We start from the raw sequence: 144,179 nt of genomic DNA on the forward strand, positions 1-144,179 counted from the left end.
TTAAAATATCTTAATTAGTCTGCTTGGTCTGTTTATTGATTATTCTTTTGATGTTAGTTTATTTCTTTGTATTGTTTGTTAAGATTTCCGAGCATAATTTGGAATGAATATAGGGTTCGTAAGATGTAAAATACATATGGTAAGGGACAAGAAATGCCTTTCAGGTCAGCTCTATTTCTAAACATGTTTCTAGATCTTGATGCCTTGTCAAATGAATGCCATCAAAATTTCGATTTGAGTATTTAAAGAAAGACGCTATGTCTATGAATAACACACAGCAGCATCCGGAATGGATTCCTATTTGATTTGTTTCAGTAATAAGCTGAATATACTGTTTTCTGCTCTTTAGGGTCGGATTGTTTTATCTTGACACATTCCCTGTTTCGATTCTCAATTTTTAATATTAAGCTGAATAATTTGAAGGCCGTACTTTGACCTAATTAATACTTTACGTTATACAAATTGTGACTTGGATTTTGGAGTTGTCCCATTGGCACTTATACCACATCTTCTTTTTATTCATATTACATGCCTTTACAAGTTGAAATGTACTTATCGGGCTTATGGTTTATGTCTAAATCATTCCAAGTTTAGTCATGTCAAGTCAGCTTCATTCCTTCACCGTAGATTTGGTTCTGGCAGACGACAATGATATTGTGATTACTTTTCTATACTGCCTAATTTGCATATTTGTTGAGAGGTAACTAAGCAACGGAGCAGGTAAGGGTGAAAAATGTCCTAATGACTTTTCTATCTGACAATTCAATACAATAAAAAGAATTATTTATTCCAATATAAAAGAGACAACTGTCTCACATTCAGTAAAACTTTAATCCAACGATTCTCCTGCCGTTGGTGAATTTGGGACAAATCAAACTTAATCTTTAAAGTATCTGATCATTCAGACGTAAAAATATGAATATTTTTGATACGGTTTATAATTTCTGCAAAGAGAAAGTGAAACCCCGCCTGTTTTATATCTTTGATAGAGACATAGCTAACAGGGACAAGTTATTTTTACCTGACAGGTAAAAGCAATAGATGAAAGGTGTAGATACATTGCCGCCATTATAACATCCGTCATCTGACGCGGATCCCTTTGTCATTTGAAACGGTGTAGTATAGCTTGATGAATACACAACTTTCATTTCATTATGGCCAATAAGGGTCATTTGTAATGTGATACAGAAAATCATACGACGGGCCGCCGAATGGACAATTTCAATTAAATTGACTTAAATAAGTGGAAGGATGGCGAAATTGAAGTTTCTAACTGGTTCAGAAATTCAATTCAAATATGATCGGATTAAGTCAACTCTACCAGACATCATGCAGTTTGTTTGGTATAATCATTTTTACACATCTACATGTATATATGATGATTTAGGATAATAATGGCTATTAATACTGGATGACATTTTGGAGCGGATACATTGTATCTCTTTAGAAATTGTCTCGTGTTGGTAAGTAGCTACTCTTATGACAAATAGTTATCAAAAGAAGCGCGAAAATGCTTTTCTTTACGTTCAATGAAAACCGAGAGTTGCAATTGAGTACAGTCTTGTTCTTTGGTGGACATTTGTCTCGTCGACAGTCATATCAAAGCTTACTTTTTTTTTTATATAAATAGTTAATCAGTCATCATTTTTTTTTAACCATTTATGAAATCTCGTGTTACTGAAGTCTGTGCGCAATACACGTGTTTCATGATAAAATTTGAAAACAAGTTGTATCTACACTTATATCTCTAAGACGTCCTCTGATCTAGTGCGAAAAGTAGACTTATCGCGTGGGAGTAAGTTTAAGAAGAATATTATTGTACTCATAATTAAGAAGTACTGTAAGATATTTTATTTTTATTCAATTCATATTCTAATACCGTTAAAAAGATCACTTTTTGCCACAATTTAATTGCAATTTAACCTGATAGCGTTGTTGAAATAAGTGATACTGGTGGTTATTTTCAAGTTATATAGTTTGTTTCTTTTGCTTGTATTATTTTGTTTAAATTTTGTTTCTTTTCTTGTTTTATATTTGTTTTTGTTTGTTTTAAACTTTTTGTATTAATTCAAAGGGTTTCCATTCCTATACAATGTATCATTTTAGAATGGGACCACGTGCAACAAATTAAACATAAATTATGTAAAGTGCTGAATATACCTAAATAAGTGTAGTATATTCCTACGTTTAAACATTTACTTTAATTGACCTTTGATTGTCCCAAATAGATCTTTCATATAAATTTAGTGAAGGTTATTTTTGTAATGTTACTTCAAGGCATACAATAATATTCTAACATTTGTAATGATATGTTATCAAGAAATAGAACAGATGATACAGCCCTAGGCAAAATATATTATACCTCTTCTAGTAGATCACATAACTGACAATAAAACTGATGGACAGTGGTCATTGTACTATGATTACCATACATAATTGAATTCGCACATTTGTTTATATTAACTAGATACAAGTCACATGATCTTGACCACAATTGTGTTTTGGTCACTTCAGGTATTTAATCTACATCCATTCAAAATGTCCATGGACGTCTCAAATAACAGAATAGGACACAATTTTACCCCAAAAAAAATGCCCGTAGACAAATGTGTTTGACATTTGCATCAGTAAAACTAATTTTTCTATGAAGAAATATTAGTTGAGGTTTTTTGAATGGATTTTACCAAAATACATTGGATGACTTTATATTTTCCTATATTTAAAAATTCTACTTTTCGTCTATAAGTCTGTGAAGCAGCCATTTTGAAATTCCCGAAACTTTCCTATCATTCATCGCCTTTTTTTATCTTCGGATTTCTTTGGCCTTTTCCTACTTTTTCTTAATATTTTAATTTTAGTTTTTTGAGGACCTAAAAAATTACTTTGAGTGTCTACTTAGTACATTTAATTAATGTCATGCAAATGTAAAAAAGAAATACGAAACTTTAAAAAACATCAGCCCAATTTGTGTTATACCTTTAAAAAACATAGATATTTCATATAACATTTGATTTTCCCTCCTGTACGCAACAACATCAAAATAAAAACTTGTAACTGTCAAATGGAGAATAAAAATTATAATAACTTATGCATAAAAATTTGGCATTTATTATGAATCATTATTCATGTGTTTTACAAGGACATATTAATATGTACTAAGTTCATAATTTTATGTCATAGTTCCCCTCATTACAAATCTTTTGTTTTTGTCATTTTCTTAAATAGAATATCAAAACTTTTTGAGTATGAAGTCAAATTTGTATACGTAAATTTCTAAGAGATTCAAGTCTAAATTTGTGTCGTTGGCTTGCTGTTAATTTTGAAACGTTTTTGTGTTCTTTTAAAAGAAAAATTTTCTCGGAGTTCAGTATTTTTGTGTTTTTACTTTTTTGCATACGTAAATTTCTAAATGACATGGAAATCGCAAGTGAAAGTCAATGGTAGCTGAAAAATGCTGAAAGCGCATAATTTGAAAAAAAATATTGTTAGTAAAAATTTGAATAATATGTATTTTATAAAGGTTAAGGTACTATATCAATTCACACATCTCCTACTTTACATTTAAGATTCACAGGTGTAGATGGGATAGATTGATTAGTTCAATAAAACATTTCCACTTTGATGATAATATAGAATGTAGAGTCGGCCTACCGCTATACCATTCATTCACGTTTACAGTGTATCCACTGATGGATGGAGTATGTATATTAGTATAAAGATCAAAAGTACATTGAATAAAGTTATTCCAATTTTAATAGAAAAAGTTAATAATGAAAATGTATTTTGTTATTGGGTTGAGAAAAATTGAATTCATTTGCGTGAACGTGTCAAATCATATCAAAAATTTTCATGAAACGAATATACTGTGAGAAGACCGGATATATTATTTTGTATTTAGTTTGCTGGTGTGTTCTAATTAAGTTATTTTTCTGTGAGGATGAAAAAAAAGTTGTTTTAGTATTTTTACGAGATCAGTTATTACTTCATACGTGAAATTAAAAACTCCACAAGTAATATTCCTTAGAGGAATTAAAACCAATTTCCATTCTCAATTTTACTTAAAACTGTTTCTCAAAATATCCAAATAGACGATTTTTTTTCATTACTTCCTTTTTTTTTTAAACTTTAGTTCTGAGCCAGATGCAAATTAACTGTATGTTCAGCATTTTCGGGTTTCTCTAGATTTAATATTAAAGATGTGGAGTTAACGTAAATTAGACAGAAACCTAACACAAAAGTAAAGAGACATCTGCAGATCTTCAAGGATAGACAAGTATCTCAGTACAATATCAAAAGCTATAAAAAGACATATATTAGACAAGTTTAGAAAAAAATGAGACTATGGAGATACTGTTTTTCCACGCAAAATTTCTTAAAGGACAATATATAATGAGCATGATAATGGTTGGGTTTAACTATCAACCACTCAATTCCGTGAAAAAAAATGGATCAGTGAAAGAGAATTCCTTACAATAATGCGCAGAGAAAAGGTTCCGAACTCCGAATTTTTAGAAATAGACCATTATAGATAAAAGTACGACCTTCAAATACATTTACTGACATTAATTTATAAGTACTAAATCTGCTGATGTACAATACATGTATATTATCATATCATCAACAGAATGTAAATTACTTTCCATTAGCCGTTGTAATTCTTGTTTAAACTTGATAGCCTACAGTTACTGTTCAAGTTTTATATTCTTTTTGACTATTGCACATATGCTGAGTTTGCTTTTATATAAACATAATTCCCATCGTTGTCCTGGATATCATTCAAAACTTTGCACTTGAAACTGGGCTGACACTTACCGAAAACATGTTAAATTCATCGTCTTCGTTTGAAATGTCGTTTATTAAATGCATACAAGAAATGTTTTGGTGCACTCCCTGCGACCTTAAGTGACACTAGCATGCTTCCATAGATATACAATGCTTGAGGGGCTATGACAATGTACATGTATGATATGAAAGCTTTGTTTATCTGATCAGTATTTGATTTGTACATTTGGCAATCTTCCAAATCAGTTCAGTACTGGGACCTTACAGGTGATAGTCATATGTAGATACACATGTAAATACTTTTTTGTCTGACAATCTCATGTTCCCTGCATTAGGATACACGAGCGAAATGAATTAAGGATAGGAGGAAATGCTATCTTATTGAAGCAACATAACCATTTATTAGATGCTCATCTGTGTAACAGGTGGTGACTTCACAACCAGAAATGTTCAAGCTGCCGACTAATCTGAATGATTGTGATATTTGCCATGTGTATTTCATGCTCCGAAAATTTTGTATTGCTTTATTTCATCTTCAATCAAAAATGTTATCCGTAGCACAATTTACAAATTTAAGTCCATCGTTTGGTTTTTTTGTAGATCATAAATAAGTTTCAAATTAAACAGCAACCCAACGAAACAATTAAAAAACATATGAAAGTATAGAATGTCCCTGTTGAAATCTAGAGGTCAATATACGGTCATCAACGGTAGGCAAAATTCTGCATATTATAGCCTAGAGTACTGCGAACGCATGTTAGAGATTATCAAAGATCGGACATCTATACCAAGTTTCCTAAATGCCAACACATTGAGAATAAAACCAAAGATAACAATAAACGAGGTTTCTGACTTGAGACTGTTACGTGCAAATGTGGCGAGGTTTACACTTTGTTTTTCTTCATTTTCTTTTTAAAGATTTTTCTCTGCAATTAAATGTTACAAATATGCAAATATTGCAAGAACTTAAAAGTAAAGCATATTTTTTTCTTTTCTTTTAAAAAACAGCAAAACAAATTTATTGCATCATAAAATATGATTCCCTAAGGTATTGTTTTAGAGAAAAATATTAGAGCCGTTTGCTGTAATGTCTTGAATAGCATTCCACAATAAGAATTCAGTTATTTGGAGTCACCAAATATAAAAGGAAGTTATACAGAGTTGCATTTTTTAAAGAGCATACAAAAAAGCCTTAACATCCTTATCAGAGCTTTTGACAAATGAGTACAAATTCATCTTTGTCATCAGTTAAACAACATTAGCAATACATTAAAGTCCAGTTGTGTGAAAAAGTATAATAACATTTATCATTTACTTAATCTGTTTTAATGTAAGACGTTAAGTGAAGACGTTTTAATGCGTTTATCATATTTCAGAGAAAAGTCAAAAACTCCTGCTAAAAATCTGTACCTTCTACCACAGTATACCGTTTTACTAAATATTCATACAAACGCAATTAAATTCGGTTTGCATTTCTTACAAAAAAAGCTCAGTTATGACGCAAGTATAAAACACTACAAAAAAAAACCTTCGCCACGTGTAAATGTAAGATGCCATGAAATGCTGTCTAAAGTAGATCAATCTACTTCTGTTTTACACGACTTTATTTATATACATTATTGATACATTTTGCATTGTTTTTCCTGTAATACCATTTGTATTACTTCCATCTTTTTCATGTTATACAATGTATTACAATAAGGAGATATGGTATTACCATAGATACAGCTTTCCACCACGAAAATATTATAAAACTACAATGGACAAATTAGCTACAATACATTAAATAAATGTAAACTATCATTGACGTATTCTCATTTTTCATTCTTTTTGAAACGATGTTTTCTTTGACCTCTGATTTTGGTCATGGATTAATGCTATTTGAATGGTTTCTGGAACTTACTACTTTTGTTATTGTACTGATATTTTTTTTATTTTTTTATCGTAGAAACTGAATAGCAAGTTAATTAAGGTGGTTGGGAAAAAATGTCTTTTTTTAGTTTCGGGACACGTCATAACAGTTGCAGCTCAAAAGATGTGATGTAAACTTCATATGAGTTTTTCTGAAACAGTTTTGTATAATTTGGAAACCTGATGGTTTTCATGTATTGATATGTATATATATATATTTGCTGACATTTTAGATTTTTTCAAAATATCTGTCCGATTTATAAAATAGTATGATAATCATTCATAGCACTTAACAACGGATTGAACATCCCCATACTTACCTGACGTGGCTGTGTACTTGCACATCCCGCACAGTCAAATGGACGCTTAACTTTAGCAAGTGTTTGATCACCGATTGGATGATGACCAGTCAACCATGGGGGCATTTTATCAGTAATCTTTTGAGTAAAAAAAAATCTATGCATGATTACAACTCTACTACAAAAAAAATCAAATTTGAACGAAATTTATAAAGATTAGCTCTGTTTTAATTCATCGAAATTGAAACATATGAACCTGGGAATCCCAGCAAGAATCATATTTTATTGAATAAGTCTGAGTGTAAAAAATTAGTTTTAAACACTATAATAAAAAAACATTATACGCAGAATTTCATAATTCTGTAAAGTTTCAAATAAAATTGACGTTTCCAATGGTCTCGTGATAAACCGATGTAGAAGGCTGCTTTCAGAATAATAATTAAAAGTTGCATATTATTAAATTTCTTAGATATAAAGGTTAGGCAACATACAAAATCTCATTTTCGTTGCAATGATAAGTAGCTGCGAATAGGAGAAGACTGCATACGTTTGTTTAACTTGTGTCTAGTCCCTTTTGCATATTAAAGTCAATAAAATATGTTTAAACTAGATGTGACTGTGTAACAGGATGTTTTTGGGGAAATACTCTGGTTCATATCGTTTATAAACCATTTAACCTACCATTTATATATTTATTTTTAAAAGTTCGCGACTTTTTTTAAAAATATAAAAATCAAAGATACTTAACCTGAAAAAAAATGGCAAAAGTACAGAAAACCTTCTTATGTTCTTATGTATCTCATGATCTTATGTATATAAATATACATGTATATAAATGTAACCATACTGTAATGCTGTAAAATCTGTAAAATCGGAAAGAGCGAATGTTCAAAGGTACTGTTTAATGTTGGGCTTTAACCAGTTGACAATCAAATTCATATCTTTCACTTGAGTGAACTAGATATAAAGGCTTACACGACTAACTTATTTGTTATAGGAATCAAACATATTTGTAGTTAAAATTATAAATATAAATAACATTCTCTCCTCATATTTCAATGACTTTAACATAAAGGGTGTTGTATGGAAGCATAAAATATATCGCTCCAATCATAACTTTCAGGTGAATTTTACAAAAGTTGAAAGGTCAGATATCACATTTGTCAAGTTTGTGAGAGGAACCCATTAGCGCATTGTTGTTTATGTATTTCTTTTAATAAAACACTTTACATGAGCTAAAGAAATCTAGCATATATGTTATGAGCATTACATAACTTCAGATTATTTACGGTTCAAGATGAATGAAAGAGTTCAATGCTTTGAACTTGTGTGTGCGTGGGAAGTCTTTTTGAAATGATAAATCTTGCACTGAATGTGGCCAGAAGTCCTTGACAAAAAGGAAACATTTTGACTTTACCACAGGGATATCCTTTATATAATGTAAAACCATTAGACCCATAGTTATGTTAATAATTAATTATTCAGTTGAAGTTATATGCATCTAATTTTAAAAGAACACAAACTGAAGAGTTCTAAAGACACCATCCATTATACAAAATGGAAATAGTATATTAATTACGTTTATAAAGTTTTGTATTGTGTCGATGACATAAGTGTTGTATGTACAACCATAGATGGGTTTATACATTTATGGAACAACCACAGAGGCTTTTATTTCATTCACATATTGTACTTCCATAAATGTGCATACTTATATCTAACATATCGCATACTAGTAATAAATATCTTAAACGTGGCCTTCATTGTAACATTATGCATGAATCATTACAAACATATTTGATACTTAACTAGTTTTAATAATATTCATATATCATTTATGTTTCATGTGAGTGAATACTAATTCTTAATCATATTTTTGAAAATATTTCAACTTTGATGTTATGAATGAAAAAAAAGCTTGACATTTGTACGTTTTTATAGAAGTAATTTTAAAAGTAAACTAATAATAAAAAAAATGTTCATTTCAATGCCATATTTATAAAAACAGCAGAAATAATTATAACAAAGATGTATGCCAATGTAGACAGATATTTATGAATTCTGTGTAAATTTATAAAATGTTTCTGTAAAGCTAAAGATGTATTATAGTAATAGCCAAATTATTGTTATCATTAAGAATTTCATTAATTAATGTATCTTTTTGACGATTGAAGTTCCATTGCACATCCATGCTACACAATAATTCAATATTTGATTGGCACAGAATTCCTGACCCGGATACGCACTAGACGGAAAAAATAAGACGGAAATTTGATTTCAAAGTCAGTTGTCAGGCAATGATTGTCCAAACGCAATTCTTGTGCTATTTGATCCAAGAACTGTGTCTGGACATCAGTGCTTGTGACGTCATCAACAGTATCCAGACACTAATCATCAGACGACCAATATGTCAACACAACACAAGCATGAGTACAAATAACGATTAAATTACGCCATCTTGGTTTTCATCGGACAAATTAAATGTGTAATTTTTCAGGTGATACTAGACGTTGTTTCATATGTTTTGCTATTTTTTTTCAGTTATAATCTTTATTGTATTAATTATCTGTATTATATTATTTATGAGTGGACGAAACAACTTTTGTAATCGCTGAAGTATATCTTTTCCCATCGTTAACGTATGATTAATTTATTACGATAAAAGTGATGCCAGTCGAATGCTTATGGCATTTTTTATTGATCCACTCAAACCATCTACCATATCGAAACACTTTCTTTCATTTATGGGAATATAGTGTACCAACAAAGAAAAAGATTGTACACATTTACCTCTTCAAATTTAGTTTTGCCGTCAGTTGTATATATTTCATTTTACTTTTGTTAAAACCAATGGTTTGCTTTTGATATTTTGGCAAAAAGTGAAAATTTCCAAATGAAAACAGATAAGATTTTGTGTCTTTATGTAAAATAGAACACATAGCGGCTAGTTAAGGTCTGCAAATGTATAAGGGTCAGTTGGTGTCTAAAATGTATAAGAATGTTAGAAAACATCACATATCGACACTTAAAAGACATGGTACATGCATTTAGCAGACTTAAAACACCCTTAAACAAACACCTTTCATCCCTTCTGCCCTTCATAAAAAGAAAAACCTAAATATAATGACTAAGTATCTTGGACTGTAATAATTTAACCACTTTTGTTTGCATATTTATAATTCTGCATTATATTATAAGTTTTAACAATTACTGACCATTCAAATTAAACAATATTAAAGTGTACAGTTAGTGTTTGACCACAGTTCTTTCAGACAGATGTATGAAATTAAAAAAAAACATTTATATACATGAAAGTAATGAGAACAGTTTATAGAATTGAGACATTTTTTTGGGTAAATTTTTGATGAAATGTGCCTTTTCACTTTCACCAAATATTTTCTGTATTTGTGAGTTTCATAACAACAAACACAAACCTTCATTCATTAAACTTGCCTTCTGAATCATGTATAACTCTTCATATGAACTTCAACAAACCTTAATCTAACTGTATAGTTGGAAAGTATTATGTGTTAGATAACTGTCATGCAATTAAACAATTATTCAGCGTACTAGTTACTGTAATAAGGAATATATGATAGAGCTATCATCCACAAAAATCCCAAACTTTTGGTGGTGTTTGCACAATTTTGATGTTGTAATAATTGCTGACATAGATTCAAAATGTATCTAAGATTAAATAAGTTTGTAAACATTTCAATTGCATAATATATGTTTCAATAACACAATGATAAATGTTGTAAGAAAAACACGCAAAGACGACTATTCGCTGACCTTAGACAAAAAATCATATCACATCATGGTTGGTGTCTGTAAGTGACTTTTGATAATTTTGACAGTCAGTTGCAGTCGTTCACAGTACTAAATGGACTCCACTAATATTCACAATGGCTTTTTTTGTATAAAGTTTTTTTCGTTACAACATATTTACAGATACTTATAATATTAAATCTATGATAATTCAATTATGCATAAATGAAACTATGTTTTTTGAAACACCCTCTTTTTGTTGTTTGCATATCAGATATATGACATAATTCAGGTTTTGTAGTATACATGTCGCATCATAAAGTAAAAAGTTGTGTTCCATCTTTATAATAACTGTCAGATATTTGTGAAGGCTTGTTTACTCAAAAATAAACATATTAACTTCAGATATATTTTTAAGTTTATGACTTAAATCCCTAATACATCATCTCAATTTGGGAGTGTCCTGTATTTTTCAGACTGTACAACAAATAGCTTTTATCATTTATGCACATCTTTTGTTGTAGGACATTTTGCAGGTTGGTTTGTCTCAGTCAAATAATGATTGAGAGCCAAATAAAAATAGTATTTATGTGTATGAACTACAACAATCCAAAAGAAATTTTAAAATCATATTCACGGTACCAGTTTAATGTATTAAATGTGCATTCAGATAACTTTTGTCTCTTTATTGATACTCCAAGCCAAATTGTTTGACAATTCTAAACCTTAGACAAGTTTTGAAGATCAGACAATAGCAAAAAGAATAAAAAAGAAAAGCATCCATTGGAACATCTTTTCTCTGCACTAATAAACTGATTTGTAATACATATCAAGTATGTTATTATGTAAATAATTAAAATAAATTCATAAAAAAAATCAACTTGAAACACAAGAGGTAACGATATTGACTGTATAACATAAATTATTTCCAAATTTCTCTAGGAATGATTTGAAATTGATAATACGCTCAAAATTAAAAATCCCCCCTAAACATTTTAAAAAAATAGATAGATTGAGCATGTATTTACTCTCCACCAAGCTAAACGATGTATAATCGTGCAGGCATTTGCCCTTGATAAGTCTACTACATTCTTCGTGTAAAAAGAGGTACCAACCATACAGAAACATTATTCGCATTGTTTTACCCGCTGTAGATAATCTTTTCGTTTACGTGAGGTCGACATACTATTTTAAATAAAAGACTATACACTGATTTCCTGCTAGTATTGAAGAATTTATGATTGTCTCTGAAAATTCAGAATAAATTGACTAATTTCAAAATCAACAGATGCATAGATAGTACAACTGCAAGATACATCCATTACCTGTCAAACGGTTCCAATATTTTGGCTGGTAACAAGTGTTATTACAAGGGAAATGAATTACTCATAGTTTACTTTTCTACATTGGTAAGGGGTATAGGGGGAGGGTTGAGATCTCACAAATATGTTTAACCCCGCCGCAGTTTTGCGCCTGTCCCAAGTCAGGAGCCTCTGGCCTTTGTAAGTCTTGTATTATTTTAATTTTAGTTTCTTGTGTACAATTTGGAAATTAGTATGGCGTTCATTATCACTGAACTAGTATATATTTGTTGAGGCGCCAGCTGAAGAACGCCTCCGGGTGCGGGAATTTTTCGCTACATTGAAGACCTGTTGGTGATCTTCTGCTGTTGTTTTTTTTTATTTGGTCGGGTTGTTGTCTCTTTGACACATTCCCCATTTCCATTCTCAATTTTATTTTTATGTTATACTAGATAGACGATAGAGAACAGTCTGGACGGATAACAGTTTAAAACCAATGTCTCTAGTAAGCTGAATTACCGAAGATTAACCATTTGACTACTATAAAACTTGTGTACAGATAATTCTAGTTGGTATGTTTCATAACATTGCAGTGTTTTTGAATGGTTAAGAATATCAAATTAATTTAATTTTTGCATGATCATGCTGTTAAGTCAGCCACAAAGTTGACACATGTGTGTACCTTAGTTTTTTTTATTGTTTTGTTGTTTTCCTCTTATAGTTGATTTGCCTTCCTCGGTTTTAGTTTGTTACCCTGATTTGGTTTTTTTTTTCTCAATCGGTTTATGACTTTTGAAAAGCGGTATACTACTGTTGCCTTTATTTAGACTGATATTGTGTATTTATAATATGATTTCTAAGTAATAAATGAACACATCAGAGATACCCGGATTCATACTAAAAAGTACCAACGTCAAATTAAGCAAAGGAAATATCAACTTATGCTTAAGCCTTGTGATCTTCTCTTGTTTTTGTGGTAATCTTATGTCAACCAAATTAACCATTTGTACATATATCATCACTGTCTATTTTTTAACTGTTTGGCAATGACCTCGTTTGTTCCATATCAAAACATTCTATATAAAGCATAAGTGCATTCTAATTATTGTCAAAAAACAAAACTTCACGGTGATTATTTTTTACTTAAGAACAAAAAAGATTTGTTCAAATGCAAATTAATTCTATAATAATAGCCGAAGGTCCATATTTTTATATATAAGCTTTAATTTGTATAATTTAAATATGCAAATTATTTTGTTCTGTTCGTTAATTTACATGTTGGGTAAATGAAATGCATTTGTTATTGTTGCATGTACATTATAACCTAAACTCTTAGGCAGTAAGATTTATGACTGTTGTTGTTATCATATACACAATCATTACGTAATGTTATTGTTGTTTGTGTATATACATAAACATTATTTATAGTAGCAAGTTTTCCATATTGTTAATTATACAACAAAATGTTTAGAAAATAAGAAAATAAGCCCTTGTTTTAAGATGTAAAATAGTGGCGAAAGTTACCAAAGTGACATTCAAAGTCGGAAATAAACTAACATTTTTATAGAAGGAAAAACAATAACAAAAGATAAACAACAGTATACAAAACACAACAGAGAAATATGAAGACTGAACAACATAAAGGGGATCTCAGGTTCACCAGAAGGTTTAAGATTTACAAACTTAATTCGTTCCTTGAATATCCTGTGATTAAAACACACAAGTCATCTACAAGTTTTAAATACAAAGCAGTTTGTTGTATCAATCGTTATTTTGTTTACCTCATTGTTAAATATTGGACAGAGGAACACAAATCCTTATTTAGCCTACAACCGTTTACGTTACATACAGCTTTTTTCTTTAAATATGAAGTATACCTACTTTTTTAACACTACCAGAATGCTCATACAAAGTCTTTAAAAAGGCAAAATATGATAGAAACAAAAGTAGTTCCGGCAACCATATACTGTAAATTCAGAAATTATTGCGTGCATTATTATTGCGATTTTGTCATTTAAGACTTAAATGCGGTTTTAGGTTTTGCGATTTTGAATAAAATCCTGTTTAATGCATATAAAATATTTCCAAATGCGAGTTTTAATTATTGCGTTTACAACTCTGTCATTTTTTGCAATAAAAAAAATGTCGCAATAATTTCTGAATTGACAGTACTTGATTTAATCAACAAAGAATTTGTTTATTGGTTAAATATCCATCAAAAGTTGTTGTATCCCTCTGCCTTTATTCCAGTTGTGTAAAAAGTTAATTCATTAAGCATTGGTGCTACTTAATTTACCTATCAGCTACATCTACACATCAGGTATAACCTTTTTATTACATTTATTGAACAGCGGTTCACTGCTGTTCCCTTTATTTTGCGCCTTTTTCACTTTGTTGATTATTTTAGTTTAGATCATAATGTCTCTTGCTGCAAATTTTTATTTCCAATTTTGATAATTTCAATCAAAGACATGCATAACAATTTTATGTTGTTCCAATGACTCTTTCGATTTTTCTAAAGGTCCCTTTTATAAAACTGTTTTATCAAAGAAACCATGGACATATTCATGCATGGTTTCACTTCTAATTGTAGAACCACTGTGTTGTCATTCATGTCAGTATTTAACACTATTAATTCGAAGTCGAAATGCTTGCATACTAAGCTTATCATAGATATTCGATTTGTTTCACTCCATAAGGTTGATTAAAGTTGAATGAAAGGTTATTTAAGAATGAATCGGTTTCTGGCGTACTAAATTATAATCCTGGTACCTTTGATAACTATTTACACCACTGGGTCGATGCCACTGCTGGTGGACGTTTCGTCCCCGAGAGTATCACCAGCCCAGTAGTCAACACTTCGGTGTTGACATGATTATCAATAATGTGGTCATTTTTATAAATTTCCTGTTTACAAAACTTTGAAATTTTCGAAAACTAAGGATTTTCTTATCCCAGGCATAGATTACCTTAGCCGTATTTGGCACAATTGGAATTTAAGATCCTCAATGCTCTTCAAATTTGTACTTGTTTGGCTTTATAAATATTTTGATATGAGCGTCACTAATGAGTCTTATGTAGACGAAACGCGCGTCTGGCGTACTAAATTATAATCCTGGTACCTTTGATAACTATAATCAAACACATCCTTACGTCTTTGGAAATAGGGAATAGAACTTAAATAAGTAAACAAAAATAAACTATTCGACGAAAGACTCCAAACTAAGAGCAAAAAGACAGGAGACGAGGACCAATTCATACACAAAATTAAAGATTGATCAACACTTATGAATAAATGTTACAAAAAAAACCTATGAACTTAAGGAAATAGAACAAAAAAGCAATGACAAATCATCAAAACAAATCAAAATATCAGAAGACAACATCTGGTATTCATTTATAAACAGGTGTCTATACATATGTCGAGCTCTATATCGCTCCCGAATACAGAAAATAATAAGGAAATAGTTTCAACAGGACTTTTCTCATAGTTATATCATCTGCACAAATTTCCTTGAAAAAATCTGATTTACATATCACAAGAGACGATCACTAATAGTGTTTCTGACTCGAAACAAGCACATTTACATGTGCTACATTTAAAACAGGATCTACTTACCCTTCCAGAGAACCTAAGATCACCCCCTATTTCAGGTGTGAATTGTGTTGCTCAGTCTTCGGTTTTCTATATTGTGTTTCGTGCACTACTGTTTGTCTTTTTATCTTTTTTTTAAGGGAGGTTTTGTTAGTTTTTGTTTAAACTGGTGAGTTATTATGTTCCTCTTGCATTTCCAGAAAATTTATTTTTATAATTCTCTTTAGAAATTATATGTCATTGCTTGAAATTTTTCTGTTTTAACAACATGGTAATTTAAACGGGTACACGGAATCATTTTGCAGTAAATATCTGGAATTGTTAATGCTACACATCTTATTTGTCTATATATTCAAATGTAATTGAACGAGTTTTAAATTAAAACTAAATGCCATCAAGTTTCATCAAATATAAAAATATTTCCTCATTACAAAATTCATATTTTAAAAGTATAAATATGATGCTGAGAAGATAACAAAAACACACGTTTTAAAAAATATAGAGGGAGTGAATACAACGGATACTTACAGTCTGACATTATATTTGCCTGAGGATATATCAAATATGTAAAAAAAAAAGATTAAAAAATATTCTTCTGCTATCGGTGTTTTTACATTAGAGCAGAGTGATTGTGTTTCATGAATTGATAAACATATCCTTTATTTTCCATTACTCGAAAATGTTGTATTAGTACATGAATGAATTAGCTTGTATGGTCACGCATAGTTAGTCTGGCATCATTCAAATACATAAAGGACCTGACCCCATCTGCTTATGATTCATATCTATTTGAAAATAACACATCATTTGTAATACCTTTTCATTCATTATCTTCTGTTATCTGAATAAGCGTATGAATAAATATAAATTATTACGTAATTTTTTATTCTGGTATTTTCGTCACGTGTTGTAATTTTGAATTTTTCAATCGATCGATTTAGCTATGAAATTCATAAATTTATCAAATATGTCCAGTTGATTGCTTTACAATCTCATTTTTTCAAAGAATACCACTGCAACTGCAAATACGACAACTTATAATGAAATATTTTCATATTATCAAAATCAAGTGTTGCATTAAAACCTTTTTATAATCAAAACCACGTCATTCATTCAGGACCACATACCGATGATAACAATAAATATACATTGCCATATCACAATGAGGGTTGTAGCCAAACCACTTTTACGGATCTGATTAAACGATGTTACTTTCTCAAGGTGTGAAAGAAAAAATGTGAAAGAAATGTAATGAGCATCAAAACAGAAAACTTTAAAATGAAAACAAAATAAAACCAATCAAAAATCTGAAACTAACGAAATATACTTCTACATTTTAACCATTATTTGTTGATAAGCTCCTACTCTGAAAGACAATCTCTAACTTGCAGGAAATGTGATATCAAGGGATGGAATACTATACGGACTGCAAGCACATTGTGATAGGCAAACCTGTGATATAAAAAAAATCGTGAATAGACGAATCTAAATAGATAAAAATTAAAATCATTGATATATACGCATACAACTTTAGTTCAAACTTGCACGGAATTTCAATAGCTGGTTTTGGACGGATTAACATCATTGATTCACGATCAACTATCTTGAATGACAGGCTCTTACCTGCACGAATTCTGACAAGCTGTAAAGGGATTACCATTATCGAAAGATAAGCATTTTCCTTGAATGACAGGTTCTAACTTAATCGAAGTCTAAACAGCTGTGAAGGCATGATCACCATCGATGGTGAAGTATCAACGTTATATTTAAAAAAAAAAGCTTTCACTAGTACGCAGTATGAATTGCTGGTGGACAATTTACAATAATCTGTAGATAAACAGCAACATTAAGTAACAAGCTCAAACTTGAAAGATGCTCGACTAGCCGTGTATCGTTGGACCTTGAATGGAGTTTTCAAAGTTTAAAAAGTGTCAGTCTTCCTTTTGTTGTAACTTGTCGTTATTTTAGAATAAATGATTATCATTGTCATGTATTTATCTAATAGTTTCACCATACAATTTAAATAAAATGTCAGTTCTAGATACTTCTATATATATACAGCTTGGAGAAGGAAATAATTAGCATTGGTATATTTCTTAATGCTGTAAATTTCTTGAAACAAAAATGTGTATTATAATAGGCCCGCTCCGTCTATCTTCCAAAACTATATACCGCTGGCTAGAACACATGTAAATCTTCAATATTACACTTTAATCAAACTATTTTAACTGCACCTATTTCATTTTTGTTCTTAAAATGTTAAAGAAACAACGCAAGAAAAAAAAGGAACGTGAAAAAAGGTTGTGAAAATTAATAACAGAAACAAAAACCATGAACTGGCCAAACATACTTCTAGAAATTACCGTCATCTGTGGCAAAGCACCAACAATTAATTACAATACAAGTAGTCTGAATAGTTATGGATTGATAACCTTCATCAATAGATATGCCCACGCTTCCTCATATGCCCTTACTTACATCATGTTTTAAAAAAGTGATTACTGATTACCACCATCGATGGGGAAGCATTTACACTTCATCACAAGCCCGAAATAATAACGATTATATCGTATACATTCGTGGGGTCTTATCCATTGATGATGTAGGTGAATACGTGACTATGATATTCATCTACTCAAAGTATTTTAAGTTCAACATGCCAACAAATGATAAAATAGAAGACTGAGACTCTTCCAAGTGAAAAATCAATATAAAAGCTTTAACGATGCATCACAATCTCGAAATGGTAAAAATTCAAATTGTGGATATAACGAATATAAAGACGATCACATTTTGGACGCTCATTCTGTCAGCGCTTATGGTTTCGTTCTTTTTCGATTGTATGCGCATTTTGCATATTTCACTACATAAAACAGAGGAGACATGTTCTTCATTATATAAATTTTAACGATTCAATTTTTGAACCATTCAAAACTGGAAAAGATTTGCTGATTATAAGGGCTACCTTTAAATTCTAAAATTGTGAAATTGAAAAAAAAAGATGCAAGTCTTCAATTAATTTATTTTATTGTGAACAAAAATCCAAATTATCTTTTAAAAGAGCTTGCAATCTTATTGCAGATATATATGCATTGGGATGTCAAAATTGACATCTTTTACCAATAATATCCAATTAAGTCATATTTTTGTTTAATCAAATAAGGGTAACAACCTGACCAACAAAAGTATTTCACTTTCGACAACATCTTCGTAAAGATGATCGGTGAAAAAAAGCTTATGAGGTAAGATTCTTGTTAATTGTTTTGTCCTTTCATATAAAAAAAAGACTTGTAATAATGTCTTTTGTTATTTGGATAAATTTAGATACAAAAAAGGTAGAATTTCAATCACAACCATTGATGTTGGTTCAAAAGAAATCAAAAATCAATTACAATTAAATTAATAAAGAAATGACCGTTAAGCTTTTTTTCATTTTTAAATTCAAATGACTACACTTTCTGTATTGAATGCTTGAAGCGTAATGAGTTTCTTTGTCATTTGTACGAATGATCACTTGTTCTTTCATGTCTTGCCCTATAGCAAGTATGTACGGGGAGAACAACTTTTAAATCTAAGTATAATCATAAGTTAACTGAACATGATACAGACATATTGTAGAAGGTGTTTCTGAATTTCCGGTAAATGTCTTGTTTGTTTCAATAACTCATACATGAAATAATTATGATGCGTTTTAATTGCTGCTGAATTTTTTGTCCTTTTACGTTTAAAATACTCTCTGTCCATGGACAAACCACGGCCACATTGGACGTGTCGTGATAGGCTGATAGTAAAAGCCATTTTAGTTTTTTTTTATAATGAACTACTTTGATTCGAATACAACTTATCTATCATGCAGACCAATCTTATCAAAGCATACTTATAGTAAAAGATTCACAAAGTATGAAAACATAAAACGTTTGGATATAAAATCAAACACTTAGTCAAATTTAACGTATTAAACAAACAGCTACTGATCTCGTTTTAAATAATTTATTAAAACAATTTAAAACAGTGATTGAGGACGACAACAGATTGTTTTGAAAGGAGAAATTATCCTTTGTTCAGTATAAAATATGGACAAAAGATACCAGAGGGACAGTCAAACTCATAAATCGTAAATAAACTCACAACGCCATGTCTAAAACTGAAAAAGACAAACAGAAAAACAGAAAAACAATAGCACACATGACACAACAAAGAAAACTAAAGAATAAACAACACGAACCCCACAAAAAACTAGGGTTATCTCAGGTGCTCTGGAAGGGTAAAATATCTACTGTTGTTACTGCAGTAAAGGCCTTCAGGATTTACAGTAGTTTGTTTGTCCTACATAAATGCTTTTTTTTCTGAATAAGAGCATTATTTAAAAGATTGTTTTATATTAGCAAATGTATTATAAAATATCACTTTGTGACTGTTATATATACATATAGATTTTTATATAGATTAGACCTTATGTTTTCCCGTTTGAATAGTTTTACACTAGTACTTTTGGGGCCCTTTATAGCTTGTTGTTCTGTGTAAGTTAAAGCTCTGTGATGAAGGCCGTACATTACCTATAATGGTTTACTTTTCTGAATTGTTATTTGGATGGAGAGTTGTCTCATTGGCACTCATACCACATCTTCCTATATCTATATCATGTATATGTCCCTGTGAAAATTTGCTTTTATAGATAAACGCTTTTGTTGAACGAACTATAAGGATTTCATTTAATATTTGGTAAATTTCTAAAGAAAACCAAACTGAACAGAATCGATACTTTTCAAAAGTATATTTCTGATGTTTTCTTCATGAAATCCTCGAGTTGAGGTATTTAGATAATGTGTAATTGAACGAAAAATGTTCATCAATTACCAGAACGAATTGTATATTGGATACCCTGTATTTTTCTGTTTTGTAGCCATCGCATTTTTCTAGTTCTGTGCAATAGAAAAGAGGAATGCATATATATTATAGAGAAGTACAAATATTTATGCTACTTCGAAAATATTTTTTGTGGAACATTAAAATATGAAAAGGAAAATCGATTTTGGTCTGTTTATGTAGATTTCTCATAAACAATTTTATTTTCAAACAGTTACAGACTTTCCATAGAGATTATTAAATATGAAATAGATTTGTGGGTATATTGCTATACATTTTGTATATGGTCGATTTCTATCCGATTTGTTTTTACATATTCGGCCTTCTGTTGAAATTGCTTTCTTTTGACATCGTTTGGGATCTAGATAATACATACTTATAATTGTGATTGCAGATAATAAAACTGTATATTTAAGGAGACAAACTATGTCATACAAAAATCAACACATTAGTCGAAAATAGATTTAGTTCCTTGTTGAATGATGTTTGCACGCGGTAACCTTAACTATTGAAATATTGGCTCGTGTGTCTTAATAGTTACTCTCTCATATCAAGTGCTATTATAACTTTTCATGTGTATACTGTTTCATGAATAAATGTTTCCAAAAGGAGACTATTGTTTTGATATTGGAGTTTTCTCGTGTTTTCCGTTTTGCCATTGGATTGTCTGTGTTTCTCAGCATACTTGTTTGTTAAGCGTCAAAAAATATTCTTCTACTTTTGACAGCATTTATAGATAAACATTTAACAATTATTTCGTACGATCACGAAAAAAATAGCCAGGAATGCATTATTTTTTTTATTGCGATTATACGAAGTTCATAACTTTACTGTATAATGTTCAATAACAATTCAATTCAATTCAAATTCAAATATTTATTGTCATATAAACTCTGAACAATAAGTTTGTGACACATAATATAAACGTACAAAAAATACATTTATCAAACAAAACCATAAAAACAAAAAAAGCAAAAAAGCAAAACAATCTTATCTATATGATATATAAATATATATTATAAATAAATCAAGAGTCCCCTGTCCTCAGTTCTAATGTCTGTTTAAAATAGGACCCTAAGCTTTCTACTTCTTTTGAGGTTGATGGACAACATAAAATGTATTATGCACTGAATTTCAACCACCGTTTTTCAGTATCTTTCAGTGTTTTCTAGATTAAACAATTTGTGACAACTTGAACTTCTATTGCTTGCTTTATTACCCAGGCATCACTTTCTTTCAAACTTTAATCTATGTCATTACATATTTTAATTCGACCTTTCTCATGAGACACTGAATTATTTATTACCCAGAAATCACTGTTTTCAAACTTTGATCGATGTCAACATATTTCGATTCAACCGGTTTTTTTTCTTTTTTGACATTGAAAGACAATTGTAGACATTAGAGTGCAGAATAATATTTATGTTATCTAACATTATATAGTAAAGTTATAAAGTATGAGGAAGTCGTAGAAAATGATGTCTACATACTTCAACTACAATAGACAAACTTCTGATGACATCTTGTTTTGGCAGCATGGTTTACTTTATCATCATTTAATGTATGTACATCGGTTATTTGTCAGTTATTACGTATTGATCACGACGGACAAGACTGTTTTCCGGGTTCACTTATTCATGCTATTAGTGTTTTATCATTTTCTTATATTAATTATGCTTACCAAGTAGTTTAATTGGTTGTTTCCTTTGTTAAACGAAACAACAAATGAGTAAATAAACAGGCAGCTTATATATACTTAAGTATACTTAAAACAAACGATTGAAAGATCATTTCGGTCACTGGAAGTTAAGTGAAAGTTAGTTTCTGTTACTTATCTTACACTTAATAATTCATTGATCTAAACCTTGGATAGTTTATACAACAATTAAATGCAAAGAAAAACACGAGCATTGTCTATAATCAAACACCAATATAAGAAAGCAACAACATTAAGTAGAAGAAAACATTTTCTAAACCAAACATATGGTTGCCACTTGCACATAATGGTATGAACAAAGATAAAATAAAGGTAGCGTTCATTAATATTTTTTTATTTATTTAACTCCTACTGGTATATAATCTATACAATGAAATATTCAACGGCATGGTTCCTTCTTGGACATAATAAATTAACAATGCATAATAGATTGAATAAACGAATTAATTTTTTATGAATTTTTTTTCATTACAGAACATAATTTAGGCCACAAGCTGTAAGAGTATTTACATGGATATCATGCCAGGCATATGAAACAATTCACTAATGATCGAATCCATCATTATACATTACAGTGTCACTGTATTTGTTGGAGGCCTCTCATAAATAGTTTTTGCCTGCAGTGTTGTATACGTTCATAATTATGAAAACTTGATGAATGCTACTGCATATATTTATGTGAAACAATAATTTATGCAAAATCAAATATATTAAATTCCGAGTTAAAATCATATTTTCACTTCCAGCACTGATAAACAATAGAGGGTTACGTTTTCGACATAATGAATTAACATAAATGCAAAGGTTTGAACATCTCGTTTAAACCTTTGAGTTCGAAAATAGAAATAGTGAAAAAGAGAGGCAAAAGATACAAGAGGGAAATTCAAACTTGCAAGTCGAAAAATAAACTGACAACGCAATGGCTAAAAATGGGAAGACTACTAGAAAAACAATAATACACAAACACAAAATAGAAAACTAAAGGCTGAGCAACACCAACACTACCAAAAACCTTTTTCTCTGGAAGGGTAAGCTGATCTTGCACCATATGTGGCATCCGTCCTGTTGCTCATGTTAGTACAAACTCTATATAATTAGTTTAATTCGGTTGGTCACATTCGTGAAAAGTGGACAGGATCGTAGTTACGACATTCCGAACATAAAATTGAGAATGGAAATGGGGAATGTGTCAAGGAGACAACAACCGGACCAAAGAAAAACAACAGCAGAAGGTCACCAACAGGTCTTCAATATTTGTATGTGAAACGGATATGCCATGACTCGTGGTGGCGTCCGTAAAACATACTAAGGGATTATTTCAAGTTCACCACTATTTGAACTCTTCGTTAATAGCTTCCTGGTGGACGTTCCGTCCCCGAGGGTATCACCAGCCCAGTAGTCAGCACTTCGGTGTTGACATGAATATCAATTATGTGGTCATTTTTATAAATTTCCTGTTTACAAAACTTTAAATTCTTCGAAAAACTAAGGATTTTCTAATCCCAGGCATAGATTACCTTAGCCGTATTTGGCACAACTTTTTGGAATTTTGGATCCTCAATGCTCTTCAACTTTGTATTTGTTTGGTTTATAACTATTTCGATATGAGCGTCACTGATGAGTCTTATGTAGACGAAACGCGCGTCTGGCGTACTAAATTATAATCCTGGTACCTTTGATAACTATTTACACCACTGGGTCGATGCCTCTGCTGGTGGACGTTTCGTCCCCGAGGGTATCACCAGCCCAGTAGTCAGCACTTCGGTGTTGACATGAATATCAATTATGTGGTCATTTTTATAAATTTCCTGTTTATAAAACTTTGAATTTTTCGAAAAACTAAGGATTTTCTAATCCCAGGCATATATTACCTTAGCCGTATTTGCACAACTTTTTGGAATTTTGGATCCTCAATGCTCTTCAACTTTATATTTGTTTGGTTTGTAACTATTTCGATATGAGCGTCACTGATGAGTCTTATGTAGACGAAACGCGCGGTTGGCGTACTAAATTATAATCCTGGTACCTTTGATAACTATTGTGACCAAATCATGATGTGAAAGACAAAGTCTGAAATATCGTATCAACTGAGAGATATATACTCCACATGCAGGCGCTGCTGGAATGTCATTTTCACAATTGTGAAGCTGAAATCATCTCTTTTGTCTTAAAGGTTTGTTTTCAACTGACCCTCATTTTTCCTAATTTCCAGATGTAAGTCAAACTGTTGTATCTTTCATCTCAAGTTCGATCAGATTGACACCTTCATCATTGTCATCAATTTTGAAATATTTGGTGAGAGAACACCTTTTATATAGAGAAAAGTAAAGTTTAAAAAACAGCTTATTTTTTTTTCTTTCCTCATTCGAAGTTTTTAACTCATATGAATGAAAAACAAGTCGGCAAAAAGAAAGGCACAGTATGTTCCAATTGGAATGCCGATTGTTTGTTAATAAAAACAATTGATTTCATTCAGATATTCAAACGACATAAGTGTTTAAAAGTTTTTAATATCGATAAATTTGTCTGAATTAGTAATAGGAACTACGGCTTCAAACTTATTATATTCTGTGCAGAACTGCCGAACTACATCAAGAGTCTCCTTTTAAAATATAATCATCAATATCTTAATTTCAGTTAAGACTTTATTTAAGAGAATAATGTTGACTGCAAGATTTATGTAAAGTGTAAAATATCTTTCCAATACTAAAAAGGTACAGATTGTTTAAGTCTCGACAATGATTCACTAAATTATCTTATTCTAGAAAACATGATTAGAGATTGTTTGGTAATTGATAGACCACAGAATAAATCCCAAAATGATTTTTTTATACCATGTATATGTTGTGTACAAGTTGTAATGTTGTACAAATTATAATTTGTACAGATGTTTTGTACAAGATATCAGTGTTTTATGACCTGCTGAACAAAAATGGATGATGCAAGCACACAGTCTTTAGTTTCGTATTTTTCAGTCATATTTTCAGAACTATATGATTCAGTCTTATACTGAACATTGATATAAATAAGATTATAAGAACACAAGAAAAAAATGTATGGATGTGATTTTGGTATAACGAGAAAAATAAAACTAGAATTTAAACAATTCAGGTGTACTTATTTCCAGTTTGAGGACAAGGAGAACAGCACTAAATGTTAGGTTGAAGTATATCAATTTGAATTTAAAAACATTAAACTGATACATTTTAGACACCGTTTCATATTTTCTTGCAATTGACAATTGACGTCGACACATACGTTGTTAAGGTAATATTTAAAGAGTGTGTATGGTATTTTATACATGGATGTAACGATTCATTTTTCAAATATACATTCAAGTTTCTATTGTTAATGATATGATTAAATTTGTAACTAAATGAGGGATACATCCTTCATACTTGCTTAGTCTGTTTTCGTTGTCTATAGCAACCATCCAGACATGATTATTGACTATCGCAGCCAATGATATTTTCCTTATTTTGTTTCAATATTGACAAAACATTTTGATTGAAAATGAATATCTGAAGCGTAAACTCATTCGAGCTTAAGTCTAATAAAGTACAATATTATTGAACAAAAGACAGATATGGTGAGTTGCGTTGATGTGTCAAGCGTGGGAGTAACCTTCAAGGGTAATAAATTATTTGATATAGAATTTGAAATTAGGAACGATTTGCAAATAGAGCTTCAAAAATTAAAATACTTGAAAATTAAAACAGCTTCATTCTATTGAAAAATATGTGACTCAATCATACAAAGAAAAAGACTAAAGATAAAAGGGAGAGGCCGTGGATAATAGTGATACACACTAACGATAAGATGAAAAACAATTCGTGTTTTAACTTATATACTACTCTAACGAAAATCCATTCCTTTTCAGAAGTAACTTCAACCCAAAACTATATTTCAAATCCATGTCATGCCAATGAATGAAGTAATAAGGTAATGCTTTTAACATAGACAGATCCAATGTATCTGTAATACGATAATGTATGCAACCGACTCAAAAATATGTATCTTTCATAACGGGATACCGATCGACTATGTGTAAGCAGCAATTCTCTAACAATAGATGTAAATAAAGACAACAGTAGTATACCGATGTTCCAAACTCACAAATCGATAAACAAAAACAAATCTGGGTCATAAACCAAAACCGAGGGAAACGCATTAAATACAACAAAATGACGATATAACATTGAAATGTAACACACACAGAAACTAAGCAGTAGACAAAATCCGATGCGGTATTGAAGATAAACTATATTACCTTTTAAGAAGATACATATAAATGAGGTAATCGGCTGAAAAAATTTAAGTCTTCAAATTTTTTTTCGTTAACATTCGTTTTTAATTGATCGTCTTTTCTACATTCAACAAACAGATAAAGATCGAATGTTTCTACTACCTGAACTGCAAACATAAATCCATGAACTTACCAAAATGATCCTTACCCTATAAAGCCGGATTTTCCAAAAATCGGTTGTTTTGGGCTACAACAAATATAGGTAAATAATGTGCTTCATGTATCTTCAGATGAATCAACACACATCATATTGAATAGTCATTTTAACAGTAATAAGAAAAAAAATATCATATTGATTTAAAATGTTTATTCCTTAGGTGTTTTAGCTAAACGAGAATTCGACATACATATATAATCGTTATGACTGAAATGCACAGAGAAACCACGTTCTTTGTCACGACATTTTTGTAATGTTTCCGAATTTTAATAACTGGAGTCGGTTTCACAAAAACAATTACGACTAAGATTGATCGTTAGTCATGAACAATTCAGTGTACTTTCGATCAATCTTAGTAGTAAGTACTTTTTGTGAAACTTACTCCAGGTCTGCTAGTAAATTCGATATTTTTAAGTGAATTTGTTAAATCTCTTTTTGTTATCACGTATTTCAGTTATATGTTGTTCGTGTCTTATTTGAACGTTAATGATGAAATTGAATCTAGAAAAGAGCTTCGGACGTTCTTCATTTACATAGGGATAATTTCCTTCAGGAATATGCTCTATCATTCAATTTCAACTTGGAAAAAATATTGTCTCATTCTATGAAGAGAGTATGTTACAATTTTGAAAAAGGTCAGCAATACGAAAATGAAACCTTTGCGTTATCATGCTTCAGAAAAACAAAGCATTGTGCAGTCCTTGGTATCAGGAGTATTCAGTGAAAGAACGTCGCAACGAGGTTAAAAGGGGATGTTATCGTAATTGATATGTTCTTCTACTGTGGATTTGTATAATTCTGCTTCATACATTATATTTCGGCTAGTAAAGTTGAACCATATTACCCCATCGTTATATAGACAAATGCATGGTTTTATACTTTTTATTTCTATTTCAAAGGTAAGCCATGCATCACAGGCTTTTTGATCGTAACCTTAAGGTCCATAAAGTATTTCATGTAAAACAAGAACTATCCTTGTAGCATTTTATAGTCATTTTTTGTATGTTAGAAATGTACATTTACATGTGAATTATTAGAAAGCTGTTCTTCTGGTTAGAGGCAGTTTTCAAATAATTCACAGATTGTGTCTTCTAGATTTACATCAACGATACAAATCTGTACCATATCATTCTGCGTCTAATTTATCAGCAAAAACAATAGTAAAATTTGATTTAATGAGCACTACTCTTATTCACATCGACTTAAAAAGATCGAATTTTGAGATATCTTTTATACATATATTTGGAAAATTTTTCGATAAGTACAAGTTCTTCAAGAGCAAATATAGGGAATATATAAAAGACTATATGATAAGTGTATTTATCTTCAGTCATTTCTTACTCGGTTTGTTCATGTTTATAATTGTTATGCAGAATACATTTACTAGTCATTCCTGGAAACAGTACTGTAGGTTACAGTATTCATTCGCGTGCATATAGAATTAGTCACATTATTTACCTTCTATGTTTGATTAATTTGATAAACTCAACAGTAAAAACATTTTGCACAATAGACAGGTAATCAGCCTTAAACAATAGTAATACATCAAAAGAATTAATCAGAGGTTCAAAGAGGAATTAAAAAACGCCCACACAGCAGTCAATAATTCATATTTAACGATTTGATTATTTTTTGTTTGAAAATACATACCCAGTGTACAAGTAATTTTGATAATTGATAATAACAAAAGGGAACATTTAAAAAAAAAGGTAATATCAGGTTAAACACTTTGAAACGAGATGTAATGTTTTCCCTTTTGATCCTCATATTTTTTTAGTTGATGTGTCTCGACGCATTATTTTGATGTTGCGTACTTCTCATTTGGTGATTGGCAACACCTTCATAAGAATTTCTATTATTTTTACTTTATAAGGGAGTTCACGTTCAATGAAAAATGTTAAATTTTCTATAATCTCACCATTAAACCGTTACATTTTATTCTTTCATTTTCTCTAAGCGATAAATTCAGGTCGTTTTTCGTTGATTACTTCGTTTTTAATAACATTCAATTGAAACATACACATAAACGGAGAATAAAATCCCTCACCTTATAGAAAAATCCATTCCAACGACAGCTTATTAGCATAATGCGGATATAATAAAATTGTATTTAGTTATGATATGTGAATGCACTATCCATTACTGGCGAAATAACTATACAATAAAGAGCGGAATTGATGTTTTTGTAAAAAAAAACAAATGATTGGGTCGGTATCCATGTGACAGGAATGAATTTCTTTCTCGAACTTTAATATAGAAAAGCCATGGGATCCTTTTGTTAATAATATCAAACTTATACTTCGGGAAATAGGCAGCGAATAATCAAGTATTTATTCAATCTATTGAAACCGTGAAATCCAACAATAATTCAAATATCAATATATATGATAAACTTATAGTGGGTACTACCAGTAAATCTTTGGCATGCATAGTTTTTGCAAGGACGTAGACAATTAGCAAATACATATACAGCAGTGTCCATTCTATTGTGAAAAAAAGTATAATACCCTTGTTTCACTTTTCATTAAGCTACTACTGACTAAAATCCGAAATAATTTGATCGCACAAACATATGTATTAAACAAATCGAAAGATCTGTTAAAGTACATACAGCCTAAGTCTGGAAACTGGTACAAATTTTAATAAATTGCTTATCATTTTCATAAGGAATCTTTATTCTAATTTAAAAGACATATAGAAAACAAACAAAGAAAATATAAATACTTATAAAATGAATTTCTGTTTACATATTTATTACTTTGTAAACGTATCTATTTTCAAGGGAAGGACAAATCACGTCTGGTTAAACATGTTAAATCCACTTTGATTCAACGGTTCACTGTTGTTTTCATGATTCGAACCTTTCTAAAGTACTGTCATCGACCATTACGTTGATGCTTCAATGGATGGATTGTAACGAATTTAAGGGTATTTTTCTTAGTAAAAGTCTAATTGAATGTGGATTCGCAAGGTACATAACAAGAGAAGATTACCATGTCGACACATCCGGTCTGGCTTCTTTTATATTTCATTTATTTTCTTCTGTTTCTTATATCTTTACTTGTATCTCTTAATTATAAATATGTAAGTGGAATTTATCAGATCAGATTTAAAATCTCCCTAAATTTACTTTTCCCTAAACGTTTTAAAACAGATCGTCGGCATTCCCATTGAAGCTAACTTTTTTCCATTTCTTTCCCATTTTGAATCTTGAGTCATACTTCATAAACAAGCTGCTGAGATAGAATAAAAATGCAACTTTTTCTATTATTTCATATTCTATTTTGTTCTCTCACTGAATCATACTAAGTCTGGATAGTATATCTATCAAATGTGCTAATAAACAGTTTACTTTGATCCGATACTACCTAGAATCAAATATGTCTACATCATAATTTAGTTTACACTAAGAAATTGTCAACGTGAATGGGATTAACTTGATTAAAATTTGAACTGTCCATTACTTTATTTTTATGTAGATACACTTCCTCTACAAATGAGTTTGGATTACAGACTTTCACGATCCATCATTTAGAGCAAGAAAATGTCCATGCAGGCAATCCTTTAAAGACTTGCCAACGTTGAAATTGAGCAGGAAAGTCTTTGGAAAAACGACAGATTTGGTGAATGTAGCTTCAAATTGTGGGCAGCGACAAACTACAATCACAAAACAAACCTAGTGAATGTCAAAGTTTAACAGCTTACAATATTACGACACAATTTTGCAACCAAATATGCTTAATGATATTGATTGTCAAAAGGAAAATTTTAAGACTAATTTTGTGCAACCCATCCAACAAGCATAAACTTGGATTTCCTTTACTCAAAACAACAGCTTAAGTTTTGTAGGACCCTTAAAGTGCCTTATTTTAATATTTTCGGTGAAGTTAAAGACATTTCCGCCAGGTTAAAATCCTGTGCAATCATTAGACCAATTCATGCATAATTTCAATTAAAAAGGAAAAGAAAAGAAAAGTTTCGTGTTCAAAATGTTATTCGACTCATGCCAACGAGTTGCAGAACAATGTAAGCTGATTTTTGATTCCACAATAGATACTGATTCTAACGTCAGCGGCATTTGACAAAATTTTCTTTGCGACTTTTTCCAAAACTTTGGAATATTTATGCATGCTCTATTACTCCAACATACACAATATTGCTCTTAAAATCGACTAGAAGTATACATAATGACATTTTGAAATAACCATGTTGGGTTCATTTTTTACATAGTATACAAACTAGTGATATTTAATAATTTCAATTAAAACTTCCTAAATATCACTGATTCATGCTGCAACCTTATACACAGTTTAGGGAACCAAAAACCAAATGTTGATCCAAAAAATTGTATTTAAGTTTTAATGATTTAATGATTCTACAATGATTAATACTGTAATTTTCTGATAGATTTTGTATTGGTTAATATATAATTTGTTTGTATAATTGTTTATGAAGGAAAGTAAACGTTTGAAAATGTTTCACCTAAAATATATAGAAACTTGGATATAAATTTCGTACGCCAGACGCGCGTTTTGTCTATAAAAGACTCATTAGTAACGCTAAAATCAAACATGTTTTACATACAAGATAAAGTTAGAACGTTGTAGAGCATTGATGACTCCAAATTTCAACAGGATATAAAAAGTATGGCAATGGTAGCATATTTCTGATGTAGAAAATCCTTTACATTTCAAAGAGTTCAAAGTTGTGTAAATTGTTAATTTATTATTATGACCATATCAATGATAATTCATGTCAACACAGAAGTGTTGAATAATAGGCTGGTGATACTCTCGTGGAGGAAAACTCCACCAGTAGTGGCACCAACCCAGTAGTTGTAGATAAACATATAGATATCAGGGTTAAAATTGAGTTTGAGGGGTGCAAATTTTGTCGCATACAAGAAAAAAATTTAAAAAAAACAAAAAAAAGCGAAATTGAAGAGCACTTTGACCCAAATTTCCGAAAGGTTTTGCAAACTAGCTTGCATAAAAAAGTTAAAATACCCAAATAAAGTTCGAAATTGAATTGCATTTTTACCAAAATCCCGAAAGTGTTAGAAATTAGAGATGAAATTTTCCTTCCTTGTGAGAACATCCTAATTATATCTAAAAATTCACAGTTTTCAAACATTTGTTTAAAAATAATGACTATATCAAATTATATTAATACAGAAGCATTGAATACAGGACTGGTGATTTATTCGTGGAGGAAACCTTAACCAGCAGTAGCATGGACCATGTGGTAGTTAATAAACTCATTATAGATACAAGGATTTTTTTTAAAAGTACGTGATACAAGCTTTTCTACTACAAACGACTCATCAATGACATTCGAACAAAAATAGTCAAACATCTTAAAAGAATATCAAAGACGAAATTAAAGAGCGTTGAGGACAAACAATTATTTAGTACTGGAGCAAAATTTTATATAAAAGAAGGTAAAAAAAAATCTACAATCGAAATTATTGAAAAAAGCATAGTAAATATGTAGGACTCGGAGGTGCGATGGGGACGCTGAAGTGCGATGGTCCACGCCGAAGTACGATGGTCCCTTCGCTGAGGTGCGATGGTGTTGTGTATGACGTTTGAATAATATGACGTTTTCAAAAAACAACATGGATTGCAGGAGAATAGGGTTTTGTAGATGAAGGTTTCATGCTAACAAAGAAAAGTATGGAAATAAGAAAGAAACAAACAATTCAAGTCCCGAACAATTTTAAGCATTATATGTTGAGGTTAAAAACATTTGTTTAATCATTTTTGGCAGCAAAGCGGCTGAAAGATGAACTTGGTCACCAAATGGGATAACCAGTATTCTGAATTTTGCCGCAGACTTTTTTGTACGATAAATACAGTATACTAATATAAATATTAATCTTAATTTATCTTATGGTAAGCGTCACATGATTATATGTCGGCAATTTAAAAATTAAAAAAACATATGATACTATTAGCAATATTTTAATGATTTTGCTATATCAAGTTCATATAATGTTGTTTTATTCCCGAGATATTTTTGTTTTGTTTGGAAAGAACACCGTCGCTCTTGTTTTTTTACGGTTTCAGTCTAAAACATGTCAGACAGAAATTAACCTGACTAAACCCTACGTCTACTTCCCAATTTATCATCCTCATCTTTGTTTTTCGTGAAATAGTTGACAAGCTTCGCTATTAGTAAAGCATGAATTTGCTTGTCGGTATTTTTACTTCGTGGATACTGTTCATAAATTCAAGGTACAACATGTATATATAAATTGAAGAAGAATGTGAGCAATTACTAAGTTTTATCAAAAAATAAACGAATGAGATGGAGAGTTCTCAGTACTATTATAAAGACCTACACGCTCAATCTTTTTTTTTATTTCTCCTTTGAACACCTGATTCCATACGTTTGCGTGCTCAAAAGAATAATTGTAGACTTGGAAAATTAGATTAAGACAAAAATTAAAGTCTTTGGTTTGATCTAAAACAAAAGTTAAAACATCTTACAAATAAGAGGCTAGCAGCTAATGTTAATGGTGTTATATTATTACAACAGCCCATGTGCATTTTGCCTCTACTGAAAGTCTTAAGTTTGCCATCGCACAACAGCGTAACCACCATCGCACTTCAGCGTAAATATCAACAAGCCAGTTAACGTCACAATACTACCATCGCACATCAGCGTGTTAACCATCGCACTTCAGTGTAGATCATCGCAGTTCAGCGTAACCATCGCGGTTCGGAGTACCATCGCGGTTCCGAGTCCTACAAATATAAAACTGTACATGTGTTTTGTGTGTTATGGTCTGTTCATCAAATATCTTGCACTCTTTTTTTTTTGAGACGCATTATGACTAAACGAATCAAAATAAGCAGAATGAAATGTGTTTGCTCTAGATGAAGTCTTTCTGCGAAAGACACATCAGTGACAGTCAATCAAAACATTTTACATATCATTATTGACAAACATAAATTATAGATTTGTAGTTGTTGACAAGCACTATAGTTATCTTCATTTTAACACAAGCAATCTTATAAGTTATGTTATGTTTTTGCACAGTTAATTATGAAATCAAATTTGAGCTTGTAAAATTGCCGTGTAATGTATGCCGATTTGTTTGATCTCCCTGTTAATCTGAAATGTTTTGCTCAGTTAGTTTTGTCAGAGAGCGTTTTGGTTTGACGATGCAAAATTTGAAACAACACCATAATTGATCGTTTTACATGCGATAGAAAACACGCCTTTTTTGGTATACTTTATCTTGATATTTCCATATTTGCAGCAAAGTCTTTAACTAAACTAAGGGTAAATAAAAACCAAAGCATCCACAACAACTTCAAAAGATAGACATAGTTATTCATTAATAACGAATAAACATTCTATCACCTGAAAAACGACAAAAACATTTACAGGTATATACATCTAGAATAAGTGGCAGCAGCAATTATTAATATTCTTAAATCAGTAAAAAATTAATAAATCAGTATGAGAAACCAAATTTTAGGGAATGTGATGAATTTTGAACTGTGCAAAAGAGTAACTCTGCTCGAGCAGTTTGAAGTTGTTCATTTGTGTTCGGAAAATGATACATGTATGAGGCAACATCATTAATCTTAAGTTCCCTTTGGTGAACAGATACTAGAGCGCACTGATACAATATAGGTTATTGAATGAGAGGACCTCATTAAATATTCGAAAGTGAAATTATAAAACTTTGTAAAATAATTTTTGTTTATATAATATAGCCTGATGTAGAATATCTCGAGCGAATTAATAAATTCTGATGTCTTTTTAAATGTTGTATCGTCAAACCAAAGTGCTCTTTGATATTACTTATTTTACAAAAAAAATTAGCTTAACGAGGAGATCCAGCAAAGCGTCATACATTATATGAATTAAACATTTTTCGTGATCTAAGCAAAAACATGTATTCCATATTACCCTTTTATTAGAAAAATACCATTTTAAGAAGAAGTTATGTATTAAAGTTTTTTCTTGAGCCTTGGAAAAATGAAGAAAAATTATACTTTTATTATATCATTTGATTGCGACTTAAAAGATTTTTGATTAGATCCTTTGTATATTAAAGAATCTATACCTGATGGATTTTATTTTTTACATTATACCTAAAATATAATGGTTTTATAAGAAAATATTGTTCATTGATTTTTAGAAGAAAAAAAGATTGAAGTTTTACGTCTTCATCTATATTCATTCCCTATTCAGAATAAATCAAAGCATAACTGAACAGAAAAACAGTGCAGCAACCAATATCAACGATCTAAATATTCTGTATATCCTTGTCCAATTAATTTTACGCTCTTTTATTAAGTTCTATCACATTTCAATATAATAACAGTATATAATATAATCAATCAAGATAAATGCTTTGTAAGTTTCAGTTAAGTTTATTATCATTTTAATCTAACATATAAATGATTTTTTTATTTGAGATAGCCAACACAAATCTGATAGAAGGGGAATAACTGTTGTCATTTTTTAAGTCTTCAACAAATATAGAACAATATTTAAAAAAATGATGAGTTTTTAATCTACATTACATAAGTTATACGGCCAATTGCACGAATTATGTGACATATACGGTGTGTAGTTAACGTTGTCTCAACTGACTTGCAAGACATGTTTTCGTGGTCTTAGATACCAGAATATACGCCTGGTCTGTTATTTGACCAATTGTGTCCTATTTCTCATCGTGCCATTTTGACTAAGGGTGAATTTCATGACGATTGCAGCTTTCATAGCAGGTGACAATATTCACTGTTAAAGCACCGCAGCCAGTCACGCTTCTTTATGAGTTCGTGCTAGTCCCTCATTTTCTCATTTTTATTGTGTTACTTATATGTTTCTTCAATCAATTTACCATATTTCAACATCGGTAAATACTGTTGCCTTTATTACATTAAGATACTACTTAAAATTAAAAACAAAACACTATTAGATCATTGGACTAGGTGTCTTACAAAAAAAGTAAGTTAACATATTAACCTTAAATGCTTTCACATCGGACAAATACAAATTACTTCATTATTTCATTCGTTTCGTAATAAAATTCATAGAAAAATAGATTCATGTTTGTCTATGGTATTTTGCGAATGTTAAACATAGAAAAAATAGATATAAGAAGATATGGTATGAGTGCCAAATAGACAACTCTCCATCCAAGTAGCAATTTTTAAAAGTAAACCATTAAAGGTAAAAGTACGATCTTCAACACAGAGCCTTGGCTCACAACGAACAGCAAGCTATAAAGGGCCCAAAAATGACATGTGTAAAACCATTCAAAAAAGAAAATCAACACTTCCATCATTATAAAAAAACGAGAAACGAGAACCACATATAAACCAAATCATCAAAAGACAACCACTGAACATCAGGAACCTGACTAAGTACAGGTGCACAAAAATTCAGCGGATTTAAAGGTTTTGATATGTACCAATCTTCACACAAACAATAGTCTTACATCACAACATAGAAATGTACAGTATAAGATATCAACAAAAACGGCTTAATTCAATCAAGTCATATTAATAATAAAAAAATCAAGTGAACACAGTTTTACACTCTGCACGAATAAATTTGATACTTGACATTGTAAATACAAAATTGATAAGATAAAGGGTGAGATGTTAAACAAAACCAGAAAGACAACGAATGCCTTTGACGAAGTGCCGCCAAATCGAACGACATGACGTACACTGGTAAAAAATAATAAATTTGTTGAAAAGTATACAGTCACGGTGACGGGAATATTGTTTTTACAAAATAAATAGTTAAAAATGTCACTAAGGAATTCAAAATCTTAAAATAAATTTTGATAATACAATATCTACGAAGAAAATCGTCAAAAAATGAAAAATTAAACCAAGTTTTGTCTTTGAGAAACAAGTTTACTTTATTTAGGTTAATGATGATGTCCTTCGATGAAAAGTTTTATATACACCCAAAACTAGTGATATTTTCAATATCATATCGAAACTTCCTCTTAGAAAAATAAAAAGCTTGACTAACATTGTATCACCAGCCAAGTAGTTAGCACTTCTTTGTTGATTCGAGTTATCATTGATATGTTCATAATTATAAATTGACTGTTAACAAAACTTCGAATTTACGAAATACTAAGGATTTTCTACCTCATGAATAGATTACCTCAGCTTTCAGGCTTTATTTGGAAAACTTTTAGGAATTTTTAATCCTCAATGCTCTTCAACTTCGTACTTTATTTGGCTTTTTTTATTTGAGCGTCACTGATGAGTCGTTAGTAGACGAAACGTGCATCTGGCTATATATTTGATCCTAATTGTTTTCTCCTAATTCAGTAGGAGAATAACTTCAGTTTATTCATCATTACATGTAAAATCACAATTAGGTAACCAATTTTGTAATTTATGTCTATCATTATACATGTTACATGATGCAATTTACAATTAGTGAAACCAATCATTATTATTACATGTTTTAAGAAAGAAAGGAGAACAGCTGTGCATTTTATCAATCATTATCATACTTCAACTTATGTCTGTAATTCTGCCTGCGGCACTTATGATAATTATATAGTTTTTTTTTCTGAAATCAGAAACTTGTGATTTCTATAAATAGAATAAGAAGTTGTGAGAACTTAAGATTTAAGGTAAAATATTTTTAATTCTTACTATTTTCATGACTCTTTATTAAAAAAAATCAAACGTTTTAGAAGAATTATGGAGAACCTAGGGCTGTTTGGTAAGAAATATTTTAAAATATATAATATGTCATAATTTGGTACGAGTTCATAACTTTCTACATTGATCAAAACATAGATTTTTCTCTTGCACTTTATGTTAGAATAAACACATTTGTTTCGTTTAGTATTTTATTAATATCCCTCCATTTAGTTCAATTACTCACACCAATTTGTAACTTCTGTGTTCGGAAGTTAAATATATCTTTATCCTAAAAAAAAAAAGAAAATGTGGTATGATCTCATCTGTCAAACTCACCTCTAGATATTGTAGAAGATTCAATGTTAAAAAGCAAGCATTCGAAAATATATTAGATTTATTCATTATCTTCTAAAAGAACTTGTATTTAGAAATGTATTTAGGATAATACATAATAGTTAAAAACATCGGAAACTATTTTTTTTTCATAAGTCGGTCCAATAGATGAATATTTATAAAATGCAATCATATGGTGTTTTGTCTAAGTTAGAGCAGAACTTTACTTTAGAAAACCACAAATTTAGCAACCTAACTTATCCATGAACACAATTATGATTATACCCCAATCGTTCGTCTTTGGTGACTATTTAACATAAATTTGCATATCTAAGTTCCCGCCAATACAAATAATTGTTTAAATAAAAAGCAAAAGGTTTTTCAGGTAATTTACTTCTTTCGGAAATGATTTTTTTTTACAAATTACAGATTTTGCAGTATATTCCAGAAGCAGAACAAATCGATCCTCTGGAAAATCGCCCCACACCAAATCGCCCTACTTTTCACAAACTCGCCCCACTTTCTAAACAAAATAGGTGTGGGCCGATTTTTCAGTGAAGCGATTTGTTATGGATACTCTATACCTTTATAAGATTTATAACTTAATTTTAATGTATTGGTTTTGATTTGATTTGTATCGATTCAAAACATATTTACATAGACCAAGCTGTGATTTTAGGATTAAGAAAAACAATAAAAGCGTTTTTACTTCACTCGTGTTTTCACATGCTAGTATATACAACATTATGTTATGTCATAGAAAAGAAAGAATGTGGAAATGATTTATAATGTGCTTTTCTTTCCATTAATTTTGGTATATGCAAGTATATGAGTATATGATGCCATATCATAATGTTTTATTATAAATAAAAAGGGATATGTCGTATAAGTCAAAAAGACACATACATGGTCTTTGACCATAGAAAACATGACATGAAGGTGAGAAAAAAAAGTACGCTTCCCGATCTGTAATACAAGATAACATGTCGACGAGTAGTGTATACTAGTTTATGACTGTAGTTTTCTTTAAGGGAGGCAAGGGGGTCCCCATAACAGCAAAACAGTGAATTGATTTGGTGAAAAACAGATAACAAGGAATTGAAAAGTGACAATAACAGATAACAGTAAATGAAATATGAAAATAAATCTGTCCAGGACCAATCCAGTAGATGACTCGTCGATTTTAGTATATAACTTGTGGTATGGACCTAGAAAATTGTAATTTGCGTAAACAAGACGTTTCGGCCGTTGAGGCAGTTTTGCCTTGGTTGATTCTTTCCGTAACTTGTACAATAAGTTATAGAATGGATGTTGATTTTTTTTCTGAGCGAAATTACTAGTTTCTGTTGATATACGGATATTTTTAATCAAGGGCATTTGATGGATCAATGTTTAATGATTTAGGTTTTTTATTTTATTTTTGAAAGTAGTGCAGCCAGTGACACTTTATTAGTAATTTGATTTTTAGATTTTTTATTTCTAAAAAGCAATATACATTGTATATACTTTACAAGTAATAAAAAAAAACATTGATGCACAATATATCTTTTGTATTATTAAAATGACCTCATGATAAAACTTACTTGTAAAATACAAAAATAACAAAAAAAATATTCAGATCAGTGAAGACAGGGCATGTAACTGACACACGCATACCAGTTATGGTTATTCTGATAATACAAATTGACTCAAGTGACAATTCTGATAATATTAAATAGAAATTGGACCTAGTGAAAATTTGGATGACACCAAGTGAAACACCAATCATGCATCTAAAGTGAAATTATAGAATATGGAAAATTTGGGTATGTACAGCATTGAAGAAGCTGTAGGATTTTTAAAAGGGTATTTGTCGAAAATTTAAACATCTATATCTGCTTCAATGGTTTCTGAGCTTCAATTTTCGCCATGTGAAGCAGTTTAAAAGCTTTTAAAAATATGGTGGTCAGGGTTCTCTTTCATGTACATGAAAATAGAGAGAGTAGCACTTATAACATAGATGTTAAAAGAAAAGATTTGTATAATTCCCAAAGCCATAATTCAAACCAACACCACTAAGTAATGTAAAACAATTCAAAGGAGAAAACTAACTGCCTAATTTAACCACAAAATAGTGAACGAGAATCTTAGTAACACAGTAACAAACCACAACCACTGAATCCAGGCTCCTGACTTTGAAAAAGGCACAAACAGAATGTGACTGCGTCTACTTTAGCATGCTAGTTGGTGTCCAATCCTCCCTTAATCAGGGACAGTGGTGTAATAGTACAGCATAAAGATTATTATGTGGTCATTGAATAAAAAAATGTATAGGATGTACCTATGCTTTTTTTTATAACAAAATCCGTACTATAAGTTATTGTACAAGTAATAAGTGAAATATAAATTGTACAAAATACTACATATTCACAGACAACGGAATTTATTACAAAGGATAACAATAATTATTTATATACTGGAATGGTCCTGGGTCCAATTGATTTTAATTTGTTTACGTGATGTATGTTTCTGAAATTCTTCTGCAAATGCAGGGCCACCCGATATTACCAGTATAAAGACCCCAATAGATATACATTATAAAAAGATGTGGTAAGCCTGCCAATGAGACTATTATCCATTCAACTGTTCAAATCAGAATTTTCAATTATCTTCAATTTCTACGGAAGATGCTAACATTTCAATTTTCAATAACAGATAACAGCAAATAGACTCTCACAATAACAGATAACAAAAACAGATGATATTCCTATAACAGCTAACAAAGAATAAGACAATAACAGCTAACAGTAAATATATTTTCAGAATAACAGATAACAAAGAATTAAAATGCCCCATAACAGCATAACAGTTAAACCCCTTGCCCCCCTCTTCTTTGGTCAAAGAGCCAAAATGATCAAAAGCACGTGTGCCGACTTTACAGAAAACATGATTCAAACAGAAATCACGACGTGCAGTTATTCAGTGAAGTACATAACTAGAGATTATAATTACTTGAATACACAAGGAAAGTGATAGTATTCCATATAATAGCATGATCCAATTGCTATCCATGCAAACATATATCTGTTTATCAAGTATGGAGATGTAAAGCTTTTTATCATTGAAATGAGTATTACAAAATCAAAATGTGGGTTTATATTTAATAATTAAATGATGCTTGCTCCAAAATTTCATTTTCTTTTAAATGAAGCAGTACGGTGTGCATGGTGTGATAATAAAAAAAATTATTAAAAACAATCATCTATATGGGGTTTAATAATCTCCTATGGAAAGCAACTGTGGTTCGTCAATTATCACTATGGATAGCTAATGTCAAACAATATCAAGATACATTCTTCTGTAATTTTTACGGGTTACATTTATCTAAGCTGTTTTGATTTTTTCATCAAACATTATGAATCTTTGTTTGAAAAATGTTACAAGGTCGAAAACAGTGATTCAGATAGACCTTGCTGCAATTATAAATAAACTCATCATAGATGCCAGGATTAAAATTTTATATTTACACCAGACGCGCGTTTCGTCTACAGAAGACTCATCAGTGACACTCGAAAATGTGTATAAAAGGCCAAATAGAGTACGAAGTTGAACATGTTGAAGAGCATTGACCATGTTGAGGACCAAAAATTTCTAAAGGTGTTCCAAATACAGCTAAGGTTATCTTTTCCTGATGTAGAAAAGCCTTAGTTTTTCAAAATTTAAAGTTTTGTTTACAGTTTATTTATAATTATAGACATATCAATGATAACTCAAGTCAACACAGAAGTGTTGACTACTAGGTTGGTGATACCCTCGGGGAAATAAATCTCCACCAGCAGTGGCATCGACCCAGTTGTTTCAAATAAACTCATCAAAGATAAAAGGATTAAACAAAATTATAATAATGCATCGTAAAAATTTGATTCATTCTTATCTTATTTCCTTTTCATCACATTGTCGATCATTTATCAAGTACAGATGATTCAAAAGCATTGTTTTCTGAAAATATCAGGGAAATTCCTAGAAGTATTTTTAGAATTGGCAAACAGTAGTCAAAACAATGAACAGCTGCATCCTGTGATATATTATATAACATCACATGATCCGGCCTCGCAGTTGATCGTGAAGGTGCATATTAACTTTGTAAGTTCATTTTTATACTATAATGTTTTTAAATAATAATCCCAAAATATATGTTTTATTTGATTATCTTTGTTCACATGTTTAACATTATGATGAGCGTCTGCATGTATAAATGATCAAGGTAATGGTTACTAAATTGTCTCATTAGCATATTTTAATTTAAAGGATACATTGCAACCAGCTTTAAACATAATGTGTTAGAAATATATCGCTGAAATCTGAGTTTTAATTCGTTATAAATTATTTTCCGATCAAACCAAATATTTCAATATCACTTTAAAAACCTGTTGTTGCCTAATTAGAGCACGGTATGTACCCCTCATAGATTAATAGGGTCCCATGAATTGTCTTGGTGATATTAAGTCTTTTTCTAGTGTCTAACAATAGATTAACTTATGTCATATCTACAATCCTCTTCCCTTTTCACGAATGTGACCTACCGAATAAGACTATATACCGAGTTTATAATTACATGAGCAACACGACTGGTGCCACATGTAAAGCAGGATATGCGTACCCTTTCGGAGCATCTAATATCTCCGACAGTTTTTTTATGTGATTCGTGTTGCTTATTCGTTAATCTTCTATGTTATGTCTTGATTACTTTTATTTATCTGTTTGTCTTTTTTTTTAAGACATGGCGCTGTCCGTTTATTTAAAATCTATCAGTTTGACTGTCCGTCTGGTATCTGTCACCCCATCTTTTAATACTTTTAACTAGCAGTATACTACTGTTGCCTTTATTACCAATACTTATATTATCGATTTCATCAAAACAATATATTTATTTTGGTTAAATTTTAAAATTCTCCGGTCATTAATCATATAAAATTAAGGACAAAATGTGCTTGTATAAATCTTTATCTTGATTCTTTCTATGACATACAATTTAAATTATATAGAAACCAGTCACTTTTAACCAGGTATTATTTATTTTTTTATCTCTACCAAACGATAAATAATTTGTGATTTCTAAGGGAAATAAAAATGAAATTATACAAAAAAAACTACTTTTTCAATAGAAACGCTGTATATTGACTTAACACAGTCACAGACAGCAACGTTAAGGACTAATAATATTTAAACTGTATGGGTATTCACCGATTTTTTTTTATACATTAGGAAATAGTGACATGCAGTGGGATAAACGTTAAAAAGGACAATGTAGATACACTTTTCCGAATGTCTTTTAGACTATATGTTATAATCAGAACTTAAACACATCTTATGAACCTGGATTTGTTTTCTCTCTATCGATTTATGACTTTTTAACATCAGCGTACTACTGTTGTCTTTATGGGTCATTGCACATTTATGTTAAATCTATCATCAAATGTTGATTAACTTCTAAAAACTTATTAAAAAATATGCCCAACAGCAACATTTCGTGTGTAAATCACTATATTTGATTAAGCAATTTGGCATTGGAATTCAATCGAAAATTCGACATATACTCCTATGAAATTCATCAGAGATGAAATGCCGACGAATCATAAGTTCGTTCTATACTTTTGTGCAATGGTGACCACAGAAAATGCAGTGGATCTTCCTTCACTATACTGCATATCAAAGTCATATAATTATACTTACATATAAATAAATAGAGTGTCTCCGGTTGATGCGACATTTCAGAGCTTCCGTTTCCTATCACAATTTCCTTGTCAGATGTTTACTGCTCCTAAGTTTTTAAACCAAGGTCTCTATGTGGTAAAATTAAAGTCATTACATAATCGGAAAGTAGTATCAAGGACGCTATCATGGTTTGACAGACCATGAATAAATATCTGTGTCAAAGATGACCACGAATATCTTCATGTAGACGTAGCTACATTCCCGTCTTATTTTCTTTCTATTTGAATATCTTCGCATAAGGCTATTTTATATAAAACTGTAATTGTAAGACCAAAACGACGGGTTTCACTCGAGAAACATGCTGTGTTTATCATCGCCGAGCACTTTCGGGCTCACCCTAATATTTTGGTTGTTGATTTTTGTTGTTATGCTTACTATTCTTTAAGACTATTGCGAGTCTATTCCTCTAATTTCGTGTTTTAATATTGTATAGTCAATTTAGTGTTTTTTATGTCACTTTGGTATCTTCTACTTCTTGTTTGATTTTAAAATTGTATATCAATTAAATTCATTGTATGTTTTAAACTCCTTTGGGTTGCACCAAACTACGAGCAACCTCCATTGAATAAATCGAAAGCATATTGAAAAGTGAACACTCTATGTCATCTTGAAAGAACGATTGGTATGTTTTAAGTTTAATATCAACATTATTTATATATAATCAAAACAGAAGCAGACTTCAAATTAACATTTTTGTCAAATGCTTTTAAAATTAATCTATATAATGCGTATTTATTCTTTTGAAATCCATGAAATCAAAACTTCTCTCTAGTCATCATTTGATAACTTGTTAGGTTCGTGTAGCTAAGACTTAAGTTTTCTATGTTGTGGTTGGTACACTGTTGTTTGGCTCATTGTCTCATTGTCTGTTGGTCTTTTCCTTTTTTGCCACGGCGTTGTCAGTATAATTTTGAATTAGGAGTTTAAACGTCCCTTTTAGTTTCTTTCGCTTTTCTTTTCTAACATATTCATGATTTTTTAGGAAGGACTGCTTACCATGTATCAGCAAGTAAGAGCCAATGTTCGCCAACATACATATTCCGAATGTAGCAACGATGGAAAATACAGTGATGATGATTCTACATCTGAAGATAAACAGGTACTGCTGCATTTCCTGAAGAACAATGGATCTAGATATGCAGATAAATTAGCAAAAACTTTTAACAGTACAGAAAATAATATTAATCAATGTCATCCAGGAGAAATAAACTTCAATACTCTTATTAATGAAGGTTCTTGTTGCATTGAAGATGTGATTGAACATACTGAAATTCCATCTGGATCATCTCTACATGGTTCTGATGTAGGAACTGATCTTCATCCGGAAGAAATTTATGGTGAGATTGCTACGGAAGACATGAATAATAATGACCAGATGCGTCATAGCTTACAAACATCGGATTTGTCAAATATAGAGGGTCGACAAGAAGTACTGACTGCCGACTATTTCACAACTAAAGTAGACTGTTTTAACTGTGGTAATGTGTCAACATTAACCGATGGAAATTTGCTAGCTAAGGGCAGTCATGTTAAGTTTGGCAGGTACTCCCACAGCACTAAGACGAACGATTTTTTAAAGAGACGTTTAAAAGGCAAGTTCGGCTTTCCGTACTTTCATCATGCAATTGTTACCGATATTTTTTCCAAGGAATCACATAAGATAAGCATCTGTGTAGTTAACCTTACAACTAAGACAGATACTGGCACTGTGAAAATAGAGGTTATTGAAGAATGTATGAACATTAATCTCGAGGAAGAATATTTGTTCTTAGTTGAGTACAAATACTTATCGTTTACTGCTCACGAGATTATAACACGTGCGAGAAGTTTAAGAGGAAGTAGATCGTATAACCTGTTTACCAATAATTGTGAGCATGTAGCGATATGGTGTGTCACGAACATAAAAGCAAGTTTTTAGTCTGATAACTCAGGTGATCTTATTCAAAGCTGTTTGACCTGGTTTGCTGCAATGCTGGCTAAGATTTTTCATTTACGTTCAGTTTCAAATGATATAGTCTCTGCCACTAAATTGTTATTCTTGCGGGTAGCTAACTGTTCCAAGGTAACTGCAGGCACTCTTGGAGCAGTAATTTGTTGCCCAATATTGTGTGCTATTGTCGAGTGTATTCTGCTGATACGAAGATTTAAACAACTGAAAGATCAGTTAAAAAGGCGCCTGATCTGTTTATCCTGCTTCAGTAAAAAAAGAATAAAGATTCTAGCTAAGTTAGTCGTAGGATTTACAGTGTCTATTGCTTTAATTATGCCAACATTAAAATACGCTATTCCTGTTATTGGAATAGGAATAATCGCACTTGTTGTGATACCGTGGGCTTGCGAAAAACTTATTACAAAGATAAAAGCTAAGATAAACCCAACTTCAGTTATTCCTAAAATGATTGTGCATTCAATGAGTGACATACAGCCTGGTGATATCTTGACTGTATATAAAGGCATAACTGACCATGACGTTGTCGTTGAAAAGGTAAAGCTGCTGAATAGACAAGAAGGATTGAATGTAGAAAGCATCGGTATCGTTCATTATGCATTCTGTGGTTTGCTCGGTACGCGAACAGTTCGAAGTGAAACAGTCCACATCAACCTCAATAAAGAGCATTTATTCGTCTATGATTTCCCTGAAGAAAAGACGTTTTCTTCTGATACCGTAGCAGTTAGAGCGATTAAGAAGATTGGAGAACAGAAATATTTAATGTGTTTAATCGCAGATCAAGTCATTTGGCGTGGGATTGTAAGGTAATGGTTAACATACTATATAGTAAAAAATCATTTCTGTAGATCACCGAAAGGGGAAGTGGTCTAGAACACAGTATTATTTTATTTAGGGGGTTCACTATACACGCAAATTGTTATTAGTCTTCACTTCAAGGTTAATCGAGCAAATTTTATTAAATAAGGCTTTTTACAGTTTTTTTTTACTTTACTACGGGCTCATAAGGATCTTAAATCTGATTTTATTGCTGTGTCCACAATAGACACAGCAATATTATTCTAAGTATTTCACCTGTATCGGTTTGGACAATTCCATGGACTATTCCAATACACACACCATTATGCTTAAGGGGTTTTCATATGTCATGTCAAGATGATATAGGATATTTACCGTTGTTTGCCACAAAAAAAATCTGGTAAAGTCACTTTTCTGATAAACCAATATAAATATAGTTAACATATTTATATATTTAATCTAACTGTGTTCATTGACCCGAATGTTTTAATGACAACACACACCTAAAATTCGTTATGGTCTATTCCATGACATTTGCGCGGGAAATATTCATCAGAGACTTAATTTTAATGGACGTTCATTTGGAAAATTTTACTATCTATTTTATGTGAACAGATGTCATATGTGTTTGTGTTTCGTACATTTAAAGGATCAACGTTATTTAAATTCCGTATATCTTCATTTGACATCAGGTTTGTACGCATGTAGTCTCTTCTCTAGTCTATAATCTAAACTGAAGGCCGCGAAGGGACACATGTCATGATGACACGTGCTGCACAATCCCACACATTTCAACGAACAAAAAAGTTACTATTGAATAGACTTTATCAGACATGTTTATAGACATCTATATGCATTTCATCCCCTTATGTCAGTCATGATAACACTGGCATTAACAGCGGAAACCGTGTATTCGCGAATTCTGTTTTTCGCCTGCTATGAACATGATGAACGATTTCATACAACATTGTAAATTAGGGGTTTACATTATGGACGATTCCAAATAACATTGTAGTTTACATGTTTAGTCGTATCTGGTATCTTAATGAAAACGATGTACATTATTTCTACATATTTGTATATGTTGAAGGAAACAGCTCAATTTCATGATAATTTGGTATACAGAACATGACATAAGTTGTTTGTACAATTTTGGTGTGTATAAATGACCTACATTACAGCCCTGAAATTCTTGGTGCATTTAATGAGGGGGGATAGGAGGGTTTTACTCTTTAACGGATTACTGTGATCACCGAAAGGGGAAGTATTCTAGAACACAGTATTATTTTATTTAGGGGGTTCACTATACACGCAAATTGTTATTAGTCTTCACTTCAAGGTTAATCGAGCAAATTTTATTAAATAAGGCTTTTTACAGTTTTTTTTTACTTTACTACGGGCTCATAAGGATCTTAAATCTGATTTTATTGCTGTGTCCACAATAGACACAGCAATATTATTCTAAGTATATCACCTGTATCGGTTTGGACAATTCCATGGACTATTCCAATACACACACCATTATGCTTAAGGGGTTTTCATATGTCATGTCAAGATGATATAGGATATTTACCGTTGTTTGCCACAAAAAAAATCTGGTAAAGTCACTTTTCTGATAAACCAATATAAATATAGTTAACATATTTATATATTTAATCTAACTGTGTTCATTGACCCGAATGTTTTAATGACAACACACACCTAAAATTCGTTTTGGTCTATTCCATGACATTTGCGCGGGAAATATTCATCAGAGACTTAATTTTAATGGACGTTCATTTGGAAAATTTTACTATCTATTTTATGTGAACAGATGTCATATGTGTTTGTGTTTCGTACATTTAAAGGATCAACGTTATTTAAATTCCGTATATCTTCATTTGACATCAGGTTTGTACGCATGTAGTCTCTTCTCTAGTCTATAATCTAAACTGAAGGCCGCGAAGGGACACATGTCATGATGACACGTGCTGCACAATCCCACACATTTCAACGAACAAAAAAGTTACTATTGAATAGACTTTATCAGACATGTTTATAGACATCTATATGCATTTCATCCCCTTATGTCAGTCATGATAACACTGGCATTAAAAGCGGAAACCGTGTATTCGCGAATTCTGTTTTTCGCCTGCTATGAACATGATGAACGATTTCATACAACATTGTAAATTAGGGGTTTACATTATGGACGATTCCAAATAACATTGTAGTTTACATGTTTAGTCGTATCTGGTATCTTAATGAAAACGATGTACATTATTTCTACATATTTGTATATGTTGAAGGAAACAGCTCAATTTCATGATAATTTGGTATACAGAACATGACATAAGTTGTTTGTACAATTTTGGTGTGTATAAATGACCTACATTACAGCCCTGAAATTCTTGGTGCATTTAATGAGGGGGGATAGGAGGGTTTTACTCTTTAACGGATTACTGTGCGCATGTAAATACTGGTGGAGGATATTCAGTGTATTTTTATACACCATACTCAGCTGGGTAACTAATTGCCTTAGTCCAAATAATTATGACGTCTTGAAAGGCTATTACAATTTTTTTTTACATCGTCGATGCAAGGCGTCAAAGGCTAGCTATTATAATTTTTTTTACATCGCCAATGTAAGGCGTCAAAGAAAAAAATCATAATAGCCTTCCAAGACGTCATAATTATTTGGACTAGGTTTGCATTGATTGGAAGAATATATTTACAGACAGCTATAGTACAGATGAAGCAGCTGTATTTAGACATGGCATTTACCTGGGAATTCCCAAAATACAATGCTGACATGGAATTTACCATCAATTTGGAATAAGAATGATAGTCATACTGTCATACACATCAATATTTCTTTTTGTTAAACCAATATTTATTTATATTAAATGCATAGAGTATGAAATGTATAGTTTAGCAATGATTGTGTATATATCCCTCCTGTAAATGTGCTTTAAATTTTGGTGTATCTATTTGGTATTCATTTATTTAAAAACATGATTTTATCATATTTTACAGAAACGTATCCTACAATTGTCATTTTTTTTGTTTATCTGTCTGTTTGGGTGTGATAAAATGGCAGCTCATAAATTGCCATGTTCAGTCGTGCAGGGGACTTACTGAAATAAGTGATTTTTAAATCACTTTTTAGTAGAAAATTCAATTTGCAAGGTTTAGTCACAAATTGGGATTTTGTAGTTTTTGAAAAACTTAAAACAAATAGATTTAAATGATATCTTTTATTTAGTACATGTACATTTAAAAAAAAAAAAAAAAAACACTTTTTGCTACTATTAAGAAGCAAGGTGTATGCCTTTGATGCTATCATTTAGCTGCATGAAAATTCTATTTTAGTTGAAAAAATGCTATAATAATGGCTTTACAAATTGAACTGATACTTTTTTAAATGATTTTTCCCAGCTATGGGAGTATTTTTCCTGTGAAATTCAAGGTTTCATCTTTCAGATTATGTAATAAAATTCTACTGTTGCGATAAAAATATTCACTGTTTAGGGGTGTTGAAATTAGGTCTTACATAGTTGATGCGTATCCGATCCGTGATTTGTATATATTTCAATGGTGCTCCATCGGTAAGGCCAAAAAAATATCTGTTTGTTTACGGGTACCTGACCGATCCTATTTTGAGCACCCACCCTAAGCCATTTTATTGCCGTCGTAAGAAATAATCCAATCATTATAAATAGGGGAACTCTCGCCCCATGGACAACTCCGACCATGCAAGACGGACCACACAATTCAAAATCATGGCGCAAGAAATAAAATGGACAAAATAATAAAAAGATTATACGACCCTACATATTTTGATGATGTAACCTTAAAAAGACATGTTAGTTGTCTCGTTTGAATTGTTTTACATTGTCTTATCAGGGCCTTTTATAGCTGACTGCCGTATGGGCTTTGCTCATTGTAACATGTACAACAATCAAACATCAACCCACACTAAACTGAATGTAAATGAAAGACGTCTAAAGGTTGATATCAGAGGTGGATTTAGGGGGGGGCGGGCCCCTGCTTTTTGAGAAAAAATGTGGTTGCTTATATAGGGAATCTGTCATGGTGTGTAATTTGGCTTAAATTTGTGTTAGTGTTATTTTGGATAAAAATATGTTTTATTTTATGAAAGAAAATTTAATGTTTGTATTTTGTAAAAGTTTTAATTAATCTGTTTAATTAATTTTACCTATGTTGTGGCATTAGTACTCGGAATGTCACAGTTTGCTCAAAGCACTTTATTTTGAAATATTAATTGTAATTAACACATGTCACTTTGAAAATTAAGAATTTTATCAAAACATTACAGGATTAGGCTTAGTCAATTAAAGTATAATTTTGCTAATGAGAGTATTATTAACATGTCGAGACATATTTATTTATTTTGGATTTTAGTATAAATATTGTCGGTAAATTTTGGGAAGGCAGTCAGTGTTTCGGAAGCGTAACCTCACACTACTCACGTCATCATACTGGCCCTATAAGACTGTCTACCAGTCTACCAGTTGACTGTGTAGTGTGAGACAAAATTTATCTCTTGACTCATTATTTAAATTAGAAAATACTTTTGAGAAGCTTTTATTTTGAGACTTTGCATTTTTGAATTTGAGATTAAGTATATTTTATGATTTAGTAATTTTGGCATTTATTTTATATTTTACATTTTAAAGAGAAATAGTTTTACTTGGGATTTGATATTTAGATTTGATACTTTGTACTTTAATTAGATTATTATTATTATTTGGAATTGTTTACTAATTGATTTGTTATCATCATTCGTTTAAATTGTTACAGTAATTAAATTATGAAAACCTTCCTTGCGTTTTAGCTATGCCTATCAGAACATTAAGTCTAGCGATAGACTGACCCCCTGTCCCTTGGTTCCAGCACAAACGAGTTAGCTCCCCCTTATCTAACAGTGCTCTGGAGGAACCTTGGTGACAGATATGGCGGAGTTGACCCGGGCATGATTCAAATTAGATTCTGAAACTGCATAGCTGAAATGTAGGTTGGCAAAATTCATTCAAAATTATTTAAAACTTAAAATTTCAAAAATTGAGACAACAGTAGGAGAGACAATGAGAAGAAGAGAGAACCAGTAACAGGAGAGACAAGTTGCAGATTAATACAACTCACAACTAAAAGATAAGTACATCTTGCCTATTATAATACACTTTAATAACTTTTAAGTGAAAAGTATAGATGTATGTTGATTCTTGGTGTGAATCTGTTAACTTTAAATAAATATTTGTTTGTGCAAAAACTTTACAGGAGTTAAAATTCAGTTCAGGAGAAACTGTAATTGTGCAAATAATTTTATACGATCTGGAAATTTGACTCATAGTAGAGAGAATTTAACATTTAGTTCATGAGAGATTTTATTTGCATAATTAATGAAGTTATAACTTAAGGTAGAGAGAATTGAACATAAACAATATACTGACAAAAATACTTTAAGTTTCAGTTTGGTAATTGGAATAGAAATATCATCATGGGTAGAAAAAGGATTTCAAAAGGATGGTGCTGCCAAAGAGACAGATGTGCCAGGCTATCCAGTGTAATACCAGGAACAGCAAGTTTCCAGTTTACTACAACCATGGAGAGGAACTTTGTCGAAATTGGACTGGAGGACCACCAAGTGAGATGTTTAGTTGACAGCGGAGCATCTTTTAGCTGTATCAGTCAACATCAGCTGTACCGTCTAAACACCACTACAGCGATACAGAAATCAACGATAAATAGTGCAATAGGTGTCTGTGGAGAAGTGCATGCGATAATTGGTGAAATAGTACTACAGCTATCTTTTGGACAATACAAAATTTACCAGAAATTCCGTATATTTGAAACACTACATGCAAAAGCTATATTAGGATTAGATTTTTTGAGAGACAATAAAGTGAAAACCGACTTTGAAAATATGACTTTAACAATACCAACTCTGAAGAATTCCGCAATGAACATGGAACATCAAGATAGTGTTGCTCATGTTACCATAGCAACCTTTCAAGACAATAGTGCAGTTACAGCTTTGGCAGAAACCGTGAATTCAGTGATTTTAGAACCTCAATCAGAAACAATTATACCAGTTAAAATTCCAAAATTTCAAATAGGAAGTATAGTAATTTTAGAACCGTGCCATAAACTTCAGTCACGCTTTTCTATAGCTGGTGGAAAAACAGTTTCAAATATTGATAATAATAACATGGGAATTTACAGACTTTTAAATCCAACGAATCAAACTATCTATTTGGACTCGAAATTACAAATTGCTGTTGCACAACTAGTTGACTTCAGAAATATTAATGCTTTCAAAGACCAAGATGAAGGATTTTTATTCAGTGTTTTAGAAAGTGAGAAATATTCAAACAATAACAGTGCTGATATTTTAGCTGATTTAGGGATTAATTTAAGTGATACTGACTTAAGTTTAAATCAACAACAAAAACTTTATAAATTTTTAAGCCAGAATAGAGACATATTTGCCAAGGATTTATCGGAACTTGGTAAAACTGAAATGCATTATCATACCATCCATACAAAAGGTGATAAGGTGGTTAGTTTAGCACCTTATCGTCAATCACCACAGATGCGTGCTGAGATTGAACGACAACTAGATGAGATGGAGAGACATGGTATCATCGAAGAATCTACCTCACCTTTTCACAGCCCTGTAGTTCTCGTGAAGAAACAAAATGGTGAATTTCGGTTTTGTGTGGACTTCCGTGTGCTCAACAAGATAACAGAGCCACTTTCATTTGGAATTCCACACATGTCTGACATTTTGGATACATTAGCTGATGCCAAACCTGAGCTATATTCAACTATCGACCTTCGTTCAGGATTCTGGCAGGTACCGTTAGACCCTGCCACAAAATACAAGAGTGCCTTCATTACCCACAAGGGAGTTTACGAGTTCAACAGACTAGCATTTGGTATGATGAATTCACCTATGACATTCCAGTGTTTAATGACCAAAGTGCTGAAAAATCTAAATTTTAAGATCGCGTTAGTCTACATAGATGATGTTTTAATTTTTTCCAAGAACTTTGAGGAACATTTACAACATTTAAATTTAGTGTTTACCAATTTAAGAAGTGCTAATCTAAAATTACATCCGTCGAAATGTAAATTTGCAAAGAAGGAAGTTAAGTATTTAGGACATGTTATTTCTAAAAATGGAATTAAAGTGAACCCAGAAAACACAGAAAAAGTGAACAATTTTCATACTCCTAAGAATGCCAAACAAGTGAAAAGTTTTTTAGGAATGGCGAACTATTACAGAAAATTTGTGAAGGACTATGCGTGTATTGCCACACCGTTAACATCACTTTTAAAGAAAAATATGAAATTTAACTGGACATTGAAATGTCAGAGGGCATTTGATACTCTGAAAAATGCACTTATTTCCGCACCTATTCTAGTGTTTCCAGAATTTGATAAACCATTCATATTATCCACAGATGCATCTGAATATTCAATGGGATATGTGTTAAGTCAGATTCAGAATGGAGTGGAGCATTCCATTGCTTATGGTGGAAGATCTCTTCGTGGTTCTGAACTTAGATGGCATATAACAGAAAAGGAAGCACTAGCTCTAGTGGATGGAATACAGCACTTCAAACATTATTTGGCAAATCAAGAATTCACTGTGTATACCGACAATGTATCTGTTAAGTATCTGCAGAAAATCAAAGACTGTCAAGGTCGTCTAGGAAGATGGAGTTTGCTACTTCAGGGATACAACTTCAAGATTATACACCGTGAAGGCTCTAAGAATACTGCCGATTGTCTATCCAGGCAACAGTACACAAATTCAACAGCACAAGATTCAACCGATTTGGCAGAACATTTGTACAATATTAATGAAAAAGAGTATACTGAAACTGTGTTTTTTTATAAAGGAGAAAGTGAGGAAAATGTAATCGCGAACATACAAGAAACTGAAATTCAAGAACCGGAACTTATGAATTTATCCAAACATCAAAAAGAGTGTCGAGACTTTTCCGAAATTTACAATTATAAGTTTAATAGAGAATTACCAGATGATGCAATTTTAGCGAGAACAATAGTAGCGGAATCATACAATTTTGAAATAGAGGATGGAATTTTAAAACATTTTTATTCAAAGAGGTGTAAACAAGTACCAAGACATGAGCGTTTAGTGAAACAGATAGCTGTTCCTAGAATTTTACGTGACGACGTTTTGAGGTCTTACCATGACTGTATTCTAGGCGGTGGTCATCAAGGTTTCGACAGAACATACTCATCACTGCGTAATAAGTACTTTTGGCCTTCAATGTATGAGGATATTAAACAATATGTTAAGACATGTGAAGTGTGTCAACAATCGAAAAGGAATTATGGTGCTAAACGACCACCTCTTAAACCACAAATAAGTGATGACATATTTAGTAGATGGCATATGGACATACTTAGTGGTCTACCTACAACTCCAGACAAATACAAACATGTACTTTTAGTGGTGGACAGCTATTCTAAGTGGAGTGAAATATTCCCTTTAAAAACACAAGAAGCTGGTGAGGTAGCAGGAATACTGTACAGGGAGATTATCTCACGATACGGAGCACCTAGAGTTCTCATATCAGACCGCGGCAGGAATTTTACGTCGAACCTTGTAAAAGCATTATCTGAAATGTTTCAGATTACAAGACATTTAACGAGCTCCTATCATCCGCAAACAAATGGATCTGTTGAAAGAATGAACTCCATTATTCTCCAATCTATTCGCAGTTATGCTAAAGATCAGCAAGATGACTGGGTTCATTTATTACCAGGAATCATGATGGCATACCGAGCCACTCCAGCAACTCAGTCAACTGATTTCTCACCATTTTTCTTGTTGTTTGGACGAGAGATGTGTCTGCCGATTGATACTTCTCTCATACCTAAGGAACATTTAGCCCAAGATCATAGGATATTTTTAGGAAGAATTCTGCAAAATTTAGAAAGAACCAGGAAAATTGCATCAGAGAACATAGAAGTAGCCCAAGAGAGAAATAAACGCCAATACGACAAGAATACACAGGAACCAGAATTTAGACCTACCCAAAGAGTTTGGCTATACTGTACTAAAGTTCCTGTAGGAAAGGCTCCAAAATTGCATCGTAAATGGGTAGGTCCATATTATATAACACTTGTGAATAGATCAAACCACACATACAGAATCCGTAATTGTGCTAACAACAAAGAAGTGAAGTCACTAGTAACTGCGCATAGGTTGAAGCCATACTATGACCCTAACACTAGACCAACTAATCCGCCTCCAGAACATGAAAATGATGACGATGAGTTAGATCCAGACGAAATAGGTCGACAAGATAACAATGACAGACAACAACAAAATCGAAGACAGGAAAATGGGGACAACAATGACAGACAACAACAGAACAGAGGACAGCAAAATGGAGACAACAATGATAGACAACAACAGAACAGGGGACAGCAAAATGATAACAACAATGGTAGACAACAACCAAACAGAGACCAGAGAATTGGTAACAACAACCAGAACCAACCATGCAATCCACCTGTTGGCAACACCAAACCATCATGTCAAGATTGTAAACGTGGAAATTGTACTCCATTTAGTGAAGAAAACATCGACCGTCTAATGGCTTCAAATCGAGGTAATGGTACATTATATTACAAAATAAAATTCAAAACAGGACAAACCGAGTGGCATTTTCCATGTAAAATTCCAACAAATATAGTGCGTCAATTTCATGCGGACAGAACAATGAGCGGGAAAAAGAGAAAAAGACCTCTAAATCAAACCAAGCATAAATTCTTTAATAAATCTGACAAACCAGGAAATGAAGAAAATAAGGAAACTAGTACCAATTCGCAAAAGGAATCTGTAAATGTGCTTTCAACCAATAACAACCCTTCTTTGGATTATTCACAACCTGAAAAATTACTAGCAGTGCGTTTAATAAATAAAAAGGCTTATTATCTGATTCAATCTGGAATTATTCAGAGGTGGCATTCAATTACATCTGTTCGAAACCATGCTCATAATTTTATCAAATACTTTACAACAATCTTTGAGGAGAGATTGCTGAAAGAGAAATTGAACTATCTTCAGGAAAAACACCAAGGAACACTGAAACAGGAATTTAGTAGCTGTGGTCAAGGATTTAAAGTACATGAAGCAAGAGTTGACAATAGTGGAAAAATGGAGTTTTTGTTAAGTTGGATGAACCCAAATATGCCTCCAGAATGGCAGACTTTTGATGAAGTGCCGAATGGGTGCATTGACACTTTCTTAAAAGAATTAACTAAAGAGTTCCAAAGTGAGATAAATCCATGGTGATTTGTTTTAAACAATTTGTGACTCGTTAGGACAGTGTTTGAGACTTGAAAATAGTATTTTAGGAGCAAGTAAATCTATTTAGTTTTTCTAAAACATTTTTTTTGGGGGGTAGGTAGTTCTAGGACTTAGTGTGAGTGCACGCATACTATTTCTTATTACTACATCTTTTGATTTTGGTTAAAGTGTCTTGTCTTTTTGGAGATTAACACAAAAATATAAAGGTTGAGAGAAGCTAGCTAGCTGACACTTATTGTATATATATTTTTTTTTACTGGCGCCAGGTTATGTATATAATTGGTAAAGAGTGTATTTAGATATTTTTAAGATGCGTATATGTGAATGTATATATCATGTTTGGGGACAAACATATTGGAGTAGGGGGGAATATGTCATGGTGTGTAATTTGGCTTAAATTTGTGTTAGTGTTATTTTGGATAAAAATATGTTTTATTTTATGAAAGAAAATTTAATGTTTGTATTTTGTAAAAGTTTTAATTAATCTGTTTAATTAATTTTACCTATGTTGTGGCATTAGTACTCGGAATGTCACAGTTTGCTCAAAGCACTTTATTTTGAAATATTAATTGTAATTAACACATGTCACTTTGAAAATTAAGAATTTTATCAAAACATTACAGGATTAGGCTTAGTCAATTAAAGTATAATTTTGCTAATGAGAGTATTATTAACATGTCGAGACATATTTATTTATTTTGGATTTTAGTATAAATATTGTCGGTAAATTTTGGGAAGGCAGTCAGTGTTTCGGAAGCGTAACCTCACACTACTCACGTCATCATACTGGCCCTATAAGACTGTCTACCAGTCTACCAGTTGACTGTGTAGTGTGAGACAAAATTTATCTCTTGACTCATTATTTAAATTAGAAAATACTTTTGAGAAGCTTTTATTTTGAGACTTTGCATTTTTGAATTTGAGATTAAGTATATTTTATGATTTAGTAATTTTGGCATTTATTTTATATTTTACATTTTAAAGAGAAATAGTTTTACTTGGGATTTGATATTTAGATTTGATACTTTGTACTTTAATTAGATTATTATTATTATTTGGAATTGTTTACTAATTGATTTGTTATCATCATTCGTTTAAATTGTTACAGTAATTAAATTATGAAAACCTTCCTTGCGTTTTAGCTATGCCTATCAGAACATTAAGTCTAGCGATAGACTGACCCCCTGTCCCTTGGTTCCAGCACAAACGAGTTAGCTCCCCCTTATCTAACAGTGCTCTGGAGGAACCTTGGTGACAAATCACTGAATAGTGACTGGAGCGAGTCCCCTCTTAGGTCAGTCAGTGGGGGGCCCCCACTTTAGAAAATTTCTGGATCCGCCACTGGATATACAAATGTACAGTATCGAACAGAAGATAAAAAAGGGAACAATATGGTGAATTTTAGAGATTAATATTATTGCATGTACATGCATTTGAAATATTTAAGATATATTGTTTCGATTTATTTAGTTCAAGGTTCCACGTTGACCTAGCTTCCATTTTCGAAAACTGTCATTTAAATGCTAGTCTATTAGAGGGATATTTCCTTTTCATTGGTTGTAGATATGGAATCTTATTTTACCATGAAGTCAGATTTGAAAATGACTTTGGGAATGAAGATATCATAAAGCCTGAATGTCAGTTTTAGTCTTATATATGTACTTTATAATTTTAGTCTTGCATGTACATATATCACTGATTCAGTGGCAATGGTAAATAGACACTGACAAGTCTTAGATAATATTTTATAGTTTTGAATGTTTTGTCCGTTGACTAAAATTAGGTGGAGGTTTGTGTGTTCTTATTTCCAACAGAGGTTAACTCAACACATATCAATATGTGCATGAAGCAAATTGATAGTTGCTACATGTAGATAGGGAATGATTGTACCACAAGAAAGTTTTAACCTGTGTATATATACTTAAAATATGATAAAAAAAATCATGTCTTTTTCAGGACTTCTGAACCAACCATGTAGTATGGAATGTTTTTGAGATGTGGTTTTGGTCGATGGATGTTAATGAAGGACCTGTAGTACAAAGTATATCACTGAATTTAGCTCTTTGTCTAAGTGTATTATTGAATACTTTGCTTTGAGCTCAGTTCATTGTTATGCAAATCATTCTTTGTGAAATAAAGATTTGACAGAAAACTCTCATGTACAAGGATTTGTCAAAGTAGTATCACCTCTGTTTACGTACAATGTAAGTATTAGGGAGATAAAAGCATTCTATTTTGATTTGAACCAAACATATTATAAAAAAAAAGAACAAATTTACCCGAAAATGCTACTACCACTACTAGCAATATGATGCTAGGTTGTTTTAATACATCTGTACTAGCTGCCTACTGTTGACTCGGTTCTGAGTGTAAATGGTCCTTCAACTATGCGGGGGAAAATTATAAGGCATATCTAGGCTTATCAATTTCTAAAACAATATTTCATTGTACATGTTTGAAATTTTTAAACAACCACAGAAATTTTTGCAGTTGAAATACATGTAGGTATCCTGTCGTCGTCTTCCCAAGACGGATGGTTTCCAGATAATAAATTCAGTATACTGTGGATTCATTAATATTCTTTGGATACCAATTTTCGTGGATTTCGTGGGTACAGGAGAACCACGAATTTAAATGTTCAACGAAGAAAACAAATTTTCTAAAGGAATGAGTGTAGACTTTGCCAAAACCACGAAATTAAATATCCACAAATATATGTCAATTTTCCTCAAACCACGAAAATTTGTACCCACGATTAATGAATCCACAGTAGGTAAAAAGAAAGCCTTAAAATTATAACAACTGTGGATTCATTTATTTTCGTGGATTAAAGAAAATTTGCATTTTCGTGGTTTTGCCGAAGTCTGCATACAAGCCGGTATAGAAAATTTGTTAATCGTTGAACATTTAATTTCGTGGATATCTACCCACGAAAGCCTCGAAAATTGGTATCCAAAGAATAATAATGAATCCACAGTAATATTTATAATCATAAAAGGAAGCTTGGGATTGTTTTGGTTTTTTTTGGGGTGGGGGGTATATATGTAGTCCCTAAGGTTTAGGAATAAGGGTTCCAAAGGTGACCAAAACAAGCATTAATCTAGTGTCCGTACAAAAAGTCGTGAATAAGTATTTCAATTGTTCTGAAATTGTACCATAATATTGAATACCATAAGTTGAAGGTTAAGGTCTATTTTGTGGGTTATGGGGCAAACAGTCTAGGAATTAAGGGCCAAAAACAAACATTTTTGTAGATTCCAGACAATAAATTGGAGTTATTTCTTTGTCCAGAATGGTTGTTGAATTACCTAAAACCAATGCTTTATGAAATCTTCTTTAAAAATTGGAGTTTAGATTTCTCTGTCCAGAATAGTAGTTGAATCAACTTAAAATAATGCTATACATGTATATACAATATATATACAATGCAAAATTCACTTTACTACCAACTGATAAATTTAAGCAGTCTTTAATAGCCATTCAGTGATTACAAGCACTTTGATTATCATTCTAGGGTTATGCCCTTTCACAAATGGAAAAATTCCTCAAGTTTGTCTCAACTAAATTTAGTGAAATGTGTATATAATGCTTATTACCTCTTAACTCAGTTTAAGTTCAATTTTTGGCAGCTTCACTTTATGTACCTTTTTAACGTTACATGTTAGCGGGGTCATCATCACCATGACTGTATGACATTTATATTTTAATACTTTATGTTTTATTAAAATGAGTAGTTGAATAATTATTGTTGCAAACTCCATTAGAAATTTGATTTGAGATCATTTTTATACGACCGCAAAAATTGAAAACTTTTTGGTTGTACATTGGTATCACGTTGGCGTCATCGTCTTCATCCAAAGACATTTGGTTTTCGCACTCTAACTTAAGTAAAGTCAATAGAAATATATGAAATTTAGACACAAGGTTTATGACCATGAAAGGAAGGCTGGGATTGATTTTGGGTATTTTGGTCTCAACAGTTTAGGAATAAGGGCCCAAATTAGCATTGTTCTTGGTTTTTGCTCTATAACTCAAGTATTAGTAAACAGAAATCTATGATATTTTAACATAAGGTCTATGGCCACACAAGGAGGGTTGGAATAGATTTTGGTAGTTTTAGTCCTTACAGTGTAGGATTTAGGAACCAAAAACAGGTCCCAAATAAGCATTTTTCTTGGGTTTTTTAACAATACCTTTAGCATAAGTTAATAGAAATCTATTAAGGTTTATGACCACAAAAGGAAGGTTTGGATTATTTTTGGGAGTTTTGGTCCCAAGGAATAAGGGGCCAAAATTAAACTTTGTTTGCTTTCATTAAAAAAATGAATTATTGTGCTTCTTTGATTTGCCAAATCTAACCATGTTAAGATTCTTAATTTTTGGTCCTGTTTTTAAATTGATCTACATTAAGGTCCAAAGGGTCCAAAATTAAAATTAGCTTGATTTTAACAAAAAAATAATTTTTGAGGTTCTTTGATATGGTGAGTCATAAAATGTACTTAGATTTTTGATAATGGGCCCAGTTTTCAAGTTGGTCCCAATCGGGTTCAAAAATTATTATACTAATAGTAAGTATTGTGCAATAGCAAGAAATTTTCAATTGCACAGTATTCTGCAATAGCAAGAAATCTTTAATTGCACAGTATTGTTCAATAGCAAGAAATGCTCAATTGCACAGTATTGCACAATAGCATGAAATCTCCAATTGCACAGTATTATGCAATAGCAAGAAATTTGTACTTGCACTGAATTGCACAATAGCAAGAAATATCTAATTGCACAATATTGCGCAATAGCAAGAAATTTTCAATTGCACAGTATTGCCAATAGCCAGGAATATTCAATTGCACAGTATTGTCCCGTTTTCAAATTGGTCTACATTAAGATCCAAAGGGTCAAAAATTGAACTTTGTTTCTTTTCAACAAACATTGAATATATGGGGTTCTTCAATATGCCGAATCTAACCGTGTATTTAGATTTTTAATATTTGGGCCCGGTTATCAAATTGATCCACATGGAGGTCTAAAGGGTCTAAAATTAAACATTATTTGATTTCATCAAAAATTGAATTCTTCGGGTTCTCTGATATTCTGAATTTAACCATGTATTTAGATTTTGGATATTGGACCAAAATAGGTAAATGTCCAATTTAAATTTTTTAAGTTGAAGTTCTAATAGACCACATTCAATCTGTGTCAGAAACCTATGTTGTGTCAACTATTTAAGCACAATCCAAATTCAGAGCTGTATCCAGCTTGAATGTTGTGTCCATACTAGCCCCAACTGTTCAGGTTTCCACCTCTGCAGTCGTATAAAGCAGTATAAGTATAAAGTATAAGACTTATTAAGTAGATGTTGATGATATCTGCTTGACATGCTTCAAATTCGATCGGATTACTTTTGGAGCAGTTATGAGTCTTTGAAGCATGCTCACAAAGGTTCTTTTGGTGAAATCATTTTTATATTGGTCAAAACTTTGGAGGAGATATAAAGAATTGAAATAAATCAGCACAGAGGTTTACTTCCTATCTCATTTAGCCCCAATAATCATGTCAGACATAAGCCATTGTCATTACTTAAAACCAATAAATGTATTCTAATCTGAGGAAGAAATTCGACATTTTAACAAAAAAAATTACTAATGATACTGACGATCCACCACAAAGTAATGTAAATAGAACCATACCAATAGTAAGCAAAAACATATAAAAAAGATGAGGTATGATTGCCAATGAAACAATTCTCCACAAGAGACCAAATCGACACAGAAATTAACAATTTCTCTCCCAGCTACAAAATGTATCCAAAACCAAAGATTTAGAACATGTTCTATCATAATCATTTGGTAACTAATGTAATTACTATTGAACATAAAAAAAATATCAAATAAATAACACTTTTAATGCTCAGATCGGTTGTCACCGTGCAACACAGTTATTAACACCATATAGGAAAAACATAGAACTTTATTGTCATAAGACACTGTCAAACATCCAAACATTCTATCCACACTCATCTGTGTCCACACTTGTATAGTAATAATAAGAAAAAAATCAAATTAACAAGAAAAACGCAATGTAGAAGATAGACAAACAAGTGAATGTTTAACAGGAATACAAATGCAAAGGACAATTTATAAAAAAAAACAATCTAAACTAAAGCCAATGAGAAATCCTAGACGACGAGACAACAAGAAAATAAACAATTAAACAATAGACTATTTATCCTATAAAATTTAAAATAGGTGCCCCGAAACGTTTTTATACTAATCATTGAACCAATTGTGTATTACCATGTGATAAAAGGTCTATCATGAGTCGAATCTGGTAATAATTGAAATTAACTTCATGTTGTAACCTATAGAAACATAGCATTGGTCGAGTGAAACACACTTACATAGATAATTAGTCAACAAATTCGTGATCACTTCAAATCGTGTGTTGCTATTTTAGCATTAAGCCTGAATATGGCCAAGCAATTGAACGAGAACAAATTATGATATAACAACATACATAAGTGATGTAGGCATTTTGTCTTTCAAAAAAGAAAATTTTACCTTTTGCAAACGATCAGTTTTTCTTTTGATTTGCGCAATATTAGTGTTTTGTACTTTTTGTAAGTATGGTACGTTATTTATAAGCTTAGGTATGATACACACTCTAACGTGTCAGAAGTAGTCTTTATTCTATCACATGGAATGTTTGCCTAAATCTATTTTTTTTAAAAACAGTGTAAAGTCATGCTTTAAGTCTGTTTCATATATATAAAAAAATAAGTTGGTTTTCATACCTAGATCAGTGCTAGAAGTATCACAGTACATTCTGTATCATTGCTTGTATTGTTAATCAAAAATATTGTTTAAGGTTTTGTGAATCCTTTAGCAGATAAAAGGCACTGTATCCACTACTTACGGGGCGCCGAATGGGACTCTTGTGGTTTTGTACTCAAAATTCAATTTTGTACGGACAAAAGTGACTTTTGTTCAACAAAAATGAGTTCAGTTTAACAAAATTTGTATCATACTACAAATTTAAAATTTTGTCATACAAAATTATCTATCAGCGGACAAAAGTCACTTTTGTCATTACAAAATTCATTTTTGTTACACAGACTTGACTTTTGTTACCTAATTTGAAAATTGAGCGACAAAAGTCAATTTTTTATTTAAATTAGTTTAGTTTGGTTTTTGTGAACTAATTTGCATACAAAATCGACTTTTGTTACACAAAATTGACTTTTGTTACACAAAAATTACTTTTGTTACACAAAATTGACTTTTGTTACACAAAATTGACTTTTGTTACACAGAATTGACTTTTGTGAGACAAAATTGACAAAATTGACTTTTGTCTCAACAAAATTGACAAAATTGAATTTTGTCTCAACAAAATTGACAAAATTGAATTTTGTCTCAACAAAATTGACAAAATTGAATTTTGTCTCAACAAAATTAACAAAATTGAATTTTGTCTCAACAAAATTGACAAAATTGAATTTTGTTTCAACAAAATTGATTTTTGTCTCACGAAAGTCAATTTTGTCTCACGAAAGTCAATTTTGTCTCATAAAAGTCAATTTTGTTGTTACAAAATTGAATTTTGTCATCACAAAAATGAATTTTGTCGTCACAAAATTGACTTTTGTCTCAACAAAATTGACAAAATTGACTTTTGTCTCAACAAAATTGACAAAATTGACTTTTGTCTCAACAAAATTAACAAAATTGACTTTTGTCTCAACAAAATTTACAAAATTGACTTTTGTCTCAACAAAATTAACAAAATTGACTTTTGTCTCAACAAAAATGACAAAATTGACTTTTGTCTCAACAAAAATGACAAAATTGAATTTTGTCTCAACAAAAATGACAAAATTGAATTTTGTCTCACAAAAGTCAATTTTGTCTCACAAAAGTCAATTTTGTCTCACAAAAGTCAATTTTGTCTCATAAAAGTCAATTTTGTCTCACAAAAGTCAATTTTGTCTCACAAAATTGATTCTTACCGTACACAATTGACTTTTGTGATTTAATTTCCATATCAGGTAACAAAAGTCAATTTTGTATGCAATATGTTTATATTTGCATACCTTTAAGACAAAATTGACTTTTGTCATGACAAATATGAATTTTGTCTACAAAAATGAATTTTGTCATGACAAAAATGAATTTTGTCTACACAAATGAATTTTGTCATCACAAAATTGAAGTTCTCACAAAACAAGTCTGTAGCACATAGTTTTGTAAGACAAAAATGATTTTGTTATGACAGAATTGAATTTTGTACAAAACCACAAGAGTCCAATTCGGCGCCCCGTACTACTTACGGGGCGCCGAATGGGACTCTTGTGGTTTTGTACAAAATTCAATTCTGTCATAACAAAATCATTTTTGTCTTACAAAACTATGTGCTACAGACTTGTTTTGTGAGAACTTCAATTTTGTGATGACAAAATTCATTTGTGTAGACAAAATTCATTTTTGTCATGACAAAATTCATTTTTGTAGACAAAATTCATATTTGTCATGACAAAAGTCAATTTTGTCTTAAAGGTATGCAAATATAAACATATTTGCATACAAAATTGACTTTTGTTACCTGATATGGAAATTAAATCACAAAAGTCAATTGTGTACGGTAAGATTAAATTTTGTGAGACAAAATTGACTTTTGTGAAACAAAATTAACTTTTGTGAGACAAAATTGACTTTTGTGAGACAAAATTGACTTTTGTGAGACAAAATTGACTTTTGTGAGACAAAATTCAATTTTGTCATTTTTGTTGAGACAAAATTCAATTTTGTCATTTTTGTTGAGACAAAATTCAATTTTGTCATTTTTGTTGAGACAAAAGTCAATTTTGTTAATTTTGTTGAGACAAAAGTCAATTTGGTAAATTTTGTTGAGACAAAAGTCAATTTTGTTAATTTTGTTGAGACAAAAGTAAATTTTGTCAATTTTGTTGAGACAAAAGTCAATTTTGTCAATTTTGTTGAGACTAAAGTAAATTTTGTGACGACAAAATTCATTTTTGTGATGACAAAATTCAATTTTGTAACAACAAAATTTACTTTTATGAGACAAAATTGACTTTCGTGAGACAAAATTGACTTTCGTGAGACAAAATTGACTTTCGTGAGACAAAAATCAATTTTGTTGAGACAAAATTCAATTTTGTTAATTTTGTTGACACAAAATTCAATTTTGTCAATTTTGTTGAGACAAAATTCAATTTTGTCAATTTTGTTGAGACAAAATTCAATTTTGTTAATTTTGTTGAGACAAAATTCAATTTTGTCAATTTTGTTGAGACAAAAGTCAATTTTGTCAATTTTGTTGAGACAAAAGTCAATTTTGTCAATTTTGTGTAACAAAAGTCAATTTTGTGTAACAAAAGTCAATTTTGTGTAACAAAAGTAATTTTTGTGTAACAAAAGTCAATTTTGTGTAACAAAAGTCAATTTTGTGTAACAAAAGTCAATTTTGTGTAACAAAAGTCAATTTTGTGTAACAAAAGTCAATTTTGTGTAACAAAAGTCGATTTTGTATGCAAATTAGTTCACAGAAACCAAACTAAACTAATTTAAATACAAAATTGACTTTTGTCGCTCAATTTTCAAATTAGGTAACAAAAGTCAAGTCTGTGTAACAAAAATGAATTTTGTCATGACAAAAGTGACTTTTGTCCGTTGATAGATAATTTTGTATGACAAAATTTCAAATTTGTAGTATGATACAAATTTTGTTAAACTGAACTCATTTTTGTTGAACAAAAGTCACTTTTGTCCGTACAAAATTGAATTTTGAGTACAAAACCACAAGAGTCCCATTCGGCGCCCCGTACTACTGACATACATTACAAATATAGCAAAAAATAAGTTCACTGTAATTTTCAAGCTCAATTTTTGTGGCATATGAATGAAGACAACAGTAGTTTATTAATGTTTAAATATATGAAATCGTTCAAGACTGAGAGAATCGCAACAACACATGATAGTAGCATCTTGTTTTTCATTTTGTGTTACGAATTTTTCTTTTGCCAGTTCAATAGAATATGTTATATAATACATTTATGTATACAGTGCTTTTTACTCATTGTGGTTTTTACTGTTTCAGCAAAGAAAAAGATAAATAGTTGATGGTTTGCTCCTTGATAGATAGATATAGGAAGATGTGGTGTGAGTGCCAATGAGACAACTCACCATCCAAACAACAATTTAAAAAGTAAACCATTATACGTACGGCCTTCAACACAGAGCCTAATTTATTTTAAAATGGGTTATGTTGAACACCGTCCGGTTCAGTTGCAAATAGAAAGAAGCTAATAAAGATAACAAATATACTTTGAAGACGCGTTGGTGGCCTTGTGCTGTTTCAGATCTTTTATTTGGTATTGTCGCTTTGACTCATTTTCCATTTCCATTTACAATTCCATTATGCACGATTTAGGTGTTAGAATTGAAGGAGATAACATGTTTGTAAACCTAACAAATTACTTTTTTAGATATCAACAAAATGCATGTGATATTTGAAAGCAGACTTTTTGTTTTCAGGTTTTACCGAACGTCAATGCCTGCCACATAAGACGCCCAGTGAAGACAATAAAAGACGTTCACAAAGGAGATGTTATAGAATTCAAATATTGCGCGCTTCCCCACGTTGCAATAGCTGTAGAGCCAAAAGACTATATACCAGCTGATATCATTGAATTATCATATATACATGTTGCTGGGAATGGAGAGATCAAGAGGACGACAGAAATATTTGATCTTGAGATGAGTCCCATCTTCTTTCACATTTACAAATTGAGTGAAATAGAAGATAACAACAAGGTTGTCGCAAATGCTCAGCGGGTAATTGGACGACGGCTTGACACAAACTATAATTTTTACAAATCTTCTCATTTTGTTTTAGCCTGCAAGTTGAAATCTAAGGAGAAATCTAAGGATTAAGACTGCTTTTTTGAAAGTTATTTAGTTGATTAAAAGTTTTAGTTAGAAATCAAGGATTAACAGCATTTAAAATAAAGATGAATAGAGGAAACAGACTGCATAATCCTCAGTGAGATGTGGTATATCTTAGAAAATTGGAAAGAACTCTGCCCTGGAGCTGTTGAACATATTACATGTAGATTATCATTGTTCTATACTCTTTCCGAAGTACATTTGTTTTTCTAGAAGAAAAAACGCGTTTAATTTTTCATCAAGTTACATAATTTTGTACAAATGAAAATATTGACAGATAACATTAATATATGATTAAATAGGGAAAATTTCTATATATAAATAAACTCATCATAGATACTAGGATTAAATTTTGTATGTTTTTAATATATATTAATGCATTTATGGCAACAATACGATTTATTTCGTATATATGCGATATTTATTTGGGTATAAGATACTACAATTTTCTTTGTTTATTATAGGTCTGTTATTTGAAAAATTTTACTACGTGTTTTAATAGATATCGTTATTCATATCAATTTAGAATCAACGGTTGAAACGCTATATGACAATCAGGGTACTCATAAAATAGTCTAAGACATCTACGGTAAACTTTGGCTGGGAGAGTTGAGATTTTAAAATTGAGAATGGAAATGGTGAATGTTTCAAAGAGACAACAACCTGACCATAGAGCAGACAAAAGCAGAAGGTCACCAACGAGTCTTTAATGCAGCGAGAAATTCCCGCACCCGGAAGCGTCCTTCAGCTGGCCCCTAAACAAATATATATACTATTTCAGGGATAATGAACGACATACTAAACTCCAAATTGTACACAAGAAACTAAAATTAAAAATAATAAAAGACTAACAAAGGCCAGAGGCTCCTGACTTGGGACAGGCGCAAAAATGCGGCGGGGTTAAACATGTTTATGAGATCTCAACCCTCCCCCTATACCTCTAGCCTATGCAGAAAAGTAATACGCACATTAAAATTCAGTAAGAGAGAAGTCCGAGCCTGATATCAGAAGATGTAAAATAAGAAAATAATAAAAAAGAGACTATAATACATTAATAACAACAATAAAATTGAGAATGGAAATAGGGAATGTGTCAAAGAGACAACAACCCGACCAAATAAAAAAAAACAACGGCAGAAGGTCACCAACAGGTCTTCAATGTAGCGAGAAATTCCCGCACCCGGAGGCGTCCTTCAGCTGGCCCCTAAAAAATATATACTAGTTCAGTGATAATGAACGCCATACTAATTTCCAAATTGTACACAAGAAACTAAAATTAAAATAATACAAGACTAACAAAGACCAGAGGCTCCTGACTTGGGACAGGCGCAAAAAATGCGGCGGGGTTAAACATGTTTGTGAGATCTCAACCCTCCACCTATACCTCTAACCAATGTAGAAAAGTAAACGGACTACTAGCAGTTAACTGACATGTTTGTCCTATAATATATCACTCTGAAGGTTCATATCATTTACATTCAACGTTTTTTATCGGATATTTTTTTTACTCTCAATGTTGAACCTCAGAAAATATCCGATAAAAAACGTTGAATGTAAATGATATGAACCTTCAGAGTCTTATATTATAGGACTAACTGGTCAACATGCCAGCTTCAGGCTTCAATAAAACTGATTGAAAGATTATGTGTTCATCATCATCTTAGTTTCTTTATTACTTCAAAATTTTATAAACAGACAATTTTAGAAAGATTTATTATAAATTATGTCAGTACCGAAGAATTTTATACTGAGCTGATGATGACCCCGGAGCACTGATAGAAATGAAAACAACACGTTACAAATTTTAAGCGCTATTATGTTCAAAGTCTAGTTTATATTGTCTTTTTGTTATAGATAAAATTAGAAAAAAAGAGACAAAGCATAGAAACCAAAAAACAAAACAACGTGAATTAAGATAGAATTAGAAAAAAGAGACAAAGCATAGAAAACAAAACACCATGAATCAATAAAAGACAGACAGAAAATGGCAAAAGAAGAAATGATGAAATAAAGGCAGTTACCGTACACAAACTAAAATGACGTTCAGTTGAACAAATAGTCAAGAAAGTTATAACAATGGGAAAGGAAACAGCAGTTTCTAATGTTTTTCTTTTGGAAACATCTGTTACAGTAAAACATGTACCTATTAGGATTCTATGTACCTATTTCCATTCTCAATTTTAATTTTACCTATTAGGAATAAAGTCGACAAGTGGAGAATCAACGTCCGATAACAAAAAAAAGAAATGTGAGGTAATCCAATAGACCACTTTCGAGTTCATCCGTCATCGGAAAAAACTCGTCAATTATACGCGCCTTTATCATCGTCATTTGTGCGTTTAGGGGCGTCGTTTTTCGGGTATAAAAGTAATATGTGGTATGATTACCAATCAGAAAGAAATTTATACACTGCAACAAACCTTTTAAGGAAACCGCCTACATCTCTCTTGTTCGCTCATTCTTAGATTACCTAGGCACTGTATGGGACCCATATCTACAAAAAACATTAACCGGATAGAGACTTAAGACGTACTAGTAGTGTCACCTCCATGATGAAGGACCTTGGATGACAACCTCTTATGGAAAGAAGACGTAAACAACGACTACCGTACATAATAGTGAACGACCTGGTAGCCATCCCCACTGAACATCATACAGAATTTGATACAAGACCATCCATAACTTCAAACGTCAAACAAATAACACTTTTATCAGCAAATACTGACATTTATAAACATTTTTTTTTCCACAAACTGTCATTGCTTGGAACTTACTACACAATATTGCCGTGAACTGTAAAACTGTAGAAAATTATATCGCGCGACTAGTTACACATTTCCTGGATGAGTTTTACTCAGTAATTTGAGTTTATTTCCAGTATTATACAGATACAGAGAGACAACTTTCCACAAGAGACCAAATGACATATGTGTAAACAACTCATATCTCCGTATGGATTTCAACTATGAGAAAATCCGTTCCGAATAGTCAGCTATAAACGGTCCATGAATGACAAATGTAAAACACATCAAACGAAAACCTATCGGCCTTATTTATGAACAAAACAATAAACAAAACAAAAAACGACAAACATTGAAGAACAGGCTCCTAACATGGGACAGAAACATTCAGAATGTGGCGGGGTTATACTAGATGCGGAACCGCAGCTCATAGGTCCTTTTGTTATTTGTTTTACTATTTGCGGACCATAGATATCGCGGACCAGGGATATTGCGGACCATAGTATCTATAGTCCGTAAATTATAAAAAGATAACATAAGGACCAATGAGTTACGTTTCCGCAGCTAGGGTTATACTAGTTTGTTGGTACCAAACAAACTATAACAATTAGTTAAAAAAAGGCTTTTGTGGATAGTTGTCTCATTGGCAATCATACCACATCTTCTTCTGTATATTTACCCATCAGATCGATATTAACCAGAAAAAAATAAACAGGCTAGGAGGGTATTTATTACATCCCCACAACAAAAAAGATAAATACCGATCTGAGAATACTTTCAGATACTTGCAGCTAGTTCAAAACCTATAACAACTAATAAAACATCATGTGTCTATGACTGAAATATTGCATCAGTACATCCAGGATCCAATGGATTTATTATAAATACGCCATTAGCAGTTGAGAATGATTATATGTATATTTAAATGATAATAATATTCGTTTGGTTTTAATTTACTAATAATTACATTAGATGTATGTTTCATTATAATACTTTATTTTGATTGGCTAACTGCACACCACGTGTCATTCCGTTAGCAATTGCATCACTCAATAACACTTTTCATTCATGGTAGCACGTGGTCCCACAAAAAAGTGCACAGGTGAATAAAATACAAAATTTATAAAATTCGTGTTTTCATGATCATAGCTAAAAAAATGTAATTATAAGTATTGAATGCTTCTTTTTGTAGCTTTATAGGGTTGTAAAAGCGTTGACCCTGCGCACATTTTTAGTATGAAGCGCTTTCGCGCTTCATACAAAATGTACTTTGGTCAACGCTTTTACACCCCAATAAATTTACAAAAAGAAGCATTCAATTCTTAAATAAAAAAAACAAATATTTATACCAATAAAATCAATATTCAAAGATACAATTACAGGGGTGAATTGGTAACCTTTTTAACATATGTGTAGCTAAAGGCAAGCCTATTCACTCAATAATAATCATTCTTAAAAAGTTTTTTCATACGATATGAATGAAATCCGCATAGACGATCAAACAAGACACCAGAATAAAGTTTATCAATAGATTTAAAAAAAAAAAGACCCAATAACAACCACTGATGTTATACTCGACATGTGAACATGGTGAAAGAGAGGCGAAAGATACCAAAGTGTCATTTAAACTCATAAGTTGAAAATAAACTGAAAACACCATGGCTAAAATAGAAAACCCAATCAGACAAACAGCAATATTCAAAACATAACAGAGAAAAATAAAGACTGAGAAACACGAAACCCATTAAAACATGGGAGTAATCTCAGGTGCACCGGCATGGTAAGCAGATCCTGCTCCACATGCCCCCCCCCCCCCTCCCCCCGGTCGTGTTGCTCGTGTTAGTTGAAACTCGGTGATAGGTCTCATTCGGTAGATCACATTCAGGAAAAAGAAGATTTTAGTTACGAAAATTAAAACATATCTGTTGTCATCTATGAAACGGATATTCTAGAACAGTCAATCAACTCATAATGGCGTCCGTAAAATTTACGAAGGGATTTCGTCTTCATTTTTTATAAATATTGGGTTTAAAGTTCCTTGTGAGCAGCAACTCTCAAGGAAATCATGAAGAAAATGCAAACCCTAGAATTTCGTATCAACTGGGTTATTTATATAACCTTAATTGCAATACTTGAGTATAGTACGTTCGAATATACAAACAAAGCAAGCAAGCTAACCAAAGTGTTAGCCTAGCTACAAGCATTTGGAAATTATAGCTCTGAGTGTTATATCGATAGGGATAATAATAACTCTCAAGTTGAATTTGTATGAAAATTTTCACAGTACAATCTATAATTTTTGCTGACAAATAATCTCATGTTAATATAGACATATAGGAAAAATAAGGGGAAAACCATTTTTCTATTTCAGCCTATTTATAGATGCGTATCACTTTAACATGTTTAACAAACTGTTTAAACTTCACAAGGTATGTTCAAGGCTAAAAATTGAGAATCCAAGGATAGAAAAAATATTCAGGACCGGGATAAAAAGAGAACAAAAACAAAGAACTTTTAAATGGTATAATATAGATAATTATGATAAAGTTTTCGTACACATACTTTTAACATTATTCATGACAATTTATTACTGACTTAGTTAGTCCTCGGAGTCCATCTTTTGTTAATTGTGCTTTTAGTTTTTAGTCAAAAACTTATATTAACACCAGGTCATCCAAATTAGATTGCTTATAGTTATATAGATACATTTATACGTTGTCTTTCCAATCTTCGTCACATTTGTAAAACACATGACATATAAAAGAATAGACAAAAGGCTTTTTTTCAAAGTCAAAACATAGGAACTCGGTTAGCAGATTACAATTGTGTTAAAATCAATATGTTTTGTTTGTTTTGTTTTTAGTATTTACTGGCTATTTATTGTATAACTTTTTTTAATAATTTGACGATGACATTAGTATTACTAGGACTTTCATGTAAACGGATATGGATAGTGATCTTCAAATATATAAAGTAATACGAAATAGACAGGAGCTTACTAAAAAGAATTAAGAAAAAAAACATTGATTGACAAAATTTTGATTTGCTTACCGAATCTCTGTGGGTCAAAAGTAAATGTTTCATGAATAATTTTAGCAGACTCAGCAAATCCAGCCGAATAACGTCTATGAAAAAAGGACCTATATATCTTCATTAAATACAAGGTCTACATAACTCGCATAGTTGAGAAATATCTCCTGGTTGAACCCAAAGCTCGGGTTAAACAAGCTATACTTGATCACTGTATGTGGACGACTCCCTCTCTTCTCTCCGCTAGCAACAGTTATGGCCAACTAGAAGATTGTCATATTAAGTTTTATTGATTGGAGATTATGACAGTAACTTGTATCTTTTAGAAGATTTGAATTTGTAATACTCAGTCTAAAACATGTAGTTTTGGAGCATATTTTACAGTGTACGGTTCATCAGTTTGGAATAGATGTAACAATCGGCATTAGAATAATCAGAACCCTTCGATATCGTTGAAAATATTCTGAGGCAATGTGGTAGACAAACTACCGCAGAGTCAATCACCCTGCAAACACGCCAAAACGGTATTGCGTGAGATCTTATTACTATATATGATTTTTTGCGTCATAGACCATATGATAAGGGAACTGGAGAGTGGAGTCGGGTGTATTTTTATCCGAAAATCGTTTCTATGCGATGTACGTGCGTCATCGTGTTGTATGAAATATAAAAAAAAAATCTCAACATTGTCTGAGACATACGAAACTGACCTGGCATGCATATGTAATTTTGACGAATTCAATTGGGAGGTCGCTTGATTCCGAACACGTACGCTGGTTAATAACTTCTCGCGAGTGCTACCATGGAGATCTATCAGAGTCCTACAGTATGGAAAACAAATATACATCAACAATGAACAACGACAGTTGACTATAGCATTACTGCATATTCATCGGGATTTCAGTGTGAATATTGACAAAGTTGTAGAGATTATAAAAAAGAAGATGTGGTATGATTGCCAATAAGACAACTATCAACAAAAGACCAAAATGAGAAGTTTGTTTCTGCCTAGACTCGAGGAGCAGATTTTGGACAACTTTGAGTAAATTCTATAACACAAATATGTGTTGTTTATGTAATACTCGATTCAGAAGATTTATCAATTATGGTTTTACATTCAAAACATTTAATTAGTCCTATCTACATATAGCTCCTCTTTTAATCGTCCTATGTCAGACCGGAAACCGAGAAAAAAAAAGAATCTGCATAAAAGGATCCCAAACTGTTTTGGAATTCAAATTAAAAAGATAATACCATAGGGGACATGTGTACTAAGTAACTTGTTTTGATCCCTATGATTAAGGGGAAATCTGAGCTCATTTAACAAAATAGAACTAGATTGGCTACTAACAGTGAATTTTAATTTCACTATATCATTTTTATTAATGATTTAACAACAACAAAATATATCTCGAAACTAATGCACATAACAGTTCATTCCAGTTCGTAACCTTCACAACGTTATCTGATCTTTATAAGGTAATAAGTCTAAATATTCTTCAAACTCAGTTAAAACATAATGCTTTGGGAGAATTTTCCATTACTGATTTCCATGTCTGCTGAAATTAGTAAAAATTATCTGTATAATGCTCAACTTTAACCATTTAAGAATTGAGCGCTTCATACTAAAAATGTGCGCACGGTCAACGCTTTTACAACCCTATAAAGTTACAAAAAGAAGCATTCAATACTTATAATTACATGTTTTAGCTATGATCATGAAAACACGAATTTTATAAATTTTGTATATTATTCACCTGTGCACTTTATTCTGGGACCACGTGCTATCATGAATAAAAAGTTTTATTGAGTGATACAATTGCTTACGGAATAACAAGTGATGTGCGGTTAGCCAATCAAAATAAAGTATTATAATGAAACATATTACATCTAATGTAATTATTTTGGATTAAAACTAAAGTTACTCTAATTTAACCAAATATTTGAAAGTCCATATTTATTCAATATATTTTGAATACAATCAACCATTCAATATTCTAAGATTACTAACTGATCTTCTAGGTAGTATTACCATAACTTTTGATCATCTGACCATAATACAACATTGTTTTAGCAGTCAGTAAATAGGTGTAAAAACTCGTATTAAAATTAGTAATATTTAACTGGTAATAACTGGGCCGTTTCAGGAATTACTCGTATACACCAAGTGCACCGGGAATTACTGTAATTCCTAAATTTTAGTTATAACATGTAATTCCTAATTCACCTATCTACTGCAACATATATACTATATCTAAACTGATAGGAAATGTCTATAAATAGATATGAAAATTCGTAATCTAAAATTAGAATTATTGCACATTGCTGTTCATGAAGTCGATTATTTTTGTGTTGAAGAGTACTGGGTGAGTATGTATATTTAAACTGAACGAACGCAGTTTTTCAATATTAATGTTAAATCAATAAGTTTTAGTCTTTAATTAAGTCTTTTAACGTTACCAAATTCGCACAATTATAGAATAATTAGAGAGACTATACGACTCAGACATAGCCTCGAGCAGTGTTATGACTCGACTTGAAAGGATGGGCGGTTGAGCATCGAATTTGTATGAATATAGAGAGGGCGAATGCATACTAAAAGGGGTGGTACGTTAAGCAGCATTGGCCAGTATAAATCATAGTTTTCTGATAATTTGTTATAATCTTCGTAGGTTATCATAATATATTCGCTTTGGACAAAAAGTAAACAAAGACTGGCAAATGCCAATTCTCTTCTATCTGATATTTCCGATCTAAAGGACGGGACTATTTTACTCTATTTGATTCATTCTCTGGGTTTACCAATAGTGGGCTGGGTTATCTTTCTGCTATCAAGTATAAAATTTGTGTTTTACCAACCGAATCAATCGTAATTTTTCTACTCGGCCATTCTCACTATGCAATACAATAATTATTTCTTCGTGTAACCAGATAAGCCGAGCAGTTCCGATTGGATACCGAATTAGTCAATGGATCACTTATAGGAGTTATTGCTTATGAAAGACTATTTTTTATAAAATTTACTAGGGTTTTTGTCCAGAAACTATCATGATAGAAAAATTTAATGACAAAAAAGATGGTGATGGTAACCATTTTTGTTGTTGTTGCAGAACTTATATATCATGATAGATTGAGGGAAAGAAAACTGTCCAGTAAAGTAAGAACTACAAATAATTCGATATGATCGAAATGATAAATTTTGATCCATATATATGTATATAGGAGTTATTTCCTTTGAAAGAACATTTTAAATTACCATTTTGTTGTACACGCAAATTATGATGGATAAGACAGAATCTGTAAACAAGTAACTTAAAGACTTTTTAATAAATCTAGGAATCAAACTCGATAGAAGTTACTGCCCTTGAAAAAACACTTTTATTAAATTTTCTATTTTTTTCAAGAAACTATAGATATACAGAAAGTTAGGTTGCAAAAATGCTCAACTTATGAAAAATAAAATGTCAATTAAAATCTTATGGGAGCGATTATCCTTGAAAGACATGTATTTTTTATCGAAACATTAAAAGAAAAAAAGAACTCCAATAAGCAAAAAATAGATATAAGAAGCAGTGGTATGAGTGCCAATGGGACAAATCTCCATCCAAATAACAATTGATAAAATTAAACCATTATAGGTCAAGGTACGGCCTTCAACACAGGGCTCACCGTGACCGAACAACAAGCTATAAAGATCTATAAAGGGCCCCAAAATTATTAGTGTGAAACTATTCAAACGGGAAAACCAACGGTCTAATCGATTAAAAAAACGAGAAACATGTATAAATAAAAATAACAGAGAAGAATTGAAGGTCTTTTCATATTGAAGGAAAAATTGAAAAGAAGCTAGTTTCTTTAGACTGTTGCGATAATAAATGGTTTTGATATGCTTAAAAGTGAACTGAAGGAGATAATGGTCTACTTCCGGTTAATCAAATGGTCTTTCCGGTCTCATATATTAGCTTCTTTCACACTGATTCCAAAAATATATAGTTTCTATATATATATTTTTAGTCAGTAACCCGAATATAATCGACCAATTTTGGTTTACAGAAAATCACTTCTCGTCTAATAGTGATAAGCAAATGTATTAAAATTACAAAATATATGGATTTTGAGTACTTTTATGTGAAAAAAAAAAGAAAAAAATAGCTACTTCCATTTTTCTAAAGGTCACCTCCGGTATTCATTTTTCAAGGTCATATTCAAGTTACTTTCGTACAGGATCGTATCGCTTCAAAATGAACTTAGTTGAAGTTATAATCAAATAACCTGATAATAACACATTTCAGGGGCACTAACTCCTATAAGATGCCATTAAGTTGTATCAGACCAAGTGTAATATACCTTTGATATAATAAAGCAAACATTTTGCATTTGTTCCTGTATATGTATCTTTCAAATTGTCAGAGAAAATGCAAAAACAATCAAGAGTCACAATTTAGATCTTGACCTTGACCTTTGATCTTGATCTCATTTTCTAAGTTAGGACCTAGGGGCCTTAAATAAGAACATTCTAGGTTTAAACTGTACGATACCATATAAGAAATATGCAAACGACATATTGCAAAACTAAATTTTCAGAATGTGGCGGGAAAAAAATAATAATCAGAAGAAGATCGAAATACAATAAACAGGCGACAACTACTGTACATCAGATTCCTGACTAAGGACAGGTGCACACATTTGCACCAGGATTAAACGTTTTAATGGTACCAAATATTCTCCCTTTTTCTGAGACAATAGTACAACATCACAACATAGAAAAACACACGATTAAATATCAATTGGAAGGTATCATAACTCAATCAAAAAACGTAAATTAACACACAATGAACAAATAAATTGTATCTGCGATACATGAATGCAAATACATATAGTTAATAAAAGTATTAGGGATAAATATTTAAGGTCAAAAGTAAATAAACAAATTTAAACAAAGCTATGGTAAGATACCACTGTAAAATATTATTTAACAATTTATAGAAAATGAAAAAGAAACAAAACGGTTTCATATTCTACACAGGTAAATAAAAATAATTTTGTGGTTAAGTATACAAAGAAAGTTCTGTGATATAAATTAAAATAATCTAACATTTGGTAAATTTGGCGTGAATATCAACAATTAAACTATAGAGGGGGATATGACCTTTATCGGGACTTCATTTTTCGAATTTCGTGATGTCGGGGTTTAACTTGAACTTATGTTCTTAGCCCGGTTTTCAAGGATCAGGACCCCTCCTACCCGCCTTCACTCTAACTGTCAGTCAACATGAACGGCATGTCTAAAAACAGAACATGAGGGGTAACATGCAGTTGTTGGCTGATGTCTCTAAAACTAAATCAAAACTATAATATATGGCTACATTATTTTATGAACCTATTGTAAAAATATATCAGGTATAAGCGACACGTGCTCCTTGTAGCCTTTCCATTTTCTAGTCTTCATTGTAACTATATGTGTTAACATTCTAAATCGTATGCTAAATTTACTTTGTTTATATAGGCAATTAATGTATTAAATAAGTTACTCGACTAATAATAATAAGGATACATAGAATATATATTTGTTAGGGGGACATCTGAAGCACGCCTCCGGTGCGGGAGGTTCTCGCTGCAACACTGAGTTGAATACATATTGGTGACCTTCTGCGGTTGTCTATTCTATGGCCGGGTTTTTGTCTCTTTGACACATTCCCCATTACCATTCTCAATTTTATTCAATGCAGTATCGTATTTTTTTATGATTGAAAATAACAGTTTATTACTTCATTCAATATCAGGAACATAATTATGTAGCCTATATTGATAAACTGATTTTCCAGATCTACCCATTCAAATGCATTGATCGTCCAAAAAAGGGTTACAACACCCGTACCCCCTTTTCTTCCCTTTCTACCCCCACCCCGGCTCTGGATCCGTCACTGCCATATGAATATATAAAAAATGAGTACGAGCAGGGAAAAGTACGAGTTTGTTCAAATCTGGTACGGTTTGCACAAGTATGAGTATGCGAAGGTACGAGTTGACATCAATTTCATCCATAAGTCCCATGAGTAACTTCCATTACTTTTTATACGACCGCAAATTTTGAAAAAAATTTCGTCGTATATTGCTATCACGTTGGCGTCGTCGTCTGCGTCGTCGTCGGCGGCGCCCGAATACTTTTAGTTTTCGCACTCTAACTTTAGTAAAAGTGAATAGAAATCTATGAAATTTTAACACAAGGTATATGACCATAAAAGGAAGGTTGGTATTGATTTTGGGAGTTTTGGTTTCAACAGTTTAGGAATTAGGGGCCAAAAAAGGGCCCAAATAAGCATTATTCTTGGTTTTCGCACAATAACTTTGGTTTAAGTAAATAGAAATCAATGAAATTTTAACACAAGGTATATGACCATAAAAGGAAGGTTGGTATTGATTTTGGGAGTTTTGGTCCCAACATTTTAGGAATTAGGGGCCAAAAAGGGCCCAAATAAGCATTTTCTTGGTTTTCGCACTATAACTTTAGTTTAAGTTAATAGAAATCTATGAAATTTTGAGACAAGGTTTATGACCACAAAAGAAAGGTTGGGATTGATTTTGGGAGTTTTGGTTTCAACAGTTTAGGAATTAGGGGCCAAAAAAGGGCCCAAATAAGCATTATTCTTGGTTTTCGCACAATAACTTTGGTTTAAGTAAATAGAAATCAATGAAATTTAAACACAATGTTTATGACCACAAAAGGAAGGTTGGTATTGATTTTGGGAGTTTAGGTCCCAACAGTTTAGGAATTAGGGGCCAAAAAGGGACCCAAATAAGCATTTTTCTTGGTTTTCGCACTATAACGTTAGTATAAGTAAATAGAAATCTATGAAATTTAAACACAAGGTTTATGACCATAAAAGGAAGGTTGGTATTGATTTTGGGAGTTTTGGTCCCAACAGTTTAGGAAAAAGGGGCCCAAAGGGTCCAAAATTAAACTTTGTTTGATTTCATCAAAATTGAATAATTGGGGTTCTTTGATATGCCGAATCTAACTGTGTATGTAGATTCTTAACGTTTAGTCATGTTTTCAAATTGGTCTACATTAAGGTCCAAAGGGTCCAAAATTAAACTTAGTTTGATTTTGACAAAAAATGAATCGGTTGGGTTCTTTGATATGTTGAATCTAAAAATGTACTTAGATTCTTGATTATTGGCCCAGTTTTCAAGTTGGTCCAAATCTGGGTCCAAAATTAAACTTTATTTGATTTCATCAAAAATTGAATAAATGGGTTCGTTGATATGCCAAATCTAACTGTGTATGTAGATTCTTCATTTTTGGTCCCGTTTTCAAATTGGCCTACATTGAGGTCCAAAGGGTCCATAATTAAACTAAGTTTGATTTTAACAAAAATTAAATTCTTGGGCCTCTTTGATATGCTGAATCTAAACATGTACTTAGATTTTTGATTATGGGCCCAGTTTTCAAGTTGGTCCAAATCAGGATCTAAAATTATTATATTAAGTATTGTGCAATAGCAAGTCTTTTCAATTGCACAGTATTGTGCAATGGCAAGAAATATCTAATTTCACAATATTGTGAAATAGCAAAAAAAAAATTTAATTAGAGTTATCTTTCTTTGTCCAGAATAGTAAGCAAGAAATATCTTATTGCAAGAATTTTTTTTAATTGGAGTTATCTTTCTTTGTCCAGAATCAACTTAAATCTTTGTTATATACAATATACAATGTATATTCACTTTTTACTACCAACTGATAAATTTAAATGATCTTTACCATTCAGTGATAACAAGCAGTTTTTTTACATCTTAATATTTTATGATGTATTTAAATGAGTAGTTATTGTTGCAAACTCCATTAGAATATTTGAATTGAGATTAATTTTGGAATAAGGGAAAGGGGGATGTGATTAAAAAATTGGGTTCAATTTTTCTCATTTGAAATTTCATAAATAAAAAGAAAATTTCTTCAAACATTTTTTTGAGAGGATTAATATTCAACAGCATAGTGAATTGCTCAAAGAGAAAACAAAAATTTTAAATTCATTAGAACACATTCATTCTGTGTCAGAAACCTATGCTGTGTCAACTATTTAATCACAATCCAAATTTAGAGCTGAATCCAGCTTGAATGTTGTGTCCATACTTGCCCCAACCGTTCAGGGTTCAACCTCTGCGGTCGTATAAAGGCTAAAAGCTACGCCCTGCGGAGCATCTGGTTTAAAATTCAATTGTTATCTTTCTACTTTAAATTTTGTGAAGCTTAAAGTTTAGCATAATGATTAGATTAAAAAAAAAATATGAAAAATATCGTTGGGGTGTAAAAACTAGGATCTGAACGGAAAATTAATAAACATTATGTGTTTGGAAAGACTGCGGCCGATGTGAATCATTCATGTTCTTTAACTATTTTCAGTCAATCTTCTTGAAATATGAATTTTGTTAAAGGAAAGGTATAATATTATCATCGAAATAATAAAGAAGTTTATCGAAAATATAATGGTTGAGTTACAAAATTCGGACCTTGTCGTGGAAATAAGACATGAATGGATCATAAGAGTAGATGTATTTAAACTCGCACAACATTGTTTTTTTTTTCTATTTGTTTTTATTTAAGACAAAAGTCTTTTGAAGAGAACGAATGACTTTATATCTATACTGGAACATATTTGAAAACAAAATACCTTGTTGATGATGAATCCTGGATCTAAAGAAAAAAGAAGATTGCCGATGAAATTTTTCAAACATGCTTAAACTGCATTAATTGTATTACAGCATATCTTCGCTAGCCAAGAGGTACATGTACGATCCACTCTAGCAGGAGCGGATCGTAACCCTTGGCTAGCGAAGATGATTAAAGCAGGTGTTAAACTGTTTTATTTATTTATAGGTTAGACAATACTTGGTCATATATATTTAGTCTATAAGATATCTCATAAGGTTTATAAGAAATCTCCTAAAGTTTATAAGATATCTCCTAAAGGTTATAAGATATCTCCTAAAGTTTATAAGATATCTTATAAGGTTTATAAGATATCTTATAAGGTTTATAAGATATCTTATATAGTTTATAAGAGATCTTATATAGTTTATCAGATATCTTATATAATTGTCTTTATAAGATATCTCATAAACTATATAAGATATCTTATAAACTATATAAGATATCTTATAAATTATATAAGATATCTTATATAAAAGTTGTTTATAAGATATCTCATATACTTTATTAGATATCTTATAAACTTTATATATTTCGGTTTAAGAAATATATTATTAAGTTGAATTTTAGGCTCATTAAGATTTTTAATTTTCCGTTCAGGTCCGAATTTTCACACCCACCAATATTTTTCATATATTTTTTTTTATATTATCAATATAATGAACTTTTTCGTTTAGCACAATCAAAAGTTGAAAGATATCCGTTAATTATTAAAAAAGTTATTGAAGTTAGAATTAGTCAGGCCAACCATTATATTTTCAGGTTCCTTCGGGTCTTTTCATTTTTCCGTTCAGGTCCATCTTTTGGCATAAAAAAATTGTGTTTAATTTAAAAAAAAAAATCAATGAAATATGGATATCTACTACCAATAAAATTCCATTAAATCCAATAATAAAAAAGTTATTTTTAGTCGTATATTTTCAGGTCTTTCCGGTCCACTGTAAGGTCTTTAGTGGAACCCCCATTTATCTCCCTTAATTTCGATAGTTCACTTCCTGGTCTGGATTTCTGATGAATTTACTAAAAACATAAAGGAACGCGTATGTTATAACTCAGGTTACTAAAAAAAAGTATTTAAAACACCATTTTAAAAAGTATGATAGGAAATTGTAATGTGACCCACACTATGTAAACGGTATCGTCTATAAAAAAAAGTATGTGCCCTCGCGTCTCAAAGACTTGTTTTGTTGTGCCACTTGTGGGTAGTCCTTCCAATGGATAGTAACAAGTTCCTGTGATTCTATTTGCTTGGTGTACTGTGACTTTCATTTCCAAACACCAAGACAATACATATGAACAAACATACTAAAACTTGAAATTATGAGGTGTGATTTATATATGGGTTTACCTCAAACATTGTCAAACTCTGCTAATCACAAGGAAGTATCAGCACAACCCTGTTATGCCTGTATGCAGGGGGAGTAGCCCAATTGAAATTTGTAGACCATAAGTACCTGCTTCCAGTTTTGAAATTCAATGTCACTGGAAAGAGGATATAAACACATGAAATTTAAAGAATATTATAGTCTCAGGGGTATTACATTTACTTGTACAAATTTTTTTACTTGTAGAGATAAAAAAAAAACATATACACACATGTTAAGAGGATCTTGAAATCATTTAAAGCTTCTGAAGCATAAATTTTTAACCCTTTTCAGCTGGACCAAATCACTTCTTTACTTTAAAATTCATAAGTAAATAAATAATGTTTGAATAATCTCCCCTTAGGCCAGACTTTTTTTATTATCTGTTTAACGAGAAAATTTGTAAAAAAATAGGGTCGAGGGGACGAAATAAAAAAAAAAATAAAAGTGCAAAATTGGTCCAGTCGACACTAAAAATAAAAATAAAACCAATCTAAGTGACCTTTTTTTTTTTTTTTTTTTTTAAGAATTTATCAAAATACAAGAACAATGGAAGAAAACAGACCTCTAGATTGGGAGCTGGGCTACTAAAATTTTGATAAAATTTAGTTCAAAATACAAACATCATTTAGGAATAATTTGGTCTGGGCTACCAGCTTGAGTTTCCTAAGTTTTATTCCGGTGTAGGGTGCAAACGACTTTACGTGTACTGTAGGACGGGGAGGACAGGGGTAAGGGAGACAGGGAGAAAGGAGAAAGAGGGTGAGAGAAAGGAGAGGAAGGCTGGGAGAAAGGAGAAAAAATAAAATATCTCTCCTTTTAAAAAATGATCTAATATTTCAAGAAAAAATATCAAAAGGAGATGTTTTATTCTAATGGGAGAAAGGAGAACGGGATAGGAGAAAGGAGAAATGGGGTGGGAGAAGGGAGAAGGGTACCCCCCTGTCATCCCCCTCCTGTAGGGTGCGAAAGTGAAAGGGGGTGAACGTGAATAAAAAAAGGGTTTTTTTAAATGATTTGGTCCCATCCATACACAAAATTCAAAAAGCATTATTGATTTTAATTGATATCTTTGATAATATTTTAATATGCATACTACGATACTACTTCAAAGGAAAAATATAAACCCAAACTCTTCCAAAACGTTGACCGGCATGTCAGGTTCAACATCTGCCTCGTTGGTTATAATGCGGCTGATGCCAACATCTTCCGGTAACTCATTGGACAACATGACCCCGATTGCCTCATCTCTATTACACTTAACAAATTTGAGTGAACACGAACTTCTCTCTAGTGATCGGACTTAAAGTTTAATGTAAAAAAACGGTCCCTTCCCGGAAGTCGCCGTTTTGTTTAACCATGCGACAAGAGATAAATTAATAAACGCAGACCCGAACTCGTACTTTTTTTTTTTTTTTTTTGAGGATTTCGTTACAGTCGGCGGAAAAAATAAAAATAAAAGTAGGAAGCACTACTTTTATTTTTATTCTGAAATCGGACAATGTGGAGTCGGCGGATCTCGTTAAACAGATAATAAAAAAAGTCTGGCCTTATTTTTCTCAAAAACAATACTTGTATAAGTATGAGAACAGTGTGAGACCTCAATAAACAATTGAAAGATCATGTCTGAATCATTTAAAATCAAGCACAATCCCTCCCGTTAGGGGTTTAGTGTCATACCATCATAAAATAAACAAGAAGAGCATAATCTGTATCATGCAATGATGTAAGTCTGCTCAACAGTACATGTATAAAAGTTCTGAATTTACTATTTGCATGATCAGAATCAAAATAACAAAATAATTCCAGTGAGACCAACATCTAAAAGATACAGACAACATGAATAAGCATGTTATGCATACATATGTACATGACATAATTTTGTAGATATAATATAAAAAAGAAGATGTGGTCTGATTGCCTAGAGCCAACTCTCCATAAGAGACCAAATGGCAAAGAAATTATCAGCTGTAGTTCACTTAACACTAGTACAGTCTTCAACAATTAGAATGTATATTTAAGACATAACAAGTTTCTATGGGATAGACCACCAAGGAATGGAAATAAAAGGAAATCCCTGAACCCAAGTGTTATTTCTCAAAAATTCAAGTTGGCTACCTTGTGTTTCAATAAGATACATGTGTACATGTACAATGTATATATATATGAAAAGAAATTTCATAGACAAGTGCTAGCTATACATAGTGTGTTGCATCTTGTTTACCTATTGGTACTGTAAATGAATAAAATGTACATGTACATAGTTAACTTTATAAAGAAGTGCATCATCATAATCATATTATTCTTTAAATAAATTGCTAATTTACACAAAATTGTACCCCTCTGCTTTATCCTTGTATCCAAGTTGAAAACTAAGTGTCACAGCTTGTTTTTCAATAAATGCAAAAGAAGATAAAGTTTTGTATTTGCTTATTTATGTTACAGAAAGAAAGCAAAGAAAAAAATCAAAAATACCAAGCCATGCAGGCAGGTTATTCCCGAGATGTATTTTCCTCAGGATTTGATACTAAGTTCCTTTGTAACTACTGTGGTAATATACTAAGGGACCCAGTACAAAGTTACTGTGGACATAGATTTTGCAGAGCATGTATACAAGGTCTTGTAAGGTAAGTCTAAATGTTAGATATCGATGTGCCTGATTTTTTTCTCTCAAATTATTGGACTATTTACAAACAAGCAAACAGTGAGCATCTTTGGAGGTGTATTATTAATGGTCTGTGTTCAGTATGTTTTTGTTTAGTTCATGGGATGAATGATATGATACACAATTTAGTTAGAATTGAAAAATATGTTTAGCAAATAGAAGACTTGAGGCAGCAACAACAATTACAATTATTTATTTCAATAAACTTTTAGTTATATAAATTTAAAAATGTAGGCATTCTTTTGTATGGTCACTCACAGTTCTAATCATTTGTTTGTACAACATACCTGCATTCAATAGAAGCTCGATTTGAACTACTTTTGCAGTATCATATGACGTTTTTTGTAGTTCTGGAGATCAAAGAGTCCAATGTCTTCAGTGTTTAACAGAAGGAAATGCTGATGAAGAATACAGTTTCATCAACCAAGATCAGGTATCAAATTTATTTAAAGAATGACTGTAATATTTTTTCTGTCTATGAAGAAATAACATAAAAAATTTGATTCACACTGTATACCGGCGTAGAGGGTTATTTAACAGTGTGCACCACATTTTTTTTAATGTTATTTCGAATAGACAGAAAAAAATATTACAGTCATTTCTTATAATTTAATTTTCAATTCCATTTTAAACGGTAGAAAACCATGAAAAAAACGTTGATGACGTCATGGTCACATGACTAAATTATGTCTATGGGCTCATAACAAAGTAATGTCACCCAATCAGAAGATGAGTTACATCCAAAATTAAATTATTTAAGTATGGTTGTTTTAGCTGTCTGACCATAAATATTTAGGTGAATGTAACACAAACAAGCTAAATGGTGCTACTCACTTTGTTTATCATGTTTATTTAGGATTTCCTTTGAGAACCAACATATTATACCACTTCTATATATTTTGTCAACTTTGGTGGTGTTGCTACAAAGTAAGGCATTTTTTTAAGTGTAAAGGAGGAAATTTAAGATTAAGACAGTAAAATAAGTGTTCTAAAAGAAGTACAAGTAATACCAGAGGGAAAGTCAAACTCATAGACATAAAAATGATCATTCTATATATGAGAGTGGGGAGGGTAACAAGCATTTCTGTGGTCACAGTACACAATACACAATATACAATATACAGTACACAATTGGTAAGTTTGCTGAGAGTTGATGAGTTAATCTTTATATCAAGGTAAGTATTGATGATGATAGGGGAGATGTTAAACAACAGCCCTATTTTAAAGATTTGTAAACAGTCTACATTTTGTACATAAACATTCAACAAAGCAAATGGCTAATGGCAAGATCTGATTTAAATAAAGGGACTTTTATATACGAATAAATTAATTGTTTTGATCTTATTTGTAGATATTTCCAGACATGGCTGTTAAGAGAGAAATGTCTAGTATTGAATCTAAGTGTGTTAATCCTGGTTGTAACTGGAAGGGAAATTTCAAACAATATGAGGTACATATTACATGTATTCTAATAACACAAGTGTGTTAATACAACAAGGTTTATTTTCAGTAAGTAGAACAATTAAAAATAATTGCAATGTTAGCTATAGACGATAAATATGTCTTTCAAAAATAAATCAAAATTCAGAAAGTGATAAGATTTGTATCATACATTAATTTCCTAATTTCCTATATGTAATAGAATATAAGATTATAGTCATTTTAAGAATATATCCTTGTATAAGGTTACAGTGAAATGGGAAATTTCTGAGTGCTTTTATTATTGTGTTTTGTGGAACACCAGAGAAATATGTGAGATTATTCATTACAATTTCCAGAAATGCTAAATACCAAAATATAGAAGAAAAAGAATTGGAAATAATCAAATTTTGCAAAAAATTGTGAATTTGAAGGTACTGTATGGGTATACATTTAAAATTGTTCAAACACAAATGATTCACATTTCTGAAGTGACCTTGTTTAGTAATCAATCTTCAGTAATTTGTACTAAAGAAAAATAAACTTAATATTTTGACTTTTTAATAACATTGTGTTTGCTAGGCACATTTTAAAGAATGCAAGTACCAAGCCAGTCCATGCACCCAGTGTGGGAATCTGATTACTGCATCCAAGTTAAATGACCACATGAAAAATGATTGTCCGATGAGACGAGTTAAATGTAAACATTGTAATGCCGAGGTTGTTCAACAAGATTTAGATACAGTAAGTAGAAGCAAGTTGTAGGTAAAGTTAAATATAAATAAGAAGATGTGGTATGATTGCCAATGCGACAACTATCCACAAAGACCAAAATGACACAGACATTAACAACTATAGGTCACCGTACGGCCTGCAACAATGAGCAAAGCCCATACTGCATAGTCAGCTATAAAAGGCCCCGATAAGACAATGTAAAACAATTCAAACGAGAAAACTGACGGCCTTATTTATGTAAAAAAATGAACAAAAAAACAAATATATAACACATAAATGTTCAATGTTCAATGTGAATCATTCATAAATTAACTGTTGGATTCTTCATTTGTGGGTAAAGATTGCTAAATCTTCCAAGGTTTATCACAACTGTTGAGATACACAAAAAATAAGGCATTAATCATTTAAGACACTCTAAGCATCCTATCTATGAGACCAGAAATTTATCAATAAAACATTTACTCAGAATATTGTTCTAAGAATATCAATGATGACATCGTTAAAGTAGTAGTATTTCAAATCGGAGTTATCTTCCTTCGTCAGTAATTTAAGTTGCATCTACTCCATTTTACTTTCCACTGATAAATAAAGGTGGTACCCAACACCTTCACTAAAATTAATTTGGCTCGATTAATTTTCATAAAATTTTGACAAAGTATTAACCTTAACCCTTGGACAAAAATATAAAAATTAAAAAAAATATGAACCAACCATCTTTTAAGAAAAATTACACTGGTTATATAACAGTTTGAAAAACACTAATTTTGATAATTGAGAAGCTTAATATTGCCTTCACCACGCAACGTAATATAAACGTTTAGCTGATTTTACAGAGTTATCTCCCTGTAGTGTTAGGTACCACCTTATAGCAATATTTACCCCTTAGTGCTTAAAAGCACTTTGATTAATTGTGAGTCACCAACAGGTAGTTGCACATTTGTATTAGCTTTACATTTCAATGAATATATTTAACAGTTCTCACCCTTTTGTCGCTTGGCTTTTTCTGATATAAAAAAAAATATATATTGTGCATGTATATTATGAATTTCCTTCTGTTGTTTAATTTGAATGTAACAACACTTTTATAATTGAGTATTCATCAGAGAAAAAAGAAACAAAAATATATATTTTTTTGGCGGAAATATAACTTATATGATTTTTGCAGACACACCAGAATGAGTGCCCTAAGTATCCTCTGAAGTGTGACTCATGTGGAAAAAAGAAAATAACAAGAGAAAAGGCATGTATATGATACATATCAGTGTATTTGGAGATTACAAATGTAAACAAATACCCTGTGTTCTTAGATAGATATAGGAAGATGTGGTATGAGTGCCAATGAGACAACTCTCCATCCAAGTAACAATTTAATAAAAGTAAACCATTTATATAGGTCAAGGTACAGCCTCCAACACAGAGCCTTTGCTCACACAGAACAGCAAGCTTAAAAGAGCCTAAAAAATTACTAGTGTGAAACCATTTAAACAGGCAAACCAACGGTTTTATCTATATAAAAAAATAATTCCCTGTAATATAGGAAAATAAGTAGAATTCAAGACATGTGTTAAAGGTTATTCCATCCTGAATTTTTGTGTGTATTGTTTTTTTTTCTTAAAAATTCTTTATTCATATTCCATATCAACCAAATACATGTATACATAAAAATCTTAATGTGTATTGATGTTTGATTTGAAACATGTTCTAGTTACAATATTTGTTTTTAACTTTTAATTGGACAATAAGAAAGTTGCATTATGTACATTCATCCTTAATAAAAAAGAATCCGTACATTTTTTGGAATAATGGAAACTATGTGCACATCATTATCAGACATAGATTAAACCTCCCTACGACATGGACCTTCATATTTTGGTAATGCATGGATAGACTTGTTACAGGCAGGAATACACATATTGCCTAGTATTTGTGGGTGCTGTTTTCAGTAAAAACTTTGAGACATTCAAATTTGATATTGGTTGAAAAGACACAGCCACATGTACAGTAATAGCTATGTTTACACACTTTCAAATAAACATAGAATATACATTATAAAAGAGGTTTGAAAACAAATACAAGCAGACAAAAATCATGTGTTAAAAAATATAAAAAGACAAAAAAGATACTTGCATGTAAACAAACACAACAAGACAAACAAGATACTCATGTGTAAACAAACATTTATTTAAAAAATGATAAAAGAAATTTTACTTTTTAAGTATATTGCCATTACATTAATAATGTGTTCTCTTAGTTTATGACCCCCAAGGGTGACTGGGGTATAGAAATATGGTCACTTGGTCTTCTCCCGACCGGCAGTAAAATGTTTGCTGAAGTGGGACGTCGTTTGGCTGTGCAGGATGTATCATGTTCGCAGTCACGTCCGCTCAGAAGGGGGATGTTAAATCTTATGCCTTGTGTAAAGAGAGTGCCACGCTCTTTGCACCTGAAGAACCCTTGCAAAAACTCTTTTGAGGGGTCCGTAGGTGGCCTTTAGCAAGGCAAAATTTATGTCCCTATCCAAGATACCCTCATTTTCCAGTGACAGTCCAAATTTCCCCGACCATCATCCCAGATGGCCTCTATCGTATCAATCTACCTTAATCCTATTGTATTTATTGTGAACTTGTTCTCGTCCTGAATATGCATGAACTATTTGCCACTGGACGTTAAACAAAAAACAATCAATTAATCAATCTTAGTTTATGAAGAGGATATAACATGTAAGAATTATTATGTTGTTTTTAAAATTACTAAAATATGTAAATAATACAGTAAATAAAATTGAGAATGAAAATGGAGAATGTGTGAAAGAGACAACTAGACCATAGAGCAGACAACAGACCAAAGTCCACCAATTAGTCTTCAATTCAGTGAATGTATCATAATAATGTTAACTAACTAATTTACCTTATTTATACAGATGCAACAACACATTGATAAAGAGTGTGCCAACCAAAAAATACAATGTCCAGTACCTAATTGTGAAAAGGTAACTAAAATTATTTGTTATTAGTCAAGAGGAAAGCAAGGACCAGTACAAAGATATAAAACGAGTACACCTTACTGTGAATTCATTTATTTATGTGGGGCATCAATTTTCAGGAATTAAGGAAAACTTACATTTTTGTGGATATTTAATTTCATGGTTTTGGCAATTTCTGCATACAAAGCCTATAGATAGTTTATAATTCATTGAATATTTATAAATTTGTGGTTCAAATGAAAAACCATGAAAATTGGTATCCAACTAATAAAAATTAATCCACAGTATTCTTTTAGTTCGCTCTGTGGCTAACAGTAACAAGTTTATAACAAAATATACAGTGTTAGACCATGACTGCAAAACAATATTTTCAATATGATTTAGATAGCAACATCATGCATTGTCTTTGATATTTAGAATTTTACATTTTAGTAAATCGTTTTGAGTTGTATTGTGTTGCAAGAGAATATTTTCACTTTTGCAGTATCTTTTATATTATTTGAAACAAAGATTACAAAACTGTAAATTCAGAAAGTATTGTGATTTTATAAGGATTGACAAAATGAGAAATTAATTATTGTGATTTCAGGAAAATCTGAATTAAGATATCTGTACCTAAAATCAGTATCTAGTTCGCATTATTGCAAAACTCATCAAGTTGCATTAAGGATGTTTTTAAATTTTTGCTAGATACTCAGAATCTTTAGTTTTATCCATAAACAGTTTGCCATTTAAAATGTTGTCCAATAACCCTTCTACTTTTTCCATAATTTGATTCTTACAAAATCCTTGTTATTTTTCATCCTTTTTCAAGAAAATAGGTGCCAATGATAAAGATATGGAAAAAAAACCTAGCGAGAATTATTTCGGGCCAAATTGTTGATGGCTTATAGCTCGAATACCAGCACACAAACCCTCAATATTTTCCTGCCTTTTTAGATTCTCTATTTATATACTCACAATTTATAATAGCCTTTTGAAAAGCTTGTTCTTTTGAAACAGAGCAGCAAACATCCTTAATAAAAAACCTCTTCATAGTTTCTGAATTTGCAGTAAGCTTTATAAAAGAAGTCAGTTACATGTTATGTATTATTAGTTCCATAAAAAGTAATAACTATTTCAGCATATAACAAAGGTAATTAACATCATTTCCTCTTAAACTTTCATAACTGCTTCAAAAATGGCCAGTGCATTGCATTTTATAATCTTTTCAGGTGACTCTTTTCACTCAACAATTCAGACATCATAAGTAAAGTGAATAGAGAGCTCCTTCTAGGAACTTTTATCATTGCAGTAAAAGTTAAAATTGTAAAATTTGAAAAATAATTCATCATCTTAGTAAAAATCAAAGAGAACAGCATTGATTGTTATGCAGTTTTAACCAATATAAAGTTTTTAAATACTGTAGTAAAACATTTTGGGGGGCATTATAATACAAGATGTTACACTATTAGGTCAACTGGCACAAAATTGCAGTCTATTTGCCAATTTGATTCTGTTATTACACTCTTTTAAAACAAATTACTTCCCTTTGTCAAACATAGAATGGTTCTTTAATGGACAAAATTGGCTTTTGTCCATGCATAGCATGATCAGTAATTTTATCAAATTTTTCATTAAAAATAATTTCTGATGTCAAAGTATTTAGCTTCATAACAAATTAATGTAATTAAAATATTTGAAAAACTTAAAGGTTACTGACATTACGCACAAGTAAATTTGCTCTTTCTGCTAGGTCTCCATTGAAAATAAAAATTAGTATCCCTCATAAGAGAGACACTTAAAAAAGGGATCTCTAATTACAGGGTCAATTACGGGAATTGGCAAATAGATTATTGTAGTAAAATCATGTGATAAGGGATTGGTCTATTGTCTGCAATTGATTGATGGATGCTTAACCTGTATTCCCTGCAACATGGGGATTCTCCTAGCTTGATATAACAGTTGTCAAATTATAGCAAATAAATCTGATAATGAAATTTCAGTAGTATATTTAAACCATTTGTATCATTAAACTGTAAAATTTTATGACTTTTATGGAGAAATGATGTGTTGATATTCAATATGAGAAACAAAATAATTTAAACATTATAGGGGTCATGGGGAACATTAGTTAATAAAACTGAAGCTTAATAAGTGACACTCATATTTTTTACTTTCTCAAACAAACAGGATTATTTATTTTTTTAAATGGGGAAACATTGTGGAATTTATTGATTACTTATTTCCAGTTATAACAACAACAAAAAACAGAATTTAAAAGCTGTCTATAAATGTTTACACATATCAATCTATTTCTTTCTCTTTTTATACCTGAAATATAATTCATCCAGCTTTTTTCTCTCTACTATTTTTCTTACTAGATTTAAAACTTTGTTCATGAATTATTATAACAGCTGGCATGTTAACGTGATATTTATAGAACTTAAGGATGAATAGTTATAAGATTCTATATTACTCTAGTATGATTATGAATGGACAACTTTTACATTCCTGCACTTAACCTGTACATTTCCTGAATCACAATGCTTTTGTTACTACATCACATTAAGATTTGGTCTACAAGCATAACTCATTGAAAAAACAGACTTGCAATTGGTCTATGAGTGTTCTCTTATAGATAGCTAATAATTGTGTTATGTGATGTCTGCCTTAATCAGTGAAGGGAATAAATAATTATAATTTGCTTGTTAATATTGCCTATATTTTTTTCAAAAATGAAAGTATGGTATGATGTTATCTGTACGTTTGTTGGTTCAAGCACATCTAGTAATAAAACAACTTTGCTTCGACAGATTTTCATGAAAGGTTTACACAAATTAAAGACAATTTACAAAAGACAAGCAAATTAGGTTTACAGTAGATATGGGTCTGAATTTAAAACTATTGAATTATTATTACTTTTGCAAAATGAAGTGTTTTTTTAAAAGATAATAAAAAGCATTGTCTAGAAGCTATTTTTATATCTACAGGTTGTGCGAAATTGCAGATTTTATATAGATCATATATGTACATAAAAAAAATTAAAAAATTTGGTGATTACAAATAAACCTATGATAGATTTCTAAAATATAATTTCTTAAGAAAGCTTAAATAAAAATGCATTTTAAAAATAAAAGTAAGTGTCACATGACCATTTCTTGCTACAATAACAATAAATAAATTATCTGACCATTGTCTTATAAAGTTCAATTATCTAGAGTTAACTTCCCTTGTATTGCTAAGTTAAATATAAAGCAAATTAAACATGAAAATATTCATCATTAATAAAAATAAACTTTATAAAAATGAAAAAAAACTCTTGTATTTCAATATGTACTTAAGTAAAGCTACCAAAAAATATTTCAATACTTACAAGTTAAGTGCAACTGTTTCACATCTAGGTGCATTCAACTAGTTATATGACAGATTTCCATCACAACAAATATATATCTAATTGTTTGTTATTTGGAAATACCTCGCATACTCTTACTCTCTATTTATTAATTGGATGATAAATTTCTTTTTTCTTATAAACATATGATGGAATTTGTCTTAATTATTTTAGCAAAAGAGTTAAGTACAGCTATTTGTAGGATCCAGGCAGGGGGTGATTCATGTATGTCTCAGAACTGCTTTATTCTTTTATATAATAGGCAGCTAAGATTGAAATAAAGTTTGGAAGCTTTTTTTTTTAATTTTCTTGAACGGTTGCTATGGAAACATGCAGCCATTTTTTTTAGGAATTTATGATGAAATCAGGCATGAAAATTGGAAAATGTCTACTTTTTGGTTGCAGCATTATTCATTTAAAAAAAGTTATAGTCTTTATGTTTATGAGTTTTCAAATATTGTCTTTGATGGGACAAGATAATAATATTGTTTACATGTTTGATTATCTTGCAGGTTGATAGAAATAAATTTGTAAACCATGTGGAACAAAAGGCAGGGTTACATATTGTTCATAATTTGGAACAAGTTACTGCTATAGGTGAAAAAGTTGCACAGATTGTGGCTCACCTTGAAAATACACAGTCAGCAAATAATGCAAGTGTAATAACAGAGCTGAGAAGCAAAGTTCAAGAACAGGAACAAGCTATTAGAACGATTATGACGACAGGAGGAGGTGGTGGAGGAACAGGATCAGGATCAGTTGCCGGAGGAGCCGATGTAGGAAACATGATGCAAAAGTTTCAGGCATTAGAAATCAAGACTGGTACATATGAAGGAATTGTAACAACACTGCATAGGGAAATAGAGAGATGTATCACAGCTATTGAAAATATGGAAAGACAGCGACAACAAGAGAGAGAACAAGTCAATAATGATGCAGAAAAAATAAAACAGCTTGAGGCAAAGTTACACATGAAAGAAGTTATCATAGCAGAACATGCACTGAAAATATCTAACCTTGAAACAACAGTTTATGATGGAAACTTAATGTGGAGGATACCTGAGTGGACAAAGAAGCGCAGGGAAGCAGTTAGTGGGCAATGTACCAGTATCTATTCAACTGCATTCTATACATCTAGGTCAGGTTACAAGATGTGTGTCAGGCTGTATCCAAATGGTGATGGGATGGGCAAAGGAACGCATGTATCCATCTTCTTTGTCATAATGAGGGGGAATTATGATGCTTTATTAGGATGGCCTTTCGGTCATAGGGTCATCTTCAGAATGATTGACCAAGGACAAAATGGCAATCACCTGATTGATTCCTTTAGACCAGACCCATCAAGTACGTCTTTTAAAAGACCAACCTCTGAAATGAACATTGCTAGTGGTTGTCCATTATTTATGCCATTATCGAAACTGGATGATCCGAGTGTTTCTTATGTTAAAGATGATGTAATGTATGTCAATGTTTGCTTAGACATTTCTGAAGGTAGGAGAAACCCAGCTCTTGATCCTGGAACAGGACCTGATCGTAGTTTGAAGAGCAAATAAATTCATAAAGAAAACACTGCTCTTTGAATTATGTAGAAAAGCTTATAAATGTTTATCTTGTTTATTGTAAATATTTATTTTAATCATTTACCAAATACAATGACTAATATATAATTTTATATTTGACCCAGTTTTACTACTAATGGATATAAAAATCATTCAAATACATGTACAGGTAAAACAACTTTTTTTTTTTAATCTATATCAAATCAGACATAGACAAATTTTCATTACAGCATAAGCATATTATTAGTTACATAGTGTGCTAGTGACCTAATACAGTATATATGTGGTCAGTAAATTCCATATGGGGTGAGAGTGAAGCTTGAATCCCCATATAGAATTTACTGACCCTTTATATACCACTAGAACACACCCGTGATATCGCGGGTCCATGACTGAATTAAAATACATAACGATGCGTATGCCTTATTTTAGTATTGGTATTGTCATCTGATAAAGTCATGCCGATTATAAGAGGTCTTATAAGATGCAAAAGTTTTCTCTACTTTCAAATCTTTCTGTTTGGACCCGTCGACCTGGAACCTATCAATTATTGGTAATATTAATAATTTGGAAAACAAAAGGGCATGGAATGGAGTATCTTTTACTCAACAGTATACAGCAAAATTCTAAATACACCATTTGGTAGTGCGCCTGTCAGATGCGGAACGTACAGATAAGGTAATAGTTAACAGGTGAATATACTATTGGTATCGGTGTCGGATTCGATCCGGAACTTCTTAATTATTGGCAATATTAATTACGTGGAAAACAAAGGAGCCTGGAGTGGTGTAATTTTTAATCAACACCATTGTACTATATTAGTTATATGTAAAGTTGAATTCTTTGATTCATCGTTTTTACGTGATGACGGCTGACAAATTGGACCTCGTAATTTTAGTATTATAGATACTGTGGATTCATTAATATTCGTTGGACACCAATTTTCGTGGATTTCGTGGGAACAGGGAAACCACGAATTTAAATGTTCAAGGAATTACAATTTATCTTAAGGAATGTATGGGGACTATGACAAAACCACGAAATTAGATATTCACAAATATGCAAGTTTTACTCAAACCACGAAAATTGGCACCCACGAAAATAAATGAATCCACAGTATTACGTCACTAGCACACTATGTTATGAATATTACCGACTATCTTAACGTGTGAAATTTAGACTAGTGACCTATCAAAATTAGCAAGTCTTCAATGCTGTTAGCATTAAGAAACTACTTCCATTGATCCTACCAAAACAGATGCCAACAAAAACAACTTGCAATTGCTAGATTTAAATATGTTTTATGAATTTATTTCAATCTTAATCAACAATTTATTTCAATCTTAATCAACAATTTCTTCCTCTGTTGAAACCTTAAGAGTTTTTCTCGGTACTGTTTTGTTTTTATAAAGGTAAGTAACACCACTACTGTGTATGAAATAAGCGCTGCCTCCCTTCTTACCTTATATGGAATATGAAGGGATGTAACACCACTACTAACCGCGTATGAAATAAGCCCTGTCTCCCTTCTAACCTAATATCAAATATACATGGTCTTTGGGTGGAAGCTTTTAACCAATCATATTCCTAGAAATGTATAGGAGGTAAGACAAGTCTATTTATGTTTCGGGTTATACATGTATGACCGTCTGCATTATGTCAAGAAGATCTTGTAAGACATGGTGTCAAAACTTACTGCCTGTTTGTATAAATAATATGCAGCTAAACTTAAATTGGTCAGGAGGTTTGTGTTATGGGTAAATAGTTGAAATTTTTTTTAACATATATGGTATTTTATAAAACTTTAATCTATTAAAAAAGAAAACTGTTCAAATTAAAAATATAGTAATGCAGTTTTCCATATTTTAAAAATTAAAACAAAGTAAACAGGGAAGATATGTCAAATTTGTGAAATGAAAAAGTTGCTGAAAGATCTTGATTCTAATTGATATTTGGAAAATTTATAAGTGAAAGTGGTTTATATTATAAAACAAATTTTTTGATGGATGTTGACTTAGAGTATTAAGAAAACATGTATTAAATAATGGAAAAAAACCCTTAAAGAAATGGAAGTTGGCCAGAAGAAAGGTTTGCAAGAAATATTTAGTGGATCTGCTTTTTTTATGATAAAAAATGTAGAATCCTCTTATGTAGTTCGAGTTTGTATATATTTTACACTATTGTTAGATCTATTACATTAAGTTTTTATTAATTAATATTATGTGTTGAACAGGTTGAAAAACTTAAACACGTAACATTAGAAATTCCCTGTAGACTGATGCAACACAAACCTATCGCCATGATTACCAAACATTGCAATGGCTTGAGCTGTTTATAATGGAGACCATGAAAAAATGTGCATAATATTTCATAAAATTGTACAGAAATCAGTGATTTGAATTGTTTCAATTAATTTTACGTTCTTATATAAGGGCTATTCCAGAAAAAAATGTATGGGGAGGTTGGAAGGCACATTGTATTAATTATACATTATACATGGGTGATGGGTATCAGAGCATCTTTTCACACTATAATGCACTATAGTTTTCAATTACAATTGTCTTGGTGGTGGGTGCTGACAAAAACTGCCTTCCAACATCCCCCCCCCATACATTTTTTTCTGGAATAGCCCTAATTATATCTTATCATTTCACGGTACAAAATAAAAAACTTATAATTGTTAAAGTATATTTGTATATGTCATAATTATATACTTTTCATAAGATAGTCAATATAAAACATGGTGTGTTGTATTTGTTAGTTTGTTTTCTCTGATTATGTTATGGATTATTTTTTTTTGTGAATATTGTGCTTATTAAGATTTTTTAACCTGTTTGTACATATACTTAGATTGTACTATGTTATGTATATATATCTATATGTGTTTTTAATTGCTATTTGTCCACTTATATGGATAGGTACATAGTTGATTAGTAGCTTGATAGATTTTGCAAATAATTAAGGATGAAGAATTCAAATTGTCTTGTTTTCAAAGGAAAAGTGGTTAATGGGCATATAATTTTTAACACTTAATCAATCACAAAAATGATAGTGAATTTAAAAAGCAATTTAAATTCAATTAAAATCACTAACCTGAGGATAATAGGCCCAAGACCACAATTAATGACCCCGCTTTTCGTTGTCCACGAATATATTTCCTTTTAATTAGAGTGTATTTTTCCTTAATTTTTTTTTTCTTTCCGTTCTTCACTCATTTCTTAGATTTTTTTGGGGTGGAAATGAAATAAGAGAGGTGAAATAAATTTTTGGATGTTGTATTTTAACTGATTTTGATATGGAATGAGTGATTAGGCCAAGTGCAAAAAGGTCATATTTACAGTTTTCGGAACATCTCTTGACTTGTCAATAGGGGTATGGATGTGTATTGGCTAAATTTGTAAAAGTGCTTGTTTCAATCTTTTTGAATTTTGGATATCTATTTGGACTAGGACTATACATTACACACACAAAAAATTTGACAAAAGTGGTTTGTGCAATTTTTTTATTGATACAAAATGTTATAAAGAACTGATAGAGGAATTAATTGTGGTCTGTGGCCATAAAAAATCTTATGACATGTCATGCCATAAAAATTCTCTGTCACCAATGAAAGCTACGTAGCTACCTCCATTGATTTTTGCTAGACTGATCTCTGACAAGTCCTTTAAAAAAAAAATCATCATTTTCTCATAGAATTTCCTTAGATGAGTTTTTGTAAATATTAGACAATCCATTAATGTTAATGTTAACTCTTATGATATTTTTAAGTTCACAGATTTTTGATTTTTTTTTTTAAATTCCAAAAATATGCAAATTATATGTAACAGAGCTATATTTTGTTGCTGATGCAGTAATCATTGGGAAAGATGCTGCCACAAAGTTTACTATCTGTTGCAAAATTTAAAGATCATCCTTTTCCTAGACCTGAGAGACCCAGGGTTGCTATTAGGTGTAAATGGCTGTAACATCTTTTGAAAAAGGATCTCGGCAAATACATTTACCACAAAAGAGCAAAACTCAGACAGAACAGTGTTCTGGGAATGACGGTTTACAAATCTGCAATTCTACCTACAAACTGATCTTTAAAGCTAGAAAACATATAAAAAAACTGTTTAAGATGAGAGAACATCTCTAAATTTTATTATCAATATCATACAGTTAACCTTTAAAGGTTATTATGTATGAAGTGCAATTAATTATCTTAGATGCTTTGTGTCTGTTAATTTTATCAAATATTAAAAAAATAGCTCATTTATTAGAGTTTGCTAAATTTTTACTCATTACTTAAAAAGTATCTGTCCAGCAATAGAGCAATGTTTAACAGCTTCTCTACGTAAACAGTTGTAAAGTTAGTCTTTGATTAATAAAAGTGTTAATGTATTGATGTAATCTAAGATTTTATTTTAAAAGTATGTATAAAACACAATAAGTCTAATTATAGTGATAGGTATCATACATTATAGATGGAAATATTTATTCTGAAACTGTTTATTAAGATTTTATATTAAATGTGGTGTTTAACAAATAGGCATACGCATTTGTTGATTCTGCTTATTATTGACTTGCACTGTGAGTTTTACAAATAAAATATATTGATGGTACTGATACTTTGAGCTTTTTTGTATGGTGTTACTTGCTAGCAACTGTTTATATATAAAAAAAAAAAAGAAGATATGGTATCATTGCCAATGAGACAACACTTCACAGGAGACAAAATAACTCAAAAATGTACATATTTAGGTCACTGTATGGCCTTAAACAATAAACAAAGCCCGTTAGTTCAAAGGCAGGTCAAAGTGAGCTTTTGTATTTGCTTGATGTCCACCGTTGTTGTTTGTTAGCAGTTACCAAAATACTACACTTACGGTACTGGATCCATAGCAACCAAACATGTTTACAATCATTATATTGCGGTATCTAGTTTAGTAATTGAGTTGATGATCTTCTCTTCCAACCATCTTGGTTGAAACTGCTAAAAATAGAACATAGGGGTTACATGCAAGATTTCTCTTTTTTAACTGCTAAACAAGAACAAAATAGAACATGGTAGAAAGGTTCTAAATGATGGACTATTCTAACTGTCAATACAAAAACCGTTAGATGACTCCATTTTGAGTTATTTCCTGTGATTGCTAATGTTTACCAATTTATTTTTGGCCTATTATCTGGATAACATTTTTTGATTCTGAAATAATCAACAAAACATGATTGAATTATAATTCAAACATTTCTTTAATTGTGGGTAGACTCAGAATAGGACTTATTGTCTCTTAATGACATTTTTTTACCATTATTTTGTTGGCTGAGTGTAAAGTAGACACATTTGTAGGAGATACAAAAAATACTGCCAAAGCAAACATTATCAACATGACAAAAACTAAAGATATATCGATTTTGCTGAAATTCTTACACAACTTCTCATAAGAGTTATTGACATCAATGATGATCTTTACCCAAAAAGTAAAATCACAAGAATACTGAACTAGGAAAATTATTAGCTTAAACGGTTGAGTATTTTCACTTGGAAATTCAACATTTAGCCTCACGACACGTTATACAAAAGGGGAAAACCTGGATAATCATAGGTCTGTTCTATGTTCCTTTGGAATTTCAACCAAAGATAAAGAACTGGAATCGGATACCTAAACTACATAAGTGACAATACAAACAACGGTATATTATTGGGTCTTCCAAGTGCTCCACGAAACCTCTTTCTAAATTATTAACATCCATTGCATAGCAATCAAAGCCGGGCTCCAAAGTTATTGTGAAACTGCCTTTTCTAGAGGTGGCGTGAATTAGATGTGGATACTAAAAGATTCCACAGATCTTTTAGAGTACATACAATCTAAGACTCTTATCTTGTAATAGTATTGAAACATTTGACTTTTCTACACTTTAAACAAGTATTCCCCATACCAAACAGAAAGACAAATTGAAAGAGTTGGTATAATTGTGTTTCATTAAAAAGAATGGCATAGGTAGATACAAGCATCTTGTCTTGGGGAGGGATAAATCCTACTTTGTAGAGAATCACTCTGATTCAAACCAAAAATTTTCTGAAACTGACATTATCAAGATTCTTGATTTCTTGATTGACAACATATTTGTTACGTTTGGAGGACGTGTTTTTCATCAGACTCGGAATTTCAATGGGAACCAAGTGTGCCCCTCTTCTTGTCGACTTGGATTTTTTTATAATTATGAGTCTGCATTCATACAGGAAGTTCTAAGGAAGAAAGATAAGAAATATCCTTTAACTTTACGTTCCGATATATAGATGATGTTCTCTCACTAAAGAATACAAAATGTAGTGACTATGTTGAACGAATCTATCCCATCGAACTGGAGATATAGAATACTACAGATACAGCTAAGTCTGCCTCATATCTTGACTTTCATCTAGAAATTGACAATGAGGGTTCGTTGAAAACAAAACTTTACGACAAAAGAGATTTCAGCTTTCCGATTGTGAACTTTCAATTTCTTTGTAGCAACATTCCAGCAGCGCCTGCATACAGAGTATATATCTTCCAATTGATACGATATTCTCGGGCTTTTATTTCCTATCATGATGTCCTTGATAGATGATTTCTACTCATAAGGAAGCTATTAAATCAAGAGTTCCTAATGGTGAAGTTGAAATCATCCCTACGTAAATTTTACGCCATCACGAGTTGGTTGACCGTTATAGAAAAACCGTTTTACAGATGTTATTGGTAATTTTCCTTATATATTAACTACAATACCCTTTCCCTTTTCACGAATATGACCTACCGAATTAGACTATTTACCGGATGTGTTATCATATAAGCACGACTATGGGTGTGACATGTGGAGCAGGATCATCTTACCCTTCCGGAGCACATGAGATCACCCCTAGTTTTTGGTTGGTGTCGTGTTGGTTATTCTATAGTTTTCCATGTTGTGTCATGTGAATTATTATTTGTCTGTTTATCTTTTTTTCATTTTAGCCATGGTGTTGTCATTTTATTTTCGATTTATGAGTTTGACTGTCCCTTTGGTATATTTCGTCCCTTATTTATAGGAGTTATTGCCCGTGTGTATATGTTGGGAAAACCCTGTTGATGATGAAGAGAAAACATCTTTAATAAAGACAACAGTAGTTAACCGCTGTTCAATAGTCATTAATCGATTCCAAGTCATATTAGCTGATTATCAGAATAAATTCCCTGTTTTGGATTTATCGACCCCTCTAGGAGTAATAGCCTTTTATAGTCAATTTTTAACAATTTTTTGTAATTGTTTGTAATCTTTTACAAAAATCTTCTTCTCTTAAACTACTGAGACAAATTTGACTATACTTGGCCATAATCAGTATTAGGTTATATAGTTTAAAAAAAAAATCCGATGACCTCGCCCTTTAACCATCATGGCCGACATGTTTAGAATAGAACATGAACTTTTACTGTTGAATGGTTTTATGTGATAACCGTTTGACGTGCTCGATACTTGTACATCTCGTCAATGTGTTTGTATTGGCTTTCATTTTTTAGAGGTTCGTTTTATATATGCGACTTTTTGTATTTCTTTTGTTTTTATAACGTGACTGTACTTGTCAGTATGATATTGTTCTATTATATGTCATTATGATATATTTCTATTATGAATTACAATATTCGTTGAACCACAAACGTCAAAATCATTCAATCGCGTAGTGGAATTAACTGTTTTTGGATTCTTATACATTCTATATATAACTTTTGGACTAGTGTAAATCTCGGTCTATTTTCTGAAATTTATTCTTACATACTTTTGATTTTTTAACCCTGTATGCTAACATTGCCTATGTAAATTTTAAAATTGATTGTATGCACATTGAACGACAAAATTATGTGACGTATAAAATTTTCTGACGTCAGACACTCAAATCAATTAATGTGTTCGTAGATAGTAGATGTTTTTGTGTCCTGTTAAATTGTTCCTTTTAAAATTGTTATACGAGCATGTCTGATGTACCCATATGTTGACTATTTTATTTATTGTGTCTGTATATTAAACGCATCATTGTAAATATAACGGAATTTGATGAGACTGTCATAAAGTGGGAGGGTTAGCGCTATAGAACTAGGTTTAATCCACCATTTTCTTCATTTGAAAATGCCTGTACCAAGTCAGGAATATGCCAGTTCTTGTCCATTCGTTTTAGATGCGATTTGTTATTTGATTTTGCCATGTGATTATGGACTTTCCGAATTGATTTTCCTCTAAGTTCAGTATTTTTGTGATTTTACTTTTTTCTTCCCTTAAATTTTAGACGAATCCGACAACCCGCTGTTGGATTGCTGCCCTTGATTTAGTAATTTTACAGAAATTTTGCAGTTTTTTGTTATTATCTTAGATATCATTATAATTTCTAATATTTAATACTATAAATTATGATTTTAACCTTACTTTACATAATATTCGAAGCATCAGTAAATACAGGTACGCGACACAGGCTCTTGAAAACCTCAAGTTAAAACATCCAGCAGCAGCTGCATCGACTTAATTAGTGGTTTTAAAGAAAATCTCACCGCAAATATCAGTTTATAAAATCCTTTGTTTTCAAAAACCTGCTTTAGAAAATCCGTAGTTTTTCCAATTATTTAAAAAAAAAAATCAAAAATTAAGAAACAGAAAAAAAATTAGAAAATGAAAATGTTGTTATTTCTTATAACACGAACACTGGCAATCGCGATGTTTTCTTGACATTGGCCGGTGATGTCCAGTGGTTGGAAGAAATCATCAAAATTGACCACTTATAATTTAAAACAATGAATTTCAATGTAATACTATTATGTTAAACGGTTCATAAAATATTTCTTATTGTCATTGTTACGAATAATCTTAAACATAAGTATTCATAATTTTAAACGCGTATTTAGCTGGGGAAAATTCATTGTCAAGGTTAAGTTTTTAAAGAGCGCACCAGCTGGTAAATATTTTTCAAATACACATTCTTGTTTACTTCCTTCATAATGTGTGACAGAATGGCAGACGATACTTTTTGCGATGTTGAAAAAATGATAAATGATGGTCTACATAGTATGGTCCTTGCAATAGGGTACAAAGTTGGAATCGTTTCTGTTATAATGGATACAGTCGAGCCATGTACTGCTGAAGAAATTAGCAGTAAGGCCAATTTGAATAAACGGTAAGAAAAAGACCAATTTAAATTCACGAAAACAATCTCCTTATTTAATAAACAGTTCTATTTTGAAAAAAAGGAAAGCTGCGAAAGTGATATTTTGGGATGGGGGCTGAGTTTTTTGAGGGGCTTATATACATTTGGAACACATAAAGTGTTATGTATTTCATTGATAATTGATTAACTCACATCAGATATAATCGCTTACTTACATTATTACAAATATCAACATCAATAAAGGGTCGATGGAAAAGGAATATACTATATTTATCAAATTCAATTGATATTGGAAAAATGTTTATCATTCAAATACGGTTTAGATTTAACAAAATTGAAATAGCCGTCTTCACACTTATAAAACCAACCTTTACGAAGGTATGTTTATGTAGCTGGACTGAATGCATATTCTCAGTTATATCTGGTCGCCATATGGATGACACAAATAATGATTGCCTGTTTTGTGCACGTTAAAGATGGATTGCAAAAATTCTTTGAGCGGTCCGTAGCTCCCATTTGCATAGGAAAACTTTGTCTCCTCTTGCAAACTTTTTTTTAAAAATATTTAAAGTTGTATTTGACACAAATGATCCAATATTGAAAAAAAATAAACAATACATATTATTATTTTTTTTATTTCAAATCTATATCCCCAAAATTTTCTGCCTATACTAATATTAATCGTGATTGATTAAAACTAGAATGGAATAAGCAAGTTTCTGCAATATTGATATTGATCAACTATAACACAGTTTTAATTTAGAGATTTTAATATTTCATCAGGTATGTAGAGGAATGGCTGATTTGTATGACTGCCAAAGGGGTTGTGAAAATAGATGATGGAAAATATTATTTTCCAAATAAGAAACAGATACACGAGGCTGCATTTGTATCCACAATGCTCCCAATATTTGCAGAATGCTTCCCAGATTTGGAAAAAGTTATGAGAAATAAGACAGAAAATAAAGGTACTCATTAATCATGTGATTTATCTATATGTGTATAATTTGTCCACCAACCAAGTTATAATATTGAATGCATTGATCTACATTTTCTTAGTGGGTTTATGCGATATAAACATCGGTTAATACTATTTCTAATTGATAGATAGTGTACTAATTCTCTGCGTTTGTTATAAAACCTCTGACCACACTGCATCATAATATCATATTCAAGTTGGGTCAAATGTATGGACTATATTACATAGTGTAGCCGCCCATACACACGTATTGGAATTCTATATTCTTTTTGATAAGCCCTGTGACTATGTTAAAATACCATACACAGGAGCCGTATTTTAAGAGTTATGTGCAAAGAACTGTACAAGTCTAATGAATTAAGTTTTATTTGCTTTTTTTTTCATCCGTTTATATTTTGCATATATATATAGATATACTTATTTAGTTCTTTCTTAGAATTATAAAGTCAACATTGTTTGATCAAAAAAAATTATTATGTCTCAGCAATAATTTTTTGTTTATCCTCTTCCAATTCGTTGTATTACGCATTATAAAAAGAATAAATATAAGTGTAACCTTGAATTTCATGGGTTGATAACCTCGTCTTATGTAACCTTGTCTTGAAAACGGAACAAAGTCTTAGGCTATCAGTTTTCAAGGACATTAATATAAAGACATGTAAACATGGTAAGTAGGAATTGGTTATTTAACATTTTTTGTATTAGATTGTCGTACCCTTTGTTGTGTTTATCCTCATGTATTATGTAGGATACAGAGGTTGTAGTTAAATTAAGTATGCTTTAATCATTTACACCATGCTAATTAATCCGGTCTATGCTAAATGATATTTTCAATATTCTGAAATAAAGATTTAATTAAAAAACAATTTCCATTGCAACTAATATGGAGAAAAGTATCTTGCAAAATAGTTCTAGATCCAGTTGCATTTTACTTTTGATAAATATAAAAAAAAGAAGATGTCTTATTATTGCCAACTCTCTATGAAAGACCATAATAACAGTACAACATAAAGCAAAGCATGATATCTGTTTAATGATATTATGGTATAAAGCAAAAGGCATACAGACAGACTCGTATTTCCTACTCATGCGATTAACCTTTTGCTGTTATTTCATTTATAAAAGCTGGAATACTGGAGATTATATTTCAGACATAATCACATACCTTAAATCTTATATATTTTACGACACAATGTTTAATAGACGGAATATAGATATAGAACCTATCTATGAAAGTATTATATAAATTAATACAACGATTACGAGCTAGATATTTTTAATGCAAACGTTTATCATCAATTTCAAATTAGAAAAGATTCAAAAGTTAAGCCTTAAATCCGGTTTAAAATTTATAGCTTTACCTGAGATGCTAATCCTCAGTTTCGATTAGAAGGCTTCAAGATTATAATTCAATACGCCATACGTGCGTTTCGTCTATATAAGACTCGTCAGTGACTCTCAGATAAAAAAGTTATAAAACCAAACAAGTACAAAGTTGAAGAGTATTGAGGACCCAAAATTCCAAACATATATGACAAATACGCCTAAGGTAATCTATGCCTGGAATACAAAAAAAATCCTTAGTTTTTCGAAAAGTTTTGTCAACAGGAAATTTATTAAAATGACCATATAATTGATATTCATGTCAATACCGAAGTGCTGACTACTGGACTGGTGATACCCTAGGGGACGAAATGTCCACTAGCAGTGGCATTGACCCAGTGGTGTAAATAGTTATTAAAGGTACCAGGATTATAATTTAATACGCCATACGCGCGTTTCATCTATATAATACTCATCAGTGGCGCTCAGATTAAAATAGTACAAAGTTGAAGAGCATTGAGGACCCAAAATTCCAAAAGTAGTAAGATATAAGACATTGAAGCATGTTTCTCGTGAGTTGAGATAAAGACACATTGTATCGGTCATGTAGGTCGTGACTGTTAACACAATACATCCACATTAACTTAGAGAAGAATTTTTGCGTTTGAGGAATATGTTTAACATTACACCTTGTTTTTCCTGTCGACAATTTAATGTCTTGCATTTTGGCATGCTCCAATAAGATTCGAATTGTAAGAGTTAAAGGCACAAAATAAGTTCTTAGACTTAATTACCTACTACTAAATGTAAATAAATAATAAAAGACAAAATAAATTATATGAATGACAATATATCTCATACTATTGAGAGCTTTAGAAGCTACAACACCAGGTTATCATTTTCGACATAAAGAAATGTCTGTATGAAGTAAGGTATATCAGAGTTGTTTTTCGTTGGTTTGATGTGTTTAAGCTTGTGATTTTGCACTTGATAAGGTACTTTTCGTTATGTTGGAGATATTTATTTTAGCTATTTCATTATTTATATTTTAGGCTATCCATTTCCCCAAAAAGCATTAGTATGGGAAGGACAGTATAAAGAGCTCTCCAGCTTTCATGATGTTACATGGCTCGAAGATAATGTCAAACCTGTGATAAATTCATACTTTAAAGACAACAAGAGTAAGTAGCAATGTCCAAAATGATATATAATTAACTGTACGAAGCATGACATTCCATGGATATTTTACCATGTCAGAAATATGACAGTTGTCCATTCGTTTGATGTGTTTATTCTTTTGATGTTGGTATTTGATTAGGGACTTTCCAATTTGATTTTTATTCGGCGTTCAGTATTTTTTGTGATTATACTTTTAAGTTGTTGAAACATCTCACTATCTTCTTAAATAAGTCAGAGAACGATACAAACGTTGTGATAGCTTAACCATAAAAATAAATATTTATGTAAACTAGAAAACAACTTTTATTCAATATGATTTCATTAAATGAAAATACAGTATGATATTTAATCTATCATAAACAATTTTAAAACATTTGAAACATTTTATCGAAATGAAATTACACTTCTCGAAAAATAGCATTTTAGGACGTCTCCAGTGAGTAAATATAAATAAAGACAACAGTAGTATACCGCTGTTTATAATAGAGAGAAAGATTTCAAAAGGATATTCAAACTCATTGGTCAAAAATAATCTGGCAACGCCATGTTAAAAAAATAAAAAGAACAATAGATAAACAATAGTACACATACATTTACACTATAAAGAACTGCAGACTAAGCATCACACACCCCACCAAAAATTCGAAGATGATCTTTGGTGCTCCGGAATGATAAGTAGATCCTGATCTCATTCAATAAATTGATCAGATCTAAATCCTAATGTAAGTTATTATTTTACAGTAAACGCAGAGACTTTCAACATCTTAGATTTTGGATGTGGATATGGTAAACTGGCTTTTTCGTTAGCAAAAACATATAGTAAGGGTTTGGTATGGGGTGTGGACATAGATGAAGCTGCCATTGATGCTGGTAGGAATAAAGCACAAAAGAACTCTTGCTCAAATGTTTTCTTTGAGAAGATTGTTGATAGTAATATGCCGGATCTTTGGAAAGACAAATTCGACATCATTATTATGTCAGATGTATTACATGATCTGCCAGACCCGAACACAATTATGGCGAATTTCAGAACAGTATTAAAACCCGGTGGTTATGTTATAGCTTTTGATCCACCTATTTACTCTGATCACAAAAAAAATGTTGGTTATAACGACGCAATAGATTTTATGCCCTACAGTGTATTTACATGTTTACCTAACAGCATGTCAGAAAAGCCAGCGATTGGTCATGGGATCGGATGGGGTTATGAAGATAAATTAAAGTATATCGAAAGTCAGGGATTTCAAGTTCTGGCAACAGATGGAGAAGATGTCGAATTTCCAAAGTGGAGAATTGTGTTCAAACAGAGAGTATGAAATGCTTTTTGTCATACTAGTAATTGATATTGGAACACTTTTAGTGACAATTCATTCGTTTTCAATTAAAATTATTTTTTTCTTAACAAATATTGTATTCATCATGACATATCATAAAATAAATGTTTTACCACAATTTCAAATAATCATGTACAAACGATTAAAAAAGAGAAACACATTTTGGCAACCAAGGAGTCCACTCTCCATCAAAACCTAAGGACAGTGATGTTTAAGATAAGTGCGAGGTCTTTGATAATGAACAAAACGCTTACTGTAGAGTATAGTATGTTACAAATAAATTTAACAGAGATATTATAGCTGTAGCTGTGTACTATGGACACGCCATTCGTTTACTCACCAGTGACGATAGAATAAAATGATAAACAAGCCAAATAAAATAAAAAAGTTGAAGGCATTGAGGACTAAACATTCCGAAAGGTTTTACCATAAACATGTACGCCTATAGTAATATATTTTTGGGAAAGAAAATAAAAGACACAGGAATAAGAAGATGTGACCAATTCAAATGATAAAGCAAACGACATGACTTCAGTTTATAACATTAAACTATGAACTCTGGCCTTTGTTAGTCATATATGATTTTAATCTTAGTTTCCTTTATATATTTCGGAGTTTAGTATGACGTCCATTATCACTGAACTAGTATGCATTTTTATTTAGGGTCAGCTGAAGCACGCCTCCGTGTGTTGGATTTTCCCACTGCATTGAAGACCGCTCTTTGGTCAGGTTGTTGTCTCTTTGACAACATTCCCCATTTCAATTCTTCATTTTATGATATAGGACAACCACTGGACGTCCGGCTTGTACTTTGAACAGACAAATAAAGAATATGGCGAGGTTTAACATTTTTTATGTTCCATTTTAAAAGTAAATAACACATGTAAAACACGTGTTTTTAGTTCACCTGACCAAAAGAGCCAAGTGAGCTTTTCCCATCACTTGGCGTCCGTCGTATGTAGTCGTCCGTTGTCTGTCGTCGTTACCTTTTACAAAAATCTTCTCCCCTGAAACTACTGGGTCTAATTTAACCAAACTTGGCCACAATCATTATTAGGGTATCTTGTATAAAAAGTGTGTGCCGTGACCCAGCCAACCAATCAAGATGGCTGCCATCGCGTAAAATAGAACACAGGGGTAAAATGTAGATTTTGGCTTATAACTCTGACACCAAAGCATTTAGAGCAAATCTGAGAAGATGTTGAATTGTTTATAAGTCAAAATCTATCTGCCCTGTAATTTTCAGATGAATTTGACAACTGGTTGTTGGGTTGATGCCCCCCTTGGTATTTTTTTGTTATTATCTTGAATACTATTATAGATAGAGATAAACTGTAAACATCAATAATGTTCAGCAAAGTCAGATATAAAAAAAAAGGTCAACAAGACCACAAGGTCAGTTGACCCCTTAAGGAGTTATTGCCCTTTATAGTAAATTTTTAATAATTTTCATTATTTTTGTAACGTTTCGCCACCGAGGGTATCAACAGCTCAGTAGTCAACACTTCGGTGTTGACATGAATATCAATAAAGTGGTCATTTTCATAAATTTCCTTTTTACAAAACTTTGAATTTATCGAAAAACTAAGGATTTTCTTATTCAAGGCATAGATTACCTTAGCCGTATTTGGCAAAACTTTTTGGAATTTTGGATCCTCAATGCTCTTCATCTTTGTACTTGTTTGACTTTATAAATATTTTGACATAAGCGTCACTGATGAGTCTTATGTAGACGAAACGCGCATCTGGCGAACTAAATAATAATACTGGTACCTTTGATAACTATTTGTAAATTTTAACAAAATATTTTCCTCTGTATCTTATTTCTAAAGGGCCCAGTTTTTTATATATCGAGAAAATTGTAATTAGCAAGAATGTTCAGTAAAGTAAGATCTACAAACACATCCCCATCACCAAAACACAATTTTGTCATAAACCCATCTGTGTCCTCAGTTTTATATGCACATAGACAAAGATGAGCGACACAGGCTCTTGATAGCCTCTAGTTGGTCGTTATTTATTTGCATCAGCTACCGGAGACTTGATAAATTTGTGTAAACAAAGGACGTATGTATCAAAAAATTAAACGCTGTATTTTCTATTTTTTATAGCTTTGAAATACAAATAAAAAATAGAAAAACATGCCTCAAATAGAAATCATATTAACATTACACAAAAAACGGAAATACTTCATTTGAATCTTTGGTTAACACACATGCTCGTGTATATTTTTTGTCCATCACATGAGTTCCAGATCTGATATCATTCCTTTTATTTTTCCTACAGGTTTTTCTGCAAATTGATGGGTAACAGTATTTGATGTCTGGTTATCATATGTTACAGTTGCATTTTTGGAAGAATGGTCGACTTTTATATCAATTGTATTCTTATCGAAAACTGATATAGTTGATAATGTTTTCTTTGACACAGAAGGAACATTTGCTGTCGCCATTGTAACTGAAAAAAAAAGCAAATAATATTTCTAAAAATCTTTTAAAAATGTCTTGCTTGAATTTAATAAAATTGAGAAAGAAAATGGGGAATGTGACAAAGCAACAACAACCCGACCATAGAGTAGACAACAGCCGATGGGTCTTTTATGTAGCGAGAAACTTCCCGCACCCGGAGACGTCCTTCAGCTGGCCCCTTAAAAAATATGTATACTAGTACAGTGATAATGGACGTCATAATAGAATTAAAAACCATACAAGACTAACAAAGGCCAGAGGCTCCTGACTAGGGACAGGCGCAAAATTCCGGCGGGGTTAAACATGTTTATGAGATGTCAATCCTCCCTCTATACATCTAGCCAATGTAGAAAAGTAAACGCATAACAATACGCACATTAAAATGCAGTCCAAGAGAAGTCCGAGTCCGTTGTCAGAAGAAGTAACAAAAGAAAATAAATGAAATGACAATAATACATAAATAACAACAGACTACTAGCAGTTAACTGACATGCAAGCTCAAGACCTCAATTAAACTGATTGAAAGATTATGTCTTCATGAATATGAATATCAGGCATAATCCCTCCCGTTAGGGGTTTAGTATCATACTATCATAAAATATATCAGAAGAACAAAACCCGTGTCATGCCAACAACTGTTTTTTAAATACATGTGTTAAGTTCCGATGCAAAGATATACTTTACTTTTGCATTAAACTCCAAAAAGTGTTCTTGAACTAACTTAAATATCAACTCCTTTTATATGTAATGTTTGCAAAACTTTACAACTTTGGTGAAATAATTAGATTTTCGAATCGTTTCTTTCTGTGTTATTTTGTCACTGTTCAAAATTATGGCATTCGTATTACTCTCCCAATATGTTTTTTTTTTTATCGTCAGAGTAATAAACTGCAGGTAATAGAGAGAACTATTTCCAAATGTGCCTCCAAACAAGTTTAAACACAAGTTTGTTGCTAATACACCTCTTTTGTACTCTTTTATATGAACCTTTTTTGTACTGCATTGTTTAGGTATATAAATGAGGAGATATGGTATGACTGCCAGTAAGAAAATATTCTTCACCAAAGTTCGAATGAAAGGGGTATACGCAATTATAAACAACACATGAGAAAAACCAATAATGTATAGTCGGCCATAAAACGTCCTGATAGGAATAATATGATACAATTAAATTTACAAAACTAGCGGCCTTATCAAAATCAAAACAATTCAGGAAAAAAAACATATATGACAGCTATGAACCAACGAAAGCCCCTGAACTAGAGGCTCCTCATTTGGGACAGGCACATACAGAATATTGGGAGGTTAAACATTTGTTAAGTCCATAAACCTCCCATAACCCGCGACAATGGTGTAACAATACAACAAAAGAACAAATGTTTAGAAAGTATGTTCTAGAAAGAGCTCTACTTGAACCCGGTATTTTATAAATTGTTTTACTTGTAATAATTGAATTGACCGACATGACCACTCGTTCCTTTTAGATCGAACCATGATATAGTCGTCATTCAAGAACATTTGATTAATCATTAGCACATTCTTTTGAGTAAAATACACTCGTACAATTCATAAACAATATACAATTCATGAATACAAACTATGCACGAAACAAATCAAACTGATATTTTCAACAGCAAAGAATGAATAAAGGTTTGTGTTTTAAAGGATTTCAAAATCCAATATTGGTGATAATTAACAAGAATAAATCAATAATACAAATAACATCCTTACCAAAGAGACAATTTTCTATCTTTTTTACGCAACTGGCGATTCTCTATTACATACACCCTTTATAAATCATGTTATATACAGGGAAAGATAATTTGCTGAAAGCCTGTCACGAATTTGACTCTTATATTCAACTACTAAACCGAACAAAGGTGTAAGTTATCATATTTAGATGATTAGAAGCACAAAATAAATGCCTCAGTTCTGAAAGATTACCCATCATTATTCCTCTTTAGCATGTTTAGTGAACACAGATTATCAACTACTTAAAAAGAAAAACGGCAAAATACTCTTATGAAAACAATTTTTTGGTTTAGCTGCCTTGATTCACTGCCCTCAGTTACATTTCTGGTACTATCATAGAATTTGCCCTAGTGACAATCAGGATCAAGCATACGAAAACGACATGGAAATTATCGGAACTTTCTGTGGGAGGCGGGTATGTTATTATACCAATTCACCAGTATGCACGTGCCCCAACTGATACTCGAAATATCTTAATTGTAATTAATGATATTTTATTACAATCTCAATACCATAAATTATTGTTAGTGAATTTTAGACTTTTGTATAAATTGATTTTAGTACAAGCACTTTTTGGATAATTAAATGATATGAACAAAATGATAATTTTTATACTTCTTATATATTAGATATAGGAAGATGTGGTGTGAGTGCCAATGAGACAACTCTCCATCCAAATAACAATTTAAAAATTAAACCATTATAGGTTAAAGTAAGTCTATAAAACGGACTAACCAGCAAATATAATGTGCACCGTCTAAAATAGACGATAGTAAGATATTTATGGTAAACATATCTACAATATATTCATACATGTTTATCAGATTAAAAAACTTTTTAATAAAATTTCTCCTAAAGTCATTTATAGTCTGAACTAAATGAAACATTTACCATTAAATACAGTATACTAGAACAAATTTAATTTGAAAATACAATAGAGGCGGAGGATTTTAAAGAGAGATTCCAACTCATAAGTCGAAAAAAAAACTGAAATCGCCATGGCAACAAAATGTTATAACCAAAAAAATATGCGAATAGGAGAAAACGACTAATACTGTTCAATTATCTATAACTAAATATCATTTATGTAAAATTAATATGTTTGAATTGAAGTAAATCTTACATGTTATTATGTTTTCCCTTATATTATGACTAACATTAAAACAAAATAACTCCTAACAATAATATGCTCTATAATGCCTTAATTACACGAATGTTTGACAATAATCCCATGGGAAGAGTTAATCAAATAAACTCGATATTTCCTTGCATATACATTGATTAAATATCAGTGTGATATATGAAACTGTGATGGTATTTTATTTGGTTTGTAAATAATAAAACAATGTGTTTATTATACCAATATAGTTAACGTCGTTTACATTGTTAATGACTAGATATTTTTGGAAGCTTCATCTTAAAATCTAGCTTTTTGATTGATTTTTTAACCGTACTCTCTATGATTATTTCTGATTTTTGCTATGACAATTTGTGGTCTTTGACGGGATTGGAAACGGGGAATATGTCCCCGGATATTTCTGGCTGAGGAATACTTTTTACTAAAATGAACAAAATTACTAAATATACAAGATAAATATTTACCTTTTAAGTGACGACCACCCGACCAAAGAGCAGAAAATAGCAAAAAAAGTTTTCTTGATTCTTAAACAATACAATTTCCAATACAGTCTTTACTACTAGTAGAACGCTTGTTGAGGTATGTTGTGATTACCACGATGTTGTGATATAAAATTCTCATTCAAGGTAAAGACGACATTTAGAAACACACTGACTCCCTTAACTTATACTATATATAATAAGAAAGGAATGTGTTTATCATACCAATATAGTTAACGTCGTTTACATTGTTAATGACGCTCAATTTTTCATAACTTCATCCTTAATTCTAGCATTTTGATTTTTTTTTTTAACCCAACTTTCTATGATACTTATTCTGATTTTTGCTATGACAATTTGTAATCTTTGATGGATAATCCACAATCAAAGGTTCAACAATTGGTGATCAAAACTGAAAATGGAAACGGGGAATATGTTCCCAGTTATTTCGGGCTGAGGAATACTTTTTACAAATATTTTTTTTTATTACTAAATATACAAGATAAACATTTATCTTTAAAAGAGAACTTCCCGACCAAAGAGCAGAAAACAGCAGGGGAAAAATTGTTTTGATTTTAAGACAATACGATTTTCAATACAGTCTTTATTAGAAAAAAAGAAGATAAGATACTTTAATTCTTAGGCCATACCATTTTCATTTAAATCTTAATTACTAGGATAACGCTTGTTGAGGTATGTTATAATAGCCACGATGTGGTGATAAAAATTCTCATACCAGGTTAAGACGACATTAAGAAACACTTTGCCAATTTTAACTTATATAGATATAGGAAGATGTGGTGTGAGTGCCAATGAGACAACTCTCCATCCAAATAACAATTTAAAAATTAAACCATTATAGGTTAAAGTACGGCCTTCAACACGGAGCCTTGGCTCACACCGAACAACAAGCTATAAAGGGCCCCAAAATTACTAGTGTAAAACCATTCAAACGGGAAAACCAACGGTCTAATCTATATAAACAAAACGAGAAACGAGAAACACGTATATATTACATAAACAAACGACAACTACTGTACATCAGATTCCTGACTTAGGACAGGTGCAAACATTTGCAGCGGAATTAAACGTTTTAATGGGCCCAAACCTTCTCCCTTTTTCTGAAACAATAGCATAACATCACAACATATAAAAACATACGATAAAATATCAATTAGCAGACTTAACTCAATCAAAAAACGTATGATTACACAAAGAACGAATAAATTTGATCTGCGATATCTGAATACAAATGCACAGTTAATTAAATATTAGAGACAAACAGTCATGACCAAAAGGCTATCAAACAAAATCAAACACACTGAGAAATATTTAACCAATCAATGTTCACTTATAACATATATATAAGAAAGAAATGTCACTGTTCTGTCTATTTGACGTCATCTTATATTGTCGCTTTTTTTCATTCTTACTTTAGGAACCACATACCAGACGTCACGTAAAAATCAGCTTGAATATTACCAAGACAATGAAAATAACAATCAGCTAAGGACTTGAAATGTCAACTTTTAGTCCTTAACCTTAAGTGAATGATTGACTTGTTTACAATCATAAAACATGTGCTATTTTAAAACGAGGATGCAAAAAACATACGTGCTGCCGTACTGTATTTTTGAAGCCAAAAACGTATAAATTTTCGGCGTTCGAATAGCTTTTCTTCTTAGAAAAGGTCATAGTCGAATATTGGAAAGCTAAAGATGCGAATTGATATATGAACACAAATAAACTAACCATGTTAAACATTTACAAAGAAAGTAGAATTCACCAAAAAATAAATGACAAATTGAAATCTGTTTTTAATATGCTATTGACATATCTGTAAAAAGCTTGCGTTACATAGAAGGAATCCTTCCAGACAAAATATAAATATGAAAGTATCTAATCTCTCTGATAATGAGAGCTAACATAAGGGCATAGTGGCCTTAACATGGAAACATATTTTATCATGTTTTCAATACTCCTTAACAATAACCTTTGCTCTCTAAACTCAACTCGTTTGCAATTGATTTGCTATTTTTACCGTTTTTAAGAGATTCGTGCATATAGAAATTTTCATATTTTTTTTACGATTATCTTTATATGAATACAACTTTTTTTTAATTAAATTAGTTACTGTGACATTCATAATAAAATACAAAATACTGTTTCAATATTTCAATGACTTAATGATGAGCCGTGTTCATATATTTTGGGGAGGGGAATACTTTTACTCTAAAAAAAAAAACCAACCAAAAAACAATAATAATGAAATCTACCAGATAAACATTTACCTTTAGTGTAAAAGATCACAGTATCAACTCCATTAACAGTATCTATGTTTGTATTGATTGTAATATACAGGTATAGTATGTCTGTCGATTTACCGATTCTCATTTGCTAAAACCATAACAGGTTTAATTACAAGATATGCTTACGCATCGTTAGTGTGAATTATGTTTAAATGGATGCACGAAATGGTGCTTTATCGAATATGCGATTTGCTTTATATACGTCCATTATTTGACAATTAACAGTGTGTATCTGGTTTTATTTGTATGTATTGGACAGAGTTCAATTATACCTCGATTTTTTATTGTAATAGATACTTTGAATGCCTATGATTATACACTTATTGTGAATAATATACTCTTTCTTATGCAGTTGTTTGAATATTCTTATAAAAGTTTTCCTGTTAAATGAAAACGTTATTAAAATCATTAATCGTCAGATGGAAAGTCTTTGTCTGATAAAGTTCTATGATCATTTCATATGAGGACGGTAATTTAAAGATCGACCATTACTTTAGTGCTAACAAAGTTAAAAGGTGGCTTTTCATTTTATAAAACCCTTTCCACACAAATCAGTACACATCAAAACTGCAGGTTGGCACTATTATTCATCCATTACAAATATTGTACGTTGCTCTGATCAAGGAGTTGGATAGTCTTGTAGTTGTAGTTTAAAACTGAATTTTTAAAATGATGTTATGAAATACAATAAAAAAAAAAGGTTGAAACACTTCGAATAACTACAGTATTGTCAAATGATTAAATAATTGAAATTATCTTTAACACAATGCCAAATAACTCATAAAAACACTTTATAAATGTTTAATACAAGGATAAAAAGTAAAAATAAACTCATCATAGATAAGATAATTAAGATTTTGCGCATTAGATGCGCGTTTTTTCTACATAAGAAGGGTGGAAGATAAGACTCAGCAATGACGCTTGAATTAAAAAAATAATTAAAAGTGAAATAAAGTACAAAGTTAATAACATTGAAATTGGTTACCCGAATTCCGAACGTTTTTGGCGGAAAACTTAACCTGACAATTTTAAGATTACTAGATAAATCATTGATTCTGCAAATGTATACTTTATAAATATTCGATCTAATAAAGGACCATTACATGTCTCTCATTAATTCATTAGTTCTCTGTGGCATAACCTTTAGTATTAGGTATTGATATTTGATGCAACTGACATTTCATTTATTGGATTTAGATTATTCTTGATATTTCTAATTTTCCAATAGATTTGCCTTTTTTATTTCCATTACAACTTTATTAATGAAAAGTGCACAATAGAAGTTGAATACAGTTTATCGAGCAAAAACTTCAATATAGTCTTGTAAGCGATAACCTAATCTAATTAAAATGTTTTTTGGTAATAATTGTGTAATTTGGTGTAACTTAACATGATTTGGATTAATACAGTGTTTTTTAACAGGAGTTTTCTCTCTATGCTCGTTAGATCTTGTTTGTATATAAGTAAATATTTTTAATTTAACATGTATTATGATCCTATTTGAAAGTCAAATCTAATGCTGGTATTGCCCATGCTCCCGGACATTGAAATGGTTCATTTGTTTTCTCTTTTCTATTCAAAATAAAACCCGATTAAAATTATAAGAAGTATGTACTTTTGTCTATGAGTCTGTCTGTCTGTCTGTCTGTCTGTATGTTTGTATGTCTGTCCGTCTGTCTGTCTGTCTGTCTGTCTGTCTGTCCCGTATCGGGTTTAAGTTTTAAAAAGGTTTAAAAAAACATGCAGTTGTAGTACCATCATTTTAAAAATGAGTAAATATGTTTATTACCATGATGTATAGTTGTCAAAATATATATCAAGTTAAAGATTGAGTCTGAGCTTTAGGTTAACTTAACATGTGATAGCGCGAGCAAACAGGACATGTTGTCCCTTTTTTTTTTTTGGTTTGATAATAATTTTATATGAAGTTCGTAATTGTTAAAGCTTATTTTCTTTATTAAACCTGATCTTACTCATACAATTACACCTTTATATGTTGAGGAGGTTGATATACGCCTTCATTTCTACTCCCTCTTTCTACAAGCTTGTACAACTGCCTGCTTCCATGACAATGTGTAAATCCTATTTTCAGCTCTTCAACTTTGTATTCATTCGGCTTTTCAACTATTTTGATCTGAGCGTCACTGATGAGTCTTATGTAGACGAAACGCGCGTCTGGCGTATAAAATTATAATCCTGGTACTTTTGATAACTATTTACACCACTGGGTCGATGCCACTGCTGGTGGACGTTTCGTCCCCGAGGGTATCACCAGCCCAGTAGTCAGCACTTCTGTGTTGACATGAATATCAATTATATGGTAATTTTTATAAATTTTCTGTTTACAAAACTGAATATTTTGAAAAACTAAGGATTTTCTTACCCCAGGAGTAGATAACCTTAGCCGTATTTGGCACAACTTTTTGGAATTTTGGATCCTCAATGCTCTTCAACTTTGTATTTATTCGGCTTTTCAACTATTTTGATCTGAGCGTCACTGATGAGTCTTATGTAGACGAAACGCGCGTCTGGCGTATAAAATTATAATCCTGGTACTTTTGATAACTATATTCATTGTTTCATACATATAGGGACATGTATGGAAAATAACAAAAACAACTATACAACTATGCAACTTATTCTGTGAACATGTAAACTGTAAAATAACTTTGTAAATACATGATATATTGTGATAACCATTCTAGTTGGTCGATATTCTGCACTATTAAAGACAAAAACATGCATCTTTAAATAATTGTTTTGTAATTAAAAACAAATAATGCTTTTTGTAGCGTTATTCTGGATTAAAAGCAACAAATAAAACAAACAAAGTATGAAGTACATAACAAATTTATTTAGCAATAAATACACGAATTTATTGCTAAACTCGGGAAAATTCATTTGCATCCATTTTGGGGATTGTATGGTATGACAGTTTGCTCATTGATGAAAACCGTACTGTTATCTTTAGTGTATTACCTTCTACGTCAGTTTGGTGGAGAGTTGTCTCATTGACAATCTTATGTCTATAAAAAAAAATGTTTGTTTTCACACCATGAAGGGCAAATCTATGAACAATCAGATTGATGATAAACGGATACAATATCAGACATAAAGGTGTTAGGATATTTAGCAACCAGTTGACATTTTGAACTAATGCAGGTGGTAAGTTGGCATTATGTTGCCACGTAGATGTTAATACATTATCGATACTCATAATGAGTGTGATATTTTTGCTTATGAATTATATATTCAAGATTCAATACTGTATTAGAATCTCAACAAATATATGATAAAATTCACAAAATGACATACAAACACCAAAAAAAAATGCAATCAATGCAAAAGTCTTTTAAAAGAAATTATACATTTCCTCACTTTTTCCAGTAATATTATTTGAATATTGAAGAGCGAAATTTGTTTCAACACCCATTTTGAACTTTGACTTAGTATCCACAATTCCTTAGAATGGATGAGAGTTTAAAAAAACACTATATTGCAGTGTATAATGACACCTTTTATAGGTACTAAGAACGACATCCTGTCAGCACATGCAATTTTGCAGCTTCGAACAAGAAAAGTGTGTAAAACAAGTCATTCGTCTATTTATAAGTAAACAAAAAATGTCGCATGGAAGCAAAGCTAAAAGAAGTGTTCTATAGACCAAGTATTCAAACATTATCTGTAACGGAAATCACAGATCACTCCCGCGTGACATCGGTATTTCCCTAAAATATTAAACTGTGCTCGCTATTTCTACCTGGTTGAGCTGATGTCATGTAGCGTATCATACTAGATTGTCTGCCAGCTGTTAACTACATTTAAGTACATTGCAAGTGAAGTAGTTTTATGAGTAAAGCCTTTTTCAACTGATTTTTATAGTTCATTCTTATGTTGTACTGTTATACCACTGTCCCAGGTTAGGAGAGGGTTGGGATCCCGCTAACATGTTTAACCCCGCCACATTATTTATGTATGTGCCTGTCCCAAGTCAGGAGCCTGTAATTCAGTGGTTGTCGTTTGTTGATGTGTTACATATTTGTTTTTCGATCAATTTCTTACATAAATAAGGCCGTTAGTTTTCTCGCTTGAATTGTTTATCATTGTCTTATCGGGGCCTTGTATAGCTGACTATATGCAGTATGGGCTTTGCTCATTGTTGAAGGCCGCCGTACGGTGACCTATAATTGTTAATGTTTGTGTCATTTTGGTCTTTTGTGGATAGTTGTCTCATTGGCAATCATACCACATCTTCTTTTTTTATATTATCACCTGAAGTGTAATCATTATTTAACAGTTTTCTTTAAAAAAAAAATGATCGACACGTTAAGGCAAGGTTTTTCGTATGTGACAAAAGGACAATCAATATCCCCTTGTCACACAAGAATCACCGTCCACAACGTGCAACATTGCAGCCATTTTTTCCTTTAGAAAATTGTAAAAGTATACCATTTGAGGTGAAAAAAAATTGTCCTTGCAATATGCTTGTAATTACTGAACAGAAGAACAACCGATGTTACTCAATATGACCTGCCAAAAGCTTAATCATGCAGAAGTCGAGTGCAAGTTTGTTTTGTTTTAGAAAATCCTGGTGCATTGCGCTAGTGTTCTATTGTTTGTTCATGTAATGTATTCAAACTTCGTTCGGTAAATACCTCTTTTGTTTGCATTACGTGCAATATTTTTATTCACTGAAACGTTCTTCATTAATAGCTTTTTGACGAATGGTACTAACGTCTTTTTGACGAACCAACAACATTTGCTATATATGGTGTGTATTGCATGTGAAATTAATTTTAAACCTACACTCAGCAAACTATTGAACAAATAACAGGTTGATAAATAAATTCCTGCTATATTTGTTACTTGTACAAATAACGTCTGTGTTAACTGTGCTTCAATGTTTGGAGAAAACAGTCATTTGAATATTTAGGAGACAGTTCATGTTGGGGTCCTCTTCGCGGTCCGTGTATCAAGTCTGTCGATATTTTTTTTAATCAGACATTTTTGGCTCAGAAAACTTAACCCTAAAGTGACGGAAGTCAATAACTAGATAAAAACAAAACGGAATCAACATGAAGCTTTCAATTTGTTAAACATTCAAGTCTGCTTTAACGGGGTTTCCACTTCAATATGGTACCTTTTTTACCTATACGCTCACAACTAATTCTGACTTGAAACGCTTATTGTTTCTTATCGTTTTTCTTTCATTCATGTGACGGAAATAGTATTTGATGATTCCATAGATAATGGACTTTCGGTTCTCAATAGCAATATTGGTCAGTGACACTGCTATAACATACATGATATAAATAATGTCTGCTAATTTCTTTGACTAAGTTGACCTTTCAGTGGTTTTTGCTGTTCTGTTTATTTCATTTTTGGTCATTCTGTTCTGATTATGCCTTGTTTGGATTTTTCTGTTCAGTTTAGGCTGTGTTTGGTATTTCTGTTCACCTGATATTGCATAAAGTGCCTTCGACACTTTTTGCATTGACCGTTACTCTCGTACGAACGAAAATTTGTAACACGATGATATATAATTTAGCCGAATATAAATACTTTAGAATAAGTCTTCGTTCATTAAAACTATTCATTCAGCCTGAAGATGATTGTTTAGGGCCAAAATCCATTAGTATAGATCAAAGTTTAGACATTCAATAATTTTATATTTATTTCATATTTGTTTTGATTCTGTAGATCAAATTCACCCATTGTTATCTTCTTGCTGTTTTGCTACCCAAGAAAGTCGTTATTTATTACAACAATTTTTGAACGTTGGATTATCTTCTAAGCATCTTGATACTGGTATCATAAATAAAGGGAACACTATTATACTGCTGTTCAAAAGTCATAAATCGATTGAGAGAAACCAAATCCGGGTTACAAGCTAAAACAGAGGGAAACACATCAAATATAAGAGGAAAACAACAGATACTCTAACAAAAACAAACGACAATGCAACACACACAGAAAACGACCTGGTACATGACCTACATGAAACCTAAATAAACATACGACAAACCCGCTAAGAATTACAGAAGGATAATCATGTTTTTCGGTCTGTGGGTTCGTTCCATGTCAAATAAAGTTTTAGTAAGGAAGTTATCTATGCATTTGTAGTTACATTATCTTGAAAATAACTACACATATTTTAATATTATAAATTAAAAATATTTGACAAATTAAGGCTCGGTTAAGAGATAAAGGTTCATCAAACAACTTTGAAAGGTAATTTGATATATTTAGTTATGTGGGCATGGTTTTTAATGAGGATTTTTCTGTTGTACTTATCTCATTTGAAGTTCGTAATTGTTAAAGTTTATTTTGCTTTTGCTAGCATGTTCACGCTCATATCATTACACCCGAATTGGGAAAGCAGTTGACAGATATGGTCATCTCTTCATTTATTTTCCTGCATGAATCTAGTACGTTTTTTGGCAATCATATATTCTTGTTTCAAATAAATAAGGACTTATATAAACAATTCGATAATTCATTCATTTAACTGTACAACACCATATAGAATCTTTGCGCTGTTAAAAAAACAAAGCATATACATGAAATAGCTTTTATGTGTTAAAGATTATTCTGTACTTAAGGAATTGAATGTTTCACATTGAAGTGTTTAAAAGCATCGAATGCAACACACTTAGTATGAAGCGTGGAAGTATTATAGAGGAATTCTTATGGTATTCCTGTCATATTTATTTTAGAACACTTGGTGACATGGATATTGCGTGCTTTCGTTATATCAAACATCACTTTTAACGCTACACAAACAATAAGTAGTGCCTTCAAATAAACATGTTCAAATAGGGTAAAAGATACAAAAGGACGTTGAAAACCATAACCTAAAAATAAACTGCAAACGCGATGGCTTAATTTGAAAAAAACAGACCACAACAATAGTACACAATTCACAACATAGATAACTAAAGACTGCACACCACGAACCCCACCAAATAAGGGGGTGATCTCAGGTATTCTGGAAGGGTAAGCCGACCCTGCTACAGATGTCGCGCCAGTTATGTTGCTAATTTATATGCAACCTATGTAATAGGTCATATTCGGCAGATCATGTTCGGGGGACGGGGGCAGGATGGTAGCTTTCGTCTATGAAACGAATATTCCATAACAGTAAACAACTCGTGAATTTTACGAATTGATGATTTCAACTTCACCACTTGGAACTCTCAGTTTGATAAATTTCTTGCAAGCAGCTATCCTATTTCATGGAAATCATGACAAGAAATACTAGCCTTGGAATTTCATCTCAACTGAGGGATATAACCTCCGTATGCAAGCGCTGATCGCATGTTTGACACGCATCAAACATTTATGTTATGTTATTCTTAATGCCGGCGTGGCGTCACACATCGGGGTATAGACCGGCGTGCACCAAAGTACAGAAAAAAATTACAAAGTCGGTACACGTCAGTTGAACGCCAGATGAACGCTAAGCAATCGTTAAACGCGCGTTCTTAAGTTTTAAGTACGTCGAAATACAAAGGTATACGCTTGGTGAACGCTACTACTCGAGAAAAATTTTACAGATCAAGCGTGTTTCTAGCGTATACATATACGCTACACGCACGTTATACATACGCTATAAGCGCGTTTAACGCGCTACAGATAAGATTGAGACACGCTTCGGGCACGTTGTATACGCTTCAAGATCGTTCGACTTTAACTAAAACGTTTGGGGATTTGTTTGAAACAAACACCCAATAAAAGAACGTCCATGACACGACCAGGGCGCGTCTCAAATACGTTCAAGAAACTTTTTTCTTCGTAGCGAGCATTCCATCTTCGTTAGAAAAATGCCAGGCATACGGCAACAAACGTTTCTCGAACGCCTGATAAACGCTTAGATACGCTTTTCGTACACGCAATACGCGCGTAAAGCTCGTTGTGAACACATTACCGATATTATTGACAGGTTGAATGCATCAAAACTTTCTAGCGTATTGGCAGCGTACGATTCTTTAACACGCCGGTGAACGTCGGGGCTATACGCTGATGTGTGACGCCGGTATAAGGTATATTGATTTATGCATTCAGTAAGATTAACTGTTTTAGGGTAAATCAAGAAAGTTTAAAGAATAAAAATGATTTGAATTATATTTACTGCTGTAAAGTATTTTGTTTAAAGTTTGGGAAAGGATTGGGTTCGTGTGTACATTCATATTTCTTTTAATTTATCTTTAGACTTTAATGGAAAGGTTTTGAATGAACAGATTGATAGTTAACTGTCTGTTACAATATTAGAGAAAAAGATGTTATGATATTTGGCAACCAGTCGACATTTTTCTGTCGTGGAGATGCTAAATTGACATTTGTTACAACGTACATTTTATGAATATATAGAATTGTTGTAATAATTTTCGTACGGGTATTGGATCCGAAGGTTATACGTCAATTTTATTGAAAATTGTAGTGAAAAATGTATTTTAAATCTTAAACTTAAAGTCATCAATGGAATATATATCTATAGATATCATACAGTTCCAATAAATAAGAGCTCTGAAATATCTGTATTGTATTTGTAATTGAATGTGTATAGTGATTCGTTAGAAACTTATTAAAGTTTATTTTTTTAATCTTTAATTAATTTAGAGAATATGATATACTTTATTCAATTGATCTTTAATTGTTTGAGTTTGCTTTTTTCCTGTATACTTTTTGAAGTTATTTATGATATATGCGATTGGTTGAGTACGCTTTTGTTACGATGTTGTACAACTTATTATGCTTCTCAACCAGGATATCAACAATATGACAGAAAAGACTTCCTTATTCTTCTGACGTTTCTGTCGCGTTGAAATCTCGTTCTGGAATTATTTCAAAAATTTAGTTTTTGAGTAATCATTTTTCAAATTGTATTACCAATCAAGTCAGTCTTTTAAGTGTAGTGTAAATTGTAGTGAAAAATGTATTTTAAACCTTAAACTTAAAGTCATCAATGGAATGTATATCTATAGATATCATACAGTTCCAATAAATAAGAGCTCTGAAATATCTGTATTGTATTTGTAATTGAATGTGTATAGTGATTCGTTAGAAACTTATTAAAGTTTATTTTTTTAATCTATAATTAATTTAGAGAATATGATATACTTTATTCAATTGATCTTTAATTGTTTGAGTTTGCTTTTTTCCGCCACATTTGTTAGAAGGTTAGCTCATCTGTTATGCAGGGATGCATCATGTTAAATGAATGCATAGATACAAACGATGACATGCCCAGTTAGAAATATTTTGCGGGATTTAAATGTGGTTTCAATATTTGTGTCAGGTTAAAATGTGGAAAACTTCTATCTCTTTGAAACTATCTCGGCTTATGGAACTATTGCTCAACGTCAGCAGTAGAAGCTCATTTATTATGAGCAAAACGAGAATCGCATTGTTGAGTTAATAAATTTATCAGCAGGGATCCTCTAGCAATATCCCAATTTATCTAACAGCAATCTGATTTAAATACATGCAAGACATGTATCTTTACTTCGCTTACAAGGACACAATCTTTTATTTGCCATTATGCGAGCAATATTCTTCTTCTGATAAGGATGATTTTTTTTTGTATTCGTTAGAACAGGAAAAATAAAACTTAACAAAGTTACAGAGATCTGCATTTAATATGTATATCTTATTATTCTGAGTTATGTCGCTTTATCCAACAACCATTACTTTTTAAATCAAAAACTGAGAGAAAATAGAAAATTGTACTATTTTAAAAATTTTGGCGAACTAAATTATAATCGAAAAGATAAGACGAAAGATACCAAAGGAACAGTCAAACTCATAAATCTAAAACAAACTGACAACGCCATGGCTAAAAATGAAAAAGACAAATAGACAAACAGTAGTACACATGACACAAAATAGAAAACTAAAGAATAAACAACACGAACCCCACTAAAATTAGGGGTGATCTCAGGTGCTCCGGAAGGGTAAGCAGATCCTGCTCCACATGTGGCACCCGTCGTGTTGCTTATGTGATAACAGATCCGATAAATAGTCTAATTCGGTAGGTCACATTCATGAAAGGGAAGGGGATTGTAGTTACGACGCAAGGAACATATCCGATATCATCTTTGAAACGGTTATTCCAAAACGGTCAACCAACTCGTGATGGCGTCCGTAAAATTTACGAAGGGATGATTTCAACTTCACCATTTGGAATTCTTGGTTTAATAACTTCGTTGAGCAGCAACCCTCCATGAAGAAAATCATGATAGGAAATGCAAGCACGGGAATATCGTATCAATTGGGTAAAGTACCCCGTATGCATGTGCTGCTGGAATGTTGCTTCTTAGAAATTTGAATGTTCACAATTGGAAAGTTGAAATCATCTCTTTTGTCGTAAAGTTTTGTTTTCAACCGACCCTCATTGTCAATGATTAAACGGTCAAACGTTATTTTAAGAACAGCGTAGGAAAATTGAACCTTAAGTGAACGTTTTCGCCCTTTTCCCCGTATAAGACCTGCTCAAAAAGCAATATTAACTCTTGATTTTTTTCGACAGTGGAACGTCATTAGAATTGCTTTTTCCGTATTAGGGCTGATTTGCTCATATCGTTTAATGAATATGATAACAAAACTTTAAACACCGTTACAGCATGATACAACCTTTAACATAACGAATGTTTCTTCGTCTGTATTATATTCAGGTTAAAGTTTTGGTTTAAGGCAATTCAACATGAAGTTATATCACACTGAAACTCGCTAAACATGTTCATCGTGATGCGCACTTTTAAAAGTGTATGCCAAATAATGCTTTGGGGCATATTATCAGTTCAATGAACTTGAAAATAGGACAACATGATCCGTAAACTGGAATTTTAACGTTCATTGACCTCGAATTATGCCCCGAAGCATAATTTGGAACTTTTTCAAAAGTAGACGGAAGAACCGACACGAATAATATCATGATTCCTACTATGATAGGTTGGAGTTAAAACAATTGCACTATTACCTTGTTAAACAAAGAAGATAATTGTAGGAAGTTTAATCCACCGGGTTTTTTTTCGAAAACTGCCCTATCAAGTTCCGTTGATTGGTTTTATTTTGATTTTTTTAGTTTTTATGGGCTTGTGCATTTTTAAGATATGCCTTGAAATTTGGTAAATTTCTCTCTATGTCGTTTATTATTGAATGTGATAAGTGCTTTTTTCACGTATTGAATAAATTTACATAGCGTTATGGAATAAAAAAAATCTGTATACTTTTTGAAGTTATTTATAAAAGAGGGACGAAAGACACCAAAGGGACAGTCAAACTCGTAAATCTAAAACAAACTGACAACGCCATGGCTAAAAATGAAAAAGACAAACAGAAAAACAATAGTACACATGACACAACATAGAAAACTAAAGAATAAACAACACGAACCCCACCAAAAACTAGGGGTGATCTCAGGTGCTCCGGAAGGGTAAGCAGATCCTGCTCCACATGCGGCACCCGTCGTGTTGCTTATGTGATAACAAATCCGGTAAATAGTCTAATTCGGTAGGTCAAATTCATGAAAGGGAAGGGGATTGTAGTAACGACGTAAGGAACATATCCGATATCATTTGTGAAACGGTTATTCCATAACGGTCAACCAACTCGTGATGGCGTCCGTAAAATTGACGAAGGGATGATTTCAACTTCACCATTTGGAACTCTTGGTTTAATAGCTTCCTTGTGAGCAGTAACCCTCTATCAAGAAAATCATGATAGGAAATGCAAGCACGGGAATATCGTATCAATTGGGAGATATATTCCCCGTATGCAGGTGCTGCTGGAATGTTGCTACTTAGAAATGGAAAGTTCACAATTGGAAAGCTGAAATCATCTCTTTTGTCGTAAAGTTTTGTCTTCAACCGACCCTCATTGTCAATTTCTAGATGTAAGTCAAGATATGAAGCCGACTTAACTGTATCTGTAGTATCCTTTATCTCCAATTCGATGGGATAGATGCGATCCACAGTCACCAAATTTTTGAATTGTTTAGTGAAAGAACGTCATCTATATAGCGGAAAGTAGAGTTAAAGGATATTGCTAACTTCTTATCTTTCTTCCTAAGAAGTTCCTGCATGAAGTCAGCCTCATAATAATAAAGAAACAAGTCAGCAAGTAGAGGGGCACAGTTTGTTCCCATTGGGATGCCGACAGTCTGTTGAAAAACACGTCCTCCGAACGTAACAAATATGTTGTCAATCAAGAAATCAAGCATCTTGATAATATCGGTTTCAGAGAATTTTTTGTTTGAATCAGAATGGTTCTTTACAAAGTATGATTTATCCCTCCCTAAGACAAGATACTTGTATCTACGTTGGCCATTCTTTTTTATGAAGCAAAGTAATACCAACTCTTTTAATTTGTCTTTTAGTTTGGAATGTGGAATACTTGTGTAAAGAGTAGAAAAATCAAATGTTTTAATACTGTTACAAGATGAAAGAGAGTTAGATTGTATGTACTCTAAAAGATCTTTGGAATTTTGAAGTATCCACATCTGATTCACGCCACCTCTAGAATAGGCAGTTTCACAATAACTTTGAAGCCCGTCTTTGATTGCTGATAAAATGGATGTTAATAATTTAGAAAGGGGTTTCGTGGAGCACTTGGAAGACCCAGCAATATACCGTTGTTTGTAAGGACACTTATGTAGTTTAGGTATCCAATACAGTGATGGAAGATCCAGTTCTTCATCTTTGGTTGAAATACCAAAGGAACAAAGAACAGACCTATGATTATCCAGGATTTCCTCTTTGGTAAGTGTCGTGAGGTTAATGTTGGGTTTCCAAGTGAATTGTCTATACCTAATTCGTTTATCAAGCAATTAATGTAATGACTTTTACAGATAAAAACGATGTTATTTGGGGCTTTGTCTGCGGGGACAACAACATATTCATCATGGAGGTCAGATAGGTGTTTAGCAACATTTGGATCTTTGAAGATTGACGTAGCATGGGCATTGATGGACCCATTCAGTTTCTTAATTCTGATTTGTATTAACGACCTCACTGCCTTAATCCATTCGGATAGAGTGTCTACGTCTTCCTTCTCGCGCTTAGCCCATTGCCTGGCATAATCCTCGACTGAATCCATCAAAATTTTAAAGTTGTGTTTCCAATTGATGGATTTAGGCTCACGATATTTCGGACCTTTCGATAACACGTTTCGTAGAGAAGTGTTATTAACAATGTTAAGGTCACCGGTAATAACGTGGCCAGCAGGATTATATGTGAATTGGGAACTAGCACAAGTGCAATCAGGAGGTTTAGACTTGAAGTCGTCAATATCGAGATCCTGCAAAACGCGTTTGTAATTGAAAATTTTAGTTGCAATAGGTTTGGTATAGGTATAAGAAATTATTGGTACAGACTGGTCTTTGAAATAAGGAGGTATTTTCGATTGAACTAATTTATGATGAAGGATATTGCCTAGGTTGACGCCATCGAGACCTTTGTTGGCAAAGGAAAGATTTAGAAAAGATCTTTTCTCTTTTTCATCTTTTCCAATGCGAACTGGCTTGAAAAGTCTGTGACTAGCAATATCCGAAATTATAGCTTGTAGTTTGTATTGGATTGAATGAGGGTTTGTTACAGTGGATTCCAAACATAAATTGAACAGAGAATGAAGTTGTGAAAGGGGTAATGAATAAAGTTTCGTGCGAATGTGATGAATACCTAACGGTTTTTGTATGCATGGCAGCAAGTCATTAATAGAGACATCATGCAGAGAGGGTGATGTATAATGACGATGGCCATGACTACGTCTACGTCGAGGAGTCGAGTTGAAAATATTCATCACATTCACCGAGTTACACGAAGGACTAGATAGAATACCTATACCATCAATTTTGTCATTGCAGCCATACGGTGTTGCAGTTCCCAATTGTCTAATCCAGTAGTCTTCTTTTTGTCTACGGAGAGTCGTTGAAAGATTAGGATTGTTCGAGCTATGGTATATTTTTTCAATAATTCGAACTGTCATAGAAACGATGGAATGATCGGGCTGATTGAAATGCTGGTATAGAATGTCGTTAGCATTGAGGTTAATGTCTGATCTATGACCGCACATACGTTTGTTTAGCCTTCCTGTCGTTTCACCGACGTATACCAAGCCGCAAAGGTTGCACTCTAATCCGTAGACGACATTTATCGATTTACAATTCAGATCATCGTAACTTCTGGTAAAATATGACTTCTTGGTCAAATTGCTAGTGAATTCAGCATCTGTAATTAAAATAGCACAAGTTTTGCAGCCTTTGGTCTCACATTTTGAAATGCGACAGTGTTGTACTGTGTCATCAAAAACCAAAATGTCTTTAAGGAGAACTGAACAAGGCTGTATATGTGTAATATTGCTGTTGTCACTAGGACGATGATCTGAATGAGTCGTGTTTGGGTTATTTGTCATGTCTGGTGATGAGGGGACACCTGCCGTATCAGACGACACCGTGTCCATGGTGACGTCTGTTTCGGACCTTTTTATACTGGGCGACGTCCGAGCCAGTTTCCTGTTAGTTCTTCGTAAGTTCATGCAATTGTTGTTTTGCTACTGGGCGGATGATGTCCTCGGGGACAAAATGTCCACCAGCAGAGACATCGACCCAGTGGTAATAAAAGAAGGACGAAAGACACCAAAGGGACAGTCAAACTCGTAAATCTAAAACAAACTGACAACGCCATGGCTAAAAATGAAAAAGACAAACAGAAAAACAATAGTACACATGACACAACATAGAAAACTAAAGAATAAACAACACGAACCCCACCAAAAACTAGGGGTGATCTCAGGTGCTCCGGAAGGGTAAGCAGATCCTGCTCCACATGCGGCACCTGTCGTGTTGCTTATGTGATTACAAATTCGGTAAATAGTCTAATTCGGTAGGTCAAATTCATGAAAGGGAAGGGGATTGTAGTTACGACGTAAGGAACATATCCGATATCATTTGTGAAACGGTTATTCCATAACGGTCAACCAACTCGTGATGGCGTCCGTAAAATTTACGAAGGGATGATTTCAACTTCACCATTTGGAATTCTTGGTTTAATAGCTTCCTTGTGAGCAGTAACCCTCTATCAACAAAATCATGATAGGAAATGCAAGCACGGGAATATCGTATCAATTGGGAGATATATACCCCGTATGCAGGTGCTGCTGATATGTTGCTACTTAGAAATGGAAAGTTCACAATTGGAAAGCTGAAATCATCTCTTTTGTCGTAAAGTTTTGTCTTCAACCGACCCTCATTGTCAATTTCTAGATGTAAGTCAAGATATGAAGCCGACTTAACTGTATCTGTAGTATCCTTTATCTCCAATTCGATGGGATAGATGCGATCCACAGTCACCAAATTTTGAATTGTTTAGTGAAAGAACGTCATCTATATAGCGGAAAGTAGAGTTAAAGGATATTGCTAACTTCTTATCTTTCTTCCTAAGAAGTTCCTGCATGAAGTCAGCCTCATAATAATAAAGAAACAAGTCAGCAAGTAGAGGGGCACAGTTTGTTCCCATTGGGATGCCGACAGTCTGTTGAAAAACACGTCCTCCGAACGTAACAAATATGTTGTCAATCAAGAAATCAAGCATCTTGATAATACCGGTTTCAGAGAATTTTTTGTTTGAATCAGAATGGTTCTTTACAAAGTATGATTTATCCCTCCCTAAGACAAGATACTTGTATCTACGTTGGCCATTCTTTTTTATGAAGCAAAGTAATACCAACTGTTAGATTTGAAATGTAATTCCAAATTGTTGGATTACTTCATTAATTATTACTGAAGTTATTTATTTTATTTGTAATACTTGTAGATACGATTTGTGGTATTTGCGCATACATGTAACGTTGCGCTCTTATGAATTGTTATATTTCCCGTTTTTAAAGTTTTATGACGTTTAGCCTTTTACGTACGTTACGTTGTCTAGTTTTTATTCATTACAAATTATTTGATTACGGAGACACATCGTTATTTATAGAGAGATCATAATCGGTAAGAAATAATTTATGTTCATTTTTAAGAACAATATTTATTTAAAGAAAGAATATTTAGAATTGTAAAAGTATTTATAAAGTAATATTTATTTCAATTAACTTTTTACTTTAACAAGTTATTCATTAAGCGTTAAAGAAAGTGTTTCCTATTGTTTGTTTAGTATTATGCCTTATGTGTATTTGTATTCTATTGTAGAGAATCGGTTGATATAATATATGAGTATAAGAAGCCAAAATTAAGTGTAATTTTGAGGAATAAAAGATACATATTTATACCGCATACTTGAGTTATCGTCTTATTATAATTTGATGCCTGCCTGAATGATGAGATCCGCTACAATTCTCGATTTACTCCAAAAAGATGGATAGCGAAGAAGCGTATGAAGAATCTCGGAAGAGAAGAACAGTTAATTTGTCTCAGCTAACTAAGTTATACAATGAATTAGAAACAAAGATGATTTCACGGGATAATGTGAAAACTGTGAAAACATTATTTACAAAATTGTGCAACCGATATGAACAATTTAAAACTGCACATCTGGAATGTTTGGATTAGTGTACAAACTCGGATATTTTTGAAACACTAGAAATGAACTTTGATAGTTCACAGAAAAACTTTACAGAATTTCGTGAAAGATTCAATGAGTGGATGCGCGAACCAGAAATTGCAAAAGATGAAGAAGACAAGAATAGCCGTGTCACGTCGGTGTCTCGGACTTCATCGTCAACACAGTATAGGCTAAAGCTAGCGAGGGACAACCGCTTAAAGGCCGAGGTTCAAGTGAAGAAAATGGAAGAAAAGCAAGAACTAGAACGCGCTCGTCGAGAAATAGAAATGCAAGAACAGATGTTAGAAAGAAAAAGTCAGCTAGAAGAAGCAAAGTTAGAAGAATCTGTGTGGCAAGAAGAAGAAGAAGATACTGAGGTAACATTTAAGAACCAGCAAAACATAAACGTGCCATTTAACACAGAAAATAAGACACTTAATAATAAGGAACATGTTACAACAAAGAGTACAGAAAATGCCGTTTCAAGGATAGAGTGCACCACTGCCGGAAGTTTACAGTCAAGCAGCAGCATCGATACTGCATTCCAAAGATTAGCATCAACACTACAAGAAGGATTCAATCTACCTAAACCTGAACTTTTGACTTTTGATGGAAAACCCACAGATTACTGCAAATTTATAAAGAACTTTGAAACGAATGTTGAATGTAGAGTTACAGATGATCAGTTAAAGTTAAGTTATTTAATACAGTATTGTAAAGGTGAGGCTAAATCTTCGATTGAAGATTGTGTATTGTTAGAGAAAAAGGGTTATGAACGTGCTAGGTCTATTTTACACTCACGTTATGGCAGGTCACACATGATAGTTAGGTCTTATATAGAAAATCTTGTATATGGTGCCCCGATAAAGGCGTCAGATTTTGAGTCACTTTCAAAATTAGCTCTTGAGATGCAAAAGTGTGAGATAACTTTATCACAATTAGGATATGTTTTTGATATAGATAATACTGATAATCTTAGAAAGATTGTAAAGCGTTTACCTATGCATTTAAGGGTAAAATGGGATGATATTGCTCATTCCATAACTGAAAATGGTAGAGAACCTAGATTTTCTGATTTGACAAATTTTATTGATAAAAAGTCTCGTCTAGCTTCGTCAATGTTTGGTCTAGATCTCGTAAGAGAAAACTCAAATACATATAGAAAAGATATAGACACACGTACTAATATGAATACAAGAGAGAAGGTATCTACATTTGCTTCTAATAATATGTATGACAGCAAGGTTACGACACAAGATCGTAAATGTATTTGTTGTAATGGTACATGTAATAATTTAGAATTGTGTGTAAAATTCAAGTCTATGAGTTTAACCGATAGAGTCAATTGTGTAAGAACTGCTAAGCTATGTTTTAATTGTTTAAAGGGTAAACATGTTTCAATGGACTGTAGAAAAGCTAAAATGTGTACTGTAGAAAATTGTAGCTCTAAACATCACATTTTAATGCATAGTTGGGGTAAAAATAACAACACTGATCACACGGCTACAAAGGTAAGCATCCATTGTTCATCCGCCGGGACAGTTATTAAGAATTGTCTAGGAATTATACCCGTCGAAGTTAAAGGGTCAAATGGAAAAACTTGTCAAACTTATGCCTTGATTGATGATGGAGCGGATAAAACGTTATGTGACGAGCGTTTGATAAAAATGCTAGAAACCGAAAGTAGACCGGTTACATTTAAAATGACAACAGCAACAGCACAGCGAGTCCGACATGAAGGTCAAGAGGTTGACTTACATGTACATGTACAATCAGTTGGCAGCAACTGTCCGATAACACTTAGTAAGGTATGGTCAGTTAAAAATCTACCGATATCGACACACTCAGCCGCAAATAATAAAGATATTAAGAGTATTAAACACTTGTCAGATATTTATATACCAGAAATAAGCAGCAATAAAGTTCTGCTTCTAATAGGCACCGATACACCAGAAGCACACATTCCCATAGAAGTGCGTTCAGGTAGTAGTCATGAGCCATATGCCGTACGAACACGCTCAGGATGGATCGTTAGAGGACCAATCAACAACACAAGCACCAGTGATGTAGTTAACATCAATTTTGAGCATGCAGATAATGTACTCTTGCAGCAGCAGTTAGAGCGACTTTGGACCACTGATTTTCTCGATCAGCCTAGCACGGAGAAAGTATGCATGTCTCTGGAGGATAAACGCGCCTTGAAAACAACGGAGTCAACAATAGCCTATGAAGATGGACACTATAAACTCGGATTACCGTGGCGAGATGAAAATGTAAAATTGCCGAATAATTTGTTAGGTAACAGTAAAGTCGTGATAAACGAAATACCTAATTCGAAAAGAGCACCTTCAGATGAAATTTTGAAGTCAAACAAAGCGTTGCCGACCGATCGCGCACTAGGCGTAATATTGGACATAAATGATGATGCCATCAAATATAAAGCCAAACTCGAGGAAAAGCCGCTGACAAGACGCGGAATAACTTCTACGGAAAGTCCGATATTTGATATACTCGGATTTATTGCGTCAATCATTTTAAAATGGAATATTATATTACAAATTCTAAGTAGACTGTCAATTAAGCTTGGATGGGACGATCCTATACCAAAGGACAAAGAAGAATGGCTAAAATGGAAATCGACACTGACAGAAGTTGAAAATATATCAATACCTAGATGCTTCAAGATAAAAGACATGAAATATATATTTGATGCTCAACTTCATATGTTTAGCGATGGTTCCGAAATTGGGTATGGAGCATGCGCTTACTTACGTCTCGTGGACACTAATGGAAAAGTGAACTATTCACTTATTCTGGGAAAATCACTTTTAGCGCCGTTAAAACGGGCAACAGTTCCAAGACTAGGTGCTGTAATTCATTTGCAAACTTTACAAAACAATTATATAAGAATTTAAGATTAAGATTGACGACATTGTAATCGTTGCAGATGACCATACATCGAGAGGACAGTGGCCATTGGGTCGAGTAATTGAGGTCATTAGGAGCCGCGATAGTCTTATACGTAGTTGTGTGATCAAAACAAAAGAGTCAAATTTTATAAGACCAGTAACTAAATTATGCATACTTGAATGTTCTCAATAGAATTTACAATAATTAATTGATATTTTATTAGTTTTTTGTGTGATGACAATTTTTAAGAAATGTCATGGTGGGGAGTGTTAGATTTGAAATGTAATTCCAAATTGTTGGGTTACTTTATTAATTATTACTGAAGTTATTTATTTTATTTGTAATACTTGTAGATACGATTTGGGGTATTTGCGCATACATGTAACGTTGCGCTCTTATGAATTGTTATATTTCCCGTTTTTAAAGTTTTATGACGTTTAGCCTTTTACGTACGTTACGTTGTCTAGTTTTTATTCATTACAAATTATTTGATTACGGAGACACATCGTTATTTATAGAGATCATAATCGGTAAGAAATAATTTATGTACATTTTTAAGAACAATATTTATTTAAAGAAAGAATATTAAGAATTGTAAAAGTATTTATAAAGTAATATTTATTTCAATTAACTTTTTACTTTAACAAGTTATTCATTAAGCGTGAAAGAAAGTGTTTCCTATTGTTTGTTTAGTATTATGCCTTATGTGTATTTGTATTCTATTGTAGAGAATCGGTTGATATAATATATGAGTATAAGAAGCCAAAATTAAGTGTAATTTTGAGGAATAAAAGATACATATTTATACCGCATACTTGAGTTATCGTCTTATTATAATTTGATGCCTGCCTGAATGATGTGATCCGCTACACCAACTCTTTTAATTTGTCTTTTAGTTTGGAATGTGGAATACTTGTGTAAAGAGTAGAAAAGTCAAATGTTTTAATACTGTAACAAGATGAAAGAGAGTTAGATTGTATGTACTCTAAAAGATCTTTGGAATTTTAAAGTATCCACATCTGATTCACGCCACCTCTAGAATAGGCAGTTTCACAATAACTTTGAAGCCCGTCTTTGATTGCTGATAAAATGGATGTTAATAATTTAGAAAGGGGTTTCGTGGAGCACTTGGAAGACCCAGCAATATACCGTTGTTTGTAAGGACACTTATGTAGTTTAGGTATCCAATACAGTGATGGAAGATCCAGTTCTTCATCTTTGGTTGAAATACCAAAGGAACAAAGAACAGACCTATGATTATCCAGGATTTCCTCTTTGGTAAGTGTCGTGAGGGTATATGTTGGGTTTCAAAGTGAATTGTCTATACCTAATTCGTTTTTCAAGCAATTAATGTAAAGACTTTTACAGATAAAAACGATGTTATTTGGGGCTTTGTCTGCGGGGACAACAACATATTCATCATGGAGGTCAGATAGGTGTTTAGCAACATTTGGATCTTTGAAGATTGATGTAGCATGGGCATTGATGGACCCATTCAGTTTCTTAATTCTGATTTGTATTAACGACCTCACTGCCTTAATCCATTCGGAATATAATATATGCGATTGGTTGAGTACGCTTTTGTTACGATGGTGTACAACTTAGTATGCTTCTCAACCAGGATATCAACAATATGACAGAAAAGACTTCCTTATTCTTCTGACGTTTCTGTCGTGTTGAAATCTCGTTCTGGAATTATTTCAAAAATTTAGTTTTTGAGTAATCATTTTTCAAATTGTATTACCAATCAAGTCAGTCTTTTAAGCCAAAATTTTGAGAAAATGGCTGAGTGATACAAAAATGATTTTACCAGACACATGTTCATCCCATATTCCTTTTTTCTTTTCAAATTGCTTAGATATTTATTGTTTTCAATCACTTATAACGAAGAAGTTGAAAACATATGCATTTTTTTCTTAACAGAAAAATAACAAATTGACAAAATTGACAGCATGGTAAATTTGACACAATAAAGCATCAAAATATGATAAAACTTTCTAAAACTAACACCTACCTATAGTTTTTTTAATTTGATTTTATGCAGATTGGTCTACTTCATCTTTAAGGTTCATCATAAGGAATTGAAAAATATGGCCGTGTTTACACCTCAAAAATTACTATGAGTACAGACAAACTGGTACATCCAGGAAAGTTTTAAGGCATGGCAGGAACTAGATATATAAAAGTTATATGAAGTCTACGTTTCAGAAAATTAAAAACTTACCTGCATTTTGATGTGCATTTTTTTCCAGTCTGCAAAAGATAGCAAAATAAACAAACACCCGAGTTTCATTTGATACGGTCCACTCAGCTACACAGTTTAAACCTGTTAAAACACCTATTGTTTACAGGTGACTATTGTCCATCTTTTGTCCATTTAAATCAATACTACTCACAACATTGATTATATGAGGGGAGCTTCTCAATCGTTTTCACTACTTAGTTAATTTTTGCACCTTCTGCAGGAACGAAAAAAAATGGATAGCAAAATCTAGAAAAGTTTATAATTTTCTGAAACATAAAATGCATTTAAAATTTATATATCTAGTTCCTGCCATCCCTTAAAACTGTTGCAGGTGCATAGGTTAGTCTGTACTCAGAGTAAAATTTGGAGTGTAAATACGGCCATTTTAGCCAAAAGGTTATGATGAACCTTAATGAAAGTATGAAAAGTTGAGTTGTGGAACTGTGATTTTTTTCACGATAAAAGCCTTACATAGGTGAAAATTTATTAAAAATGGGAAAATCATCAAAATTGGATACTTTCAAAGGGCCGTAACAGAAAAATAAGAGCACCACCAAAGATTTTTTTCTTCACAAATTATATTTTCAGTCATATAAATCCAAAAATCAGGATAAGAAAAAAATTTAGATTACGGAAAGCGTTGGCTCCTCAGAGGTGTACATCCTTAAGCACAAGAGTGATATATCAGTATTGACAAAGTTTTCTAATGATCGTTAATTTTCTATAAACTGTTTTTAAGTGAGAGTTCGTTAGGTTTTTTTTTTAAGGGTTTTTTTTTTTTTTTCTACAAATAATGCTATAGATGAAATGAATGCATGTCTGTAAAAGAGGGGTGAAAGATACCAGGTGGACATTCAAACTCAAAGATCGAATATAAACTGACAACGCCATGGCCAAAAAAGAAAAAAAAGACAAACAGACAAACAATAGTACACTTGTAAAAGAAAAACACAACATAGACAACTGAAGACTTATCAAGACGAACCCCACAAAAAACAAGGGGTGATCCCAGATGCTCAGGAAGGGTAAGCCAATTCTGCTCCACATGTGGCATCCGTCGAGTTGATCATGTAATTACAAACCAGGTAAATAATCTCATTTGTTAGGTCAAATTCGTGAAAACCAAACGGAAGTGTTGTTACGATATAGGAACTCATAATATACAACTTCGAAGACACAAAGACTGCACACAAGTTAACTCGTTTTTAAATTTAGTTTTATTTTCATTGCATTGATTCATTTAGATATTACGTAGTATAACATTAACATGTTACATACCTTTTACGGTTATTTACTAATGGATTAAGGCCGACATGCGTTTTGATCATAATTTTGTTCTTGTAAAATTTTATGGTTGAAACATTAACTTTAAATTGTACACAACCCATCATATTTTATTCATTATTACCACTTGTGATCACTACCATAAATGTTTCTGTATACTTAATTACACATAAATGTATTCGTATGCATGATTACACCAACAGCAGTTACAGTAAGTACTGCAGTATGCATCAGATATTGATTTAAAAATTTGTAAGACTGTGTGTCATCTTCATTTTCCAATAACATTTATCAAAGCGTCAAAATATTCAGAAAATTGGTTTCTTTTCTTTTTCCAAGAAAGAAGGCACATTGTAATTTGTTAGATTAAGAAATAGCAAATCTGCCATTACACCTTGAGCATTAAGGCACATTGTCAAATTCAACTATTTTTTTAATTGATCTATTACATCTTTTTTGTTGGCGTCTTTGTAAAATTCATTTCCTTGTTTGATTGATTTTGTAGTCAGTTATGTTGTATGTTTTTGATGTATATTTACTCATGTACAGAATTGTCTGCTGGATGCTAATTATTGTGACACTAACCTATCATGTTTTTTATGGTGGTCACCTTATTTTATCAATATTTGGGAACTATAAACAACATTCATGCAAGTGAAAGTTTTAGCTAGCTTTCAGAAAAAGCCTGTATCAAGTCAGGAATACGAAATGGCAGTTGTTTTCACTTGGTTCTGTCGATTGACAGCTTTTATTTTTGTCAGTGTTCATGTACTTCCCATTTCTGAATAAGCCTTGTAGTTCGGTATTTTTATATACATTTGTCCAACTAGCCAATATAAAAAAAAAAGGTTTTTGTCGTAGAAAGTATTTGGTCGAATATTCTTAAAAAATGAAGAAATACAACTAATCGTGTAAAATTCATATATGAAATAAACTGTGTTAATAATATGACAGGTACCTCACAGCAAAAAAATACACAAATGATAATGTACAGGTTAATTGCACATATATAGAGTTTGACGGTTTGAAAACACAAATGTAATGTTAAACTGTGGGTAAAAACCATATACTGTTTAAATGAATAGTAATGAAAATAATAATTATGAAATCAAAACAAATAATATTTCGTAATGTAAAATCAATATAATGCAACCAACTGTTACTTTATCCTATGAACAACAGATAGAATCTTAAATCAAGATGAGCTAAACAACTGTCTTGGTTTAGTGAAGCAAGTCACAAAATGCATAAAATTAATATCAAACGTATTCTGCTGACAACAAATGCATTTAGTATGGTAGGTTCGATAGCCCTTTATGATTATGCACATGATATGTATTGTTTAATTTCAATGCAAGCTGTGGCTAAAAGTATTTTTTTCATTCTTAATCTTAATTGAGAATGTCTAACTATTAACAATATATAAAAGAGAGGCGACAGATACCAGATGGACATTCAAACTCAGAAATACAAATAAATTAGCTACCCCATGGCTAAAAAGGAAAAATCAAATAGACAAACAATAGTATATAAAACACAACATAAACTAGATACTAAGCAGCACGAACCCCATTAAAAACTTATCGCATGTCATCTTGAAGGTTTAGCATATTCTGCTCCATATGAGGTACCTGTCGTGTTGCTCTTGCTAGTTCAAACCCGGTAACAGGTCTGATTCGATAGGCCCCATTCATGAAAAGGGGACAGGATTGTGATAACGAAATAAGTAACATATCCAATATCATCTGTTAAACGGATATTTCATAACAGTCAGCCAACTAGTGTTGGCGTCCGTAAAATTTACGAATATATGATTTCAATTTTACCATTTGGAAATCATGGTTAAATAGCTTCCGTGCGAGCAGCAGCAACCTATAAAGGAAATCATGATAAAAAAAATCATTCCCGGGAGATATATGTATGCTCAAACTAGTCAACACAATTAAACTTTATTTTCATTATTTTAATTCAGAGTACAAAGAAATGTCCTATAAAAGTTATATGCATCTTAAAATCACTTAACAACAAAAATACTGTGAAGCAACCATTATAGTGAAGTAAAAAAAATAATACTTTTATTTATCAATACAACGGCTAAAGACAAGACAATATTTTTAAGCAACGACTTTTAGATATTATCAAATATCTATTCGTTTATTGATAACGGGTATAATTTATCTATAAAACAAAAAGAGCTTCAGTTTACAATTTTTTTCGACAATATAGCCCTACTATATGTAACGGGGACCACTTTCCAAGAAACATTTTTTCTCACATGCTAGCAGTTGAAACTGGACTCTACCAAAAAATAAAGTTGTCATGCCGTATATGTACATTTTGCCGTCAGGGACTGAAGGCGATTTCCGTGTTATTTTAGTGTGTCCAAAATCTAAGTAACTTGGGGAAAATTACATTTAGAAATATAACTTGTTCGCGCCAAGTTTGTTAAGATTTATTAAAAACTTATTAGTAAAAAGATTATCAAACAGTTAACCTGCACAGCTACTTTTGCATAGGTACTATTTCTGTACTTAAAATTTGTAGTACTGGAAATTTACTTGTTATATTTAGTACTATTTCTTTACTTTATATTTATTGTAATATTTAGGTACTTGTATTTTCCAGTACTTGATTTGTACTCAAAATATTGGTACAAAAATGTTACCAACAATGATCTCAGTAATCCATGTCTGAACATCATAACTTCATGAGATTTGAAAAAGACAAACGTTCAAAATGCTGAAAATGTAAACGTGCAACCAAAAATCTGTTGTACTTAAATTTCAAGTACATTGACTCCAATGAACTGTAAAGTAAAAGGTAATAAAGAATACGAATTGTAAATTATAACAGTATTCAATCATAGTTTATGTGCTTATGAATATACTTGTATACTTTCAATACAGAAAATTTTAATTTCCACTTGATTTTAAACAGTACCCTCTGTTTAGTCATATATTTCAGTCTTTAAGTATTGCGAATCGAGATGTTATTGATGCATATTCCAATTCATTTC

General features: G+C 31.8%; 5 protein-coding genes across 8 annotated transcripts in view; 3 read left to right on the forward strand and 2 right to left on the reverse strand.

Annotated features, from left to right (window-relative positions):
* Window positions 1-41,643: 41,643 nt before the first annotated feature.
* LOC134707820 (uncharacterized) lies at window positions 41,644-68,002 on the forward strand. Its single transcript, XM_063567875.1, has 3 exons — window positions 41,644-41,803; window positions 44,418-46,189; window positions 67,092-68,002. The coding sequence occupies exon 2, from the start codon at window positions 44,433-44,435 to the stop codon at window positions 45,351-45,353; it is 921 nt and encodes a 306-aa protein (XP_063423945.1). The 5' UTR covers window positions 41,644-41,803; window positions 44,418-44,432; the 3' UTR covers window positions 45,354-46,189; window positions 67,092-68,002.
* A 7,599-nt stretch (window positions 68,003-75,601) lies between these two features.
* On the forward strand, window positions 75,602-96,430 carry LOC134707821 (TNF receptor-associated factor 2-like). Of its 4 annotated transcripts, none has more exons than XM_063567878.1 (9): window positions 75,602-75,639; window positions 85,789-85,970; window positions 86,357-86,441; window positions 87,360-87,458; window positions 88,010-88,171; window positions 89,328-89,402; window positions 91,083-91,151; window positions 92,269-92,280; window positions 95,031-96,430. In XM_063567878.1, exons 2-9 carry the CDS (start codon window positions 85,825-85,827, stop codon window positions 96,069-96,071), a joined length of 1,689 nt encoding a protein of 562 aa, XP_063423948.1. In that variant the 5' UTR covers window positions 75,602-75,639; window positions 85,789-85,824; the 3' UTR covers window positions 96,072-96,430. The 4 variants fall into 4 exon arrangements, with proteins under 4 accessions (XP_063423948.1, XP_063423947.1, XP_063423946.1 ...); XM_063567877.1 differs by lacking the exon at window positions 75,602-75,639 and adding an exon at window positions 82,961-83,035; XM_063567876.1 differs by lacking the exon at window positions 75,602-75,639 and adding an exon at window positions 83,000-83,019.
* An 8,558-nt stretch (window positions 96,431-104,988) lies between these two features.
* LOC134707822 (S-adenosylmethionine-dependent methyltransferase Rv2258c-like) lies at window positions 104,989-110,601 on the forward strand. The gene is made up of 4 exons (XM_063567881.1): window positions 104,989-105,234; window positions 106,009-106,193; window positions 108,580-108,708; window positions 109,448-110,601. The coding sequence occupies exons 1-4, from the start codon at window positions 105,059-105,061 to the stop codon at window positions 110,020-110,022; spliced, it is 1,065 nt and encodes a 354-aa protein (XP_063423951.1). The 5' UTR covers window positions 104,989-105,058; the 3' UTR covers window positions 110,023-110,601.
* A 1,661-nt stretch (window positions 110,602-112,262) lies between these two features.
* Window positions 112,263-118,326, reverse strand: LOC134705338 (uncharacterized). Its single transcript, XM_063564084.1, has 2 exons — window positions 118,169-118,326; window positions 112,263-112,497 (listed from the first exon to the last, which is right to left on the reverse strand). The coding sequence occupies exons 1-2, from the start codon at window positions 118,269-118,271 to the stop codon at window positions 112,280-112,282; spliced, it is 321 nt and encodes a 106-aa protein (XP_063420154.1). The 5' UTR covers window positions 118,272-118,326; the 3' UTR covers window positions 112,263-112,279.
* A 24,828-nt stretch (window positions 118,327-143,154) lies between these two features.
* The window catches only part of LOC134707823 (uncharacterized), a 7,461-nt gene continuing 6,436 nt past the window's right edge, over window positions 143,155-144,179 (reverse strand). The window contains exon 2 of the mRNA XM_063567882.1: window positions 143,155-144,179. This exon is cut by the window's right edge and continues 2,847 nt beyond it. The gene's annotated coding sequence lies outside the window, so the exon portion shown is untranslated.

This window comes from Mytilus trossulus, chromosome 2 (assembly GCF_036588685.1).
Source record: "Mytilus trossulus isolate FHL-02 chromosome 2, PNRI_Mtr1.1.1.hap1, whole genome shotgun sequence".
Taxonomy (NCBI): domain Eukaryota; kingdom Metazoa; phylum Mollusca; class Bivalvia; order Mytilida; family Mytilidae; genus Mytilus; species Mytilus trossulus.

What these genes read in the sequence shown, in the direction of transcription:
- LOC134707822 (XM_063567881.1), top strand. Translation starts at nt 105,059, where the DNA reads ATGTGTGACAGAATGGCAGACGATACTTTTTGCGATGTTGAAAAAATG. An exon ending in AAGGCCAATTTGAATAAACG is followed by an intron (nt 105,235 to 106,008) that starts GTAAGAAAAAGA and finishes ATATTTCATCAG; the next exon opens with GTATGTAGAGGAATGGCTGA. An exon ending in AAATAAGACAGAAAATAAAG is followed by an intron (nt 106,194 to 108,579) that starts GTACTCATTAAT and finishes TTTATATTTTAG; the next exon opens with GCTATCCATTTCCCCAAAAA.
- LOC134705338 (XM_063564084.1), bottom strand. Translation starts at nt 118,271, where the DNA reads ATGAGAATCGGTAAATCGACAGACATACTATACCTGTATATTACAATC. An exon ending in TGTGATCTTTTACACTAAAG is followed by an intron (nt 112,498 to 118,168) that starts GTAAATGTTTAT and finishes TTTTTTTTTCAG; the next exon opens with TTACAATGGCGACAGCAAAT.
- LOC134707821 (XM_063567878.1), top strand. Translation starts at nt 85,825, where the DNA reads ATGCAGGCAGGTTATTCCCGAGATGTATTTTCCTCAGGATTTGATACT. An exon ending in TGTATACAAGGTCTTGTAAG is followed by an intron (nt 85,971 to 86,356) that starts GTAAGTCTAAAT and finishes CGTTTTTTGTAG; the next exon opens with TTCTGGAGATCAAAGAGTCC. An exon ending in GTTTCATCAACCAAGATCAG is followed by an intron (nt 86,442 to 87,359) that starts GTATCAAATTTA and finishes TCTTATTTGTAG; the next exon opens with ATATTTCCAGACATGGCTGT.
- LOC134707820 (XM_063567875.1), top strand. Translation starts at nt 44,433, where the DNA reads ATGTATCAGCAAGTAAGAGCCAATGTTCGCCAACATACATATTCCGAA.